Source organism: Oncorhynchus mykiss, chromosome 7 (assembly GCF_057628025.1).
Source record: "Oncorhynchus mykiss isolate SJ-2025 chromosome 7, ASM5762802v1, whole genome shotgun sequence".
NCBI classification, from domain to species: Eukaryota; Metazoa; Chordata; class Actinopteri; order Salmoniformes; family Salmonidae; genus Oncorhynchus; species Oncorhynchus mykiss.
In genome coordinates, this window is record NC_143028.1 from 53,910,309 (window position 1) to 54,054,487 (window position 144,179).

Here is a 144,179-nt window from a genome sequence, read left to right on the forward strand (position 1 = left end):
GCGCCTTGCGGTCCGATGCCAAGCAGTTGCCATACCAAGCGGTGATGCAGCCAGTCAAGATGCTCTTAATCGTGCAGCTGTAGAACCTTTTAAGGATCCGAGGGCCCATGCAAAATCTTTTCAGCCTCTTGAGTTGGAAAAGGCATTGTCGTGTGTTGGTGTGTGGACCATGTTAATTCTTTAGGGATTTGGACACCAAGGAACTTGAAGCTTGTGACCCGAGACTATACAGTGCCTTGCGAAAGTATTCGGCCCCCTTGAACTTTGCGACCTTTTGCCACATTTCAGGTTTCAAACATAAAGATATAAAACTGTATTTTTTTGTGAAGAATCAACAACAAGTGGGACACAATCATGAAGTGGAATGACATTTATTGGATATTTCAAACTTCAAATCTCCGTCCCAGTCTCAGGTCTTTTGCAGACTCCATCAGGTTTTCTTCCAGAATGGTCCTGTATTTGGCTCCATCCATCTTCCCATCAATTTTAACCATCTTCCCTGTCCCTGCTGAAGAAAAGCAGGCCCAAACCATGATGCTGCCACCACCATGTTTGACAGTGGGGATGGTGTGTTCAGCTGTGTTGCTTTTACGCCAAACATAACGTTTTGCATTGTTGCCAAAAAGTTCCATTTTGGTTTCATCTGACCAGAGCACCTTCTTCCACATGTTTGGTGTGTCTCCCAGGTGGCTTGTGGCAAACTTTAAACAACACTTTTTATGGATATCTTTAAGAAATGGCTTTCTTCTTGCCACTCTTCCATAAAGGCCAGATTTGTGCAATATACGACTGATTGTTGTCCTATGGACAGAGTCTCCCACCTCAGCTGTAGATCTCTGCAGTTCATCCAGAGTGATCATGGGCCTCTTGGCTGCATCTCTGATCAGTCTTCTCCTTGTATGAGCTGAAAGTTTAGAGGGACGGCCGGGTCTTGGTAGATTTGCAGTGGTCTGATACTCCTTCCATTTCAATATTATCGCTTGCACAGTGCTCCTTGGGATGTTTAAAGCTTGGGACATCTTTTTGTATCCAAATCCGGCTTTAAACTTCTTCACAACAGCATCTCGGACCTGCCTGGTGTGTTCCTTGTTCTTCATGATGCTCTCTGCGCTTTTAACGGACCTCTGAGACTATCACAGTGCAGGTGCATTTATACGGAGACTTGATTACACACAGGTGGATTGTATTTATCATCATTAGTCATTTAGGTCAACATTGGATCATTCAGAGATCCTCACTGAACTTCTGGAGAGAGTTTGCTGCACTGAAAGTAAAGGGGCTGAATAATTTTGCACGCCCAATTTTTCAGTTTTTGATTTGTTAAAAAAGTTTGAAATATCCAATAAATGTCGTCCCACTTCATGATTGTGTCCCACTTGTTGTTGATTCTTCACAAAAAAATACAGTTTTATATCTTTATGTTTGAAGCCTGAAATGTGGCAAAAGGTCGCAAAGTTCAAGGGGGCCGAATACTTTCGCAAGGCACTGTATGTGATGACAGTAATTATTCCAGACTAGTATTGTAGTGATGTAAAAATCACTTGAAAAGTCAAAAGAGCTGTAATCAGATCGTGTGGAGGTGGGTGCATTTTTCCAATCAGTCTCAGAGCATGTGGTGACACAATAACACTGTCAAAGTGATCTTGAACACTGGTTTGAAAACAGAGTCACAAGTAAAGAAAGCATCAAAACGAAAGATAGAAGAAAGAGAGTGATGAAGAGAAAGAACGAGGGAAAGGTGATCTGTCTGAAAGCACTTTTTTCTGAGGTGTTAATGGAGACATGATTTAAAGTGAGATATACAGTATTTATTCTCACAGTTTGACACTGATGGAACACACACAGACACAAGACATAACATTCTAAAAATGTAATACACACATACAGATTATTGTGAACAAACACACACACATAACGGCACACACACAAAAGACATGCAACCAACAATATGCGCTTTTCAACAGAACAGTGAGATATACTGTACATCGGTCTAATAACAAGATGCATTACTGCCCTTTCCTATGCAAATACTGCCTCACATCACACACATATGCACACACAAGGGAAAGGCAGTGTGAAAGTGAATGATTTCCACTGTGTAGACAGGTTAGATTCCCTTAGGGCAACATTCAACACACAGGGCTGAGAAAACACTCTTATTCCATATTGGACAGTTGCAGCTGCTTGTTACACTCTTATTATAAAGACATGCTCTGGAACTTTGGCAACTACTAAGTATTTATGTGTACATAATCTATGATAACCTATGAGCAGAATTACTGTGTTACCTCAATTAGCCACGAAAGTGACGTTTGAAAGTGAAGTTTTTTCTGGAAGCTGTACTGTGCCATTTTCCCTACATTTTGCCCCACAAGGACCAGTCCCCTAGCGATTTCAACCAGTATCAGTTACTCTCCAACCCTGATCACCCAATAAATACAAACACACATAAAGTAATAAACCAAGGCTTGGGAACTGATTGAAGGTGACACAGTGTTTGAGGAATTGTGTCTTTGTAGTGATTTCACATTGATCATTTGAAAAAGAAAAATACATAATTGGTTAAAGAACAGGGAAGTAAAAAATGAAGTGATTGGGGAGCTGTTCAATGAAAGGTGGTTCAATAATACTGCGAGTGGGGTCAGCATGTTCTCTCATCCAATGTGTGCTTGTGGGTGAGTATGCATGTGTGTGCACGTTTGTGCGTATGTGAGTGTTTGTGAAAAACTTAATGATGGCATCCGTTGGGTATATATTTCTGCAATGGAGAGACGCTAACACACTTGTTCATTTTGATATTATTACAACCCTGTTACTCTGTCATAACGCTAAATGGATTTAAACCCAGGCATAATCTATGTTATGAACAGAGTAAGATTACGTTAGTGAGGGAAGACAGCAGGGCGGTTATGGATGACAGTTGTCAGTTGTGGTAGAAAGGAGGTGAGAGTGGACCGGTCATCAATCCTGTTGTTGTGTGGGAGTTTTTCTGCTCCCTGTTACGTCTGTCAGCCTGGTGACGATCTGGAAGCAGCATCCTGTCCTCAGGAAACACAAAACAAAGGAAACATGATCTTTCTCTCTCTGTCTCCAAGGACAAGACAAACACATAAACACACACCAAGTACCACTGAGAAGGGAACATCTAGTACTAAGCCATATATTGGCATTCTATTCATGGACAATGTAGTCATGAATAGAATTGTAATTGAATTGTAATTGTAATCAGAAGAACATACTGGCTCATTGGAGCAACTTTTCTCTAACTACAGTTCATATTGTCTCCATGGGTAACCTTGAGCGAACCATGAGTCATCACTCACTACAATACAGGACAGAGTATATGAGGTTTGTTTCCCCTCTGTCTCTACCCGAGTAGAAGTCATCCAGGCATTATTTCCAGCTGCCTCTAAAGTAATAAAACTCTTATCAGAAAATAATGTGCTCATGGTCTGAGTGACTGTTACATAAATATAAGATTTAATAGACTTGTACTATGCTGTTTTGTCTGGCTCAGAATTGGAAATAGAAAGGCAACACTGTACTTTATCATGCGGGTTGAAGTTAGCCTGTTCAGGTATTTTCATCCAACATTTCACTGAAACCACTGATAAGTAACATTGAACAAAATGTGTCAATAGGAGCCTCCGTTCCCAATGACTCATCTGCAGTGGTGAAAAGTACATAGATGTCATTTTAGGCGAAAATTCAAAAAAATGGTACGATCCTTACTTTAAAGTATTACTTACGTCATTTTTTGCGGTATCTGTAATTTACTTTACTATTTACATTTTTGACAACTTTTACTTCATTACATTCCTAAATAAAATAATGTACTTTTTACTCCATACAATTTCCCTGACACCCAAAAGTACTCGTTACATTTTGAATGCTTCGCAGGACAGAAAAGGATCCAATTCAGACACTTATCAAATTTTAGATTAACTAACTTCTTAGTAATGACTCGGGACGTCGGGTTTGATACGAAAGCTTATTTTAGTAAGAATACTTGTTTACGTTACATTTAACAACAATTGTTTTGGTACAGAGCAATGCAGGTAAGATGCTATCGGAAAGTCAGCCACAATCACCAGCACCTGCACATAATTGGCGCGTTATCACTCATTCCTCTCGCAAGGCATTCTGGGACTTGCAGTCAAAAAGCGTAATTCAACACAACCCAATACAATTACATATGCAAATAAATCTAAAGAAATATCTTTAGATACAGCTCAAAGAATAAACTTAAACATTAACTCTGTAACACATTAAAGTTACAACATCAAGAGAACAACGCTAGTAATCCGTACTGCCTCTGATCTGGAAGACTCACTAAACACAAATGCTTCATTTGTAAATGATGTCTGAGTGTCAGAGTGTGCCCCTGGCTATCCATAAAAAAAAGAAAATTGTGCCGTCTGGTTTTCATAATATAAGGAATTTTTAGTTATTCATACTTTTACTTTTGACACTTGTGTATATTTTAGCAATTACATTTACTTTTGATACCTCAAATCAAGGGCGCAACTTTCACTGGGGACAGGGGGGACAAATTGTCGCCCCCCCCCCCCCACACATTGGAATGTGTTACAAAACGAGGCAACAGTGGGCTTTAGGACAGTGCGGATGCCTCCGAGCAGTCGGTTAGGCTGTTTGGAGTTTTTATAATAATAATAATAATGTCCCCCCCACTTATAAAACCAATGTTTAAAAAAGGTCATCCTGTTTAAAACTAACTACTTTTAGACTTTTACCCAAGTAGTATTTTGCTCCGTGTGTCGTGGGTGTGGAGTCCAGAATGGCCCGGATCGAATACGCCGGGAACCCCTCGATGTCCAGGGGGGGGGGGGGGGGGGGGGGGGACCTCCGGCACCTCACTGTCCTGCAAGGGACCAGCTACCACCGGCCTGAGGAGAGACACATGAAACGAGGGGTTAATACGATAATAGGAAGGGAGTTGTTATCGATAACACACCTTGTTTATTCTCCTCAGGACTTTAAAGGGCCCTACACACTGCGGACCCAGCTTCCAGCAGGGCAAGCAGAGGGGCAGGTTTCGGGTTGAGAGCCAGACCCTGTCCCCCGGTACAAACACGGGGGCCTCACTGCGGTGGCGTTCAGCACTCCTCTTCTGCCACTCGCTTGTTGGAGAGATTCCTGGACGGCCCTCCAGGTCTCATTGGAGCGCTGTACCCATTCCTCCACCGCAGGAGCTTCGGTCTGGCTCAGATGCCATGGTGCCAGGACCGGCTGGTACCCCAACACACACTGAAAAGGGGACACGTTAGTAGAGGAGTGGCGTAGTGAGTTCTGGGCCATTTCAGCCCAGGGAATGTATCGTGCCCACTCCCCTGGCCGATCCTGGCAATACGACCGCAGAAACCTACCCACCTCCTGGTTCACTCTCTCCACCTGCCCATTACTCTCAGGGTGATAACCAGAGGTCAGGATGACAGAGACCCCCAAACGTTCCATGAATGCCCTCCATACTCGGGACGTGAATTGGGGGCCCCGATCAGAAACAATGTCCTCCGGCACCCCGTAGTGCCGAAAGACGTGGGTGAATAATGCCTCCGCAGTCTGTAGGGCTGTAGGGATACCGGGTAACGGGAGGAGACGGCAGGACTTAGAGAACCGATCCACAATCACTAGAACCGTGGTGTTCCCCTGAGACGGCGGAAGATCGGTCAGGAAATCTACGGATAGATGTGACCATGGCCGTTGTGGAACGGGGACAGAATGTCAGCCTTTACGTTCTGGGAGCCCGGTCTATAAGACAATGTAAACCGGAACCGGGTGAAGAATATGGCCCACCTTGCCTGACGTGGGTTAAGTCTCCTAGCTGCCCAAATATACTCCAGATTCTGGTGGTCGGTCCAGATGAGAAAGGGGTGCTTAGCCCCCTCAAGCCAGTCTCCACACCTTCAGAGCTCTGACCACCGCTAGCAACTCCCGGTCCCCCACATCATAGTTACGCTCCGCTGGGATGAGCTTCCTTGAGAAGAAAGAGCAGGGGCGGAGTTTTGGTGGTGTACCCGAGCTCTGTGATAGCACGGCACCCACCCCAGCCTCGGACGTGTCCACCTCCACTATGAATGCTAGAGAGGGGTCCGGATGCGCCAACACAGGCGCATCAGTGAACAGCGCCTTCAACTTGTTGAAAGCTCCGTCTGCTTCTGTTGACCACTGTAACCGCACCGGGCCCCCCTTCAGCAGTGAGGTAATGGGAGCCGCTATCTGGCCAAAACCCCGGATAAACCTCCGGTAGTAGTTGGCAAAACTCAAAAACCGCTGCACCTCTTTTACCGTGGTCGGAGTCGGCCAATTACGCATGGCCCTAATGCGGCCACCATCCATCACCACCCCCGAGGTGGAAATGCGATAACCCAGGAAGGAGACGGCTCGTTTAGAGAACACGCATTTCTCAGCCTTGACGTATAGGTCATGCTCCAGCAGTCTACCAAGCACCTTGCGTACCAGAGACACATGCGCGGTGTGAGTGGCCGAGTAGATCAGAATGTCATCGATATAAACAACCACTCCCTGCCCGCACAGGTCCCTGAGAATCTCGTCTACAAAGGATTGGAAAACGGCTGGAGCATTCTTTAACCCATACGGCATGACGAGGTACTCATAGTGGCCCGATGTGGTACTAAATGCGGTTTTCCACTCGTCTCCCTTCCGAATACGCACCAGACTATACGCGCTCCTGAGATCCAGTTTTGTGAAGAACTGTGCTCCGTGAAATGATTCCACCGCCATTGCGATGAGAGGTAAAGGGTAACTATACCCCACTGTGATCGCGTTTAGACCTCTATAATCAATACACGGACGCAAACCTCCCTCCTTTTTCTTCACAAAAAAGAAACTTGAGGAGACGGCTGAGATGGAGGGCCGAATGTACCCCTGTCCCAGTGACTCTGTGACATATGTCTTCATCACCAACGTCTCCTCCTGGGACAATGGGTACACGTGACTCTTGGGAAGCGCAGCGTTTACCTGGAGATCTATCGTACAATCCCTTCTCGGTCGATAAGGTGGTAATTTAGTCGCTTTCACTTTACTGAAAGCGATTGCCAAATCGGCATACTCGGGGGGAATGCACACCGTGGAACCCTGGTCTGGACTTTCCACCGACGTGGCACCGATTGAAACTCCCAAACACCTTCCAGAACACTCCTCTGACCACCCCTGGAGAACCCCCTGTCTTCACAAAATTTTAGGATTGTGCCGGGCCAGCCAGAGAATCCCTAGCACCACTGGAAACGCAGGCGAATCAATAATATAAAGACTGATACGCTCCCTATGATTCCCCTGCGTCACCATGTCCAGTGGAACCGTGGTCTCCCTGACCATCCCTGACCCTAATGGCCGGCTATCTAGGGAGTGCACGGGAAAAGGAGAATCTATCGGCACCAGCGGATCCCCTAACTTAAGGGCGAGTCCGCGATCCATAAAGTTCCCAGCTGCGCCTGAATCGACTAGCGCCCTATGCTGGGAAGAGGGAAAAAAGTTAAGGAAAAAAGTTAAGACAAACATGTGGCCAACAGGGGGTTCTGGGTGAGTTTGATGCTGACTCACCTGGGGTGATCGAGAAGCGTTCCGCCTGCCATCTCTACTCCCAGACGGACCCCCCCCCAGCACCGATCGGCCGTGTGTCCTCTCCGACCACAGTTGGTGCAGGGAAGGCCTCCTCCTCCGGTACCCCTCGGCACGGTCCCTCCCAACTCCATCGGAATGGGAGCGGAGGGGCTGGAACACTCTGGGTAGTGCTCCCTCGCTGAGTCTGGGCCATTCCAGACTGCGTTCGCCCACTCCAGAGCACGACCCGTGAGGCAGGATATGAGGACACTCACCCTCTCCACTCCCGAGGGAGTGGGTCTGACGGTGGCCAGGTATAGCTCCAGTTGGAGTAAAAACCCCTGACAACCCGCCGCCGCTCCATTACAAGCCCTCGGGAGCGTCAGACGGAGGGTGCTGGAGTCGGGAGATGGGAGATGGGGAGTCCGGAGCCGGGGGTGCCGAAGGTGGAGACCACTCCTCTCCCATCGGTCCATTCTCTCCATCACTTGATCCATCTCCGATCCGATCCGATGGAGGACGGTGGTGTGGTGGAGAACCCGTTCCTCCATCGTTGGGAGAGGGTTGGCTGCTGCTCCCGCTGACTCCATTCAATACGGGTGCGGGATTCTGTAACGCTCCGGGTGTCGTGGGTGTGGAGTCAGACACAGGAAACAGAGAGTGCAATGCTGTGCTCTTTAATGCACAAACGCAACACAGGGTGCTCACAACCAAACTGCCCCAAACACGGGGGACGAAAATAGTACAACCGAAATACACGACCAGGAACAAACACGTTCCTCTACTACAGAACCGAAGGTCACAATAATTATTCCTGCACAAAGAAACAGGCGGGCCGGCTGTCTAATAAAGCCCAACTAATCATTCATGAACAGGTGCTAACAATAAACATACAAGGAGGGGGAGGAAAGACAATCAGTGGCAGCTAATAGGCCGGTGACGACGACCGCCGAGCGCCACCCGACCGGGAAGGGAAGCCACCCTCGGTCGGACTTGTGACATGGGTGACCTTCACTTTAACTTGAGTCATTTTATATTAAGGTATCTTTACTTTTACTCAAGTATGACAATTGGGTACTTTTCCCAGCACAAGTAATTACAATTATTTTCAATTAAAATTCAATCCCCCAACCCCCATGTCCAAGATATCTGCCACAGGTAGAGACTGATACATCTCCATGAGTCAGAACCAGAAGCACAGGCGCAGATGGAGATGCAAACACCCACAAGACGCCCCCCCCCCCCCCCCCCCCCCAAAAAAAACACACGCACAGATTCATCAAACCTTTTTGTGATATGTGATAAAGGTGAATAAAGGTTACAAAAGAATTTCCGCAGTCACAATGCTATAGAAAGCCTTTAGAATGGCGAGCTGCTCCAGCATGCTCAATGCAGAGGACAGTTAGATACTCACTGTATAGAGACTAATGGTGCCACACTCAATGGTTCAATCATCCACCCTCAATGGTCTAATTAAAAGTTGTTCCTTCTGTCTCGAGATTGTAGGAGGCTACAGTCATGACTGCCCCCATCTTTCAATCATCTTCTCATTTCCCTGGAAATGTCAGGGCCACCCAACTACTGACAGATTTTCACTTCTTTGGCACAAATCAGACAAAGAAAGTTGAAAAGATAGACCATTTTGTTTGATCAAGCTGAGATAGCATCTTATTAAAAACGGTGACCTCAAACCCACACTACCTCTCCCTATTATCTGAACACAATAAGAAAGTTGCATTGTTAACAAGTTCATTATGAAACAGGCATTTTACGCAGAGAGCTTGTAAAGGCCCTAATTTGACCTCATGAATAATGTAAATGATTCATCCACTGACCTTGACATAATTGGAATGAAGTCTGGGTACAAAAGACACATTTACTCAGAGGTATGCCATTTATTGAGAGGATAATACAGTATGCATAAAATGTAGTTTAGGTTGACAGCATCTGTCTCTTGCCACATACAGTTGTCTACTGTAAATGCAATGGCTTGGAACTGTTAGAATGCCCCTAAACCACTGCATTACCAGTGTGATGGAAACAATTCATTGGGATTGGGAAATGGTATTGCAATTCTCTACTTCTCGAGTTATCTGTTAGTTATTCATACAGTAGCCTACCTTTGTGGTAAAAGGTCATGAGTATTGCAATATCCTTTGGTTATAATCAAATGTTATGCACCTGTTACTACGTATGATGAGAGCAAGAGAGAGAAAGAAAGAGAGATGGTGAGAGAGAGATAGTGAGGGAGAGAGATGGTGAGAGAGAGAGAGAGAGAGAGAGAGAGAGAGAGAGAGAGAGAGATGATGAGAAAGAGATGATGAGAGAGAGATGGTTAGAGAGCGAGAGAGAGAGAGAGAGAGAGAGAGAGAGAGAGAGAGAGAGAGAGAGAGAGAGCGAGAGAGAGAGAGAGGGAGAGAGAGATGTGGTAGCTGGTCGAACCCTGATTGGAGAATGTGTGCTCTGCTGTACCTATAATAATCAGGCAGATATTGGGAGAGATCATTTGTGGTGGAATTTCTACAGGACATTTCCTTTTCATTGTAGAACATAGGAGGGCTATACGGAAAAAGAAGCATCAGGTTCTCTCTGTCATCGACATAAGAACAAATATCAATAAGGTAATCATTTTTGTATTGTTAATGCATGCATCCTTGGGGGGAAAAAATGTTTTAGTTTTAAAGTAATCAATTTATTACTGTTTTGTATTATTTATTTTATCGTTAAAAAAAAGTGTCAAATTCTTAGCTAAACTGTCATGACTTGTCAAAAGATAGACATTATTCCTTGTAGGCTGATGTCTTTTTAGTTAAAAAGTCTACAGGTAACTCTCACTAAAGCTATAGCATATTCAGTGCCTTGCAAAAGTATTTTCAGATCCTTTTCTTCACACGTTATTGTGTTACAAAGTGGGATGGACATGGATTTAATTGTAATTTGTTGTCAACAATCTACACAAAATAATCTTTAATGTGAAAGTGGAAGAACAAAATATATTTTCTTTTAAAGATTAATACAAATGAAATTACTGAAATATTGTTGTTGCATAAGTATTCAGCTCATCAAGTCAATACATGTTAGAAACATCGTTGGCGTCATTTACAGCTGGGATTCTTCTTGGGTAAGTCTATATCAGCTTTGAACACCTGGATTGTGCAATTTTTGCCCATTATTATTATTTCAAAATTATTTCTATAGCTCTGTCAAGATGCTGGTGATAATGACTAGACAGCCATTTTTTTAAGTCTTACAAAAGATTTTTAAGCAGATTTAAGTCAAAACGGTAACTCAGGAACATTCACTGTCTTCTTGGCAAGCACCTCCATTGTAGATTTGACTTTGCGTTGTATATTATTATGTCCTGCTGAAACGTGAATTCCTCTCCCAGTGTCTGGTGTAAAGCAGACTGAAGCAGGTTTTCCTCTAGGATTTTTCCTGTGCTCAGCTCCATCCAGTTTAATTTTATCCTGAAAACCCCATCAGTATTTTCCAATGTCAAGCATACCCATACCATGATGCAGCCACCACCATGCTAGAAAATACGGAGGCAGTTACTCAGTGATGTGTTGTGTTGGATTTGCTCCAAACATACAGTACCGGTCAAAAGTTTGGACAAACCTACTCATTCAAGGGTTTTTCTTTATTTTTTACTATTTTCTACAATGTAAAATAATAGTGAAGACATCAAAACTATGAAATAACACATATCGAATCATGTAGTAACCAAATAATTGTTAAACAAATCAAAATATGTTATATTTTAGATTCTTCAAAATAGCCACCCTTTGCCTTGATGACAGCTTTGCACACTCTTGGCATTCTCTCAACCAGGTTTATGAGGTAGTCACCTGGAATGCATTTCATTTAACAGGTGTGCCTTCTTAAAAGTTAATTTGTGGAATTTCTTTCCTTCTTAAATGCATTTGAGGCAAGGTAGGTGTCATGTATTGTCATGTTGTGTCTTTCTGTCCTTTCCTTTCACCCTGTCTCCCTCTGCTGGTCGTACTAGGTTACCGTTTCTGTCCCTCTTTCCCCCAGCTGTTCCTTGTCTTCTCTGACTACCTCATTCACCCCTTTTCCCACCTGTTCCCTTTTTCCCTCTGATTAGGTCCCTATATCTCTCTCTGTTTCTGCTCCTGTCTTTGTCGGATTCTTGTTTGTGTGTCTCATGCCTGAACCAGACTATCATCGTGTTTGCTGCAACCTTGTCCTGTCCTGTCGGAATCTACCTGTCCATCTGAGCCCACGTGTGTTCATCATTAAAGAAACTCTGTTTGTTAATTCGCTTTTGGGTCCTCATTCACGCACCTGACAGAAGAATCCGACCAAGAATGGACCCAGCGACTTCGGATCCTCTCCACTCAGCCGTCGAGATCCAGGGAGCGATGCTAGGCAGACACGAGCAGGAATTGTCTGCTGCTCGACATGCCGTTGAGACCCTGGCCACCCAAGTCTCCAACCTCACAGAACAGGTTCACCTTCTCCGCCTCGATCCACCGGCCACTTCCAGGGCTTTCGAATCTCCGGAGCCCAGAATCAATAACCCGCCGTGTTACTCTGGGGAGCCCACTGAATGCCGCTCGTTCCTCACCCAGTGTGATATTGTGTTTTCTCTCCAGCCCAACACTTACGCCAGGAGCACTGCTCGTGTCGCCTACGTCATATCTCTCCTTACTGGACGGGCTCGTGAGTGGGGCACGGCAATCTGGGAGGCAAGGGCTGAGTGTACTAACCAGTATCAGGACTTTAAGGAGGAGATGATACGGGTTTTTGATCGATCTGTTTTTGGGGAGGAGGCTTCCAGGGCCCTGTCTTCCCTATGTCAAGGCAATCGATCCATAACAGACTACTCTATTGAGTTTCGCACTCTTGCTGCCTCCAGTGGCTGGAACGAGCCGGCTTTGCTCGCTCGTCTTCTGGAGGGTCTCCGCGCAGAGGTAAAGGATGAGATTCTCTCCCGGGAGGTTCCTTCCAGCGTGGATTCCTTGATTGAACTCGCTATTCGCATTGAGCGACGGGTTGATCTTCGTCACCGAGCTCGTGGAAAGGAGCTCGCGTTCTCCGTTGCCCCCCTCTCCGCATCACTACCATCTTCCTCTGCCGGCTCGGGAGCTGAGCCTATGCAGCTGGGAGGTATCCGCATCTCGACTAAGGAGAGGGAACGGAGAATCACCAACCGCCTCTGTCTCTATTGCGGTTCTGCTGGTCATTTTGTCACTTCATGTCCAGTAAAAGCCAGAGCTCATCAGTAAGCGGAGGGCTACTGGTGAGCGCTACTACTCCTGTCTCTCCTTCAAGATCCTGCACTACCTTGTCGGTCCATCTACGCTGGACCGGTTCGTCAGCTTCCTGCAGTGCCTTAATAGACTCTGGGGCGGAGGGCTGTTTTATGGACGAGACCTGGGCTCGGGAACATGACATTCCTCTCAGACAGTTAAGGGAGTCCACGGCCTTGTTCGCCCTGGATGGTAGTCCTCTCCCCAGGATACAGCGTGAGACGCTACCTTTAACCCTCACTGTTTCTGGTAATCATAGCGAAACCATTTCTTTTTTAATTTTTCGTTCACCTTTTACACCTGTTGTTTTGGGCCATCCCTGGCTAGTTTGTCATAATCCTTCCATTAATTGGTCTAGTAATTCTATCCTCTCCTGGAACGTCTCTTGTCATGTGAAATGTTTAATGTCTGCTATCCCTCCTGTTTCCTCTGTCTCTTCTTCACAGGAGGAGCCTGGTGATTTGACAGGGGTGCCGGAGGAATATCACGATCTGCGCACGGTGTTCAGTCGGTCCAGGGCCACCTCTCTTCCTCCACACCGGTCGTATGATTGTAGTATTGATCTCCTTCCGGGAACCACTCCCCCCCGGGGTAGACTATACTCTCTGTCGGCTCCCGAACGTAAGGCTCTCGAGGATTATTTGTCTGTAGCTCTTGACGCCGGTACCATAGTCCCCTCCTCCTCTCCCGCCGGAGCGGGGTTTTTTTTGTCAAGAAGAAGGACGGGTCTCTGCGCCCCTGCATAGATTATCGAGGGCTGAATGACATAACAGTGAAGAATCGTTATCCGCTTCCTCTTATGTCTTCAGCCTTCGAGATCCTGCAGGGAGCCAGGTTTTTCACTAAGTTGGACCTTCGTAACGCTTACCATCTCGTGCGCATCAGGGAGGGGGACGAGTGGAAGACGGCGTTTAACACTCCGTTAGGGCACTTTGAATACCGGGTTCTTCCTTTCGGCCTCGCTAACGCTCCAGCTGTCTTTCAGGCATTAGTCAATGATGTCCTGAGAGACATGCTGAACATCTTTGTTTTCGTTTACCTTGACGATATCCTGATTTTTTCACCGTCACTCCAGATTCATGTTCAGCACGTTCGACGTGTCCTCCAGCGCCTTTTAGAGAATTGTCTTTTTGTGAAGGCTGAGAAGTGCACTTTTCATGCCTCCTCCGTCACATTTCTCGGTTCTGTTATTTCCGCTGAAGGCATTAAGATGGATCCCGCTAAGGTCCAAGCTGTCATTGATTGGCCCGCCCCTAAGTCACGCATCGAGCTGCAGCGCTTTCTCGGCTTCGCGAACTTCTATCGTCGTTTCATCCGTAATTTCGGTCAGGTGGCAGCTCCTCTCACAGCCCTTACTTCTGTCAAGACGTGCTTTAAGTGGTCCGTTTCCGCCCAGGGAGCTTTTGATCTCCTCAAGAATCGTTTTACATCCGCTCCTATCCTTGTTACACCTGACGTCTCTAGACAGTTCGTTGTCGAGGTTGACGCGTCAGAGGTGGGCGTGGGAGCCATTCTTTCTCAGCGCTCCCTCTCCGACGACAAGGTCCACCCATGCGCGTATTTTTCTCATCGCCTGTCGCCGTCGGAACGTAACTATGATGTGGGAAACCGCGAACTGCTCGCCATCCGGTTAGCCCTAGGCGAATGGCGACAGTGGTTGGAGGGGGCGACCGTTCCTTTTGTCGTTTGGACTGACCATAGGAACCTTGAGTACATCCGTTCTGCCAAACGACTTAATGCGCGTCAGGCGCGTTGGGCGCTGTTTTTCGCTCGTTTCGAGTTCGTGATTTCTTATCGTCCGGGCTCTAAGAACACCAAGCCTGATGCTTTATCTCGTCTCTTCAGTTCTTCAGTAGCCTCCACTGACCCCGAGGGGATTCTCCCTGAGGGGCGTGTTGTCGGGTTGACTATCTGGGGAATTGAGAGGCAGGTAAAGCAAGCGCTCACTCACACTCCGTCGCCGCGCGCTTGTCCTAGGAACCTTCTTTTCGTTCCCGTTCCTACTCGTCTGGCCGTTCTTCAGTGGGCTCACTCTGCCAAGTTAGCCGGCCACCCTGGCGTTCGGGGTACGCTTGCTTCCATTCGCCAGCGTTTTTGGTGGCCCACCCGGGAGCATGACACGCGTCGTTTCGTGGCTGCTTGTTCGGTCTGCGCGCAGACTAAGTCCGGTAACTCTCCTCCTGCCGGCCGTCTCAGGCCGCTTCCCATTCCCTCTCGACCGTGGTCTCACATCGCCTTAGATTTTGTCACCGGACTGCCTTCGTCAGCGGGGAAGACTGTTATTCTTACGGTTGTCGATAGGTTCTCTAAGGCGGCTCATTTCATTCCCCTTGCTAAGCTTCCTTCTGCTAAAGAGACGGCACAAATCATCATCGAGAATGTTTTCAGAATTCATGGCCTTCCGTCAGACGTCGTTTCGGACAGAGGTCCGCAATTCACGTCTCAATTTTGGAGGGAGTTTTGCCGTTTGATTGGGGCTTCCGTCAGTCTCTCTTCCGGCTTTCACCCCCAGTCTAACGGTCAAGCAGAACGGGCCAATCAGACTATTGGTCGCATCTTACGCAGTCTTTCTTTTCGCAACCCTGCGTCTTGGTCAGAACAGCTCCCCTGGGCAGAATACGCCCACAACTCGCTTCCTTCGTCTGCGACCGGGCTATCTCCTTTTCAGAGTAGCCTCGGGTACCAGCCTCCGCTGTTCTCATCTCAGTTCGCCGAGTCCAGCGTCCCCTCCGCTCAGGCTTTTGTCCAACGTTGCGAGCGCACCTGGAAGAGGGTCAGGTCTGCACTTTGCCGTTATAGGACGCAGACTGTGAGGGCTGCTAATAAGCGTAGAACTAAGAGTCCTAGATATTGTCGCGGTCAGAGAGTTTGGCTCTCCACTCAGAACCTTCCCCTTAAGACGGCTTCTCGCAAGTTGACCCCGCGGTTCATTGGTCCGTTCCGTATTTCTCGGGTCATTAATCCTGTCGCAGTTCGACTTCTTCTTCCGCGATACCTTCGTCGCGTCCACCCGGTCTTCCATGTCTCCTGTATCAAGCCCGTTCTTCGCGCCCCCGCTCGTCTTCCCCCCCCCCCCCCCCCATCCTTGTCGAGGGCGCACCCATCTACAGGGTCCGCAGGATTTTGGACATGCGTCCTCGGGGCCGTGGTCACCAGTACCTCGTAGATTGGGAGGGGTACGGTCCTGAGGAGAGGAGTTGGGTTCCCTCTCGGGACGTGCTGGACCGTGCGCTGATCGAGGATTTCCTCCGTTGCCGCCAGGTTTCCTCCTCGAGTGCGCCAGGAGGCGCTCGGTGAGTGGGGGGGTACTGTCATGTATTGTCATGTTGTGTCTTTCTGTCCTTTCCTTTCACCCTGTCTCCCTCTGCTGGTCGTACTAGGTTACCGTTTCTGTCCCTCTTTCCCCCAGCTGTTCCTTGTCTTCTCTGACTACCTCATTCACCCCTTTTCCCACCTGTTCCCTTTTTCCCTCTGATTAGGTCCCTATATCTCTCTCTGTTTCTGCTCCTGTCTTTGTCGCATTCTTGTTTGTGTGTCTCATGCCTGAACCAGACTATCATCGTGTTTGCTGCAACCTTGTCCTGTCCTGTCGGAATCTACCTGTCCATCTGAGCCCACGTGTGTTCATCATTAAAGAAACTCTGTTTGTTAATTCGCTTTTGGGTCCTCATTCACGCACCTGACAGTAGGGGTGGTATACAGAAAATATCCCTATTTGTTAAAAGACCAAGTCCATATTCTATCAAGAACAGCTCAAATAAGCAAAAATAATTGACAGTCCATCATTAATTTAAGACATGAAGGTCAGTTAATGTGGAAAATGTCAAGAACTTCGAAAGTTTCTTTAAGTGCAGTCGCAAAAACCATCAATAAACTGGCTCTCATGAGGACCTCCACAGGAAAGGAAGTCCCAGAGTTTTTATCCTCTGCTGCAAAGGATAAATTCATTAGCGTTATCTGCCAATTATCTGCACCTCAGATTGCAGCCCAAATAAATGCTTCACAGAGTTCAAGTAACAGACACAACTGTTCAGAGGACATCAACTGTTCAGAGGAGACTGGGTGAATCAGGCCTTCATGGTCGAATTGCTGCAAAGAAACCACTACTAAAGGACACCAATAAGAAGAAGAGGCTTGCTTGGGCCAAGAAACATGAGCAATGGACATTAGACCGGTGGAAATGTGTCCTTTGGTATGATGAGTCCAAATTTGAGATGTTTGGTTGAACAGATGATCTCTGAATGTGTGATTCCCATGAAGCCGGTTGAGAGAATGCCAAGAGTGTGCAAAGCTGTCATTGCTTCGAGGCAAGCAACAGTGAAGCATGCATGAGAGCATCAGCTGTTCCAGACGATTGTGTGATCACACTCTCCGTAGCCGATGTGAATAAGATTACCAGGACGTTTACTTTTAGCATGCGCTGACCAACTGGCAGATGTGTCTCCACTAACATTTTCAACCTGTCCCTGACAGGTCTGTAATACCAACATGTTTCAAGCAGACCACCATAGTCTCTGTGCCCAAGAACACCAAGGTAACCTGCCTAAATGACTACCGACCCGTAGCACTCACGTCTGTAGCAAAGAAGTGCTTTAAAAGGCTGGTCATGGCTCACATCAACACCATCACCCCAGAAACCCTGGACCAATTCCAATTTGCATATCTCTATTGCACTCCACACTGCTCTTTCCCACCTGGACAAAAGGAACACCTTCGTGAAAATGCTATTCATTGACTACAACTCAGAATTTAACACCATAGTACCCGCAAAGCTCATTACTAAACTAAGGACTCTGGGACTAAACACCTCCCTCTGCAACTGGATCCTGGACTTCCTGACGGGCCATCCCCAGGTGGTAAGGGTAGCTAACAACACATCTTCCACGCTGATCCTCAACACAGGGGCCCCTCAGGAGTGCGTGCTCAGTCCCTCCTGTACTCCCTGTTCACCCATGACTGCATGGCCATGCACGACTCCAACACCATCATTAAGTCTGTCATTGTGGTACCATGATAACAACCTCGCCCTCAATGAGATCAAGACAAAGGAGATGATTCGAGACTACAGAAAAAGGAGGACCGAGTACGCCCCCATTCTCATCAACAGGGTTGTAGTGGAGGAGGTTGAGAGCTTAAAGTTCCTTGATGTCCACATCACCAATAAACTATCATGGTCCAAACACACCAAGACAGTTGTGAAGAGGGCATGACAACACCTATTCCGGAGATTGAAAAGATGTGGCATGGGTCCTCATATCCTCAAAAGGTTCTACAGCTGCACCATCGAGAGCATCTTGACTTGTTGTGTCACTGCCTGGTATGGCAATTGCTCAACCTCCGACCGCAATACAGTACAGAGGGTAGTGCTTACGGCCCAGTATATCACTGGGGACAAAATTCCTGCCATCCAGGACCTCTATACCAGGTGGTGTCAGAGGAAGGCCCAAATAATTGCTAAGGACTCCAGCCACCCTAGGCATAGACTATTCTCTCTGCTACGTCACGGCAAGCGGTCCTGGAGCGCCAAGTCTAGGTCCAAAAGGCTTCTTAACAGCTTCTACCCCCAAGCCATAACACTCCTGAACAGTTCAACAAATGGCTACCCGGACTATTTGCATTGTCCCCACCCCACTCCCCATTTTTACGCTGCTGCTACTCTCTGTTTATTATCCATGCATAGTCACTTTACCTCTACCTACATGTACATATTATCTCAATTACCTCGACTAACCGGTGCCCCCGCACATTGCCTCTGTACCGGTACCCCTTGATATAGCCTCGCTACTGTTATTTTGTGTTATTTGTCTATTTTTTTATATTTCTTCATATATATATATATATATATATATATATACACACATATTTTGATCCACTTTGACGTTAGACTATTTTGTGTAGATTGTTGAACAAAAATGGTAATTAATTAAATTAATAACGCTTTGTAACTGTAAAGGTTTTCCTCCTCCTCTTCTGAGGAGGTGTAGCAAGGATCGGACCAAGATGTGGCGTGGTAAGTGTCCATGGTTGTTTATTTAAAAACATAAACTGAACACTCAATGAATAGAAAACAATAAACGTGAACAAAACCGAAACAGTACCGTGTGGCGAACAAACACAGACACGGAAACAATCACCCACCAAAACCCAACACAAAACAGGCTACCTAAATATGGTTCCCAATCAGAGACAATGACAAACACCTGCCCCCCCCCCCAAGGTGCAGACTGGGTGGGCATCTGTCCGCGGTGGAGGCTCTGGCGCAGGACGTGGACCCCACTCCACCATAGTCTTTGTCCGCTTTAGTGTCCTCCTAGGAACAGCGACCCTTGCCGCCGACCCTGACCTGGGAACCCTAATAAATAGGCCCACAGGACTGAGGGACACCTCTGGACTTAACAAATTCCCCCGGACTGAGGGGCAGCTCCGGACTGAGGGGCAGCTCAGGACTGAGGGGCAGCTCAGGACTGAGGGGTAGTTCAGGACTGAGGGGTAGCTCAGGACTGAGGGGTAGCTCAGGACTGAGGGGTAGCTCAGGCTGGTTGACGGCTCTGGCGGCTCCTGGCTGGTTGACGGCTCTGGCGGCTCCTGGCTGGCTGACGGCTCTGGCGGCTCCTGGCTGGCTGACGGCTCTGGCGGCTCCTGGCTGGCTGACGGCTCTGGCGGCTCCTGGCTGGCTGACGGCTCTGGCGGCTCCTGGCTGGCTGACGACTCTTGCGGCTTCTGGCTGGCTGAGGGCTCTGGCGGATCCTGGCTGGATGATGGCTCTGGTGGATCCTGGCTGGCTGAGGGCTCTGGCGGATCCTGGCTGGATGATGGCTCTGGTGGATCCTGGCTGGCTGACGGCTCTGGTGGATCCTGGCTGGCTGACGGCTCTGGCGGATCCTGGCTGGCTGGCGGCTCTGGCGGCTCCATGCTGACTGGCGGCTCCATGCTGACTGGCGGCTCTGGACAGACTGGCGGCAGACTCTAGCGGCTCTGGACAGGCGGGAGACTCTAGCGGCTCTGGACAGGCGGGAGACTCTAGCGGCTCTGGACAGGCGGGAGACTCTAGCGGCTCTGGACAGGCGGGAGACTCTAGCGGCTCTGGACAGGCGGGAGACTCTAGCGGCTCTGGACAGGCGGGAGACTCTAGCGGCTCTGGACAGGCGGGAGACTCTAGCGGCTCTGGACAGGCGGGAGACTCTAGCGGCTCTGGACAGGCGGGAGACTCTAGCAGCTCTGGACAGGCAGTCCCCCGCACCAGGCTGTCTCTCTGTCCTTTGGCTACAGGTGCTCCCGCCTGTCCAGCGCTGCTAGCGCCTTCCGTCTCTCCAGAGCTGCTAGAGTCTCCCGTCTGTCCAGAGCTGCTAGAGTCTCCCGCCTGTCCAGAGCGGAAGGCGCTAGCAGCACTGGACCGGCGGGAGCACCTGTAGCCAAAGGACGGAGAGACAGCCTGGTGCGGGGGGCTGCAACCGGAGGGCTGGTGAGAGGTGGCACTGGATGGACCGGACCGTGAAGGCGTACTGGAGATCTTTAGAGCAGGGCTGGCACCATCCACTCTGGCTGGATTTTCACACTAGCACGGCAGATGTGGGGAGCTGGGATGTAGCGCAAAGGGCTAAGCACTGGGGACAACGTGCGTTCCACCGCAAAGCACGGTGCCTGACCAGTACAACGCCCGCCACGGTTAGCACGGCTAGGAGCACTGTAGCGCTGAGCTGGCACAGGACGTGCAGGGCTAGGAAGGTGCACAGGAGGCCTGGTGCGTGAGGCTGGCACAGTCTTCACCAGACGACTAGACGACTAATCTCCCCTCAGTTCACTCTCCTCCAATCTGTCCAACAACTCCTCGACAATCTCAGACTCACCCCTCAACTTCGCCGACTGCTCCATTACCGCCCTGACAGGCTCTGGTTTCCTCCTTGGCTTCTTACGGAAAACAGTTGGCTCAGGTCTGACTCCTGACTCTGCCACACTCTCCCTGTGCCTCTCCCCAATACATTTTTGGGGCTGCCTCTCGGGCTTCCAGCCACGCTTCCGCGCCAGCTCCTCGTAATGACACCTCTCTGCGTTCGCTGCCTCCAGCTCTGCTTTGGGGAGGCGATATTACCCTGGCTTTGCCCAGGGTCCTTTTCCGTCCAACTCGTCCTCCCATGTCCATTCCTCCTTCTTGCGCTGCTCCTGCTGCCGCTGCCTGTTACCACGCCGGTTGGTCCTTGGTTGGTGGGTGATTCTGTAAAGGTTTTCCTCCTCCTCTTCTGAGGAGGTGTAGCAAGGATAGGACCAAGATGCGGCTTGGTAAGTGTCCATGGTTGTTATTTAAAAACAAACTGAACACTCAATGAATACAAAACAATAAACGTGAACAAAACCGAAACAGCGGTGTGGCGAACAAACACAGACACGGAAACAATCACCCACCAAAACCCAACACAAAACAGGCTACCTAAATATGGTTCCTAATCAGAGACAATGACTGCCTTTGATTGAGAACCATGTCAGGCAAAACATAGAAACGGGAAAACTAGACACACAACATAGAATGCCCACTCAACTCACATCCTGACCAACACTAAAACAAAGAAAACACAAAAGAACTGTGGTCAGAACGTGACAGTAACACAATAAAATGTGAAGAAATCCATAGGGTCTGAATTATTTTGCAAGGCACTATATATACAGTATGAATATATGTATTATGCTAATAGTAAGATAGACCTACATTGCATTGATTTGTCTTGTGTTGCCAAATGTCATTAAGTGTACTCTCATTTAGAGAATATTGTGATCTTATATCATCCAGTTATGTTTTATTTATTTTTAAATCCCAGCATTTATTTGTGCAATATAATTTGTGTTTGGAAGGCTTGGAAAATACTTCCTGTAGGCTATCAAAATAATAGCCTAAGCAGCCTCAAATTCAGATACTGTGATGTCATTTTGAGAAAAAATGTATAATGTATTCTACGTCTGGATTTTGTTTTTAACCAATACTCATATTAAAAGGATTCATTTGATAAAACATTAATACAAAAATAAAAATGTTTCAGTACAAATATTTGCATTTTTAGACCTATTTGAAGATACATTTTGCTCATGGGGTGGCAGGGTAGCCTAGTGGTTAGAGCGTTGGACTAGTAACCGAAAGGTTGCAAGTTCAAATCCCTGAGCTGACAAGGAACAAATCTGCCGTTCTGCCCCTGGCAGGTCGTCATTGAAAATAACAATTTGTTCTTAACCGACTTGCCTAGTTAAATAAAGGTAAAAAATACCCTGTTGGCATAGCTGTCTTTTCTCCTGCCTTAGTTTGCAGAGAACCCTATCCCACCTGGACAGCAGAGTGATGATGAGACACGGCTGTGCTCAGGCCATATTGACTTTCTTGGTTATCCTCATCTCATGTCCCATGGAGTCATACTGTGAAGAGGACTCGTACAACTCAATACTGCAGGTAGACACTGTTCTAGTATTGAAATTACATTTCTAAGAATAAGGTTTTGCCGTCTTCTCATATTGGGTCTTGTAGCCGTTGGTCTGTATCTCACAAATTAAAAAAAACATTTCAAAACGAAGTCAATTCATTGATACAAACTCTCTGCTTTCCCAGGACAGCCCATATTACCTCAGCAGTGATTTAACTCATTTTAAGAGGTACAGGGACATTCACGACGACACCTTTGTGGGTCTGATGGGCAGGAGGAGTGCAGGTGAGAGTCTGGGACTCCGGGGTCCTAAAGAACCTTTGTTTGCCATCACTGGTAGCTGGTTCTTCAATATGGATGGCCGCGTGCATTATGGATTTATGCAGATACACAGTAGGTTTATCGAAGGCAGCTTGTCTGTGACTAATGCATCTGAAGACAAATTCAGTAAAATGCAGCATTTAGATTGTGGTAACAACATACAGTAATATGCAATCATTATTTTCCAGGTGTAAATGAGCTACCATCACAAAGAAGTAAGATCAGTAAGTCAAATCTTATCCAACACCTTGGATACACTATGTAATGATACAGCTTTTAAAGAATCAGACTTTTTCTGTAGGGGACATGGATGATGTCTTTGTGGGCCTCCTGGGTCGCAGGAGCTCCGGGTCAGGTGAGTAACTAGCTATGATATGCTACACAGATCTATTGATGGGTAGAGGGAAAACAAAGCCTGGATACAGTATGCCCTCCAGTGGCACGTTTTGTAATTCCTAAATGCCAAAGTAGATTATGGCTAAAGAATGCTGGGGAACGTGTTTACTAACTAAGCCTGTTTAACTTGTTGATCTGTGCTGTTGATAGCCATCCCTCAGCCCTGGAGGGAGGAGGTATACCCACAGCCAAGAGGAGGCATTCTCATCAAGAAAGGGAGACTGAGGCAAGTAGGTCTTTACATGAAATGACCAATCAGTACAAAAACAACACTCCAAAGTCATGTGATTGAGACCCATATCGGTTAGAGACCATTATGGTCTAATATGGAGTGAGTTGAATCTTCATTAAATGATTAAACAATCACTAAAAGAAAGCAACTAAGATTGTACTAGTTATCAGCCCTGTGCTGGCTGGACTGTTGTGCTAGTTCTTAGTGGTGCTCTGTCATCTTTCTAGATCTGACCAATGAGATGAGCTACGTTTTTCTTGTTCCATCTTTGCTCAGATTTGTACCCGGTGTATAGGGTCCCGCCTCGTCCCTTTCATCCAACCAAACACAGCACAGCAGACTGCACTACGCCAGACTGTATACACATCATTCATCCGGAGTTACCTTATTTTCCACTAAGAAACCATTGTCTTGCTGTGATACCACTATTTTAATTTTTTGTCACCACTATAAGAGAATGAATGAATATCTGTAACACACATAAAGTATTGCAAATGAATGTAATGTTATTTTTGTATTGAACATTGTCTCTATGTTATGTTAGACATGGTCGTAGTACATTAGGTATGTTATACCATATGAAGGGTTTTGTTGAACATGATAATATACCAACCAATCTTTGGTAACCCTGGAGTGCCTCGGTCTCTGAGATGATTGTCACCTCATATCAGGTTTACTGTTCAGTCAATAAAATCAGTCTAATTCAGCCCATCTGGGTGGGGAGAGATAAGAAATACACAGCTGAGTAAACTCACACCTTTGAGAACATACTGTAAATGATGGTTATATCCCCCTATAATAAATAATAATAATAATAAATGGGTATATAACCATATGACCCTAAACCTTAACTACCCCTCCCCTCAATCCCATTCAAACAGAAGAAAGCACAATTGACCCAAAGGTAAAAGTAAAATGTCTTTCTTTAATATGCTGTTTAAAGCACTTTTCATTAAATTGATTACATTTAACTCTAACTCTTCTTAAACATACATATACATAAATAAAACAGAGTTCTGTACACCGTTCCCTTTGACAAGAATGTAAACTACACAGAACCAAAATATAAAACGCAACATTTAAAGTGTTGTCCCATGTTTCATGAGCTGAAATAAAAGATCCCAGAAATGTTCCATATGCACAAAAAGCTTCCTTCTCTCCAATTTTGTGAACAAATTTGTTTACATCCGTGTTAGTGAGCATTTCTCCTTTGCCAAGATAATCCATCCACCCGACAGGTGTGGCATATCAAGAAGCTGATTAAATAGCACGATCATTACACAGGGCCGCTAAAATGTGCAGTATTGTCACAACACAATGCCACATATGTCTCATGTTTTGAGGGAGCGGGCAATTGGCATGCTGACTGCATAAATGTCCACCAGAGCTGTTGCCAGAGAATTGAATGTTCATTAGTCTACCATAAGCCACCTCCAACGTCGTTTTTGAGAATTTGGTAGTATGTCGAACTGGCCTCACAACCACAGACCACGTGTAACCACACCAGCCCAAGATCTCCAAATCCAGCATCACCTGAAGGATCGTCAGACCAACCAAACGGACAGCTGAAGAAATTGAGGAGTATTTATATCTGTAATAAAACTCAGTGTAGGTAGAAGCGCCACAATCCCTGACCATCCTCCATATACAGTGCCCTCGGAAAGTATTCAGACCCCTTGACTTTTTCCACATTTTGTTAAAGTCTTATTCTAAAATGGATTTAAAAAAAAAAAAATTATCCACAGCAATCCACACACACAATACCCCATAATGGCAAGGTGAAAAAAGGTTTGAAATTTTTGCTAATTTATTATAAAAAAAGAGAAATACCTTTACAGAAGTACTCACACCCTTCGCTATGAGACTCGAAATTGAGCTCAGGAGCATCCTGTTTCCATTGCTCACCCTTAAGATGTTTCTACAACTTGGAGTCCACCTGTGGTAAATTCAATTGCTTGGACATGATTTGGAAGACCCCACAGTTGACAGTGCATGTCAGAGCAAAAGCCAAGCCATGAGGTTGAAGGAATTGTCCGTAGAGGTCAGAGACAGAATTGTGTTGAGGCACAGATCTGGGGAAAGGTACCAAAACATTTCTGCAGCATTGATGGACCCCAAGAACACAAGTGGTCTCCATCATTCGTCAATTAAGAAGTCTGGATCCACCAAGACTCTTTCTAGAGCTGACCGCCCGGCCAAACTGAGCAATCAGAGAAGGGTCTCGGTCACTCTGACAGAGCCCCTCTGTGGAGATGGGAGAACCTTCCAGAAGGACAACCATCTCTGTAACACTCCACCAATCAGGCCTTTATGGTAGAGTGGCCAGACGGAAGCCACTCCTAAGTAAAAGGCAGATGACAGCCAGCTTGGAGTTTGCCAAATGGCACCAAAATACTCTCAGACCATGAGAAACAAGAAATTATCTGGTCTGATGAAACCAAGATTGAACTCTTTGGCCTCAATGCCAAGCGTCACATCTGGAGGAAACCTGGCACCATCCCTAAGTTGAAGCATGGGGGTGCAGCATCAGGCTGTGGGGATGTTTTTCAGCTGTGCAGCAACACTCCCCATCCAACCTGACTGAGCTTGAGAAGATCTGCAAAGAAGAAATGGGAGAAACAGGTGTGCCAAGCTTGTAACGTCATCCCCGAGAAGACTCGATGCTGTAATTGCTGCCAAAAAGTGCTTCAAAGTACTGAGTAAAGGGTCTGAATACTTACTGTGATTTTTGCTAATTTATTACAAATAAAAAAAAAACATGTCTAAAAACCAGTTTTTGCTTTGTCATTATGGGATAGTGTGTGCAGATTGATGAGGGAAAAAAAACTAAATGTGAAAAAAGTCAATGGGTCTGAATACTTTCTGAAGGCACTGTATTCTGAACAAAAATATAAATGCAACAATTTCGATGATTTTATGGCATTACAGTTCATATAAGGAAATCAGTTAATTTAAATAAATGAATTAGGCCCTAATCTATGGATTTCACATGACAGGGCAGGGGCACAGCCATGGGGGAGCTAGGCCCAGCCAATCAGAATGAGTTCTCCCACAAAGGGGAAATTATTACAGACAGAAATACACATTTCTTTCATCAGCTGTCTGGGTGGCTGGTCTCAGACGATCCCGCAGGTGAAGAAGCCAGATGTGGAGGTCCTGGGCGGGTGTGGTTACAAGTGTTCTGCGGTTGTGAAACCGGTTGGACGTACTGCCAAGGTGCACTTGTGTAATTATCATGCTGTTTAATCAACTTTTTGATATGCCACACCTATCAAGTGGATGGATCACCTTAGCAAAGGAAAAATGTTCACTAGCAGGGATGTAAACACATTTGTGCACAAAACTTTAGAGAAATAAGCTTTTTGTGCGTATGGAACATTTCTGGGATCTTTTATTTAAGCTCATGTAAGATGGGACCAACACTTTACATGTTGCGTTTACATTTTGGTTCAGTATAAATAAAACAAAAATAAAACAAATGAACAAAATATTACCTAATCCAACAGAGATAGCTGAATTGATCATGCACAGGTAGGTTCAAGCAACATGTCCAAAAGGCATCTCTACCTCCCAACATAAGGCCTTCCTATTGGCCTAGATCTGTGGAACGTATAAACAGCGAGATTTCTCCTCTCTGAAAAGATCATTCTCAGACTTGTAACAGTGCAGTGTCAAAATGTGCAGCTGACGGGGTATACAATCATGATTTACAAGGCACAAGCTACTGGGGCTGATAGAGAATAGAGAAAGTCAGGTCTCCTAGGATTCCTCTTTCTCCCTCCAAAAGGAGTGGGGGGGGGGGGGGGGGGGGGATCAGTGAGGCTGAAAGACCTGCTGTTTTTTTTCACGTCTAATTACAGAGACTCTTTTCACCCGCCTCTACAGGTATAAATGCAGTTCTAAGACCAGGCTTGGCTTTCAACCCCTAGTAGCTTAGGTTTTGACTAGGGTATGCGAAGCTGATCCAAAATCTGCCAGTAAATCATCCATTAATTATTTCATGCGTCTTAAGACAGTGGTTAAAGAACTGAGATAATTAAAACTGATATGAGTTAACAATCATGTTAAATATAAAACAAGGACTAAAAAGGGATGGGGTTGCTGCAGTGACAACCCAACCAACTTACAGCCAAAAGGCCAATCTTGCCATCACAGCAGAAATTCTTTGCAGATCCTTCATCACCGACAGTCCTTCACAACAGCACACTTATTTGGAGGCACCACAGTTTGCACCGTCTCTTCACTTTTTTGCGGGTGATTTGCACATGTGTAAAACATGCACGTTCAAATGGCAAGCATACGCACACGCACACACACACACACACACACACACACACACGCGGCTGCTACTGCTAGTCATCCTGAGCAGCAGCAGGTGGGTCCTTCTCCCCTGCAGCAGCAGGAGGCATCACTTCCTGTTTCTTGTCTGTCCTGGACGCACCCGCCCCCCTCGCCAGCGGCACCCTCGGGATAGCTGGCTGCTCTTTGGAGTACGAGTGTCCCCCCTCTGACCCGTCCCACACCTCCATCTTGTAGCCCAGGGGGGCAGGGGGCTGGTAGCTTTACCTGTAGTCAAAGGCACACAGGTGGTAGATGTAGTACTCCAGCAGGTACATGAGGAACGCGTCCACATAGTGGGAAGACACAGACAAGTCCGAGCAGCAATACACCCCCTATGGTACAAAACACCAGGATTAGAGCCAGGACGGGGACAAGGATGGGTACAGCCTTTGATCTGTTTAGCATTACATAACAACATATTGGACAGGAGACAATGTACTAGTAAAGTTTTAGTATTGCTAATGTCATTTTGTCAGCAAGTCAAAAAGTTGATTACCCAGTATTACATTGGAACACAATCAGTCCTTTGTCCTTCCCTCTTTTCTTTCAACCGGTCCCAGTTCTGCCTGGGATCAATAAGGGCATCTCCTGATATGCTATACCAAAGACCAGGTAGCACAATCCTATAGCAACCACATACTGTAGTCACACTTGCCACACAGTTAGATCCCACTGACAATGAATAGCCTACACATGGTCAAATCAATAAATCCAAGGAATAACTGACTGCTTTTTATACCATATCAAAGCATGAGCTGCTTCATATGTGTATAGGATAAAGCCAAGGTGAAAGATAAATTGGGCCAAAAGGTTTTACCCTCTCATTGGCCACATTGGCATAGCAGCATCACTGGTAGAACTGGTTTAAATAGGAGAGCAATTATTAACACCTGGTGTTATCTTGGGCATTCAGTAAATGGTCCATGACACCTTGGTCTATTGATCGGTCTGGTAATTATTATTCGTTTTGCCAGGTACCTCACGATATGATATTATCACGATACTTGGGTGTCGATACGATATGTATTGCAATTTGATACTCTGATTTTATTGTCAATGTTCTAAACATATTGCTCACTTATGGTTTCAAAAATCTGCCAACTATCCCAAAAATGTTGCAACCGTATATAGGGGAATCTCAGTTGGATTTGCTCACCTCCGTCCTCTCCTCTTTTTGAAAATCAAACTTGGAAACAAATTTTTATTTATTTATTTCACCTTTATTTAACCAGGTAGGCAAGTTGAGAACAAGTTCTCATTTACAATTGCGACCTGGCCAAGATAAAGCAAAGCAGTTCGACAGATACAACGACACAGAGTTACACATGGAGTAAAACAAACATACAGTCAATAATACAGTATAAACAAGTCTATATACGATGTGAGCAAATGAGGTGAGATAAGGGAGGTAAAGGCAAAAAAAAGGCCATAGTGGCAAAGTAAATACAATATAGCAAGTAAAACACTGGAATGGTAGATTTGCAATGGAAGAATGTGCAAAGTAGAAATAAAAATAATGGGGTGCAAAGGAGCAAAATAAATAAATTAATTAAATACAGTAGGGAAAGAGGTAGTTGTTTGGGCTAAATTATAGGTGGGCTATGTACAGGTGCAGTAATCTGTGAGCTGCTCTGACAGCTGGTGCTTAAAGCTAGTGAGGGAGATACGTGTTTCCAGTTTCAGAGATTTTTGTAGTTCGTTCCAGTCATTGGCAGAGAACTGGAAGGAGAGGCGGCCAAAGAAAGAATTGGTTTTAGGGGTGACTAGAGAGATGTACCTGCTGGAGCATGTGCTACAGGTGGGAGATGCTATGGTGACCAGCGAGCTGAGATAAGGGGGGACTTTACCTAGCAGGGTCTTGTAGATGACATGGAGTCAGTGCGTTTGGCGACGAGTATGAAGCGAGGGCCAGCCAACGAGAGCGTACAGGCCGCAATGGTGGGTAGTATATGGGGCTGTGATAGACTGCATCCAATTTGTTGAGTAGGGTATTGGAGGCTATTTTGTAAATGACATCGCCAAAGTCGAGGATTGGTAGGATGGTCAGTTTTACAAGGGTATGTTTGGCAGCATGAGTGAAGAATGCTTTGTTGCGAAATAGGAAGCCAATTCTAGATTTAACTTTGGATTGGAGATGTTTGATATGGGTCTGGAAGGAGAGTTTACAGTCTAACCAGACACCTAAGTATTTGTAGTTGTCCACGTATTCTAAGTCAGAGCCGTCCAGAGTAGTGATGTTGGACAGGCGGGTATAAAATGCGCTTGTATGAAATGAGACTCCCCTACTTGTGCGTCATATAAGCAAATTACGTTTACAGGGGTAATTTCCCCGCATAAGTGTAAAGTGATAAAAACAAATTAAGTTAATTGTGCAAGACATTTAATAAATAGAAGGATAATTAGCATATTGTTTTTAAATGTGTGCATGCTCTGCTCCTTCAAGAAAAGAGCTGATTTAAAAAGGGGGTGTGGATGATTTATTGCACTTGATAATTCAGCGTTCATTACTGATCAGTGTGTACCCCGGTCCTATTATCCATCCGTCTGGACCCAGGTCCTATTATCCATCCGTCTGGACCCAGGTCCTATTATCCATCAGTCTAAACTGGTCCTACTCCAACACTGCAGAGGTACAGACCCCATTGTTCTAAATAACATGGATAACACATGCCTTTTTATATGCTATAAAATGTATAAGAGTATATGGAAATATCGCCTAAGGGCACACTATGATCTTCTAAGCAATTAGGCTACTGTTAATCACAACGCTGCACTCTGTATGAAGAATTAAAGATAAACACACAATTTAATTTCACTCCAGGAAAGAAGACTGCTAATCTAAGAGGATTTATAGGCATACAAATGTACATTGCTACTGTTAATCTGTACCTGGTATATGGTACAGAGTCATGATAAATCGCATAAATACCCTAAACCCTCTGAGGAGAACACGGTTTACAATTCACCAGGGAGAAAAGAAACCTGAGCCTCTGAAAATTTATTCTATCAAAGCTGTTCACAATGTGGTTCCTAGAAGACTGCAAACAGAAAATAGGCCTGTACAGTAGTAAACTTTATTTATTTATTCACCTTTATTTAACCAGTTCTCATTTACAACTGCGACCTGGCCAAGATAAAGCATAGCAGTGTGAACAGACAACAGAGTTACACATGGAGTAAACAATAAACAAGTCAATAGCACAGAAGAAAAATAAAATAAAACAATTTAAAAAAAAGAGAGTCTATATATATTGTGTGCAAAAGGCATGAGGAGGTAGGCGAATAATTACAATTTAGCAGATTAACACTGGAGTGATAAATGATCAGATGGTCATGTGCAGGTAGAGATACTGGTGTGCAAAAGAGCAGAAAAGTAAATAAATAAAAACAGTATGGGGATGAGGTAGGTAAATTGGGTGGGCTATTTACTGATGGACTATGTACAGCTGCAGCGATCGGTTAGCTGCTCAGATAGCAGATGTTTGAAGTTGGTGAGGGAGATAAAAAAGTCTCCAACTTCAACGATTTTTGCAATTCGTTCCAGTCACAGGCAGCAGAGAACTGGAAGGAAAGGCGGCCAAATGAGGTGTTGGCTTTAGGGATGATCAGTGAGATACACCTGCAGTAGCGCGTGCTACGAGTGGGTGTTGCCATCGTGACCAGTGAACTGAGATAAGGCGGAGCTTTACCTAGCATGGACTTGTAGATGACCTGGAGCCAGTGGGTCTGGCGACGAATATGTAGCGAGGGCCAGCCGACTAGAGCGTACAGGTCGCAGTGGTGGGTGGTATTAGGTGCTTTAGTAACAAAACGGATGGCACTGTGATAAACTGCATCCAGTTTGCTGAGTAGAGTATTGGAAGCTATTTTGTAGATGACATCACCGAAGTCGAGGATCGGTAGGATAGTCAGTTTTACTAAGGGTAAGTTTGGCGGCGTGAGTGAAGGAGGCTTTGTTGCGAAATAGAACGCCGACTCTAGATTTAATTTTAGATTGGAGATGTTTGATATGAGTCTGGAAGGAGAGTTTACAGTCTAGCCAGACACCTAGGTACTTATAGATGTCTACATATTCTAGGTCGGAACCATCCAGGGTGGTGATGCTAGTCGGGAGTGCGGGTGCAGGCAGAGAACGGTTGAAAAGCATGCATTTGGTTTTACTAGCGTTTAAGAGCAGTTGGAGGCCACGGAAAGAGTGTTGTATGGCATTGAAGCTCGTTTGGAGGTTAGATAGCACAGTGTCCAAGGAAGGGCCAGAAGTATACAGAATGGTGTCGTTTGCGTAAAGGTGGATCAGGGAATTGCCCGCAGCAAGAGCATCATCATTGATATATACAGAGAAAAGAGTCGGCCCGAAAATTGAACCCTGTGGAGACTGCCAGAGGACTGGGCAACGTGTCCTCCGATTTGTCACACTGAACTCTGTCTGCAAAGTAGTTGGTGAACCAGGCAAGGCAGTCATTAGAAAAACCGAGGCTACCGATAAGAATATGGTGATTGACAGAGTCGAAAGCCTTGGCCAAGTCGATGAAGACGGCTGCACAGTACTGTCTTTTATCGATGGCGGTTATGATATCGTTTAGTACCTTGAGCGTGGCTGAGGTGCACCCGTGACCGGCTCGGAAACCAGATTGCACAGCGGAGAAGGTACGGTGGGATTCGAGATGGTCAGTGATCTGTTTGTTGACTTGGCTTTCGAAGACCTTAGATAGGCAGGGCAGGATGGATATAGGTCTGTAACAGTTTGGGTCCAGGGTGTCTCCCCTTTGAAGAGGGGGATGACCGCTGCAGCTTTCCAATCCTTGGGGGTCTCAGACGATATGAAAGAGAGGTTGAACAGGCTGGTAACAGGGATTGCGACAATGGCGGCAGATAGTTTCAGGAATAGAGGGTCCAGATTGTCAAGCCCAGCTGCGGGGGGGAGGAGCTGTTGGCCGAGGTTGGAGTAGCCAGGAGGAAGGCATGGCCAGCCGTTAAGAAATGCTTGTTGAAGTTTTCGATTATCATGGATTTATCGGAGGTGACCGTGTTACCTAGCCTCAGTGCAGTGGGCAGCTGGGAGGAGGTGCTCTTGTTCTCCATGGACTTACAGTGTCCCAGAACTTTTGGGAGTTAGAGCTACAAGCAAATTTCTGCTTGAAAAAGCTGGCCTTTGCTTTCCTGACTTCCCTGAACAGTTGCATATCGCGGGGACTATTCGATGCTATTGCAGTCCGCCACAGGATGTTTTTGTGCTGGTCGAGGGCAGCCAAGTCTGGAGTAAACCAAGGGCTATATCTGTTCTTAGTTCTGCATTTTTTGAACGGAGCATGCTTATCTAAGATGGTGAGGAAGTTACTTTTAAAGAATGACCAGGCATCCTCAACAATCCTTCCAGGATACTCGGGCCAGGTCGATTATAAAGGCCTGCTCACAGAAGTGTTTTATGGAACGTTTGACAGTGATTAGGGGTGGTCGTTTGACTGCGGACCCATAGCGGATACAGGCAATGAGGCAGTGATCGCTGAGATCCTGATTGAAGACAGCAGAGGTGTATTTGGAGGGCCAGTTGGTCAGGATAATGTCTATGAGGGTGCCATTGTTTACAGATTTAGGGTTGTACCTGGTGGGTTCCTTGATGATTTGTGTGAGATTGAGGGCATCTAGCTTAGATTGTAGGACTGCCGGGGTGTTAAGCATATCCCAGTTTAGGTCACCTAACAGAACAAACTCTGAAGCTAGATGGGGGGGCGATCAATTCACAAATGGTGTCCAGGGCACAGCTGGGAGCTGAGGGGGGTCGGTAGCAGGCGGCAACAGTGAGAGACTTATTTCTGGAGAGAGTAATTTTTTAAATTATTAGTTCGAACTGTTTGGGTACGGACCTGGAAAGTATGACATTACTTTGCAGGCTAACTCCTCCCCCGGAAAACGTTATAGTTGGGTATGGAAATCTCAGAATTTTTGGTGGCCTTCCTAAGCTAGGATTCAGACACGGCAAGGACATCAGGGTTGGCAGAGTGTGCTAAAGCAGTGAGTAAAACAAACTTAGGGAGGAGGCTTCTGATGTTGACATGCATGAAACCAAGGCTTTTTCGATCACAGAAGTCAACAAATGAGGGTGCCTGGGGACAAGCAGGGCCTGGGTTTACCTCCACATCACCCGCGGAACAGAGGAGGAGTAGAATGAGGGTGCAGCTAAAGGCTATCAAAACTGGTCGCCTAGAGCGATGGGGACAAAGAATAAAAGGAGCAGATTTCTGGGCGTGGTAGAGTATATTCAGGGCATAATGTGCCGACAGGGGTATGGTGGGGTGCGGGTACAGCGGAGGTAAGCCCAGGCACAGGGTGATGAGAGGTTGTATCTCTGGACATGCTGGTTGTAATGGGTGAGGTCACCACATGTGTGGGAGGTGGGACAAAGGAGGTATCAGAGGTATGAAGAGTGGAACTTGGGGCTTCATTGTAAACTAAAACAATGATAACTAACCTGAACAACAGTATACAAGGCATATTGACATTTGAGAGAGACATACAGCGAGGCATAAAGTAATTGCAGGTGTTGATTGGGAGAACTAGCTAAAACAACAGGTGAGACAACAACAGCTAATCAGCTAACACAACAACAGCAGGTAAAATGGCTGTGACTAGGCAGAGAGGGTCGGATTAACTACACACAGAGCCTGAGTTCACTGCTGGGGCCGACAGAAAAAAAAGAATAAACAGAATTGAGTACCGTGATTAATGGACAGTCCAGCAGATATCAGCTATGTAGCCAAGTGATCATAGTGTCTAGGGGGCAGCAGTAGATGGAACAGGGAAGCCGCCACTACACTAGCGACACGGCGTTTAAAGTTAGTAGCAAGGGGCTAGTAGGAGCGTCTGCTCCGACGGAGGCCGGTTGAAGGCACAGCGGATGGAGTATTCGTCGGCAGACCAGTCGTGGTGGTGCGCCGTGTCGACAGAGAATCCAGGCCAGATGGCGAAAGAGGTATTGTAGAATTTTGTTTGCTAGCCGGGAGATGCGCCTGGCTCACGGCTAACTGGTGCTAGCTTCGTGGCAGTGGCGTTAGCCACTATAGCCAATCAGTAGCAGCGGATCATATAACTCCTTCAACCCAAACCTATCCCCCTTTAGAACACAGGTTGCTTTCGTGGACTGATTTATCAGATAACCAGGAACTACCATCTGCTTCTACACCTCAAGAAACGTTCAAGCATGAAAACGTTTGAAATAAAACAGGTGTGACGATCACATCCATTATCAAGATAGGGCTGCTTGGTATATAGACTAGGAAGATGAAACCACATGCTTTGCTTAACATATAACAAGGTGCTAAGCACATAAGAAAGTGCATGAGTCATGACTCTTTTTAAATGCATTTCTATTTGAGATCTCAGCCATAAATGTATGTACCGGCTAGAGGTCGACTGATTATGATTTTTCAACGCCAATACCGATTATTGGAGAACCAAAAAAGGTCGATAACGATTAAATCGGTCGATTTTATTCAATCGGTATCGGCGTCTATTTTTTTCCAATAATAAATATATATACAAATGACAATTACAACAATACTGAATGAACAATGAACACTTATTTTAACTTAATATAATACATAAATAAAATATATTTAGTCTCAAATAAATAATGAAACATGCTCAATTTGGTTTAAATGCAAAAAGTGTTGGAGAAGAAAGTAAAAGTGACCAGAAAATGTAAAAATGTGCCATGTAAAAAAGCTAACATTTAACTTCCTTGCTCAGAACATATGAAAGCTGGTGGGTCAATATTCCCAGTAAAGAAGTTTCAGGTTGTAGTTATTATAGGAATTATGACATGCCGACTATTTCTCTCTATACCATTTGTATTTCATATACCTTTGACTATTGAATGTTCTTATAGGCACTTTAGCATTGCCAGCCTAATCTCGGGAGTTGATAGGCTTTAAATCATAAACAGCGCTGTGATTCAAGCATTGCTAAGAGCTTCTGGCAAACGCAGTAAAGTGCTGTTTGAATGAAATGTTTACGAGCCTGCTGCTGCCTATCACCGCTCAGTCAGACTGCTCTATCAAATCATAGACTTAACTTTAATAAACACAGAAATATGAGCCTTTGGTCATTAATATGGTAAAATCTGGAAACTATAAATTTCGAAAACAAAACGTTTATTATTTCAGTGAAATACTGAACCATTCCGTATTTTATCGAATGGGTGGCAACCCTGAGTCTAAATATTACTGTTACATTGCACAACTTTCTATGTTATGTCATAATTAGGTACAATTCTGGAAAATTAGTTCGCAACGAGCCAGGCAGCCCAAACTGTTGAATATACTGGAGCAATGTACACAAGAGAAGTGACACAATGTCCCTAGTTAATATTGCCTGCTAACATGAATTTATTTTAATCAAATTTAACACAATAAAATGTGATGATATCCAAGGAATACTTTTGAATACTTTTGCAAGGCACTGTAGCTAAACACATACAGTACATGGCTGAACTAACGTTAACGAAGTGTGGCAGGGTCAGACTGTTGGCTGGAAACAAATTACATTGTAGGCCCTGCAAAACCACCAAAATCTCTGGTGGAGATATCAAAGGGGAACTGGGTAATCAGGCTAGCTCGCACTTACCATTACTTGAATTCCATTGCGGAAAAATCACTCTTTGATCCAACTGTGGCGCGTGTTGGACTAAGATTAACTATAATTTAGACATTTGCTCACGAGTTAAACACAATTTCGTCAAAACAAATACGAAATTCCACTTGGCGTTAAACTAGTGAGAGAAGTGAAGTCTTTTCTTCTCTTTCCTTTGAGCATTCTTCAGTTTACTGAATAGCTATGTTGTCGCTAGCCGCCTCATCTCACATCATCAATTTTAGACAGCAATCTGACGTTAGCATGGATGACACATCAATTCCAATTGTCAGCCTAAAACAATACCGATTATCCGGTGTCTTTCACTGGTGCGTAAAGTCCGTTCATTTATTACTGTCAATAGGAAATTTAACTACTTTAGCCACAGGTTAAACGTTTATGTTAAAAGCCTCTTTATGGGTGGGTGGTCTGCACAATGAGGTACTGGAAACGTCAACATCAAGGGTGTATTCATTACGGAACCCGTTTAAGAACCAAATAGAAGCAAAGAGAGCAAAACTAGTTTCTATTGGACAAATTCGGGTAGCTCCCTCCCCCTTTCGTTTGCTTCCGTTTAAGAAACGTTTTGCAACAGAATAGGCGGAATAAATACACTCCAGTTTCTGATAATATAAATTATATTATAATGTACAGGCCCACAAAATGTATCGGAATCCCTTGATTGGTTAATCCTTTGCGGTTTCTTGCCTTTAGTCCTCGCCCTCTATTTCTATTCGACACGCAACAGGCACAACCATCATTGAGTGGCACCAGAGCATTGTACAGTCATTGACGTAAGGCAAACGTTTTAACCAAGTAGCTACTGTACTAGAAAATATGATCCTTATAAAAGCTTCATTACTTCAAAAAAATGTTGATGAAAGTGTGAGGGTGTTATGGGGTTGTTAACAGAAAAAGCAGTCGTTTCCTTCATATAGGCCAATCACCTAAAAATTTAAACCACGAATTCCTCAAAATATCAATAATCACTGTGGCATTTCTTGCCCATGTTATTTTAATGGTCTTATTTTAAATCAGCTAGGTATGAGTATGCAGATTTTACAAGGCAGCTCAAAATTACTTTTAGGGAGGGTGTCCATCTAGTGTAGTGTAATAACTTACAATGTATCAACATTGGATCTATTTGACCTCTTCACCCTATAATATCTCTCAGGGAAATGTGCTTATAATGGTTTTAACTTCATATAAAAATGATCCCCTCACATGTTCAAGCCAAACTATTTATATATTTTGATGAGCTACAATTACACGATCACGACATGCAGGTTAAAATATCAAAATAAACTCTGAACCAATTATATTAATTTGGGGACAGGTCGAAAAAGCATTAAACATGGCGATTTAGCTAGCAATTGCTAGCTAATTTGTCCTATTTAGCTAGCTTGCTGTTCCTCACTAATTTGTCCTGGGATATAAACATTGAGTTGTTATTTTACCTGAAATGCACAAGATCCTCTACCTTGACAATTAATCCACTCATAAAACGATCAACCGAATCGTTTCTAGTCATCTCTCCACCTTCCAGGCCTTTTCCTTCTCTTGACTTTATGAGATTGGCAACTTTAATAAATTAGGTGCATTACCGCCACTGACCTCGTTCGTCTTTCAGTCCCTGCTGAGTACCTGCTTCTAACAACCAATGAGGAGATGGGAGAGGCAGGACTTGCAGTGTGATCTGCGTCAGAAATAGAACTGACTTCTATTTTAGCCCTTGGCAAAGCAGACGCGCGTTGGCGCAATAATTGAATAACATAGATTTCTACATTTATTTTTGCAACGCACCCGCATCAGCCTGTGACACCTTCGACATCTCTGAAAAAAACTTTGCGCAAAACAATGCCGAGTTCAAGTGCTAGTCGGAACTAGGAAACGCTGACATTTCCGAATCGCTAACTGGTTGTAGTTATACATGTACTGCGTTCATTCTGTTAGCAAGTCAGAAACGTCTGTTTTCTAACCAGTTTCCTATGTTGTCCTATGCCAAGGTTGTAACTTTAAAATGGAGTTGTTGATAAGAACAGCTGCCCTATGAGCACAATGTTGAAAATATAACCTTTTTGGCTGAACAAATTTTACAAGGCAGCTCAAAATTACTTTTAGGGAGGGTGTCCATTTCTCTCACTAGATGAGCTCCAATACTTATTTCAGAGAAATTACATTTGATTATCCTTTGGTTCTAAATGCCATTAGAGCTAAATAGAATCTTGAACTTCAAATAACGGTTTTGAACATTCAAATTTTATAAATGTAAAGTTTCCAGAAACATTTCTCATCTTTTAAAACACTACAAAATCCATATGAAGTATGATTGCTTCAACAAGCATGTCAATTCCACAATGACGAAGTTAACTTGGTAATGTAATTAAAGAGGAAAAGCTATACTAAATGACACTCGTTCTGATTTAAACTGTGGTTCAACCTCTAAACCACAACATTGGTCTGAGTACCAGCCTCTTAAGCTAACATTCCACCCCTTGTCATTGCCAAAGAGACTGTTTAATATGTGCTGGATTTATAGCGGAGTTGCTCATTGGCTGCCGGAATTAACATATTTTCCTTGACAACATGTGGAACATCGGAAATAGAACGATAATTTATAACAAAGTTTTAAAAAACATTTAGCTGTTAGCAAGTTGAATTAAGACATTTTGTGGATGGAATTGCAGTATGTATTTAGTTTGAGAATTTAGACGTGTGCTACTGTAGAAACTTTCGACAGATTGGTTTCATCTGGACAAACAAAAAAAAGCACCCGGATACCAACATGCTCTGTGGAGAAAAAAAGTGACAAGAATTTCGATCGAATCAGGATCTGCTCGAGCTCATTAACAATAGAATGTTAATTGAAGATAGCAGAAAGGCCAGCCTCTTTGGCACATGACATGGTGTACAGAGAGTGGAGACACTGGTACCCAGCCTACAACAGCATATGTGTCTCAATCTTTTTCAGGATTCCAAACCTGCATTCTTTTTAAACATTGCAGAATAAAAAAATAAAAAATAAAAGATCAATTGAACAAAACACTCATTTTGCAAACATATTGTATTCATCCAGTTGTGAAGCCAAGCGTAAATAGCAGGTCAATTCCCCCAGTGCATCACTCATTGAGGTGATTTAATCAGTGTAGAGCAGCAAACAAATACAGAGGAGTAATTATAAGCACTGCTATGTGGATACAGGAGAGGGTATCATAGTTCTGTAGAAATGCAAAGTTCAACATCATATACAGTCCAAGAAAGAGACATTTTCACATGTGCAAATTGTCCAGTCCATGGTGTTTTTCACCCTCCTCTGATTCCAACTGATAGCAATCAACATTGAAATAATGCTTTTTCAGCCATCACATTGGCCTCTCACTAGAGAGAAAAAAAACCTGACACTATTACACTACCACAGCTGAGACAATTGGATTGGTTTGTGCAAGGTACATAAGTGCCTGATACGGACACAACATATTTCTGAGTGTGGAAACAGGTGTGTCTGTGGACACTGGTTTTACCAGTGGGGCCCCAGGGGAGGCTGAGACTTGACAGTGAGTTCAGAGCTCTGACAGGGGAGAGGGACACTCCTTGTCTCCACAGGTGCTTGGTTCCCACGATGCGAGGAAACGTCTCCCCAGAGCTCATATCTCCACATCATCCGAGTCCGGTGCAGTACTGGTGGACTGGGCCTCTTCCTGTCTCTCTCCCCATACAAATCTGTAGTTGTTTTCCAACTCCTGCTGTCTCTTTTGCTCCTTGTAAACCTCTTCTGTTCCCCCTGTCTGAGAGAAATACAGGGAAGAGCAAAAATAATAGCTCACACAATTACTCATATATTACTTAGACTTCTTCCAAAATGTTGAACTGCTTCCCTCTCCATCAATTGCTTATATTGGTTTTGAGAGCAGTCGTTGAACCAAATAGAGAAAATGTCCTTACAGATCTTTTTCAACACATATCAAAACCTTTTTCTAGACAGAAGAGGAAACTCTGTAGTGTTTTTTTAAAAGGTTGATTTAAAAAAAATTGTAATTACCAGTAGGTTGATGAGCAGCTCTCTGAAGGACTTGGTATCTTCTTCAGTCAACCACTGGTCCCCAGCCTCCTCAGCTGTCCTTCGTGTTATAATCTTCACCTCAATTTTACCTTAAAAAATCATTATCAACATTACAATTACTAACAAGCGTTTCACATAGACCAAAGCGCGTGCGCACGCACACACACACACACACACACACACACACACACACACACACACCAGAATATGGACAGCTTAAAATGTGCAACTCTGCACAAACATGAATGTCAGCCAGCAACCCTATTGAAAAGCTTCTGGCACAATACCACACAAAATGAGAATAGATCATAGAAACGAGACATGGAAAGCACACAAGAGACAGATGAAAATGGATGAGAGAGTGTGACTGTTGCATCTACACCTCTTAAAAATATATTTCATGCTATATACAAATCATTAAAATCCAGGTGGAAAATATTTACACAAGAAGCAACTCCAGCCTAAAATCAGAAATGTTAATGACAAGCACACCCAGAAGCTTCCTCAGATAATATGTTCACACATTAACTTTGCCACACACCAGAGATCTGAAGGGAATTTAAAAACCCATTTCAACAGTTACGAGATCATGCAAAGCATAGCTCTGTTTTGCCAGTGACCCCCTTCTATTTTTGGAACCTGACCTAAATAGCCCAAATTAGATGAGAAGAGTGACATGATCATACGCTAAAGATATCAGGAGGAAAAGAGAGACAGGCCGTGTGTTTTTGGGCACTCCCCTTCCTACCTTCGGCCTTCAGTCCCGCCTTCTCTAGCTGTTCTTTAACCACGTCCTTAATGTGCTGCCACTGGGGGTCACCTTCGCCCATCTCCTGAACTTTGACCTCCCCATCGGGACTGCTGCCTGTCTTATACTTAGTAACTCTGATCTTAACAAGGTCGTCAGCCGCTTGGTCTGGGGTGACGAGACAAAAGAGGGACAAACAACAGAGGTCACCTCCCAACAAGTAAAAGTAGGGCAACAGGATGTAGGAGTTAAAGCCAGCAATGTGGGTGGGATCGATCAAGAGTTTTCAATTCACTACCGGTATTCTATGATTCCCTTTCTCTATATATGGGACTGTAAGTATACTGATATAGCCTACTCCCATTTTACTCTCTCCTGAGCATTGAACAGCAAATCTCCAAAAAGGTACTGAACATGAGATGGAACAAGAAATTATGACAGCGATCTACATAGAAATGAATATACACGGAATGTAGATGTATGATCTATGAACACAGAGCCAGGCCCAGAGGGTGGAGGTCCAGGCAGAGAGCCCAGTTACCTGGCTGTCGAGGGGCCAGGCTGGGACTACCCCTGGCTGGGTCGTTGGCCCTCTGGCCTCCCTCTGTCTGGGCCTCTTTGTCCTCCAGGCGGTCCAGCAGCTTGTCCAGAGTAGCCTCCAGGGTCTGGGTTGCCTGAGTGCGGTCAAACTCCCCCTTCAGACCCTCGGTCTCCAGTTCTTGCTGAGCCTAGAACAAAAAAGAGAAACCCCACGAAGCAACATTATCAATCAACATATTAACATGTTGACAAAATAATGGTCATTTAGATGTCCATCTACCTCAGATGTTTGGCCAATAATGTGGTTGAGCACTCAATAACCTGTTCTATTACAGAGACCCATTTCCAGCCTGTACACTTGTCTAGCATCTCTAGTGTCTGTTCGCACCTCGTCTATGATGTTGTCAAACTCCTTTTGCATTTCCCCTTTCATTTCCTCAATGTTGGCAGAAGGCACTGAGATGTCAGCTATCTCCTCCTCAAACTCCTGCAGCAAGAGATGCTCTTCTTCATCCCCCTCCTCATCCCTCTCCTTTTCCTTCTCGTTTTGGAGTTCCTCTCGTTCTTGTTTGGCTTCATTTTCTGCTTTCTGAGAACGAACTCAGAATTAACCATATTGAAATGAAATGCACAAAAATGTCACTGCATTATGAATACAATGTTATGGGTAAAAGTAAACTGTGCCATGGCCTAAAGGCAGCACTAACCTTTCTGTTGCTCTCTTTGAGATGCTGCACAAATTTCATCAGGTCTGCAGGGTCAGTGATGATCTTGAAGTTAAATTGTTCATCTCCAAAAGCTATGAGGAGTAAAAAAAACACCAGATGGATATTAACCAAAAGGAAAATACTTGAAAGCATCAGAAGTGATATTGCAGTGAAAAAATAAATTCCAGTTTAATATATTACCATCCTCTGTGACCTCATTGTCTGTGAGCTGATTATCATAGGCATCCTCTCCAGCCTGTGAAAACAAAACACTGTTGGTGCCATCTTGTGGAAGACTAAGGCATACGTTCAAAGATATGACGATCACCGACTGTACCTGATGCTCTGAAGTGGTGTCAATTGCTGTGGTACTCCCTGGCTTTGTCACTCCCTCCCAGAAATCAGAATCCTCGGGCTCTTCAGAGGTCAGAACTGCATCTGGTCCAAGAGGAATGAACCAAGAGGACTGATTATTTCTCAATATGATGCTTTCATTATAAAATCCTGCAAGCAAGCTGTCCAATAAATTAAAGTACTTTGATTAAGAAAACGGGATTTGTACCTTTTGTGTCTGACCCCAGGACATCTGGGTCATCAGTTGGCGTCGCTGAGTCCTCGTCTGTCCCCTCGTCACCAGCCAACATCTCATCAAGAGTCTTCAGCTCCTCTGAGATCTGCTCCACTTTACGTTTCGTATCCGCTGAAAATGAAAGAGCGAGAAGCAGAGTTACATTATTCATTAGGACTTGTGAAATCAGGAAAGTACCAATTAAAATATATTTAGCCTGGCTCCATATCACAGTACATAGTGGTTCCTCCTTTAAAAAGTTGCATCTTACTGCAGCACACCTTGTGGGCTGCTGCAGAATTCTATGGCACGTTATGTGATTGTCAGCCATTTTTACCATTAATGCTAGTTAGACCACCAGAGGGCATATTTGAGAAGCATTTGATAGTAATGCCAATATTGAAGACTAAAGAATTGTACAACTTTTTTTGTAAGAACATAGTATATGGGATTGATTTTAAGAAATGTAGCTTAATTAATTGAATATTATGGCGTTTCTATTGGAAGAAAAACGAAACCCTCAGGGTTTCCGTTAATGCCATATTTTCCGTTCCATCCTGTATAACGTGATGGTCGGGAAAAGGCTACAGTACTAAGAGCATAAGAGGATTGGAGGATTCTAAATGAATATCTAAGAGGCATTTTTCATTAGGGCAAATCTGATCTGTGAGAATATCTAATGGGCTTTCATATCATTCTAAACTAATTAATAATAAATCGCTTTGTTTAAAAATTAACAATATTTTAGAGATTATTTTGTTTTAATTTAACCTAGAGTGAGCGAGAAAAGGCCATTCTTAAACATGGGGTGAGACATTCTCACTAATTTGTAAAAAAGGTTGTTATTTAGAATGGTTTATTTCTGTTTTTAGAGGGAGAGAAACCAAAAGCCGCCTCATGGGTCTCCCGGTGGCGGCTGGCACAGGTATCAAAGCAGCATCTGTAGTAATGCAGTTCACTGCGATGCAGTGTCTTAGACCGCTGCGCCACTCGGGAGGCCCCATCCACAAAGTTTAACACTGATCAATTGCCATGCACAAAGTACCAAAATACAGAGGTGTTGGTAAAAGGTATATTGTCCTGCTAATAGCCCATAATGGGCTATTATAATACTGTACATGGTGTCTAGGTCAGGATAACCAAAACATTTCTTTATATTAAAGACTATCAGAAAGAATGTTGGTACTTATTTTGATCCAAAGCCATGAGTCACTCAGCTTTATGTAGGTGCCGGAGATAAATTTGTGTTAGAAATGACTGCCTAGAAGGTCAGCATCCCGGAGTTGCCTCTTCACTGTTGACGTTGAGACTGGTGTTTTGTGGCTACTATTTAATGAAGCTGCCAGTTGAGGACATGTGAGGACTCAGTTTCTATTTGGTTTATGTCACACATTAATTGTCAGTTAGACACACAGTAGCGCCTTGGGACCCAAAAGGATCATCAGTGCTCCAACTCCCCATTGCGCTGGTCTAGAGCAATGAAGTAGTGACGCAGGGTACCGTATTAAACCACAAATTACCTCTAAGTCCCGCAGCATAATCGCAAAACATTTAGTTGAGCAACCACTGTATAGGCCAAGCACCCTCCCAAAGACCCCCAGGCCCTGTTGACTCACAGACTTGGGCCTTGACATAGTCCATGTACTGCTGGGTGCTGAGGGCTGGCTGGCACACAATGCCCTGGGGCTTGGCGGTGTAGGGCGGGCAAAGGAAGGGGTGCTGGCAGGTGCGGGTGGTGTGGACCGTCAGCACATAGCGGCACGACTGGGGCTCATCCACACGGGCCACGTAGTCCCCCGAGCCCTCCTCACACACAAACTGGACGACACAGACCAGAGCAGATCAGGGGCCAGAAGTCATGGATTGTCAAGGAGCCACACCAGTCATATCTAATGTGTTTGGAGTTTTACAATATGTATTAAATACAATACAAAACACATGTTGTCCTTACTGATGTCTATTGCAATATTAAGACCCCATTGCATAGGCTCTCACCCTGACTTCAGTCTCCCTGGGGTTCCCGTTTAGGTCACACTTGGAGCCATTGACATAGCTCTGACTGTGGTAGCGCTTCAGTCTGTGTTGCTTGGAGGCCTGGGCACCAGGGAGGAAGAGAAAGAGATTATTATCAACGCATACACCATGGATATTCTACTGCATCATCAAATTGCATAGACCATTACAAATTTAAACACTTGCCCCCAATGCCCCCCTTTCCTGATAGACGTGTTAATATTGCACCATAAATTGTGCCTTCCTGTATTATACTTAAAATGTTTATTATATTCTACTGAGCCATTTACTTTATGTTGGTAATCTAAACTTGTATTATTGTTGTTGAATTGTCCAGAAGGAACCTGCCAGTAAGAATTTTGTTGGACAGTGTATCCTGTACATACAACTTCAAACAGCAGGTGAGTCTCAGGGGAGGGAGTCACTTCTGCTGTAGCAATCAATTCAGCCTCACACGCGGTTCTTTTCCTCATCATATCATCAACCTGAACAAGGTACATGCTGTGTTCCAAAACCAACAAGCAGCCCCGTACCTGCCAAGCACTCATTCTAACCCTAATGCAACTATAGTAAAATGGGTGAAAAACAAAGTAGGATACAAATCTAAACAGCTTGAGATTTTCCTGTACATTCTCTCTCAATTGGCTTACACAACATGCTTTTTGCATGTTTTCCAGCAAGTATACATGAAAAACTCTTGGTTTTGTCCTTTGTATGAGCAGAGTTAAACACATACTGAATCAAATAAACTTTATTTGTTAAAATGCGCCGAATACAACGTGTAGACCTTACCGTGAAATGCTTATTACAAGTCCTTAACCAACAGTGCAGTTGAAGATAGAGTTACGAAAAAATAACTAAAAGTCACACAAAATAACGAGGCTATATACAGTGAGTACCGGTATTGAATCAGTGTGGGGGTAGAGGTAATTTGTACATGTAGGTAGGGGTGAAGTGACTATGCATAGATAATAAACAGCGAGTAGCAACAGTGTAAAAAAGTTACCATACCAGGCAGTGATGCAACTGGGCAGGATGCTCTCGAAGGTGCAGCTGTAGAACTTTGAGGATCTGGGAACCCCTGCTAAATATTTTCAGTCTACTGAGGGGGAAAAGGTGTTGTGCCATCTTCATGACTGTCTTGGTGTGTTTGGACCATGATAGTTCATTGGGGATGTGGACACTAAGGAACTTCAAACTCTCGACCCGCTCCACTATAGCCCCGTTCATGTTAATTGGGGCCTGTTCGGCCCGACTTTTCCCATAGTCCACGATCAGCTCCTTTGTCTTGCTCACATTGAGGGAGAGGTTGTTGTCCTGGTACCATACTGCCAGGTCTCTGACCTACTCCCTATAGGCGTCTCCTCATTGTCGGTGATCAGGCCTACCACTGTTGTGTCGTCAGCAAACTTGATGATGGTGTTGGAGTTGTGTTTGGCCTCGCAGTTGCGGGTGAAAAGAGTACATGAGGGGACTAAGCACACACCCTTGGGGCGCCCCAGTTTTGAGGATCTGCATAGCAGACGTGTTGTTGCCTACCCTTCCCACCTGGGGGCGGCCCTTCAGGAAGTCCAGGATCCAATTGCAGAGTGAGGTGTTAAGTCCCAGGGTCTTTAGCTTAGTGGGCACTATGGTGTTGAACACATAACTGCAGTCAATGAACAGCATTCTCACATAAGTGTTCCCTTTTGTCCAGGTGGGAAAGGGTAGTGTGGAGTGCGATTGAGATTGCGTCGTCTGTGGATCTGTTGGAGCGGTATGCGAATTGGAGTGGGTCTAGGGTATCCAGGATGGATGCTGTTGTGAGCCATGACCAGCTTTTCAAAGCACTCCATGCCTACCGATGGGAGTGCTACGGGGCAGTAATCATTTAGGCTGGTTACCTTCACTTCCTTGGGCACAGGAACTATGGTGGTCTGCTTGAAACATGTAGATATTACAGACTCAGTCAGGAAGAGGTTGAAAATGTCCGTTTAGACACTTTCCAGTTGGTCCGCGCATGCTTTGAGTACACGTCCTGGTAACCCTGTTCCCGCTGCATTGTGAATGTTGTCCTGTTTAAAAGTCTCACATCGGCTACCAAGAGCGTTATCACACAGTTGTCCAGAACAGCTGGTGCTCTCGTGCATGCTTCAGTGTTGCTTGCCTCGAAACAAGCATAAAAGGCATTTAGCTCGTCTGGTCGGCTCGCGACACTGGGCAGCTCACGCCTGGGTTTCCCTTTGTAGTCCGTAATAGTTTAAGCCCTGCCACATCAGACAAGCTTCAGAACCGATGTAGTAGGATTCAATCTTAATCCTGTATTGACGCTTTGCTTGTTTGATGGTTCATCTGAGGGCATAGCGGGATTTCTTATAAGGGTCCAGATTAGTGCAACGCTCCTTGAAAGCGGCAGGTCTAGCCTTTAGCTCAATGTGGATGTTGCCTGTAATCCATGGCTTCTGGTTGGGATATCTACGTACAGTCACTGTGGGGACAACATCGTTGATGCACTTATTGATGAAGCCGATGACTGATGTGGTACACTCCTCAACGCCATTTGATGAATCACGGAACATATTCCAGTCTGTGCTAGCAAAACAGTCCGCGTCATCTGACCACTTCCGTATTGAGCAAGTCACTAGTACTTCCTTCTTTCGTTTTTGCTTGTAAGCAGGAATCAGAAGCATAGAATTATGGTCAAATTTGCCAAATGGAGGGCAGGGGAAGAGCTTTATATGCATCTCTGTGTGTGGAGTAAAGGTGGTCTAGAGTTCTCTTTCCCTCTGGTTGCACATGTGAAATGTTGGTAGAAATGAGGTAAAACGGATTTAAGTTTGCCTGCAGCCACTAGGGGCACCACTTCTGGATGAGCATTTTTCTTGTTTGCTTATGGCCTTATACAGCTGGTTGAGTGCGGTCTTAGTGTCAGCATTGTGGTGGTAAATAGAAAGCTAAGAACAATATGGATGAGAACTCTGTAGATAGTGTGGTCTACAGCTTATCATAAGGTACTCTACCTCAGGCGAGCAATACCTAGAGACTTCTTTAATATTAGACATCGCTCACCAGCTGTTATTGACAAATAGACACACACCCCCGCCCCTCGTCTTACCAGACTTAGCTTCTCTGTCCTGCTGGTGCATGGAAAATAACGGCAGCTCTATATTATCCGTGTCGTCATTCAGCCACGACTCGGTGAAACATAAGATATTACAGATAATGTCCCATTGGTTGTATAATCGTGATCGTAGGTCATCTATTTTATTTTCCAATGATTGCCATCTGTTCTATTGGCCAACGTGCAATGGGAGTTTACTCACTGGCCTACGAATTATGAGAAGGAAGCACGGCCTCCACCCTCTTTTTCACGCAAATGACGGGGATTTGAGCCCGTTCCCGAGAAAGCAGTATATCCTTCGCGTTGGACTTGTTAAAGAAAAATTATTCTTCCAGTTCGAGGTAAGTAATCGCTGTTCTGATGTCCAGAAGTTATTTTCGGTCATAAGAGACAGTAGCAGCTACATTATGTACAAAATAAGTTTAAAAAGTGAAATGCAAAAAAACTTTAAAAAATAGCAAAGTTGGTTAGGAGGACGTAAAACGTCAGTCATCCCCTCCAGCGCCACGAAGTAACACCACAAAGTATGACAAAATGCTTTAAGGGTAGAGAGGAGAGGGGCTGCATGCAACAGAGGATTAAACCAGTTACCTTGGCTGTTTCATTGTTCCAGTCAAACTCTGAATCATAGTACCCCAGGAAGAGAACATCCCCTTTGATGTCTGTGTCTGTGGAGAGATAAAAACAGACTATCATTAGAGGCCTAAATCTAAATAGACAAATCAGGTAAACCATGTGATGCAGCAGCACTTGACAGACAGGTCAACACTAGACAGGTCAACACCAGAGAAGTAAATAATGACGTGTAACAAGGGGATCCAAAATAAACATGGTGAAAGTGTAAACAGTGAGTACAAACAAGATGATCCAGCTGTTGCTACTTGTGTTAACTTTTGGCAAACACCGTGGTTGAAAATAAATCTTACCCTCAAGGTGGTACTGTCTAATGTGTTGTCCATAACAGAACTCATATGTCCACCAGTCTTTTGTCTGCAGTTATAGAGAATGACAACGTTTCAGTTGCTATGACATTTCATATTCATGTTGACAGTGACCTTACAATACTAGAAGAATAGCAAATAGCCTAGGCTGCCTTATATGGAGAAGTTCTAATATGCATATGGAGTCTGTCCAACTCAAGGTCCGGTAGGTTACAAGTTCAATAATCCAAGTGACTTCGTCATCCATATACAGTAAGAGAGGTAGCTTATTGTAGAGAGAATTTGGATGGTTAGGTTATGCAAACTGACCAAATCAGATAAGCACGAAAGGTATTTAACTGTCAATACAAGTTGCACAACTCATTGCAAGCATCCAACTTGGGCCAACTAAACGTATTCTCTTCCATTTAATTAAAAGCATCACTTTATAACTGTCTGCAATAGTTCTGGTGTAAAGTGGCAAGGGGAGAAAACTGTTTAGACATTGATGCAATATGAAGCACTGTTGTCTCTAGGCAGTGGTATAGTATTCCTCCCCTTAGTCTTCTTGTGTGTGTGCGTGTGTCTGACCTTCACTAGGCAGGGGGCAGTGTGCATGGGCTTGAGCAGGTCTGGGATGCCTGGTCCGGTGTAGCCTTGGGAGTCAGGCTCAGAGGCTCGGTCCTGGTGAAACCTCACTGCCTGGGCTGGAAGGCGACATTCATACATCTGCTTGTATTTGCTGGACACCAGCATGACTTCTTCTGTCTTAGCCTGCATTGTAGAAAACATGACATAACGCTAGATAAAACAGACTATTACATAGCTAGTTAACGAGATAGCGAACTAGGCAAGTATGCTATCTGACAGCTGCTGTCAACTTGAAACTGCGTTTTCTAAACGATAGCTACATATTAGTAGGTAGCAACAGTTAGCACAATGTATCGGACTGTGCATAACGGTAACGTCCGCATTGTTGACTGGTGCGCTAGCTAGCAGCACTATAACGTTACTTCATCTAATTAGATAACTAGTGCATTATAATTTAATTCAAATATCACGACTAACGTTAGCAAGCCATTAGCCATCTGACTCCACTAGCGATCTACAGTGACGTTAGATAGCTAACTGGGCAGAATCGCTGAGACCATGCATGCTAGCTAACGTAAACTATAAATTCTTAATTTCACGTCTCACCTGCCCCATAATGACAGGATCGGGAAGAATCTGGATCCCATATTTCACCTCGTTTAATTCCTCTAGATTCAAGAAAGCCAAGACGGATAGCTGACATGTCAAAAAGAAAACGTACAATCCCCTCAACCACCTAACCACGGAAGCAGCCATGATAGCTAGTTTCTGCTTCTCTTTCTTCTATGGTATAAGCTAGCTAGCTAGCTACATCTGTCAAGTATTGTTGCTGTTTATTTGTGCTATGGAACGTCATGGATTGGACAACAGGGACATCAAATACCACATAATACGGTATTATACATGTCAATCAAAGCCACTACGTTGTCCTATTGGATAATTGTCAAACTTATCCAGAATCCCCGTTTTGGACACGACTGTTTCGTCGATTGGTCAAATAAGTATGTATAGGCGTGGCTCATACATCATTGGGTGAGTTCCTTTTGCATGGCCCGGTTCCCCGGGTTGATTGAGATTTCATTTAACCCTTGTTAACCCTTGTGTGGTGTTTGGGTCTGTGGGACCAATTTTCAATGTTTACTCAAATAAAAACTATACAATTAATATTTTTTTCAACCTGAGACTCATTGGCCTTGGCTCATTTTCTGTGAAGAACATGTAAAATAACACATTTTCATTGAGTGCACACTGTGTACACCCCTACACATTTATAAAGCACATATTTGGTGTTCAGGTCCACTGGACCCGAGGGTAATAAAAGTGTGGAAAAGTGTATGTGTAGGTCAAAACAAGTAAAAATGAAACAAAAAGGTTTGCTGTGTGCCTTCACTGTCACCCTCCTCCCTGGGCCTGCTGTTTCAACATAACACCAATAACCTGTCTGTCTGTCTCCCTGCCTATCTGCATGTCTTCAGCTTTTCTCGCACTCTTTACCCTTTGTAGTGTGTGAAACTACACAATGTATTGCGGGAACCTGCACAATGTTATTACAATACATTATTTCGATACATTATTTTGATACATTGTAAAAAATATACCCCAGCCAGGTGCAAATTTGGGGAGGGACACATAATAAATAGCTTGGCATATGTGACTCCTTAAATTTCAGAATATGAGGATCATGTCTCTGTCAATTCGGAGTCTGACTGAGTTGGAAGAAGAGGATGAGATTGACCCTCAGCCATTCCCATGACCAGCCTGTCAGCAATCAGCTCATCAGCAGCCGGCAGGAGGAGAAATATGGATGTCAAAAAAGTGTGAACTTGAATGGTCTTCTTGTCCAAGGAATGAGCCACCCCACATGGCTGCCAATGTGATAAGGATGCAACCAGGGCATACGCGGATGGCGGTTACTCGTGTGCAGGACATAAAGTCTTATTTTGAACTGTTCATCCCAGACACCATCAGAAAATCATTCTGGACTGCACTAATTTGGAAGGAAGGTGTGTTTTTGGAGAGAGATGGAAGGAGATGGACCAAACTCATTCACATGCATACTTTGAGGTTCTTATTCTTGCTGGTATTTGTAGATCCAATCGGGAATCCACAGAATCCCTGTGGGATGCAGAAACTGCCAGATAACTTTTCTGTGCAACAATGTCTCTGGGAAAACTTCCACATTATTTCCAGGATTATCCACTTCGATAACCGAGACACCAGACCAGCTCGGGGGCAGAGAGACAAGCTAGCTGCAATCAGGTCAGTGTGGGACAAGTTGGTGGACTGCCTTCCCCTGTTTCACAACCCTGGGCCCAAAGTTATTGTTGATAAGAGCTTATGCCATTTAGGGGCTGCTGCCCCTTTAGGCAGTACATACCGTTGTCACGAACCGGCTCAAAGCCCGTAACAAAGGGAGACAACGTGGAGATAAGGAGTAACAAAATATATATTTATTAACTAAAGCAACTAAGGAAAATATACAATGATGTGTGTAATCAGTAATCAGTAGCGTAAGTGGGTGTTTTGTATGCATGAATGTGATAATGCAGGGTGTTGAAAAGTGCCAAAGCAAACAAACAAACAAAAAGGCCACCAAGAACCACAACACAATCTACAAATGTCTGCATGGAGAGAGTCTCCTCCATGAATGGGGAAGGGGTGTATTTATCCTGGGAAACACCTGGGCCCAGGTGTTTCCCATGTAGCTGACGACCCTCTCAACTCCGCCCACCGGCATCCTAATAAGGAAACAAGAACAAAGACAAAATACGGCAGACAGAGTGGGAGGGTCGTCACATTCCCCCCCATAAAACCGGGGACCAACAAGGACCCCGGAACAACATACCAGCCCCTGCAGTCCCAAATTGACACAGCCTCCTGCGTCCCAAATTGGTGAGAGGTTATGTGTTGACACTTACAATTTGCCCCAGCCAACCTCCTCCCCAAACCTCAGCAACCTTCGCACAGGAAGCAACATTTAAGAGGAACGAAGAAAACAAGACCAGGAGGGAGCAGACAGGACAGAGAGAACATGACAATAGGAAGCAATGGTCAGTCCCGTAAACATTTAGGAGCAGGGTGCACGAGAGAGCGCATCAGCAATCACGTTTTCAGATCCCTTGATGTGCCGCACATCGAGATGGAATGATTGTAAAAATAAACACCATCGCATTATCCTCTGGTTTGGACACATCATGGACCTCAAAAAAGTGAGGGGGTTATGGTCGGTGTAGACCACAATAGGTACTACCCCCGACCCGACATACACTTCGAAGTGTTGTAGCGCCCAAATGAGTGCTAGTGCTTCCTTTTCAATAACCGAATAGTTCAACTGATAATCGTTAAACTTTTTGGAAAAGAAACTAACAGGCCTCTCAACCCCAGACACATCTGCTTGCAGCAAAACTGCACCTGCCCCCACATGACTAGCATCCACCTGCAAGGTAAATGACAAATCCATGCGAGGAGCAGCCAGCACCGGAGTTGAGGTAAGCAACCTCTTTGCATCTTCAAAAGCGTGTTGACAACGAGTAGACCAAACGTAAACAGCCTTAGCTTTCAGCATATCGGTCAAGGGAGCGACCACAGTAGAGAAGTTACTACAAAAACTACGGTAATAACCAATCATGCCCAAGAAACGCATCAGTTCCTTTTTAGTAGTTGGTGATGGAAAAGCATCAATAGCCACCACTTTAGCCCGAACAGGACGCACTTCACCCTGCCCAACCACTTTTCCAGGGTATGTAACGGTTGCCTGAGCAAACTCACATTTAGCCAGATTGATTGTGAGGCGAGCCGCAGCCAGACGCTCGAACAAGGCTTGAATACGGGACAGATGTTCTTCCCAAGTATCTGCATATATCATTACATCGTCCAAATAAACAGCGCACCCGGTCAGACCGGCGACAACCCTGTTCATAAATCGCAGGTGCATTACGCAGACCGAAACTCATAACCGAATATGAGTACAGACCAAAGGGTGTAATAAAGGCAGAGATTTCACGTGCCCTATTCGTCAGTGGCACCTGCCAATAGCCTTTTAACAGGTCAAATTTGCTCACAAACTTAGCTGCACCGACTTGATCAACACAGTCCTCCATCCTAGGAAGAGGAAATGAATCTGGCTTTGTGACACTGTTTACCTTATGGTAGTCCGTACAAAATCGGTTTGTTCCATCCGGTTTACTGACCAAGATACAGGGAGAAGCCCAACTGGAGAAAGAAGGCTCTGCTATCTTACTCTCCAGCATGTACTTGACCTCAGCATCCAGACAACGTAGTTTCTCTGAAGAAACTCTATAGAACCGCTGACGAATGGGGTCAGCATCTCCAATGTCAATATCATGTTCCATTAAGTTTGTACGTGTAGGTGTATCAGAAAACAAACCTGGAAATCTCTGAATCAGACCAACCATCTCTTTCCGCCCATCAACAGGTAGGTGAGTGAGAAGACTGTCTAAGATATCCAGTGTTTCTGAATTTTTCAATCTACCCTGCAATATACAATCGTCAGGACCAGGAACATCTTCCTCCTCATGCACAGATCTAGCACGACAAGAACCCAAGGAAACAACGGTATCAGCCAAAAGAACAGGTTTAGCGTCCTCTGCAGAATCCCACTGTTCAGTCTCAGAGGAACGTGCATAATAGGGTTTTAACAGATTTACATGGCACAGCTGGTGTGCTTTCCTCCGTTCTGGAGTGGCCACTAGATAATTTTGCTCAGTGTACTGGCGCACCACTGTATATGGACCTTCAAACTTGGCTTGAAAAGGAGAACCAACAATTGGCAGCAGAGCAAGAACCTGGTCACCCGGACTAAATTGACGAGGCTCAGCTCGGCGATCAAATATGTCCTTCATCCTCTCCTGTGAAGATGATAACTTCTCTTTAGCCATTTCACCAGCGGCATACAGCCGCCTCCGGAAATCACACACATAAGATAACAGGGACTGAGGAGGCTCGGGAGACTTCCAGTCATCCTGGAGAACAGATAAAAGTCCACGCACCCTATATCCAAACACAAGGTAATTTGGACTGAAACCCGTGCTCTCCTGTGAAACCTCCCTAGCGGCTAACAGTAACCAAGGCAACCCCTCCTCCCAATCCTTATCCATCTCAGTACAATAAGCTCTCAACAAAGACTTAAGAGTTTGATGGAAACGTTCCAGTGCTCCTTGACTTTGCGCGTGATAGGCGCTAGACAAATTGTGTTTAATATGGAGCCGTTGAAGAACCTGACTAAACAGATTAGAGGTGAAATTAGATCCTTGATCACTCTGAATGACCTTAGGGATTCCAAACAATGAGAGAAACTGAGTCAAAGCTTTTAACACAGATTTAGTTGTGATAGATCGGAGAGGATAGGCAGCAGGAAACCTAGTGGTCTGACACATCACAGTGAACAGGTAACTGCTACCCTTTTTAGAACGAGGCAGGGGACCCACACAGTCAATAATCAGATACTCAAAAGGTTGGCTGAGTACAGGAATAGGAAACAATGGTACCGGTTTAATAGCTTGATTAGGCTTACCAGTTAATTGACAGGTGTGACAAGTTTTTATAAAATCAGAAACATCCCTCTTTAATCTAGGCCAAAAGAAATGTCTTAAAATGCGATTGTAGGTTTTCCTCACCCCCATATGTCCAGCAACGTCGCTGTGGGAAGTTTCCAACACCAACTCACGAAGCTTAACTGGTACAACAACCTGACTAATTGCCTCTCCCAGAAAACAACTATCATGAGACACCCACTTTCTCATCAGGACATCCTCTTGGAGAAAATAGCCATGGGCAACATCTCCCAACTGTTCTACAGGCACAATTTGGTCACGCAACTCTTCTAACGTGGGGTCATCCCGTTGCGCATTAATTAGATCTGAGCGGGTTACAGATAACGGAATAACAGGGAAAACAGTGGCATACTTCTTTGTATTATTATCATCATTAGTCGGCGCAGTGACCAATTCGCCACGGCTCATAGAACGTGTCACTGCACACGCAGAGAACACCTCTGGGAAACGCTGTACACTCTCATCAGGAATCCCAACAAATGACGGCTTAGTGGAAACCACTAGAGATGGAAACACGGCAGGCCATACACGCTCACCAGCCAAGTTATTCCCAAGGATAACGTCGATACCCTCAATAGGCAATGAAGGCCGCACCCCCACAACAACTTCACCTTTCACCAGTCCACAATCCAACATCAGTTTATGCAATGGAACTGACAGAGTGTTCAAACCTATTCCCCTAATTAGAACACTATTCCCCGAATCAGTCTTAGCAGAAAAGGGTAACACAGATTCCAACACAAATGATTCAGAGGCACCTGTGTCTCTCAGGATCTTCACTGGCACTAGGTCTTTACTTCCTAACATAGACACAAAACCTTCCGTAATGAAAGGTAAATAGTCTGGATCAATATGGACTTTCACATTCTCCTGGGCCTGAGGAAATGAGTCATAAGTGAACTGATGTGGAACAGGTGCAGCTAACGCGGTAGGCTTGGATTTAGCGTAAGCACCCTTTGACCTGAGAAGTGGACATTCGTTTTTCCAATGACCTGAACCTTGACAGTAGTGACACTCCTGCCCAAAGTCAGCTTTACCATGGGAGTCAGGCTCAACCCTAGTTGAATAGAACTCTGCCCGTGAACCAAAGTATCTCGGGGCTCTGCAAAGACACTTTTGTGAGTCAACACATACTCGTCCGCCAAAACCGCAGCTTCAGCGACATTCTTTACTTTCTGTTCGTTAATATACGTGGCAATACGATCAGGAATTGTGTCCTTAAATTGTTCTAACATAATCAGATCACACAGCCCTTGGAAAGTCACAACTGCAGAGGCGGAACACCAGCGATTAAACTGTAAAGATAATTGTCGCGCAAATTCAACATGAGATTGCTTATCATCCCTTTTTAATGTTCTAAATCGTTGGCGGTAAGCCTCAGGGACCAATTCATAAATCTGTAACACAGCTTTTTTAACTTTATCATAATTGGCACTGTCGTGTACACTAAGAGCTGAATATGCTTCCTGCGCTTTACCAGTCAGCACACACTGCAACATTAAAGTGCGGTCAGAATCAGGCCAACTCCTAGCGTCAGCAACACGCTCAAACAACGAAAAGAATGTCTCGGGATCCCTTTCATTAAACTGAGGCAATAACCGTAAGTTCCCAACAATATCAAATGTCTCTGGGGCACGACCAAAAGAGGAACTACCCCTAGGTAAATTTGGATCACCTTCCCAAAACAAACTCTCCCCTGAGATCTTTCCTTCCCTAACCAACTCTATACGTTCTTGTTGCAACTTGATTTTAGCACGCTCCATATCTTGTTTAAATGCCAATTCCTTTTCATACGTTACACGATCATGCTCTAGCTTCTCACGATCATGCTCCAGCTGTAACAAAAGCAGTTCTTTCTGCTGTTCAAAAAGAAGGCTACTTGGACTAACCGATGGAATGGCCATTGTAACGTTATGGGGAGACGACAAACTCTCAGCAGAGGCTGGCCCAGTGGTAACTTCAAGAATACCACTCCATCAGATTGGCCTTCAATATCAACCTAATAGAATTCTTTAGACGTTTATCACTAATCTCAACGTTGTAGTGTTCAGCGACCTTCAACAGCTGTTCTTTAGTACCTAAATCTAACAATTTCTCCGATGGAAAGCGAATGAATTCATCTATATAAGATGCCATAGTTACAAAAAAAATAAAAAAATCTTGCTCTTCCCCTCTGCTGAGCACACCAGACCACAACCCGAGCACCACAGAAGAGAGATGAGATACGGAGCTTCCCCAAAACCTACAATAACTCAACCCTAGTCTTCGTGCAGATTTGCAGTGGGAATTTACGCACTGTAGCCCGCTGGCAAGGAAAAACTCCCCAGCATGCTGGTAAATTCCACCAAGCCACGGATGTGCCCCCGAGACAACTGCTCAATCCGCAGACACCACACAAAAATAACAAACATTAACCATGCCCAACATATTCCAAAAAATAATGAAACATGTCGCTAAGCCTATCAGGGGAAAAAAGCTATAGCTCCAGGTAGCAAGTTCCACTACCCTACCCAAATCTCCCACTGAGGTACACAGCCGATTACTCACCTCAGGCTGATGTCCCAACAGAAAGTAGAACAAACGTTTCCAGGCTAGGCAGGGCCTGGAAACTAACCATTATACTCTCTCCAACGCAGCACACAACCCAAACAACAAAGGCAACCAATACTGGGCCTATTAAACTCAAACACAATAAACAAACAAACACGTACTTCCACGGTCTCCCAAACCAATAGTTCAAATATCCCAGATGAGCCCCCACTTGTCACGAACCGGCTCAAAGCCCGTAACAAAGGGAGACAACGTGGAGATAAGGAGTAACAAAATATATATTTATTAACTAAAGCAACTAAGGAAAATATACAATGATGTGTGTAATCAGTAATCAGTAGCGTAAGTGAGTGTTTTGTATGCATGAATGTGATAATGCAGGGTGTTGAAAAGTGCCAAAGCAAGCAAACAAACAAACAAACAAACAAACAAACAAACAAACAAACAAACAAACAAACAAACAAACAAACAAACAAACAAACAAACAAAAAAGGCCACCAAGAACCACAACACAATCTACAAATGTCTGCATGGAGAGAGTCTCCTCCATGAATGGGGAAGGGGTGTATTTATTCTGGGAAACACCGGGACCAGGTGTTTCCCATGTAGCTGACGACCCTCTCAACTCCGCCCACCGGCATCCTAATAAGGAAACAAGAACAAAGACAAAATACGGCAGACAGAGTGGGAGGGTCGTCACACCGTCTAAACCTGCAAAATATGGAATCAAGTTCTGGGCTGCCTGTGATGCTGCTTTATCATATGTGTGGAACTTGCAAGTGTATACGGAGAAGCCAGATTGAGGAGCCCCTGAGAAGAACCAAGGGATGCGGGTTGTCCTGGACGTGACACAGGGCCACAACATCACATGCGATAACTTTTTCACTTCGCACAAGCTGGGACAGGAGCTCCTCAAGAGGAACCTGACGATGGTAGGAACAGTACGAAAAAACAAGCCAGAGCTCCCTCCTCAGCTGTTGAATACATGGAACAGGCCTATCAATTCCTCCAAGTTTGTGTTCACAGCTGACACGTCCCTAGTGTCCAACGTGCCAAAGAAAGGCAAAAATGAAGCTGCATAGGGATGGGAGAATCTATGGCCAGGAGCCTCAAAAAACAGAGATCATAATGGATTGCAATGCCAAAAAAGGAGGGGTGGACAATTTAGACAAGCTGGGGTCTGGCTACAGCTGCAAAATAAGAACTCTATGCTGGTTCCCCATCCGCACAACCCACATAACCAACAACTCCAATACAGGAAGTAAGTGTGAGTGAGGTTGTTGCATGTGTGTGTGTCGGACTCTCCTACCTTTGTCACGTTCTGACCTTAGTTCTTTTGTTATGTCTTTGTTTTAGGTTGGTCAGGGCGAGAGTTGGGGAGGGTTGTCTTTGTTCGTTTTTCTATGTTGTGTTTTGCATTTGGCCTGGTATGGTTCTCAATCAGAGAAAGGTGTCGTTAGTTGTCTCTGATTGAGAATCATACTTAGGTAGCCTTTTCCCACCTGTGTTTCGTGGGTGATTGTTTTCTGTCTTTGTGTATGTCACCAGACAACACAACTGATGCGAGGTACTAACATTCAAAATCCATGCTAGAAAGTGTGTAAATAAACCATTTGGGAAAGGGTGCGGAATTGGGCTGCTCAGCCTCCCTTTCTCTCTCTCTCTCTCTCTCTCTCTCTCTCTCTCTCTCTCTCTCGCTCTCAATTCGTCTTGTTGCTGCCAGTTGTACAATTTATTGTCAAAGTACAAAAAAAACATGATCCATTTCTCTGTTTGTCTGTCTCTCTCTCGTTTTTTTCTCTCTCGCTGCATGAAAACACATTTGTGGCATGAGAGACCACTGGAATTATTCTACCGCTGCCATAAATGTAGCAATAACTGTAGTGGAGCTGGGCAGAGACCCTGCAGTCACAGCTTGAGTGCACTGCACCATCACCTGTGCAATAAAGGTCCAGATCTCTTGGCAGATGATGTAGGTTAGTGCGCCACACCTCGATCAGACGACAGTGCCGTTGGGTCAATGCTGTGTAATAAACTCTGCAGTCAAACTTTTTTACTGAATATGTATGCAACAAAAGTTCAACATTCATTTTTTCCTACTATGCATACAATTTGATGCATATTGTTGCAAAATTGAAAATGAATGTACTTCTGGTCCAAAACGCAATGATGCTGGTCTGATCGAGACTAGTCTATTGCTTTGCAGTACATTTTATAATGATAGTCTTCCGTTGGATATGCCTTTGCATGAACCTTCATGCAATTCAATTCGATGCATGCATTCTGCTGCGATTCCAACGACTGGCCGCTCGTGGCATCGCTCTTGCGTCTGTTTTACGAGTCTTGGCGGAACAGCCTGGCGTGGGCGCACAGCACTGTGCTGAATGCAGGGGGATGAAGCATATCATCTATCGGAATTAAAACAGTACTACTGCCGGATTCACATAAATGGAATGTAACCAGATTTTTAACAACATTATTTTACGCATGCATTATAAGTATATTGGTGGCAATTTCAAAAGGACAATCTGATTGGTGGAGACGTTAAGGTACGATTTATTTTGAGGTTATAATATTCATGAAAGGCCTATGATTTTCTTATGATGGATTATTATTGAGGATTTTATCAGTTGCATTCCCATTTAACTTGAAACAGTCATGCAAATAGATAATTGTTTCAAAGCATTTATGCACATTACATGCGAATTAGAGGCTTTGATTCAGAATAAGATATATCCTAATTATATCTTGTGAAATATCATTAGAGGCGTTGGTGACCTTTTACGAGTGTATTGCTGCCATATTTAATTTGTATTGAGAAAATATACATTATAATAAACAATTATACCTGTATCATTTGTCTACGTGCACCAACCGCACCCGGTCAATTCAGAGGCCTCTGAGAAAGGCTGAATCATATATCTCAATTCTGTCCATCGACGTGCTTTGACCTGAAATTGGTCCAGATTTCATTAGATCTGAATGACAACATAGTGCGTTTTTCCTAGTTTGTGCAATGGATTGCATCAAAGGAAATATAACGGAGCGCAAGGATGAGATGTTCACACATAAGCCTGTCGATGACTGCAGTAAATAAATTCAAAATTGTTACGGGTCCTGGAAAGGCAAAATAAGCATTACACACATTAGTCGGGAGGGACACAGACAGCGCTACTAGACATGGCGCTGGCAAGGATACAGGCTACAGCCAACTCACATTTTTTCATCCAACTCTTTGATTCTGTATATTCCATCGACTATTATAGCCGACCTGTTCTTGCGTTTGCATGTAAACGTTTTTTTTTTTTTTTTTTTTAGACAGCAGTGGCTTCTTCCGTGGTGTCCTCCCAAGAACACCATTCTTGTTTAGTGTTTTACGTATCGCAAACTCGTCAACAGAGATGTTAGCATGTTCCAGAGATTTCTGTGAATCCTTAGCTGACACTCTAGGACTTCTTAATGAGCATTCTGCACTGTGCTCTTGCAGTCATCTTTGCAGTACACTGTGAATGCTTAAATTATGTATTCAATATAGACAAGAAAAAATACAATACTTTGTGTGTTATTAGTGTAAGCAACCTGTGTTTGTCTATTGTTGTGACTTAGGTGAAGATCAGATCAAATTTTATGACCAATTTATGCAGATATCTAGGTAATTCCAAAGGGTTCACATACTTTTTCTTGCCACTGTATGTACATGAAGAAAGGGTGAAGTGACTAGGCATCAGGATAGATAATAATAAGAGTAGAATAAAGTACAGACTAGCAGCAACAAATTATGAGTGTAAAAGTGTCAGAAATAGATGTGACCGATGTGAAATGGCTAGCTAGTTAGCGGTTTCAATCGGGTGAGGTAACTCTCTCTGCGACTTGAAGTAGTTGTTCCCCTTGCTCAGCAAGGGCCATGGCTTTTGTGGCGCGATGGGTAACGATGCTTCGTGGGTGACTGTTGTCTGTGTGCAGAGGGTCCCTGGTTTGAGCCCGGCGAGGGGACGGATAAAAGCTATACTGTTACATAGAGGTGCTGGATGTCTGGGAGCTCGGCCCCAGTGATGTACTGGGCTGTCTGCACCACCCTCTGTAGCACTTTGCGGTCAAGGGTGGTGCATTTGCCATACCAAGCGGTGATGCAGCCAGTCAATATGCTCTCGATGGTGCAGCTGTAGAACTTTAGAGGATCCGAGGGCCAATGCCAAATCTTTTTGAGGGGAAAGAGGTTCTGCCGTGCCCTCTTCAAAACTGTGCTGGTGTGTGTGGATCATGTTCCGTCCTTAGTGATGTGGATGGGAGCAAAGAGCTTCCTTCAGGTGCTTGAACCCCTCTTCGGTCTTGTCCCCGTCCATTTCACTGTTTTCGGGAGGCAGGCCCTGGTTAAAACGGTAAGGGGGGGATGCTATAGCCACAAAGTTGGGGATAAACCGGCTGTAGTATCCTGCCAATCCCCGGAAGGACTGTTGCGTGTAATGGGCCAGTCACGTACCACATGGACCTTCCTCTCCTGGGGCTTGACGTTCCCCCGTCCGAACAAATACCCCAGGTGCTCCACCTTTTGAGCACTAGCTTGCATTTCTTGGGGTTTGCTGTCAACCCAGCTTGCCTGAGCGAGTCCAGCACCGCCAGTTTTGGCACCAACACCATGCGCTGTGGGACTCTTCAATGACCCCCATCCTCAGCATAGCCTTCACTTCCTGCTTCACGGCCTTCATTCGGGCCTCTGGGATCAAGTTTGGCCTCTTTTGTACCGTATCCCCGGGCCGGGTGCGAACATGGTGTTCAATGATGGTCGTGCGGCACGGCTTTTCGGCGAAAACCTGCTGTATTCCGAGCAAATGGCGCCAACAGAGATGGTTGCCTCACTTCAAGTCCTTAGGAAACTATGCAGTATTTTGTTTTTTTATGTATTATTTCTTACATTGTTACCCCAGGAAAACTGAAGTCTTATTACATACAGCCGGGAATAACTATTGGATATAAGAGCAATGTCAACTTACCAACATTAGGACCAGGAATATGACTTTCCCGAAGCGGATCCCCTGTTTGGACCACCATCCAGGACAATAGATCAAATCCCAGAAGCCGACCCAAAACAACGGCGCCGCAGAAGGGACAGACGGAGCGGCCTCCTGGTCAGGATTCATAGACGTGCACATTCCCCACCGCCCCTGAGTATACTACTCGCCAATGTCCAGTCTCGTAAAACAACAAGGTAGATGAAATTAGAGCAAGGGTTGCCTTCCAGAGAGACAACAGAGATTGTAACATTCTCTGTTTCACGGAAACATGGCTCTCTCGGGATATGTTGTCAGAATCGGTTCAGCCACCGGGCTTCTCCATGCATCGCGCCAACAGAGATAAGCACCTCTCTGGGAAGAGGAAGGGCGGGTGTATGCTTCATGATTAACGACTCATGGTGTAATCATAACAACATGCAGGAACTCAAGTCCTTCTACTCACCTGTCCTAGAATTACTTACAATCAAATGCCGGCCATATTACCTCCCATGAGAATTATCGTCAGCTATTGTTATGGCTGTGTGCATTCTCCTCAAGCAGACACAACGACGGCCCTCAAGGAACTTCACTGGACTCAATGTAAACTGGAAACCATATATCCTGAGGCCACATTTATTGTAGTTGGGGATTTTAACGAAGCAAATTTAAGAACAAGGCTACCTAAATTCTATCAGCATATTGATTGCAGTGCTCTCAGAGGTAATAGACTCGATCACTGCTACTCTAACTTCCGCGATGCATACAAAGCCCTCTCCCACCCTCCCTTCAGCAAATCCGACCATGACGCCATCTTGCTTGACTGTCTTATAGGCAGAAACTCAAACAGGATGAACCAGTGACTAGAACCATGCAACGCTGGTCTGACAAATCGGAATCCACGCTTCAAGATTGTTCACGCGGATTGGGATATGTTCCGGTCAGCCTCAGAGAACAACATTGATCTATACGCTGACTCTGTGAGTGAGTTTATAAGGAAGTGCATTGGAGATGTTGTACCCACTGTGAATATTAAAACCTACCCTAACCAGAAACCGTGGATGGATGGTGGCATTCGCGCAAAATTGAAAGTGCGAACCACTGTATTTAACCATGGAAAGAGGTCTGGGAATATGGCTGAATATAAACAGTATAGTTATTCGCTCCGAAATCAAAGAAGAGAAATGCCGGTACAGGGACAAAGTGGAGTCGCAATTCAACGGCTCAGACACGAGACTATGTGGCAGGGTCTACAGGAAATCACAGACTGCAAAAAGAAAACCAGCCATGTCACGGACACCGACGTCACGCTTCCAGCCAAACTAAACACCTTTGCCCGCTTTGAGGATAATACAGTGCCACTGTTGCGGCCCACTAACAAGTACTGCACACCCCCCCTCTCCTTCTCCATGGCCGACTAGAGTTTTAAAAAAATCATAAATAATGTGTTAACCCTCGCAAGGCTGCTGGCCCAGAGCATGCGCAGACCAGCTGGCTGGTGTGTTTACGGACATATTTTTTTATTTGTTTTATTTCACCTTTATTTAACCAGGTAGGCTAGTTGAGAACAAGTTCTCATTTACAACTGCGACCTGGCCAATATAAAGCAAAGAAGTGTGAACAGACAGCAACACAGAGTTACATATTCAATCGCTCCCTATACCAGTCTATTGTCCCCACATGCTTCAAGATGGCCACCATTGTTCCTGTACCCAAGAAGGCAAAGATAACTGAACTAAATGACTAAATGACAGCACTCAGTTCTGTCATCATGAACTGCTTTGACAAACTAGTCAAGGATCACCTCCGCCTTACCTGCCACCCTAGACCCACTTCAGTTTGCATACTGCCCCAACAAGTCCACAGATGATGCAATCGCCATCACACTGCACACTATCCCATCTGGACAAGAGGAATATCTATGCTATTCATTGACTACAGCTCAGCATTCAACACCATAGAACCCTCCAAGCTCATCATTAAGCTTGAGGCCCAGGGTCTCAACGCCGCCCTGTGCAATTGGGTCCTGGACTTCCTGATGGGCTGCCCCCAGGTGGTGAAGGTAGGAAACAACATCTCCACTTCACTGATCCTCAACACTGGGGCCCCACAAGGGTGCGTGCTCAGCCCCCTCCTGTACTCCCTGTTCACCCATGACTGCATGGCCATGCACGCCTCCAACTCAATCATCAAGTTTGCAGACACTACATTAGTGGGCTTGATTAACAACAATGACAAGACAGCCTACATGGAGGAGGTGAGGGCACTTATGTACATAAGGTATTTATGCTTTATATTGTTAATAAATTAGCAAACATTTCTAAAAACCTGTTTTCACTTTGTCATTATGGGGTATTGTGTGTAGATTAATCAGGAAAAAATGTAATTTAATAAATATTTAGAATAACGCTGTAATGTAATAAAATGTGGAAAAAGTCAAGGGGTCCGAATACTTTCTGAATACACTGTATCTGTAAGTTTGTTTGATGCAGGCTCTCTAATATAGATAGATATATGTTTGAAAAATGTTAGAGAAATAATTAGTACCCAACCCAAGTGACATGCATGAATGTTTAGGGCACTAATACCTTTGTATTTTACCCCAATTTCGATATTGTCTCATCGCTGTAACTCCCCAATGGGCTTGGGAGGCGGAGGTCAAGTTATGCGTCCCCTCGAAACATGATCCGCCAAAACACACTTCTTAACACTCGCCCGCGTAACCCGGTAGCCAGCCGCACCAATGTGTCGGAGGAAACACCGTTCAACTGACGACCGTTCAACTGATGCCTTCAGGTGCCCGACGCTGGGCCAATTGTGTGCCGCCCTATGGGACTCCGGATCACGGCTGGTTGTGATACAGCCCGGGATCAAACCCGGATCTGTAGTGACGCCATTAGCACTGCGATGCAGCTCCTTAGACCGCTGTGCCACTCCAGAGGCCACTAAAACCTTTAATAGTCTTAATTCAAATATCCATCCCTTATGAAAACGGGAGTTGCTTGGACACAAGCATTAGGTTCTACACAGTGGGAACTCTTCCAGGTCGCACCCTCTCCGTACCCCAGGTCGCACCCTCTCCCTACCCCAGGTCGCACCCTCTCCCTACCCCAGGTCGCACCCTCTCCCTACTCATATGCACACTCTCCCTACCCCATATACACACTCTCCCTACCCCAGGTCGCACCCTCTCCCTACTCATATACACACTCTCCCTACCCCATATACACACTCTTCCTAACCCCTACACATACTCTCCCTACCCCATATACACACTCTCGTACCCCATATACACACTCTTCCTACCCCCTACACATACTCTCCCTACCCCCTATACACACTCTCCTTACCCCCTATACACACTCTTCCTACCCCCTACACATACTCTCCCTACCCCACATACACACTCTCCTTACCCCCTATACACACTCTTCCTGTCCCCTACACATACTCTCCCTACCCTATACACACTCTCCCTACCCCACTCCAACCAAATTAATCAGTACAGCTATAATCTGAAGGGAAATCAGTGTCCTTGTCACGCCCTTTTTAGTCTCTATTTTGGTTTGACTAGGGTGGGCGTTATATGTTATTTTTTTCTATGTTTTTGTATTTCTGTGTTTTTGGCCGGGTATGGTTCTCAATCAGGGACAGCTGTCTGTCATTGTCTCTGATTGAGAACCATACTTAGGCAGCCTGTTTTCCCACTATGGGTTGTGGGGTAGTTGTTTTCTTTGTCTGTGTTTCACCATACAGAACTGTTTCGATTTTCATTGTTTCACTTTGGTTATTTTGTATTCAGTGTTCAGTTATATTTTATCAAAATGGACACTTACCACGCTGCGTTTTGGTCCGATCTTTCATACTCCTCATCAGATGAAGAAGATCGTTACAGTCCTCTGTGATAATGATCACATAAATAAATGACCAGTAGGTGGCTGGTTACTGTATATGACATCATTGGTCTCCATGTAAAAACATTGTTGTGGCTTTCATAAAGTAAAAATCTTGAACTAATATCTGACAAATGTAATTGTCAATGAAATGCACCTGACTTATTTATCTGCATTGAACGTGCACAAATAGGTTTGAACTGTTTTTAATTTGATAGACTATATCTATTTTGGGGATTGTACTATGCTTAATGCAAGGGGTCAGGCTACTTACTTTACAGTCGTTACGTATATAATAAGTAAGACGGTACCACAAAGTAGGAATATTTGCATGTCCTTTGTTTGTATGTGAACGGTGCAACGTTGTACTATTGTTTAAAGCTACACTCTGTAAGATGTGGATATCCTCAAAGAGTGGGTCACCAACTAAGACATAAACAATGGTGCAAATGTATTCCGACTTCAACTGTACCTGCATTTACACAGGCAGCCAAATTCTGATATTTTTTCACTAATTGGTCTTTTAATCAATCACATCAGATCTTTTCACGTCAGATCTTTTTCAGAACTGATCTGATTGGTCAAAAGACCAATTAGTGGCAAAAAGCTCAGAATTGGGCTGCCTGTGTAAACACAGCCTAATTTGCAAAAGATCTGAATTGGGCTGCCTGTGTAAATGCAGCCTACAGTGGGGCAAAAAAGTATTTAGTCAGCCACCAATTGTGCAAGTTCTCCCACTTAAAAATATGAGAGAGGGTTGTAATTTTCATCATAGGTACACTTCAACTATGACAGACAAAATGAGATTTTTTTTCTCCAGAAAATCACATTGTAGGATTTTTAATGAATTTATTTTCAAATTATGGTGGAAAATAAGTATTTGCTCAATAACAAAAGTTTATCTCAATACTTTGTTATATACCCTTTGTTGGCAATGACAGAGGTCAAACGTTTTCTGTAAGTCTTCACAAGGTTTTCACACACTGATGCTGGTATTTTGGCCCATTCCTCCATGCAGATCTCCTCTAGAGCAGTGATGTTTTGGGGCTGTTGCTGGGCAACACGGACTTTCAACTCCCTCCAAAGATTTTCTATGGGGTTGAGATTTGGAGACTGGCTAGGCCACTCCAGGACCTTGAAATGCTTCTTACTAAGACACTCCTTCGTTGCCCGGGCGGTGTGTTTGGGATCATTGTCATGCTGAAAGACCCAGCCACGTTTCATCTTCAATGCCCTTGCTGATGGAAGGAGGTTTTCACTCAAAATCTCACGATACATGGCCCCATTCATTCTTTCCTTTACACAGATCAGTCATCCTGGTCCCTTGGCAGAAAAACAGCACAGTAGGTATGGTGTTCTTTGGATGCAACTCAGCATTCTTTGTCCTCCAAACACGACAAGTTGAGTTTTTACCAAAAAGTTATATTTTGGTTTCATCTGACCATATGACATTCTCCCAATCTTCTTCTGGATCATCCAAATGCTCTCTAGCAAACTTCAGACGGGCCTGGACATGTACTGGCTTAAGCAGGGGGACACGTCTGGCACTGCAGGATTTGAGTCCCTGGCGGCGTAGTGTGTTACTGATGGTAGGCTTTGTTACTTTGGTCCCAGCTCTCTGCAGGTCATTCACTAGGTCCCCCTGTGTGGTTCTGGGATTTTTGCTCACCGTTCTTGTGATCATTTTGACCCCACGTGGTGAGATCTTGCGTGGAGCCCCAGATCGAGGGAGATTATCAGTGGTCTTGTATGTCTTCCATTTCCTAATAATTGCTCCCACAGTTGATTTCTTCAAACCAAGCTGCTTACCTATTGCAGATTCAGTCTTCTCAGCCTGGTGCAGGTCTACAATTTTGTTTCTGGTGTCCTTTGACAGCTCTTTGGTCTTGGCCATAGTGGAGTTTGGAGTGTGACTGTTTGAGGTTGTGGACAGGCGTCTTTTATACTGATAACAAGTTCAAACAGGTGCCATTAATACAGGTAACGAGTGGAGGACAGAGGAGCCTCTTAAAGAAGAAGTTGCAGGTCTGTGAGAGCCAGAAATCTTGCTTGTTTGTAGGTGACCAAATACTTATTTTCCACCATAATTTGCAAATAAATTCATTAAAAATCCTACAATGTGATTTTCTGGATTTTTTTTCTCATTTTGTCCATCATAGTTGAAGTGTACCTATGGTGAAAATTACAGGCCTCTCTCATCTTTTTAAGTGGGAGAACTTGCACATTTGGTGTCTGACTAAATACTTTTTTGCCCCACTGTATATATCATAATCAGTTGGTGAACTATTGTGGGTGTGTCTCTGTAGCTGTAAACTATGATTTCTGCTTCAGTGATAGTCATTGAGACCCCTGAATTCACTGCAATTGTGTCAGAAGTGGAATGTCGCTACAGTAGACGCATATTCCAAAGGAAGGGGATAGATTACTGAACTTGCTACAACTTTGAGCGATCTCTCGTGCCTGCTATAAAGTCAATAGAGTCAATAGAATTGTTTGATTATCTTAACACTGGCAATTATCATGAAACAAATCACCAACCAGACAAGTTTGTTATTTCCCTTGGCTCTCATTGTTGTACTTAAATAGAGCCTTCTTTCCCGCTAGACTTTGCTCAGCATTTATCTGCTGTTAACACAACCGTCATCACTACAATTCAACAGCTCCATCATAAAAGGCCATCATATCTGCTAAAAATCATTACCTTTGCTGTACCTGCATGTCGCAGTTTCCTCCCCTCTAGATCTATTATTTTTTTTACAAACAGTCATATTTTTCACTTGTCCGTTAATACCTTGCTCTTGGAAATGAGAAGTTACTTCAGGTATCCTACTGAATAAACATAACTTATGTGTTATTATTTACAGATGGGGAAAGTCCTTAGCTGTTCATTATGGGATTTTGGGGGATCCAATGGCCGACAGGAGATGCCTTCTCTCTGAGTGGATACAGGCAGTAGGGTATGATTCCAGCTGTCTTTTACTGTAATGGATGCCAGACAAGTTTTTTCTGTTGCATAACAAATTCAAGTTGTTTAGAAAGTGTTAAATCAGATTTCATGTGATACTGTAAGCTGCCATTTACTGTAGCTGACGATAACCGAATCATGGCAGTGTTCAATTCATCCAGCAATTGGGCTAATCTTGTCACCTCAGATATGGTCACATAATGTTGGACTTTTTCTTCGCCTCCCAAGCAGGTGGTGACCGCAGCACCTCTCCTGTTTGTCCTTGTGTGCTGTGACAGTTTTTAGGATGCGTTCCTTAAGGAAGACAGTGTTGTTGGCCATCGTGGCGTCTGTGGTGTTGGTGATGGCCCTCCTCCATTCTTGGCCCACCCGGGCCTACACCACCGTGGATGTCTGGCAGAGACCAGGGCCTGCAGTAGAGAGGCACCTGGAGGAGAGGTTCCCAGAACCAGACCACAGATCTGCCAACATCCCCTATCGTGTGAAGGAGAGTGTTGCAGGGTCAGTATTTGATATAAGACCTTTGAAATTATTCATTTTTTTCTCTCTTTGATATTTTGATTCAATAAGCTGATGATGTGGTGGAAATCATGTTTTATTGTCATTTGATTGATGAAGTCTTATCATCCCTTTCGTCTGTCTCCAGTCTGTTGGCACGTAACGGGTGTGCGTGTGAAGGTGAGAGTGGGGGCATGAACCTGCCCTTTGCCCAGCTGCTGTTCCCCCGGGTGTCGGCCCACCCCATGCACACTGCATTTGAGGCTTCTGAGCTGGAAGAGATGAAGAAACGAAGGGCCAAGGAGTACCAGGGCTTCCAGATGAGGTGAGAGCAAAGGACTGTACACCAGCACAAAACTGAAAGGGAATGACTTCCCATATATCATCGTAGGTAGTCCTTACCCTAGGGGAAGTTGCTGTGTTTGTCATTTCATGTGACTAAATACCAAGTTTTGAAATTCTTGGGTTTAGGTTAAACTTGCTGTAGGTCTTTTGAACAAATGAGATGATGTCATTGGGTTAGGCTCAACATTACCCAATTTTTTAAACATATAGGCCAAATAGGGTTCACAAGGCTTTAGTCTAGCTGTAATAGCTTTGAGTACTGATTATTAAACTGGTGTGTATCTGCCCCTACAGGTCTCAGACTCCTGCAGATATGCTCATCGTGGCCGAGGCCAACAATCCTCTGCAGTACCCAACACAGGGGATGGAAGTACGGCCACTCAAAACCATCCTCATCCCAGGTCTGACCCATAACAGAGATTAGTTTAATTGTACCTTGACATACATTGCATTCGGAAAGTATTCAGACCCCTTGACCTTTTCCACATTTTGTTACGTTACAGCCTTATTCTAAATTGGATTAAATAAATACAAATCTAATCAATCTACACACAATACCCCATAATGACAAAGCAAAAACAGGTTTTTAGAAATGTAAAAAAAACTGAATGCTCTGTCAGGTTGGATGGGGAGCGTCGCTGCACAGCTATTTTCAGGTCTCTCCAGAGATGTTTGATTGGGTTCAAGTACAGGTTCTGGCTGGGCCACTCAGGGACATTCAGAGACTTGTCCCGAAGCCACTCCTGCGTTGTCTTGGCTCTGTGCTTATGGTCATTGTTCTGTTGGAAAGTGAATCGTCACCCCAGTCTGAGATCCTGAGCACTCTGGAGCAGCTTTTCATCAAGGATCTCTCTGTGCTTTGCTCTGTTCATCTTTCCCTCAATCCTGACTAGTCTCCCAGTCCCTGCTGCTGAAAAACATCCCCACAGCATGATGCTGCCACCACCAGGATGGTGACAGGTTTCCTCCAGATTTAACACTTGGAATTCAAGCCAAATAATTCAATCTTCGTTTCATCTGACCAGAGAATCTTGTTTCTCATGGTCTGAGAGTCTTTAGGTTTCTTTTGGCAAACTCCATGCGGGCTGTCATGTGCGTTATACTGAGGAGTGGCTTCCGTTTGGCCACTACCATAAGACCTGATTGGTGGAGTGCTGCAGAGATGGTTGTCCTTCTGGAAGGTTCTCCCATCTCTGGGGCTCTGTCAGAGTGACCATCGGGTTCTTGGTCACGTCCCGATGCTCAGATTGACAGGGCGGCCAACTCTAGGAAGAGTCTTGGTGGTTCCAAACCTATTCCATTTAAGAATGAGGGAGCCCACTGTGTTCTTGGGGACCTTCAATGCTGCAGAAATGTTTTGGTACCCTTCCCCAGATCTGTGCCTCGACACAATCCTGTCTAGGACCTCTACGAACATTTCCTTCGACCTCATGGCTTGGTCTTTGCTCTGACATGAACGGTCAACTGTGGGACCTTATATAGACAAGTGTGTGTCTTTCCAAATCATGTCCAATTGATTGGAGTCCACCTGTGGTGAATTCAGTTAAGTTGTAGAAAGATCTCAAGGATGATCAATGGAAACAGGATGCACCTGAGCTCAATTTCAAGTCTCATAGCAAAGGGTCTGAATACATGGTATTTTTTATTTTTTATAAATTAGCAAGAATGTCTACAAACCTGTTTTCACTTTGTCGTTATGGGATATTGTGTGTAGATTGATAATCCATTTTAGAATAAAGCTGTAACGTAACAAAATGTGGAAAAAGAGAAGGGGTCTGAATCGTTTCTGAATGGACTGTAGATTCCTTGATATTTAAAACCTAATTTGTAATGGAAACCTGGCGATAACAGGCTAAATCTACTGCTCACCCAGAGCTGATTAGTGAAGGTGCTGGAGCCAAAAGGCAAAACTGGAGAAACAGGAACAAGTCTCTGCACACTTCTAGTCAGATGCACATTTCTTTAATTGTGGCTGAGCTTTCAGTCAGCCGACCTTCATCAGGAAACCTGGCAAAATGGGGCAAGCATACAAAGACAAGTGTAATTTTATCAAGTTACCAATTCAGGGAGACTGTCCTATTACAACAATGTTAAAAAGATAAACCCCAGCACACTGGTAATCTTGATGCTGATCTTATTCACCAACGTTCTGGTCTCAATCAATCTTCATCAGGGTATTTGGAGGTAAAACTCATTGTCTTTTAGCGTGACAGACAATAGGTGTTCAAACAATCTAACACTAGTATTACTACTGTGTTAGTACTATTATTGCAACCACTGACATCTACTTTCTATACCATGACCACTATTACTACCATGATAATCTACTGCACTGTATGGCTGTTTTAGAGCAGAGAATAGCGTTTTGTTGCACAACAGAGAAATAGTGTTTACTCCAGCTGACAATTGATGTAGTGAATTTGGATTGGATAAACATCCAACACCTTCATCAAATATGCCAGTGAATTGATGTCATATGTTTTCAGGACTTGCAGTACAAGACCATCCCAGAGAGCTGTACACAGTAAGTAGACCAATAACATTTGGTTTGAGTTATTATTTCCAATACTATTCCATTTGTCTGGTCCTTGTCTTCTTTGTTTTCTGTCTCCCTCTTCATTTCTTTCTCAGGTCAACTTCACCTCCACCCTGGGAACGTTAAACGTGGCAGCAGAGGTTGAGGGGGTAAAGGTCAAAGGTGACGGGGAGATGCACATGACCCTGACCAGCAGCCTGCTGTCCAATTTGAACCGGCAGCTACAGTTTGTCACCTATACCAACACACTGTTCCACCCTAGTACAGCAGACACAGGTGAGGCCAGACACACCTGTCCTTCTGCTGTGTACTACTTATTTCTGTGTTGTGTCCATTATCAAAGTCCTATGCCAAATAACATCTGTAAAATATTTGTGGTAATGAGGTTGGAAATACTCTTGCTGTGTCTTTCAGTGCAGTTTGAGACAGAGGGTCACCAAGCCATGTTTACTATCAAGGTCCGTCATGGTGTAACTCCAAAACTCTACAACACGGGACCCAAAGGGGGTATGTCGACAAATACAACGGCTGACTGTATCTGTCACAATTGCACAACACTTACAAAACAATAAATAATAATTCCATCTGAGATCAATGTAATGTCAAATACCCTAACTTTTTGTCTCTCTCTGTTCCCCTTCTAGAATACAACATCAGTGCCCTTGTTACCATAGCAACCAAAACCTTCCTGCGCTATGACAAGCTCCAAGATCTCATCGACAGTGTGCGAAAATACTATTCCACTGTCACCATAGTAATAGCTGATGACAGTGAAAACCCAAAGATGGTCTCTGGCCCTTACATCGAACATTACATCATGCCATTTGGAAAGGTTTTTTTTTAATCACTACTGCCTCTATTTGCAAGTAAGGGATGGGATACAGTGTACGTGTACCTGTCAGGTCAAAAATGTGTCTAACACTACCATTGTTTGCTTAAATGATCCTTGACAGATGACCTTAAGTGAAAAAGTACTTCCTGTGATTTTCTTAGTTGTCCTTTCGCTTCTGCTTCCTCTTTCCCACATCCTGTTCTCTGTGTCACAACAACTAGGGCTGGTTTGCAGGACGGAACCTAGCCGTTTCCCAGGTGACTACCAAGTATCTGCTGTGGGTGGACGATGACTTCATCTTCACGGCCAACACCAAGTTGGAGAAACTGGTGGACGTTCTGGAGAAGACCACCCTGGACCTGGTGAGGGGGCACAGGCATTGCCATACTGTATTGTAGACCTGGGTTCAAATATCACATGAAATCGTTCAAATACTTTGATAGTTAGTTCCAATAATTCAACGATGGTCCACTTTCTATGCAACAGTCGAATCCAGTCCAGAAGCTTTTCTCTGGACTCTGAACACATTGGTTACTCACTGGGATTTACTCTGCAAAGCCAAAAACAGCACCTACACGATTCACCACATTCCATCTTGGGTAGTATGAGGAAACATAATCAACATTTCAGTCATTTTGCCCAACAGACACAACTTATTATGAGTTATTAAATGAAAGTTTAAAAATAATTTTGAATTACAGCACATCATGAAAAGACTATTGAAATAAATTATGTTAGCTGTCTTCTGAAGATGACAAATGAGGAGGAGGCATTCCTTGCTAGCCACATCCAGTCTATCATCTCACAAATGCGATAACATTGCCTTTAAAAGCTGCATTGTCTACAAGCGTGATAATATTGAATCCCAGGCCTTGTTTACTACTTACAGAAGAAAACAATCTCTCAACAGACTCCTGTTCTCTCATCCTCTTTTCTTCACTGAACCGTACAGGCATATTCTTGCTCTGTAATACATGAACACCACAGCAATATTAGTCATGCGCGTGTGCACAAACTCACACAAACACGCACACACGCAGGCATGGATGCATGCACGCACACACACACGTCATACATGCACACAATCCTAGCACAAAAGCCACAAAAGCTGACACCCACACATAAGGCTTGTAATGAATGATCTGTGTGTTTCTGTTTGAGGGTGAAGGGTGTTTTGGCTGGAGCCTGAATCCCACTCAGAGACTTACTGTGTGCTCTGGGAATAGAATAGACCTTTTGTATACCATAGACTGGGACTCCTACTCTTGAGAGGGGAGTCTATGGGTTACACATGTCAGCAGCTGGTCTGCTGGACACTTTGAATCCCTTCTTTCTTCGGACCCCAAAAGCACAGACAGACAAACATGGAACGGAGATACTTCTCAGTTTTCTGGTTCTTATTTTAGTTTTGTCTGTTTATTGTGTCCTTTGGAAAGATGACGTGATCAAGGATCCAACTGTTTCCATCGGTTTCCCTCTGATTTCGTGTATCAAATCACTACAGCATGCACTCATTATCAACTTCAGTCAGACAATTGGAAGTACCCTTAATGTTTGTTTTGTACACAGTATACAGTGCATTCGGAAAGTATTCAGACCCCTAAACTTTCCACATTTTGTTACGTTACAGCCTTTTTCTAAAATTGATTAAATAAAAAATTGCAAATTTAAAAAAAATAAACAGAAATCCCCTATTTACATAAGTTTTCAGACCCTTTGCTATGAGACTCGAAATTGAGCTCAGGTGCATCCTGTTTCCATTGTCCATCCTTGAGATGTTTCTACAACTTGATTGGAGTCCACCTGTGGTAAAATTCAATTAATTGGACATGATTTGGAAAGGCACACACCTGTCTATATAAGGTCCCACAGTTGACAGTGCATGTCAGAGCAAAAGCCAAGCCATGAGGTTGAAGGAATTGTCCGTAGAACTCCGAGACAGGATTGTGTCGAGGCACAGATCTGGGGAAAGGTACCAAAAAATGTCTGCAGCATTGAAGGTCACAGTGGCCTCCTTGGAATTCCGCTTGGAATTCTCCAAAAGGACTCTGACAATGAGAAGCAAGATTCTCTGCTTCTTCTGATGAAACCAAGATTGAACTCTTTGACCTGAATGCCAAGCGTCACGTCTGGAAGCATCATGCTGTGGGAATGTTTTTCAGGGGCAGGGACTGTGAGACTAGTCAGGATCGAAGGAAAGATGTACGGAACAAAGTATAGAGAGATCTTTGATGTAAACCTGCTCCAGAGTGCTCAGGACCTCACACAGGGGTGAAGGTTCACCTTCCAACAGGACAACGACCCTAAGCACACAGCAGGAGTGGCTTCGGGACAAGTCTCTGAGATGTCCTTGAGTGGCCCAGCCAGAGCCCGGACTTGAACCTGATCGAACATCTCTGGAGAGACATGAAAGTAGCTGTGCAGCAACGAACCCATCCAACCTGACAGAGCTTGAGAATAAGAGGATCTGCAGAGTAAAATGGGAGAAACTCCCCAACTACAGGTATGCCAAGCTTGTAGAGTCGTACCCAAGAAGACTCAAGGCGACCCAAGAAGACTCACTGCCAAAGGTGCTTCAACAAAGTGCTGAGTAGAGGGTCTGAATACTTATGTATTTTTTTATTTGTAATAAATTAGCAAAATAGTCGAAAAACCTGTTTTTGCTTTGTCAGTATACGTTATTGTATATAGATTGATGACAGGAAAAAAACGATTTAAACAATTTTAGAATAAGGCTGTAACGTAACAAAATGTGGAAAAAGTCAAGGGATCTGAATACTTTCCAAATGCACTGTATGTTCTTTGTGTGTATGTGTGTCAGAATCAGTTAATGCATTCTTTATATGCACATTTGTATCTGTGTTTTATGCACTGTGTGTGTGTGTGTGTGTGTGTGTGTGTGTGTGTGTGTGTGTGTGTGTGTGTGTGTGTGTGTGTGTGTGTGTGTGTGTGTGTGTGTAATTTAGGTGGGTGGTGCAGTGCGGGAGGCCACTGGCTATACTGCCACCTACAGGCAGACCATGTCCATTGAGCCAGGGGAGGAGGAGGGTGACTGCTTGCATATGCGGAGGGGCTTCCACCATATCATCCAGGGCTTTCCAAACTGCGTAGTCACGGACGGGGTCATCAACTTCTTCCTGGCCCGCACAGACAAAGTCCAGCAAGTGGGCTTTGACCCCCGTCTGGCCAGAGTGGCCCACCTGGGTGAGTACAGACCCAAACCCCAGCACCACACAGAGTGTGCCTGTCCATAACATCAGCTGTACCAGTAGTCAAATGTAGTCGGTGCTACGCGGAGCCTGCACCTGCACCTTATGAGTCCAAAGAGGAGTAGGATAGAAAGTAGGATAAGAGTACCCTAACCCTAGCTTTGTGTCCATATCCCAATTCAATCCTAACCCTAACCCTAAACCCTAATCTTGACATAACTTGTGTTCAACCCTGGCTCAACCCTGATCCAAAACCCTCCAAATAGGGCTCCTCCGAATTCACAATTTAACCCCTGAGCTGCACCATCTACATTTGGAAGAAAGTGATATAGGTAACAGATCTTCAAAACCAGTCTGAATAGTCATTCATTAATTATGTATCAAAAAGCTCAAGAAGGGAACAAAATAGCTTCTTCTCAAATGTTTGTTAGTTGCTTTTGTACATATAAATTGTGTGATACTTTAAGTTCCCTTAGCATAAAAACGAACCTCTTTTCTTTTGCTCTTGACCCCTTGGTTCTTGTCACAGAGTTTTTCATCGATGGCCTCGGCTCGCTTCACGTGGGATCCTGTGATGATGTCATCGTCAACCATGCCACCAAGATCAAGCTTCCCTGGGTCAGCCAATCAGAGATTGACAAGACGTATGCCAAGTTCCGCTACCCACCAGCCTCTTCGGATGCCACACACACCAAAAACGGCCTCCTCTATTTCAAGAACCGCTTCCAGTGTTTGACTCACAATTAAATGACCTGTTTTGTTAACCTGTCGTTTCTCCTCTCGTTCAAGATTCATGCTCTTTCTGAGTTGCCAAAGAAGCTCTCGCCCGACGTGTCCAATCGGATAAGATTTTAAACAACCACATTACACACATCCCCTTGAATATCGACCTTGCTTGTTTCACTCTAGAGGGATTGCCATTCAAACAGAGAAAAGCTGTCATTTCTATTAACTTAATCATCATTTCTCTTCAGTTGTGTACTCTTGATTGTAAACTCAAGGTTGAGATCATATTAAGGGATATATGTGCGTTTTGTGCCTCAAATCTTATCTGACGAGTCGCCACCGAGTCCTTTTGTTGAGGAAAGAGAACAAAGACTTGCTGAATTAGCCTTATGCCCTCACAGAACTAAATGAGGGGAACGAGTTTCCATATTGTTATGAAGAGATCAGAGGTATGTGTACTCTGTCCTTCCCTTTGCACTATACAGTTTGAGCTGGACTGAGCTCTATGGGTCAGACAAATGAGGATTGTGGGGACCAAGGGGGACTGAGGATGGGGATTGACAGTCATTCAGTAGAGAGGACACTTCTCAGCATGTGACAACCCCTTCAGAGACACAACGCATGGGTGCTCCCTTTCCAACCCCAGACAATGAACGCATACAAGACTCTAAATGTGTGGCTAATTCTCCCTGGGTGTCTGTGCCAATGGTTTCCCAGGTGGTTTGGTGTTGAATGATATATTTTGTTTGAAACCTCTGTGTTGCCCTTGACTGGCCCATGCTTGAGGAGAATGATGCTCATCCATCTGGTCTGGAATCTAACCCAGGAATAATATCCCTGTTTCACCTGGTCTAGTGCATTCTGTCTATCTAGGGTCGATTCCACTCTGTTTTATACTCCAAGCATCATAATAGGGAATGCTTCTATCCATGCACGCATTTGAATTGGAGGGGAGATGAATTGCATTTTCATATGCTACCTCGAACAGAAAGGTTAGTTTGACCAAAGTGCATGTCTCTCTATTTCTTTATCAATTCTACATGGAAATAAACACACACTAATAGAATAATGGCAATAATGGCACAGTTTGAGTTTAGAGAGTTGAAACGCTGTAAGAATGAGTAGAACACCAAAGGAAATGGTTGGAGAGACACAATGTTAGGATAACACATCACAGAGAGATGATATGAATGATAAAGTAAGGGTCACAGTCACACCGAAGTACCAAGGCAGCAAAACATTTTATACTTACAGTTCCTCTGCCATGCAACCTGACAGCAGGATCACATAATGTTATTGTGTGTCATGACCACTAGACAGCACCCTTGCATCAGAATAGTGTTTTCTAAAATTAAACAACAAATAGTTTTTTTGAATTTGTTATGAAATACCCCAAGGTGCCAGTGATACATTAGATACCTTTTTATTTTTTCCTTTTTGAATAGAGGAATATTTTAAAACAGATACAATTTTGGGTGATGCCAGATTTAGATTTGTCTTTCCTGAAAGGGGATATTTAACACTTAAGTGAGATCTCAGTTCAATTGAACCTTGATTGCAGTAGCTCTTCCATGGAAATCTATGACTAATACCAGCTAGACTCCCCAAGCAGATGCTTCCCGTTTTCAGAATGAGAAGTGTTCTGCATGTGAGTAGGGGCAGTAGTTTGTCAACAAAGACACTGCTTAATGATAGGTTTGATTGAATTCCATTCTCTGAAGAGATTAGTTGAAGGGATTTGGACAGTGATTTCCATTGTTCAACTGATGTTGATGATGATGATGGCGGTTGTATTTTTTCTGCTAGCTTCACCTTAGAACCACGGGTCTGAGTCTTTCCAACCTGACGACTATCATCACAACAACCTTCTGCATTATCAGACTGTTTTCATTTAAACATGATTATAAAGTCTCTGATAAAAAAATACAGCTGATTTATGGTACTGTGATTTTTTTAGGCAACATTTAACAGGGTGTTTTGGTGCAGTGGTTCCCACTTATGGGTCACTGCATGAGTCCAGGTGGGTTGCAGGATGCAATTTTTTGGTGCATTGTTACATTTCTTAAAATTGGTCACATCCCACTGCACACACACTGGTTGAATCAACGTTGTTTCCACGCAATTTCAATAAAATTACATTGAACCAAAGTGGAATGAATGTTGAATTGACGTCTGTGCCCACTTAAAGGCTTTGGAAAATAGTTTTTTATTCATGCATTTTGTACTCTTCTTTGAAGTGGGTATGTTTTTTCATCGCTCAGACCTTATGGTGGGTCGCAACTTTTTTTGCCGTTACTACTATTAGCCCAAATAAACGCATTTAATAACAGATTCAGTACATGGAACAACAGATAGTCCCCCCAAAAAGTGTCTGTCCTATATCTGAGTCTCACGCCCTGACCTGAGTATTCTTTGTTTTCTTTATTGTTTTGGTTAGGTCAGGGTGTGACATGGGTGATGTATGTGTTTTTGGACTGTCTAGGGTTTTTTGTAGGTTTATGGGGTTGTTTATCATCTAGGTGTTTATATATGTCTGTGGTTGCCTAGATTGGTTCTCAATTAGAGGCAGGTGTTTACCGTTGTCTCTAATTTGGAACCATATTTAGGCAGCCATCTTCTTCGGGTATTTCGTGGGCTATTGGCTATGTGTAGTTGCCTGTGTCTGCACTCGTTGTCATAGTGTCGCGTTAGTTTTGTTGTTTTTGTTTAAGTGTTCTTCGTGTTCTTCATTCATTAAAAGAAGATGTATTCACATCACGCTGCACTTTGGTCTCCTCACTACGATGATCGTGACACTGAGAGATACACTATATTTACAAAAGTCCACTTCAAACTAGTGGATTCGGCTATTTCAGTCACACCCATTGCTGACAGGTGTATAAATGGAGTACAGCCATGCAATCTCCATAGAGAAACATTGGCAGTAGAATGGCCTTACTGAAGAGCTCAGTGACTTTCAACGTGGCACCGCCATAGGATGCCACCTTTCCAACAAGTCAGTTGGTCAAAGTTCTGCCTGCTAGAGCTGCCCCGGCATAGCAACAACGGCTCAGCCACAAAGTGCTAGGCCACACAAGCTCACAGAACTGGACCGCCGAGTGCTGAAGCGCGTAAACAGTCTGTCCTCGGTTGCCATACTCACTACTGAGTTCCAAACTGCTTCTGGAAGCAACGTCAGCACAATAACAGAAATGGGTTTCCATGGCCGAGCAGCTGCATATGCTGCATATGGGGCGTTGTGCCAGTAACCGAAAGGTTGCGGAATCGAATCCCCAGCTGACAAGGTAAAAATCTGTTGTCTGCCCTCGAACAAGGCAGTTAACCCACTGTTCCCCATTTAACTAGGCAAGTCAGTTAAGAACAAGTTCTTATTTACAATGACGGCCAAACCCGGACGAAGTTGGGCCAATTGTGCGTTGCCCTATGGGACTCCCAATCAAGGCCGGTTGTGATACAGCCTGGATTCTAACCAGAGTGTCTGTAGTAACACCTCTAGCACTGAGATGCAGTACCTTAGACCAGGGCTCTCCAACCCTGCTCCTGGAAAGCTACCGTCCTTCTCCAGGAACAGGAATGGAGACCCCTGCCGTAGACCGTTGCACCACTCGAGAGCCCATGTAATTGATGTAATGTAATTGAGATAGATATGTACATATGCTGTAGGTAGGGGTAAAGTCACTGGGCAACAGGATAGATAATATGCAGTAGCAGCAGCGTATGTGATGAGTCAAAAGGAGAAGGAGCATGCCAGCTGATTGGTGAGTAAAATATTGACGTGGCAAATCAAAGAGTGAAGCATTACTCCCATGTTTGTTCAGAGAAGACAGCGTGAATCAGGCCTCCATGGTCGAATTGCTGCAAAGAAACCACTACTAAAGGACACCAATAAGAAGAAGAGACTTGCTTGGGCCAAGAAACACGAGCAATGGACTTTAGACCGGTGGAAATCTGTCCTTTGGTCTGATGAGTCCAAATTTTAGAATGTATTTTTTTGTTATTTTTTTGTTGTTAATGTTTACCCCTTTTTCTCCCCAATTTCGTGGTATCCAATTGTTTAGTAGCTACTATCTTGTCTCATCGCTACAACTCCCGTACGGGTTCAGGAGAGACGAAGGTTGAAAGTCATGCATCCTCCGATACACAACCCAACCAAGCTGCACTGCTTCTTAACACAGCGTGCATCCAACCCGGAAGCCAGCCGCACCAATGTGTCGGAGGAAACACTGTGCACCTGGCGACCTTGGTTGGCGTGCACTGAACCCGGCCCGCCACAGGAGTCGCTGGTGCGCGATGAGACAAGGATATCCCTACCGGCCAAGCCCTCCCTAACCCTAACCCTAGGCCAATTGTGCATCGCCCCACATACCTCCCGATCGCTGCTGGTTGCGACAGAGCCTGGGCGCGAGCCCAGTCTCTGGTGGCACAGCTAGCACCTCAGTGCAGTGCCCTTAACCACTGCGCCACCCGGGAGGCCCCCATTGCGAGAATCTTGACTGGCTGCATCAGCGCTTGCTATGGCAACTGCTTGGCATCCTGTCGCAGGGCGCTACAGAAGGTAGTGCGTACGGCCCAGTACATCACTGGGGCCGAGCTCCCTGCCATCCAGGACCTCTATACAAGGCGGTGCCAGAGGAAGGCCCTAAAAATTGTCAAAGACTCCAGCCACCTAAGTAATTGACTGTTCTCTCTGCTACTGCACGGCAAGCGGTACCAATGTACCAAGTCTAGAACCAACAGGACCCTGAACCGCTTCTACCCTCAAGCTATTAGTCAGCTAAATAGTTAGTCCAGGTAGCTATTTGGTTAACTATTTAACTATCTGAATTGACCCTTTCTGCACTAACTTTTTTGACTCATCACTTATGGTGTTGCTACTGTTTATTATCTGTCCTGTTGACTAGTTACTGTATTCCTAGTTATATGTACGTATATACCTCAATTACCCCGTACCCCTGCACATCGACTCAGTATCGGTACCCCATGTTTGGCCTCCTGAGTGGCGCAACGGTCAAAGTCACTGCATTGCAGTGGTAGAGGTGTCAATACAGACCCAGGTTCGATCCTGGGCTGTATCACAACCGGCCACGATCAGGAATCACATAGGGTGGCGCACAATTGTCCAGGCATTGTCCAGGTCAGGGGAGGGTTTGGCCGGGGGGGCTTTACAAGTAGGCTGTCATTGTGAATAATAATTTGTTCTTAACTGACTTGCCTAGTTTAATAAAAAAAATTAAAACATGTATACAGCCAAGTTATCATGACTCATTGCATATTTATTAAGTGTTATTACTTTTCTATTATTTCTCTATTTTCTTTCTCTCTGCATTGTTGGGAATGTGCCCATAAGTAAGCATTTCAATGTTAGTCTACACATGTTGTTTAAAAAGAATGTGACAAATAAAAATGTGATTTGGACAGTGGGCAGTGCTAGAGGGTTTCCAACACAAACCACGACCTTGAGCTCTAGCAGATGAAACCACAAAACCGCATGCTCCTTCACTCATTCACTCACTACATTAATCAAATGATCACGTTGCAGGTGCCAACTGAGGGAGCGTCAATTTTTCAGTTAAGGCCTCTCTCTCATTAATGCCAGAGAGAAAGGTATGAAAGTCTGTTTGTTGATGTGATGCACTACCTCTCCACCTAGCCTGTTCTAGTCATCCCTGGGATCTCTCCCTGCCCGTGCCTCTGGAACCAACCAGGGAGATTCAGGGGGTGATTCATCCATAGCTTCAGATGTGAAAAAAATACTTACATTGTACAATAACCTCTTAACAGAATTTACAACATTTTCTATTAAATTTCATTTCTATATTTCAATGTGAAAAATTCCTGACAAACGTAATCTGCCAAAATATTTTCAACTCCATTTTTGGTGTGTTACAGGTTTCCTCCAGCAACCTTTCATAACAAAAACAACTTTAGGATCAAAACAATCATGTTTCCAACAGCAGTTATGGGCATATAAGACATATAACACTTAACACATAACATCATGGCCTCTTAACTGACCCTCATTTGTCTTTAACAGGTAATAGCCTAAATGCTCTAGGTTTGTTGGCCTGTCCCTCACATCTGTTATGACCATTTTGTCATAACAGATGTCACAGTCCTTGGTCCAAATATAGATGTATGATGGGATGTCATGGAGCAAACCTTATACCTTATATATCCATTAAAATGAAATGTCCATTGTTCATTTAATTTCTATGGATACATTTTTAAACTGAAATGCAGGGGAAAAGCGATATGGATGAATACAATTGACAAATAACTTCACAATGGTTATTGACTCCTGAGTGAAATATGGTGTCATAGTTAACTAGTAAGGAAAGAAAATGTATAAAAATGCCAGAATAAAGACACAATCAAAATAAACAAAAGGCCATCATTGATTTAAAGCAACAGTGAACAACATCATCAGTTTGAAATTGAATGCAAAAGAGAAATGTCCTGTTGGTTGTCATTGAGATTAGGATGGGACGGGATTGTTATTTGCTGCTATGCAAATATCACTTGACACCTCTTGGAGGGCTCTTTGAAGAGACAAAATGGTCACCGTTGTAAACTGTTGTGTCTGCATTTGCAATAAGATTAGACATGGCCTTCACTTGAACCCGGGGAGGGAGATCTTCGAAAACCATTAGTTTGATTGATTTTCAGACGGTATTGATTCTGTATTATTATACAGAATCAAGAAAGAAACAAAAAAAGAAAGAAACAAAACAATTTCCAAATACTTGCAATGAAATAGTAGTAGACCACCTATTATAAAAAGATAAATTGTGGATATTTCTCTCTCTCTCTCGCTCTGTTTATTTCACTTTGTATATTCACTTTATATATTATCTACCTCACTTGCTTTGGCAATGTTAACACATGTTTCCCATGCCAATAAAGCCCGTGAATTGACTTGAATTGAATTGAATATTTGTCCATTAGTGAAATCAGGCTAATTCGGCATAAAGAAAAAACATTATCCCAGATGTTCATATAGCCTACACTACTGTAGCCTTTATGTAACCGATGTGAAATGGCTAGCTAGTTCGCGGTGGTGCGCGCTAATAGCTTTTCAATCGGTAGACGTCATTTGCTCTGAGACCTTGAAATAGTTGTTCCCCTTGCTCTGCAAGGGCCGCGGCTTTTGTGGCGCAATGGGTAACGATGCTTCGATAGTGGCTGTTGTCGATGTGTGCTGAGCTCAGGTAGGGGCGAGTGACTGAAGCTATACTGTTACATATATACTATATGCTGCAAATACTGCATCCAAAATTACACCGTTTTTTTTTTTACTGTAGTAATTTTAGCTGCAGTTAGTGGGCAGTATAACTGCAGTATGCTGCAGTTATTCAGTTTCAAAACTGCAGTAAAAGTAAGGGTAAATTATTCAGGTAAACCATATAGTGAATGTCTATGTCCCTCGCCCCTCCTCTCTTTCTCGCTCGGATTCGATTATGCTGAGCTGCAGGGGACCAGGCAAAGGCCGGTCAAGTAATCGGGAGAAATGAGCACCATTCTCAAATCAAATAGTAATCGAACATTTTGTCAACAGGGCAGCATGGTGCATCGCCCAGCTCTTTTCCATAAAATAAATGTTATAATTTTTCTATTAAAAAAAATTGGCAAGGAAGATAAAGCGTTTAGGCCTAATATCAAAACCAATCACCTTTGGATGAGAAAACACAAAATCCTAATAGTTATGCTACTACATGTGCTTAATTACATCACATTTGTTTTGAGCAGATTTAACCGTGGGTTTTAACAGGGCGCTTGGCTCAAGCCCGGGAGGCAGCCCGGTTTAAAATCGAATGCAATCGATTTAACTTTCAGCCAATGCAAAACACGCCAACACTGGCACCCGGGCGAGATTAATCTAACCCTCTCAAGACAAGGATGCAGAAGGGATACCGCCGGAGCACGTATTTTGGAATTAATAATTCCTTACAATCCATTTTTTTGAATCCACTTTTATTTCTTCACAACAATATAAAACACGTTATGAGGTTTATTTGTTTGTCTTCAGAAAATTAGACTGACTTTGGATGAGAATTGAGACACAGCAAAATCCCGTTTTCTAGATTTTGTTCCGGTGCTGCACTTGTGCTGAGACCAGTTAAAAAACTACGTTGGCCGCAGAAGCGCGCAAAAGTCATGGCCGCATTTCCGGGGACCGACCACTTTCTAAACCATTTCTTACAGACGAGGAAAATGTTTTTAGTGGAATTTGGTATGGGAGAGTCATTTCACAGTTAGCCTTCTTCAGAGTACATTTTGAAATTGTCAAGTGCAATTATTGATACATTTTCTCCTAATATATTTATAGGAATTCGTCTGGATTCATTTGTTAGCAGCAGTATTTTACCTTAAAATATTTACTCTATTTTAGTTAATAAAATACATTGACTACATCAATAAAATTATAACATATATTTTAGAAATAGAGATGTAGAGGTCACAGTAAAAGGTCACCACTGTTCTATAGTTTCTCTATATTATCACATTAGAAAGAAGTCTAAGTTCTGTGTTATCACTATAATATCTTGATTTTGTATGTGGCTTTTGCTCAGGAATATCTAATTCAATAGTGTACAGCATGTCTAACATCCATTCTTTCTATACCCCATAGGACCGCACACCCAGCTCCTCTCCTGAGAACGGACCCCATCCCATCTCCTCCTTCCTGGCCAGACCCTGTGGCCAAGCCCGGCTGGGGGGCAGTGGACTGCGGCAGGAACGGCCACACTCATCCTATGAAGGGATCATGAGTTCCATGACTGGGATGCTTCAGCTATTGGGCAGTGAAGTGTCCCAGAGCTCCAGTCTAAGGGTCCAACAGGTGGCAACTCTGACAGTGCCAAAACGTAATTTTCCTGGACACGTCTAGAGCGGACTGGACCTTCACCCCCATCCCCACCAGCACCACCACCTCCATGAGCTGCCTCTCACCCCTCCTGCTGAGCCCTCCTCCACCCCGGCTGCCTACACCGTTGAGCTCCCTCCAGTGAAGATGCTCGCTCCTCAGGTCCAGGTTAGCTCTCATACTCCATACTTCCACCCCCAGCACAATGGTATGGGGGAGAACTTCCTCCAAGGTTCCACAGAAAGACGCCCCCACCACCCTGGTCGGCATACAGAGGAAGGTCAGCAGTGGTGGATATTACCCCAGACCACCAGCAGCCCCCATGGTCATCAGCAACCTCATGGCCAGACCCACCATCACCACTCTCACCCCTTTGCCCTGGGCAGACAGCTGGTGTTGGGGAACCAGCCTCAGATTGCAGCCCTCCTCCAAGGCTTCTCCAAGTGCCTGCTGGGCTCCACATGCTGCTGCAGGCACCGCAAGTGCCCCAACTGCCAGGCCTCACACATCTGCCACTTGCCCGAGTGTGGCAAGGTGTACAAGAAGACTTCCCACCTGAAGGCCCACCTGCGATGGCATGCCGGGGCGCGACCTTTCGTCTGCAGCTGGCTCTTCTGCGGGAAGAACTGCACACGCTCAGACGAGCTGCAGAGGCACCTGCGCACACATACTGGGGAAAAGCGCTTTGGCTGGCAGACGTGTGGGAAGAGGTTCATGCGGAGCGACCACCTGGCAAAACACGAGAAGACCCACCAGGGGGGAGGGGCCACGACAACCAGGGCCCCCAACAGGAGGCTCCACAGCCACAGGGTGGCACCAGAGGACCAGCCAGGAACATCAAGAAGGAGTAGAGAAAATACAAAAAGCCAAGTGAATCGCGGTCAGTGTGTGTTTTATGGTGTGTTTTATTGAGAACCCCAGCTCCTGTCTCTGTGTGTGTGGAGTTCAGGCCATGAGACCCGCAGAAAGACAGAAGGGCCAGTGTGGAGACAGAGTCGAGGGCAGGCCAATGGCCTTTCTCTGGAGAAAGAGACTTCTTACACAAACTTTTACACCATCAAACCATTGTCATGACAACATGTTTGTCATGGTCATTGTAGCCAGCATTGTCCACTCCGCCAGCAGGAGGCCTGTGATCTTCAGAGGCTGTTCTGTTCAGCATGACTGCCTGTGTGGAGATTGGCAATAAAAGCAGAAGAGTTGTGGTGGTTGAATATTCCTTTCTCATGGACCTCTAATGGAGATAACTGGTCTCAGAGACCAAAGACATCAGGGAGGAAGTCAGAATACAAATCATTTTGGAAATAATGCTGTAATGCTGTTTACAATGGCTATTTTCATTCAGTCTGCCAGTAGAGAATATCTGAATGCGGTGTTATGGTTTTCAATAACACCACACTAGAATGTATTGTACTAATTCATCCTTAGAGGAAGGACCACATTCTCTTTTGGATAAGTACAAAGTAGCGGTTTATTGGGCTTATTTCTTAAGTGTGTATTTTTGGGACATTTGTATTGATATCATACAATGTATTGTAAATTAATTGCATATATTAGTCGATTTAGCATGATGCACAGGATAACTGACATTAATTGTAATTTGGTTGTCAGAAAGCCAAAATAATAGTGACTCAATTAACACTGATCTACATTACATGAGTATAAAATCAGAAAGAATCAAAACTATGTTTGAGTAAAACAAACTGTTTGAGCTTGGTTTCATTCAAATAAAACAATAAAAGACTGAACACTTTCAGTAATGTCACGGATTCCCCCGGTACTGCTGCTCATTCCGTGCACCAGCTTCTGAGGTCTACGTCACCGGACTCTAGGCGTCAATGAACTGCTTCATTACGCACACCTGGTTCCCATTCCCCCTGATTAGCAATTGTATATGTGCCCTCTGTTCACCATTGTTTTGTTTGGTTGTTGTTCCCAGGTCCGTTGGTCTTGTGAGTACCTGTACTTTGTTTCGGCTTTTGCCCTGCGTGTTTTGTGTTCTCATTATTACGGGTCTCGTCCTGTGCATTGTTGTTATGGGACTCGTCCTGTGCATTCTTACGGGTCTCGTCCTGTGCATTGTTGTTATGGGACTCGTCCTGTGCATTCTTACGGGTCTCGTCCTGTGCATTGTTATTATGGGTCTCATCCTGTGCATTGTTATTACGGGTCTCGTCCTGTGCATTGTTATTACGGGTCTCGTCCTGTGCATTGTTATTACGGGTCTCGTCCTGTGCATTGTTGTTATGGGACTCGTCCTGTGCATTATTACGGGTCTCGTCCTGTGCATTATTACGGGTCTCGTCCTGTGCATTATTACGGGTCTCGTCCTGTGCATTATCACGGGTCTCATCCTGTGCATTATTACGGGTCTCGTCCTGTGCATTATTACGGGTCTCGTCCTGTGCATTATTACGGGTCTCGTCATGTGCATTATTACGGGTCTCGTCCTGTGCATTGTTATTACGGGTCTCGTCCTGTGCATTGTTATTACGGGTCTCATCTCATCTTGTGTATTTATTAGAGGTTGTACCTCGCTCTTTTGTTTGGGTTACATCCCTGTGTTTTTGTATGTTTGTTTTGGGATTCGTCCCTGTGCCTTTTCATGGCATGTTGTATTTTTGGGTCGAGTATTGAAGCCCCCTTTTCAAATCAAATCACATTTATTTATATAGCCCTTCGTACATCAGCTGATATCTCAAAGTGCTGTACAGAAACCCAGCCTAAAACCCCAAACAGCAAGCAATGCAGGTGTAGAAGCACTTTTACATATTCCTGCGCCTGTCTCCAATCACTTCTACAACATGACAAGTAATGATAACTCAAGTGATTGTTTGGCCATTTTGTCAACTGTTGTCAATTACTGTTGACAATATATTTGAACATGTGCGTGAGCATCTTCTATCAGGTAGCCATCTATCACCAAGTGCCCTATTTTGAGCATTTAAAGTTGTCCCTCAACTCACCATTTTGAGGAAGCTAAATACCTGTAGTATTTTTCCAATACCCTCCCAAAGCCTGTTAGGTAGGCAAAATGAACCACATGGACGCTAAACAAATCACCAATGGATGTGAAACGTTATTGTTTAGTTTTATACAGAATAAATTGAATTACTCTTGCTTAGTGGTGCTATTGTTCACTTTTGTATTGTTCCTGTGTGGTGGAAGTATTCATCTCAAAGGCAACAGCTAGTGTTGACTACGTGAAGGAAATGGTCATTCTGGGAATTTCCAGGATATTCAAGTCATCTCACTATCAGTTCATTTTCGGCAGTCTTATAACATAACCAAGACCAGAAGTATGATGGGGGGAGAAACAGCAGCAGTGTTTCATAAACGTTGTTTATTGATATGATCTCACAGCAGATTATTTACATTCATGATGACACTGACAGATGAGCACGCCCTCTATCGGTGTCCCCTTTTCCTCTCTCCTTCAGAGTTTGGAGTGGGCTTTGTATGAGTTTACGTGTGTTTTCTTCAGATAACGTTGGAACAATGGCAGGGTTAAAGTGGCCCCTTAAATGAAGGGAAAAGTATGCAAACCGAGCAACACAGTAATAATGGATAGAGTAGACAATCATGACTGCTCAAGCCCTGGACAAATTCAGTCCCACAATCAAGCTCAAATAGTTCTCCAGCCCACAATGTCAACACTCTTGACCCAAAGGCTGCTTTATGAAATGGTGGTGAGGATGAATTCAGAATAGGAGGATAGCTATTTAGGAAGAGGGACAGAGAATAGATATGGCATTACCTCCCCACTGCTGTTTTACTTTCCTTGTTGTGCAAAGTGATCAAATCTGTCACACATAGCAGTAGCATAATGTTAATATGGTCCCCGTGTTTAAGAAAAAGCAACATGAAAGGGCTGGCGGCTTAAGTGGTAGTTCCCAAATGTCTATTTCTATACGAAAACAAATGGTGTTAAGCGTGTCACCATATGAGTGGTACTGTACTGTAGAAACGGTTTGCAGTGTGAATAGCAACCGTTGCGCACACACACACACACACACACACACAGAGAGAGAGAGAGAGAGAGAGAGAGAGAGAGACACCATTGGCTACTTTTCCTTTTCTCTCACAAACACCAGAGGGCTGCATTCCTGCTTCACTTCTCGCATCACAATAGTAAGTACAGGTTTCAAAATAGTAGAAAATGTAATATGACAGAAATACCAACAAAAAAATCATAATTAGAAGCTAGAGATACCATAGTAATTATAATATAATGTTATTAGGGCAATCACAAGAGTTGTGATAGTGAAACTGTCTGAACTAACCCCGCCCCAGGCCTGTCCTGAGTGGAACCAGGTTAACCAGGGCTCTATCAGCCTGCCCCTCATTCGCTAGAGAGTGAAGGTTACACTAGGTACAGATCTAGGATCAGCTTCCTCATCCCCCAAACCTAACCTGGGGGAAATTCTAAACTGACCTAAGATCAGCGTCTAGGGGCAACTTCACCCTACACCCCTTCATTCAGGCTGTGAAGTCAAAGGTTATCAGCACTCATGCTCATGCAGAGAGAGTTCAGTTAGCTGATCCAGGTTGCCTGAGCGATGCGATGCGTAAGTCCCTCCCTCCCCCGGCATGGCTCCATGGTAACAGACAGTACCACCCTGAGAAGACCAGAGTAGACAGAGGGAGCGTGTTCAGTTACATACACATAGTGGAGTCATACCTGGGGCAAGAGGCCTAATATGTCAACTTTTATATCAAAGCCTTTATTACATATTCCGTTTGGACATCTGTGCAGTCTCTGAGTCATATTCCGAATGAAAGTCTGTATCTGCTCCTGAGTGGTACGGGGGTCTAAGGCACTGTATCGCAGTGCAAGAGCTGTCACTGCAGTCCCTGGTTCGTATCCAGGCTGTATCATGTCGGGCTGGGATTGGGAGTCCCATAGGGCGGCGCACAATTGGCCCAGCGTCATCCAGGTTTGGCCGGGCTAGGCCGTCATTGTAAATAAGAATTTGTTCTTAACTGACTAGCCTAGTTAAATAAAAAAAAATCTGTTACAAGAAGACCTGTATATTGTGTATAGGAGGAAGTTGGTAATTGCCTTCCTTACTGTCGCTGAGGGGTTATTGGAATATACTTTAAAGTTACATTATTTCTAGTGGATTCGGAGTTCCTTTGTTTCCTGGACCACATGCATATCCCCACAGTGAACTGAGCTCTTAATCTCAGAGAGATGGAGAGACAAACACACAAAGAGAAATTGAAACCCTACCTAGCCTTGCAAAGAGGAAAGACAAAGATGATGGTATGTTGAATGGTTATAAAGCAAGATCCTATCCTTACATCAACCCTGGATGGAGACAGGAAGGGAGAGTGACACAACAGTTTGAACTCACTCAGCCTTCACACAATGCTATCAGTCCTCTCACCTTCTCTATATCTATTGTAGCATACATCTCTTTCCAAACACAAAGAATAGTTTCAAATAGCCCTCAACCCACTGACAGGACTACACTTTTTTCCAAAGGCCCCAAAAGTTCCCTATCCCCCTGTCTGCATCTACCAGAGAGAGAGGAGGAACTAAATGAAGTGTGGAAACAGGCAAGACAAGCCTCTGATAAGAGCCCTGAAATCAAACCCATTTCCTCCTTTTAATGGGGAGAGTCTGGCTAAATAAGATAAACCACCAGTCAGGGCACTGGGCTAGTTATCCCTGGGAACTGACTGGAGAACATTGGGACAAAGGAATGTTTTTAACCCCTGAGCCTATCCAAAACTGACTAGGGATCAGATTGTCTGCTGAAGATGACATCCTCAGAGTATTCTGACTTGGGATCAGTGGGACTCGACAGCAATCTATATGGTTTCTATAGTATTTCTAGGAACTGACCACAGATCAATATGACAGCCAGCCAGGGTGCCATTAGTAGTGTAACCCCAGCTGGGAACAACAACAGGATATCTCCATTCGGACAGAGGATAGGACTGGCCCAGTCATTTCCCTCTAGCACTGGCAACCACGACAACCCGGGCCAATGGCCAGGGGAATAATATGATAAAACAGTAAAGAACCTGGGAAAGTGCTGAGTTATTCCCCTCATCCTAACCGTAGAAGAGCTATTTATAAACTAAACTATTCACTGATCTGTAGTGATGAGAGAGTTCATGGGAGGTTAATGACAGATATCCGGCACATTTTTATTTAATTAGGCAAGTCAGTTCAGAACAAATTCTTATTTACAATGAAGGCAACACTGGGCCAATTGTGCGCCGCTCTATGGGACTCCCAATCACAGCCAGTCGTGATACAACCTGGGATCGAACCAGGGTTTTTAGTGACACCTCTAGCACTGAGATGCAGTGCCTTAGACCACTGCACCACTCAGGAGCCCAAATGGCAGTGAGTCCTAAGTTAACTCAGACTTTCCCGTACTGTAAATCATGCTTTGATTATATTTCTGTAGAAATGTGTGGTTGCTCTCAAAATAGGATTTGGTCAATGTGGATAGCAGTTGTGAATTGTCAGAATCTTGCAAGATACTATATCACTGCTATACTGCGAGTGTTGGAGTCAGTGGGTTCTCATTGTATTTCTCTGCAGTGTGGTTGAATACCTGTAAGCTGTGCTGGGTAGGGGGGCACAGGCCGTTGGACACCCCCTGGCAGTGCCTGACCTCTTGGGACAAGGTGAGCTTCAGAGGGAGGTGAGAGGGACGGGGTGTTGCAGGGCTAAGGTACAGTGGGGACTAAAAGAGGAAAAAGGAGGGGTGAATAAGAGAAAGACAGACAAGAGAGAGAAATAGAGAGAGAGAAATAATTAGGTAATTAGATTAAATGTATTCTTACAATAGTTTTAGCAGCTACTGGTATCTTCACTTTCTGTGGTCAGCATCCCAAATGGCACCCTATTCAATAGGGCTCCAGTTCCCTACTATGTAGGGAATGGGGTGTTATTAGTGCCTACCTGTGTGTCTGCAGTGGGTCCCTGGCTGGGCAGGTGCAGGGAGGGCAGAGAGGTGTTGTAGGAGTGCAGGTAAGGTAGCCGGTGGCGGTCAATGGAGGCCGAGGAGTGGGGTCGCAGGCCAGAGGTCGTTGCCACGGGCGCCCTCATGGCTCGTCCCAGGCTGTTGGACTCCCTTCGCTGGTACTCTATGGGAGACTGGAGAGCTATGGACCACAGGAGATGGGGAAGGACAAGATGTTAGTTGTAGGGAGAATAAGTGAGACACAATCATGCAGTTGATGCTTAACCAATGGTACTATTTATTTGTTTATTGAGCATCTATAAATGTATCCATCAATTTACAGTGTTGCTCCCCTATTGTAAATACTTAATTAACACAGCTTAAAAATATCCTGAAATGTTTCATCATATTTTCAAACATACACTGAGTTTACAAAACAGTAGGAACACCTTCCTAATATTGAGCTGCACCCCTTTTGCCCTCAGAACAACCTCAATTCATTAGGACATGGACTCCACAAGGTGTCGAAAGGGTTCCACAGGGATGCTGGCCTGTGTTGACTCCAATGCTACCCACAGTTGTGTCAAGTTTGCTTGATGTACTTTGGGTGGTGGACCATTATTGATGCACACGGGAAACTTGACACAAACCAGTGCGCCTGGCACCTACTACCAGACCTCGTTCAAAGGCACTTCAATCGTTTTTCTTTCCCATTCACTCTGAATAGCACAAATACACAATCCATGTCTCACTTGTCTCTAGGCTTAAAAATCCTTCTTTAACCCGTCTCCTCCCCTTCATCTACACTGATTGACGTGGATTTAACATTTAACAGATCATAGCTTTTTTTCATTCTCCAGTCACTCACCTGTATTCACCTGGTCAGTCTGTCATGGAAATGTTTTGTATACTTGTGTGTGTAAACATCAGATAAAAAAGTGGTACACTAAATAGGGAATAGGATGTCATTTGGAACACATGATGTATGTGGCCCTGGTCCAGCTGTCAGCAGCAGTACCGTTGAGGAAGTTCCTCTGTGTCTCCAGGATCTGGACCACGTCGTTGACCCAGGCCCTTCGCGTCTCAGGGGACGATGCCTGTAGGACGAAGCGTGTCACGCTCCCATCAGGCCCGCGGGACGTCAGGACCAGACGACATGGGTCCTCTTCAGAGTGGTCCTCCACACCCAGACAACTGAGCTGCAGTAGAGAGAGAGGCACAAGGGTCACACACACACACGCGCACAGAAACACAAACACACACAGTACTCACCATTCTCACCTTGATGCTGTTTTTAAAGGTGTACCCTGGCAGAGAGAAGCCCTTTTTCCTGTCGATTGGCTCACTGATAATGACCAGCTGTTCAAACAGGAAGACACGCCTCTCCTTGGCGCGGGACAGGAAGCTGCTGTCCTGCTCACTGACTGTAAAGGTGTCCTGCTGGAGCAGCTTCCCCTGGGCTGTGATCTTCCCCTGAGAGAGAGACCCCCATAAGATAGAAAGAAAAACACTCATTTGAGTCATTTAGCGGACACTCTTATCCAGAGCAACTTAAAGTAGTGAGTGAATACATTTACATACTTTTTGTACTCATCATGTATAATGTTTTTGTTTGACAAGTGATATAATCAAAATGGTTTCCACCTGTTTTCAGTAATCTCATACATGCTTGCCAACTGTGCTAGAAAACACAACATCACATGGAGAACAGCGTCTGGTGTCTGATATCTCACCTCAAAGCCCTGCAGCCTGCCCACATTCATCATATCATTACAGCGCTTGGGCACGAAACACGTCACCTCCACCGCTCTCTGTGGGTGAGAGAAGAGGGGTGGAGATGGAGAGAAAGAGATGGTGTGGGATAGACAATTATGGTTTGCAACTTAATACAGTATTTTTTTTTTCTCGTTCTCCAACAGAGCTGTGTACATGAGAGAACTCTCTGTGCAGTTCACAGTAATATCACAAGAAAGTATTGGAAATGTTTTGACCATGACTGTTTGTACCATGGTTTTGGGAGAACTCTCACCTCCAGCTCTGAGGTATCCCTTCCTGCTTTGGTGTAGTACTTCAGGAAGTCCTGAGGGAGCCAATCAGAGAATAGTTACTGAACGTTTCGGAGTGATTTCTGAACAAAATGGGACTGTACTGTATCTTGTGTTTCATCATGTAAGAGCGACATATTATCCACTGTGAGATTAGTGAGCTGATAAGAGGACTTGGGGACTCTTGGGACAAAAGCTTTCAACATTCATCTCTAAATCACAGTAAAAGCTCCCACAATGCTGGGGGGCAGAATGCTTATTCTCCAGTCACTCACAATTTGTCTTTCTTCCTGCCTTTCTCTCCATCTCTTCCAGTGACAAGTCATTCAATACAGCTCCATTTCACGATGACTCAAATCAGCTAGGGCTAGATGACATCATGCTAATTATACCAGTTATTTTCCATATTCCAGAGGGAATTCAAACACACGTATACGCACACAGGCAGACGCACTTAGACAAGTACACATGCAGATGCAAACACACACACCTTGAGCAGTAGTTGATATTTCATGATCCTCTGTACTGGTTTGATGAGCAGGTCGTTGAGTTGTAGTCTGTGGCCCAGCTGCTGCCTCAGCTCCTACAGAACCAGACAGGTTAGCTCCTCATAGGACACACACATAACTAAGGGCATCTTTGGGTCAGACAGACAGAACCCACTGAACAAAAATGGATTGAATCAACGTTGTTTCAATGCCATTTAAACGAAAAAAAATGTATGTGATGTTGAATCAACATGGAAAACTGATTGGATTTTCAGAAAACATTTTTTTCACATTGAATTCAAGTTAGTTGACAACTCAACCAAATGTAAATCAAAACTAGACGTTGAAATGATGTCTGTGCCCAGTTGGAAGACATACAGAACAAAGGGCAGGTTCGGGTCAGTCAGACATAAAGAGACATAGAATTAGCACTTAAGATACAAACAACCCAAACCAGAGTTAGAGAAATAAGAGGAATTAGGCTAGAATGATGCCTGAGTGTGATTCAACTGCTCTTAAACTGTCCTTGTCGTTGTGCTGTGAAGAGTCACTCACCTCGAAGTAGGTCTCCATATACTCTGAGACAATGTGCTCTGACTTGGGCTTGTTCTGACAGTACACTACGTACATGTGGAGACGCCGCTCCTAGAGGTCCAAAAACAAACACAGAGATGATGAGAGCTTTACCAGATGGTGGCGCCTGTGGTCCCTGTGTGTGAGAGAGCTAGTGTGAGCAGGTCTGTGTGTGTGTGTGTGTGTGTGTGTGTGTGTGTGTGTGTGTGTGTGTGTGTGTAGGCTAAATGTCTCCGCCGTTGTGGACGCTTTAACCCTCTTATTCCTCTAAGTTTGACTCCGTTCTCCTTCCCCTCCAGGCCCTTTTGAAGTCTGTTAAATAAGAGCAGGAACTTTGCCTTATTAAATGGTTCCGGCAGCTTGGGAAGAATCCTTTAATTCACTCGTGCTTAATTAAACTTGCTGGACTAATGAAGGAACAGAGAGGGAGCGAAAGAGAGACAGGGAAGTGGGAGAGTGAAAGAGAGAGTATGTGCATGTGTCTATAGAAGATAATGTAAGAATGTGTGTATGTGTGCATGGACGATTTCCTGCCATGGTTTTGCTTTTCTCACTCGGCCGAATTTTTTCTGTGAGATCCTGACCTTCACACACAAACCCAGCTGTTTGTGTGTGTGCGCGCACGTTTGTGTGTGTGCGTGTGTGCACGCACGTTTGTGTGTGTGCACTAAGTACAAACACAGCTGTTTATTTGCTTTGAATGTCATTTATCTGTCATTATGGCTCATTTGTTTCTGGAGTTTCACAAACAGCCTGGCGTTTGAACACTGGCTCTTTGTAACTGGACCTGTTAGCTGACCGTAGCACAGTACAAAGCCCTGTAGGACAATTATGCCTGCACTTATTATTATTCTACTGGCTTTCGCCTCTCCTCTCCTCCAGGCAGCCTGAACGATCAAGACACATCTGGATGGCAGTGAGCCAGAGACAGGGACAGTAAACAGTCAGTACTCTGAAGAGACCAGGACTTCTTACCAGACACACAGAGGGACACCCTGGAACTTCATTCCAAATACAAGAAAACAGAATCAAAGACCATGTAAGGGGCTAGGTTGTCATGGTGTGTCCGCAAACAAAGAGTTACACTTATGCAAACACAAACACTCATTTGCACACACACACACAGACTCACATGCTTGATGAAGAGTTGGGCCAGTCTGTCGGGCTCTGACACACACTTCTCCAGCTCCCCCAGGAGATAGCTGTGACACACAGAGCAGAGGGGAGGGTTGAACACCAATATACACTTGTCTACACACACACAGGCAGAGGGTAAGAGACACACAGATACACACACAACTATACACATGGAAACAGATACACACACAACTACACACATGGAAACAGATACACACAGAAACACAGAAAGATCGAGAGAAACAGATCCGACAGGTTTTCCCGAGACCACACACACACACACACACACACACACACACACACACAGGAAATATCTGACAGCCATGTGGATTCAGTGTGAGAGCATCAGACTTATATGATACGTGCTGATGAACATGCTCCAGTCTCAGTGAGCTCTCACACATACACTCTTCACATAAACAGCGCTCAGTATTCACATTCACACACGTTTAGCCAAGAGCGTGAGACTTACTCTTTATGCCAGTCATAGATCTGGTGGATGTTCCCGAACACTATCTTGTCTTTGCCCTTCAAGTCCTCTGGAATCCCTTGAGTGGCCATGCTGGCCATGTAGCCCTGGGCAAAGTAGAAGACACACACATCCTACCTCAGGACAGGAAATACTGCTACTTCACAGGAGGGCATCTGGCTATAGTCATCATTGTGTAATATGGTAGAGACAATAACATAACTTCTATGGAATAACAGAAAAAATAGTATTTTTTCAGACTAGGTTCTTTATATCAAAAATAGCTGATAGGGGGGTCAGCATAAAAAATGTCACATGATCGATTTGTCACACACCTCTACTATGAGGCCCAGGTCGTCCACATACAACTTCTCTGTCTCTATCAGCTCTGTCAGCACATATCTGAGAGCGAGAGAGAGAGATGAGTTGGCTGTAGTAATAGAGGGCAGCCATTAAACAGTGTCTTCTCTCATCACAGTGAGGGATGGGGTTCTCCCAGAGTGGAGCCAGCACTTCCACCACACCGTTAGCTCTCATCAGGACACAGCATACAGAATTACATCCCAACTGGAACCATATTCCCTATATAGTACACTACTTTTGACCAGGGCCCTTAGGGAACAGACTGCCATTTGGGACAATGGGACTTAATGACTGCAGCACCAGGAGCACTTAGATGCTGCATTATACTGTGGTGGAAAACTGACAGTCCATTAATGGGATAGGGACCATAAGACTGGACACATTGTGGGTTCACGTGGAGGTCACAACCACCTACATGCTCTTCTCTAAGGCACTCCTCCTGTCCTCCTCACTGTCCATGGTGGCTGACCATTGGCTGGTCGAGTCATCAATCAGGGAGGAGCCATCTTCTTCTTCTGGGAGAATAGTGGAATAATGATGGTTCTGAAAGAAGAGGGTGGAGAGGTGAGTTCATACATGTATTCACTCCAGGTCTGTTGACTGTAAGCATATGTCTGCTATACAAAGAGAGCATAGAGTCCAGGCCCGACAGACAGTTCATGAATTGGACCTATGGCTGGTAGCTCCTAATCCAGGAAGCAGACGTCCATGGGAAGGGGAGGGAGGAAGTAGGGAGACTCCTCAGGACAAGGCCAGCACCCTGTAGGCTGTTCCAAGAGGGAGACTACTCAGGACAACTCCAGCACCGTTTTGGTTGTTCCAGGAGGGAGACTCCTCAGGACAACTCCAGCATCCTGTTGGCTGTTCCAGGAGGGCGACTCCTCACAACTTATCCCCTCTGAAAAAAACTGCCTGCTGTGACATTTAGTCCACACCCTCTGTACTCTGATAGCAATAAGCACTTTTCCATCTCTTTTCCTTTCTCTCTTTCTTGCCTAGGTGATAGCAGGCTGAAATGGCAAGAGAGTAATATTTCAAAGAATAAATAAGTCTTCATCTCTTAATAGGAATAAGAATGTAATCTTCTCTTTCTAAGACTTCAGCCACCCTTGTATTTATCTGTACCACCGCTCAACCCACCGCTCAAATGGGTGCTGATAGCCACAGCACGTCTGCCTCATGCTTCCTCGTATCCTAATGTTACCACCCCCAGGCAGCCCACAGACAGTATGTCTATTCACCAGTACCTAAGCTATGCTAAAGGGATGGCAGAGCTCCTGGTGGAACTAGTGAGGTAGCCTATTCATGGCAGCTTAGCTCAGGGTCATCTCTTCTGACCGTGGAGGGGAGGTAAAGGCAACGGGCAGAGCTTTGAGTCCAAAAGATTTACATATTTATTGACCCTCATGGAGAGCTTCAGTGGTTAGAATGTGTCATGGGGTGTAAAGGCTGGAGTTTCAGTAAGAGTTAGGAGGGGGGAGGGAGTGAGAACATTTCCAGCCTGGCCATTCCCTCTAGCACTTCCTCAAGCCCCCCCCCCCCCTCCATTTCCTCTGCTTCCTTCCCGTAAATTATCCAGTCTCTCTAAGCCTGACCGAGACTCACCCAAGACCCTGTTCTGAACTCCAGTCCCCCTCTACCTCCCTATTCCCTCCCCTTGACAGCCTCCCCTGGTTTCTCTTCTTTCCCCCATTACCCACGTCTCCCTCAACCCCTCTCTACCCCTACCTCTGCTCCCTAACCATGTTATATCCAGCATCCCTGTAGCTCTTTCTCTAACACCCACATCTTAGTCTTCCCCGGACCTCTACTCTACTAACCCCCCTCCACCCACCCCTCCAGCCCTCCACCCCCAGCCCTGACCCTGTTTTCAACTCCCCAGTGAGTCTGTGGACGCAGTAGGCTGTCCGGGGCTGATCTGCTGCCTCGGTGCTTGATCACATCCAGATGCAGCCTGGAAAATCCCACAGGATTGATCCCACTGAGCAGGGCTTTCTTAAAGGTTCTTTAGATTTAAAGTGGTGAGAGTTTTTCCTGATTGTTTGAGGGCGAGAGCGTGTGTGTGTGTGTGTGTGTGTGTGTGTGTGTGTGTGTGCATATAATAACTGATAAGGCAAAGTTGTTCTTTGAAGGTAATGTTTGGGTGAATTGGAGTTACTGCCAGATACTGTACACTGAATATACTGTACAGCATTCCCAGTGACTATGTATTTGCGGGGGAAACTGTTATGTTTTATAAACATTAGCTATACTAATTTAGCATACTCCTCTGGTTTGTTTGATGACTCTAGCATTGCTTATGTGCTCTGTTTGAATGTTAATGCTCTAATTTCCAGGATTTTTGCATTAACCAATAGGCGGTTGCCCAGCAACAGTGGTATCTCAGGTTACATGAGGAGAGACTTGATGTTTTCTGACCTTACATCTATTTATGGTTAATTCTCCTCTGCTTTCTCTGTTGTTCAGAATTCTATTTCTCTCTCTCTCTCTCTCTCTCTCTTTCTCTCTTACTTTCTTTTGTTATCTCTCTCTCTCTCTCTCTCTCTCGCTCTCTCTCTCTCTCTCTTACTTTCTTTTGTTATCTCTCTCTCTCTCTCTCTCTCTCTCTCTCTTTCTCTCTCTTTCGCCACCTCCCCCCACTCTCTCCTTATTGAATATTGATGGGGGTTTTAAAGGGAGTTGTTTCAGGCTCAGTGCCAGTGTTTGACTAACAGGGAAACGAATGCTCTGACAGCTGTAATATCTCTTTGTTCTCTAAATCTCCACAGAATCAGCCTTTGTGTACAGAACTCTAACAATCAAATTGTATTTGTCACGTGCTTAAAACAACAAGTGTAGACCTTCCCGTGAAATGCTTATTTACAAGCCCTTAACCAAGAATGGAGTTTTATGAAGAGTTAAGAAAATATTTAATAAATAAACTAAAATGAAAAAATATTTTTTTTAAAGGAATGCAATAACAGTGCCTTCGGAAAGAATTCAGACCCATTGACCTTTTCCACATTTTGTTACGTCACAGCCTTATTCTAAAATATATATATTTTTAAAGAATCATCAGCAATCTACACACAATACCCCATAAATGTATACAAAAATAGAAAACACATACCTAATTTACATAAGTATTCAGACCGTTTGCTATGAGACTCTAAATTGAGCTCAGGTGCATCCTGTTTCCATTGATCATCCTTGAGATGTTTCTACAACTTGATTGGACATGATTTGGAAAGAAACACACCTGCCTATAAAAGGTCCCACAGTTGACGGTGCATGTCAGAGCAAAAACCAAGCCACGAGGTTGAAGGAATTGTCCGTAGAGCTCCGAGACAGGATTGCGTCGTGGCACAGAGCTGGGGAATTGTACCAAAACATTTCTGCAGCATTGAAGGTCCCCAAGAGCACAGTGGCCTCCATCATTCTTAAATGGAAGAAGTTTGGAACCACCAAGACTCTTCCTAGAGCTGGCCTCCGAGCCATACTGAACAATTGGGGGAGAAGGGCCTTGGTCAGGGAGGTGATCAAGAACCCGATGGTCACTCTGACAGAGCTCCAGAGTTCCTCTGTGGAGATGGGAGAACCTTCCAGAAGGACAACTATCTCTGCAGCACTCCACCAATCAGGCCTTTATGGTTTAGTGGCCAGACGGAAGCCACTCTTCAGTAAAGGACACATGACAGCCAGCTTGGAGTTTGCCAAAAGGCACCTAAAGACTCTCAGACCATGAGAAACAAGATTCTCTGGTCTGATTAAACAAAGATTGAACTTTTTGGCCTGAATACCAAGCGCCATGTCTGGAGGAAACCTGGCACCATCGCTATGGTGAAGCATAGTGGTGGCAGCATCATGCTGTGGGGATGTTTTTTAGCGACTGGATTGAGGGCTCCAGAGCGCTCAGGACCTCAGACTGGGGCGAAGGTTCACCTTCCAACAGGACAGCGACCCTAAGCTCACAGCCAAGACGACACAGGAGTGGCTTCGGGACAAATCTCTGAATGTCCTTGAGTGGCCCAGTCAGAGCCTGGACTTAAACCCAATCGAACATCTCTGGAGAATCCTGAAAATAGCTGTGCAGCGACGCTCCCCATCCAACCTGACAGAGCTTGAGAGGATCTGCAGAGAAGAATAGGAGAAACTCCCCAAATACAGTTGTGCCAAGCTTGTAGCGTCATATCCAAGAAGACTCAAGGCTGTAATCGCTGCCAAAGGTGCTTCAACAAAGTACTGAGTAAAGGGTCTGAATACTTATGTAAATGTGATATTTCAGTTTTTTATTTGTAATAAATTAGCAAACATTTCTAGAAACCTGTTTCTGCTTTGTCATTATGCAGTATTGTTTGTAGATTGATAAGAAAGAAAAGAAATTGGGGTAAGGCTGTAACGTACAGTAACAAAATATGGAAAAAGTCAAGGTGTCTGAATACTTTCCGAAGGCACCGTGTACAGGGGTTACCGGTACCGAATCAATGTGGGGGGTACAAAAGGCTGCAGTGTCCACTGTCTGCTCTGTTTGTGTGTGTGTATGTGTGTAATCCTTACCAGACTGTGTGTATCCCTGTCCTGTAGTAGGTCAGATAGGTAGCTGTGACAGAGAGGGTGTGTTGGAGAGTACGTCGCTGGACTCACCAGGCCATCATTCCCCTGCACAACACACAACATACACAATATGACACACATACACGCACTCGCACACGCACACATACACACATACACACACATACACACGTAATCTATTCACATTACTTGGGCATTCATATTAAGTCATTGGAGTCAGGGGTTTGTCCTGAAGTGATGTTATCACAATCTTTTATAAAAACCTCTGTGTGGATTCCAAGGCTATAGTAGAGAGTAATGCCTCACCAAGTCCACATCAGTGCAGGGGAGGATTGTGTAGTTCTCCCCCTGCTCCAGAGGCCTTCCAAGGGCTTGGCCGTTAGGGAGGAGGGGAGAGGGATGCTTCCCATCCAGCCTGTGGACCTGCCTGTCCTCCTTGTATCCCCCTCCTCCTTTCACTCCTCCTCCTCCCCCCACGCTCAGCTTGCGGACAGGGTTGGTGAGCCACTTCTTCAGGGCACTGACGGAGTGCCGTGACTCCCCAGGGGAGGAGGCCGAGCAGGGGCTGGAGATGCCAGAGGCCTGGTTGGCCACAGAGCCTACGGATGGAGTGATGCTGCCCTCACTGCCGGCCACAGAGTACGACTCTACAGGGGAGACAGAGAGAGAGAGGTTTTGGTTATTCAGTTATTGAGGTAATTTAGTCCAACTTGATTTAAGCACAGGTTTTTCTATTGGTTACTTCCTTAGAATACCTTGAATTTATAGACTAATGTATTAACAGTACTCAATTTCCCAGTACCAGCTTTAATACCACAGCAACCAGGCCATTTACTGCTTTCTAACCCACACAGAGCTCTCATGTGGATATTGCCTTACCACCTCACAAAAATGTGCTTAAATGATCTGTTTTAAGCCAATAAAGTATTTATACCAATGTAGCATAGGGAGTCAACTGCCGGGCCGAAATAAACCACATTTAATCAACAAATCCACAGGTGGAAACTCGCTTCACAGTACAAAGAAAGAAACAGAAAGAACAAGATACATTGGCTCGGACACTGTTTATCTACAGCGGTGCTGTGTGTGTGTCTGTGTCTGTGTGTCTGTGTGTCTGTGTCTGTGTCTGTGTCTCTGTGTGTCTGTGTCTGTGTCTGTGTCTTTGTGTCTGTGTCTTTGTGTCTGTGTGTCTGTGTGTCTGTGTCTCTGTGTGTGTGTGTGTGTGCGTGTGTGTGTGTGGTGGGGGGATGGGGTGGGGGGGGGGGTAGGAGGCATTCTTAACTAAGCTATGGAGAGAGCTGTTGATTAGACGTCCTAAAATAGTTCACACGCGACAGATGACACAGCCATCGAGTCAGCCTGCCGATGTGATATCATCACTGAGAGAGAGGCAGGAAGAGGAGGAACAAGAGTGTGGAGTGGGTCTGCAGGGAGAAAGGGGTAAACATATTGGAGGAGGTTTATGTTAACACATACTGTATATGTCCTCAAAGAGAGTGTGGATATGAGTTTTAAACTCATGCCGTGTTGGGTTGAGCCCGGCCCACCCTGTCTTCTCTCTCAGGGGGTAAGGAGTTGGTGTTTACAGAATGGTATACACTGGCTGACCCCACTGTATATTTGGATTCCAGTGAGACATTGTAATGACAGTGAAAACGAGGAAAGGAAGAGGTACTAAGGGGAAAAGGAGTGAGAAAGAGTGAGAGGAATTGAGAGGCAGGAGGTGGAGGGACGAACACACAGTAAAATAGTTTGAGAGGAGAGTTTTCTTGGGAGACTAATGAGGCCTTGAGAAAACACATCGTCAGCAAGAGCAAGCTGACTGAGACACTCTGTCTGTAAGTCTGTCTTGTAGTGATGGAAAAGCAGCTGATGTAAATCATGACAGCCAAAGCCAGCCCCGATCACTCATTCTATCCTAACCATTGTTTCCTGTACTCCTAACTTAGCATTAGTGGGCTAATACAAGTGCTGTCACTCACTCACACCACAGAATGAATTCCATTAACGAAGCCTTTAGACTATGGAAAAGAGTATGATCTCAAACACACGGCTCTGATTAGGAAGCCCCAACATTAACGTTTGATTTTGTTCTGCTGATCTTAGCAGTGGTTTAAGCTCTTTGTGGCTCTTTGCTGCCACTTTGGCCACCTCCCAGACTCCTAACTATGTACCGCCAGCATATTGATTTAAGCTGTAATCATAGAAATGGGGTATCAGTGGCCCAGAGAAAAGCTGAGACAGATCTTCTGTAGAAGTCTGACATAGCCATTTTTAGGAGACACCGCATTGGCGGTTACACTGTTAATAACATGGCCATTTCTCTGGTACTGGTCACTTTTAATTTATACCCAGCTAGCACATTTGGTTTCTTGGAAGTTGTGGAAATGTATGTTTTGGTTTCACATTGGTTGTGGGAATGAAGCCATACGTTTCCTGACCGTTAAAACTGAACGTTTTTTTAAAGTGGAGATTTCATCTGTTCAGGGATCTTTTATTTTTAGGTTGCAAGGAGGTTCTGAGAACGTTTTACTCTGGTTCCTTGAAAGTTTTCCTGGGAAGTTTTATTAATGCTCTGAGAACAGAAACTGTAGGTTATTTTGAGTTTCTTTTAAACTTCCTTTTACTAAATATTTCAATACGAGTTTTAATAACACTGCTATCTTATTTTCGGTTAACTTTTTTTTACTCCAATCAGAGATAGGACACATGGAAATTAATTTCCTTGGGCTTTAATCATGCAAACACATTTATTTTTTATTGTGACACGACAGCAGTGAGATTCAAACCTACAATCTTCTGTTTTCTATCCATGAAATTAGTCCACTGCATCATCATGATGGAGCTAGAATACAATGTTTCTTTACACATACATTCATTTTGGTCTATTCAAACAGACTCCATTTCAAAGGAAACAAGCACACATTAAGATGTGTGGCCAATTAGAGGGCAACACACCTGAACACACTTAACAAGATTGAGGATCGAGAGAGTTTTGTTGATGCTGAGAACGGAATGTATTGTAAATGTTTTTACAGTGCATTCAGAAAGTATTCAGACATTACATTACAGCCTTATTCTAAAATTAATTAAATTAATTGTTTTCCTGATCAATCTACACACAATAGCCCATAATGACACAGCAAAAAAAGGTTTTATAATTTTTTGAAAATGTATTTAAAATAAAATGCATAAATACCTTATTAACATAAGTACTCAGACCCCTTGGTATAAGACTCAAAATTGAGCTCAGGTGCATCCGGTTTCCATTGATCATCTTTGAGATGTTTCTACAACTTGATTGGAGTCCGAGGCACACACCTGTCTATAAAAGGTCCCACAGTTGACAGTGAATGTCAGAGCAAATCCTAAGCCACGAGGTCGAAGGAATTGTATGTAGAACTCCAAGACAGGATTGTGATGAGCAACAGATCTGGGGAAGGGTACCAAACATTTCTGCAACATTGAAAGGCCCCCAAGAACTCAGTGACCTCCATCATTCTTAAATAAAAGAAGTTTGGAACCACCAAGACTCTTCCTAGAGCTGGCTGCCCGGCCAAACTGAGCATTCGGAAAAGGGCCTTGGTCAGGGAGGTGACCAAGAACCCGATGGTCACTCTGACAGAGCTCCAGAGTTCCTCTGTGAAGATGGGAGAACCTTCCAGAAGTACAACCATCTCTGCAGGACTCCAACAATCAGGCCTTCATGGTAGAATGGCCAGACAGATGCCACTCTTCAGTAAAATGCGCATGACAGCCTGCTTAGAGTTTGCCAAAAGGCACCTAAAGGACTCTCAGAACATGAGAAACAAGATTCTCTGGTCTGCTGAAACCAATATTGAACTCTTTGGCCTGAATTTCAAGTGTCATGTCTGGAGGAAACCTGGCACCATCGCTACGTTGAAGGATGGTGGTGGCAACATGTTGTGGGGACATTTTTTCAGCGGCAGGGACAGGGAGACTAGTGAGAATCGAGGGAAAGATGAACGGAGCAAAGTATAGAGAGATCCTTGATGAAAAGCTGCTCCAGAGTGCACAGGACCACAGACTGGGGCGAAGGTCCACCTTTGCACAGGAAAACGACCCTAAGCACACAGTCAAGACAACGCAGGAGTGGCCTCGGGACAAGTCTCTGAATGTCCTTGAGTGACTCAGCCAGACCCTAGACTTGAACCAAATCAAACAGCTCTGGACAGACCTGAAAACAGCTGTGCAACAACGCTCCCCATCCAACCTGACCAAAGATTGGTTCACATCCATAGATCTGAAGGATGTGCTTTTTCATTTAGTCATCTTCAGGATTGGTGGGTCCCCTGAGGGACAGTTGAGCTAATGTTGGCTAATGTGAATAGCACAAGGTTGCAAGTAACAAGAAATTCCCTGGACATATCTGATATTGGCAGAAAGCTTAAATTCTTGTTAATCCAACTGCACTGTCCAATTTACAGTAGCTATTACAGTGAAAGAATACCATGTTATTGTCTGAGGAGAGTCCACAGTCTTGCAACATTTTGAACAGAAATACAATGGTTCATTGGATCAGTCTAAAACGTTGCACATACACTGCTGTCATCTAGTGGCCAAAATCTAAATTGCACCTGGGCTGGCATAATACATTATGGCCTTTCTCTTGCATTTTAAAGATGATGGCACAAAAAAAGTTTTTTTTTCCTTGTATTATCTTTTACTAGATCTAATTGTTTATATTCTCCTACATTCCTTTAACATTTCCACAAACTTCAAAGTGTTTCCTTTCAAATGGTACCAAGAATATGCATATCCTTGCTTCAGGTCCTGAGCTACAGGCAGTTAGATTTGGGTATGTCATTTTAGGCACAATTTTTTTTAAAAGGGGCGGATCCTTAAGAGGATCATTTATACAGCCTTCCCACAGACAAGGTTTCATTTTGAGGGTGTGGCCTACAAGTTTCTGGTCCTGCCTTTCGAGCTGTCCCTAATCCTTGCACCTTTTCTACAGTTATGTTACGTTTGATGCTGGAGCGCCGAGATACGTGTCAAAATCGCTAAGCAGTGTACTTCGAAGCAGTGTGCCGATGACTGTATCATTTTATCGGAAGCACGTGATCAATGACGTCCAAAGCTTAATTTCCTTGAACAACCACCTGATTGGTTTGGTATCAGTGGGACAGCATCTATAATCATGTGGCTGCTCTAAATACTTTTGACCAGCAGGTGCCACTAGTGTACACTGTGCTGATCAAAGCCTGGAGTAATTAACCTATTTCAACGCAATTGTCTGAAAAACCCCAATGCTTCAGGAAGCTTAGTTTCCCTGTCATTACTTTTCTATGGTGGTGGAAGCGGATTTTGCACCGGTGGGGCTTATCTGGACGATTGGCTGTAATTGAGGGAACAGGTGGAACTCCACACTGCCACACTAGTTTTCCGTATTCAGCCTCTGGGGTTCACAATGAATCACAAGAAAAGCTGTTTTGACTCTAGCTCAGCATCTGGGACTTGTTCTGAACTTGGTTCTGAAGCATGCATTTTTGTCGCAACAAAGAGGGTCGCATTCCAGCTCTGTCTGGCACAGTTTCAGCTGGGGAACTCGGTGCCTTTTCGTTTGTGGCTGCAGTTATTTGGTCTGATGGCCTTTATGACAGCTGTGGTGCATCTGGGACTGCTGTGTATGCATCTGTTTCAGAGCTGAGTGATTGCTTCAAGTCTGGACGCATCTCGCCACTGACATCGGTTGCTCATGGTATCCCTGTCGTGCCTAAGGGCGTTGGCTCCTTGTAAGGTCAGATAACAGGACAGTGGTGCACATAAACAGGCAGTAAGGATGGGGTTTCTCTCTTTGCTGAACCTGGCCCATTATCTGCTCTTATGGAGCGGGGGGGGGGGGGGGGGGGGGGTCGTATCTCTACGGAGTGGAGACTGGTGGTTGTCTAGATATGGGACCAGTTAGCCAGGGCTGACATAGATATTCACTCATTGCGAGAAAATGTGCATTGTTGTCTGTTCTTCTCAATGGGGGAACTGGGCACTCCGTTGGGAACGGATGCTTTGGCATGTCAGTGGCCTCGGACCCTGCTCTATGTGTTTCCTCCGGTGGACTTGATTCAGGCCACCGTAGATAGTGTCCGTCAGGAGGGTCTGTTGTTGAATCTGGTGACTCAGACCAGTGTCTAAGCCTATGTCACCAACCTGGGACCTGGCTTTGGTCCTGGATGTTCTGTGTAAGCCTTCGTTTGAACCACTGGAGTCTGTGGTGCTGAAGGTCCTTTCCTACAATAATGCCCTGCTCATGGCCTTGGCATCGGCCAAGCGCGTTGGAGATCTCCACACACTATCAGTACAGCATTCCTGTTTGGAGTTTGTTATGTCCGAATGCAGCTTTTGCTCCCAAGGTTATGCCTATTTCTTACAGGTCCCTGGCTTTTGAGACAGAGCACCTCCTCCGTTTGCTTCCTGTGAGCAATGGAGGTTGAAATAAGTGCATGGAACTATGAGATAGCCTAGCCCTAGGCCAATGTAGCAGTAGGCCTATAACTTCCTTGACAACTAAGTAAAAATACATAAAGCCAACAAATAAAAATAGATGATGAAAATGCAGGTTCTTTCAATCACATTCACCTCTTTACTCTGCCTGTCTGCCTCCCTTTGTATCTGTCTTGACTTGAACTATCGCTAGTGAAGTGCAACACCGTATTAAATCAATCAACTGAGTGAGCGTCCAGCCCAATGTCTGTAGCCTATACATGAGAGTCTGGCCCGAAGCTGTCCCTAGCGAACTTGTAACATTGTAGCAGCTAGCCTATTCCAGTGAGCTCGGGACATACACATCTGTTTTTGCCCAAAGGAAAATATGTTCAGGTGTTTTATGACGTTTCCACTGAATATATGGGATCCTCAGAGCATGGCATTTTGCTATTTTATACTAAGGCCTGGTGATTATCAAGGGGGAGAGTGTTGGAAATATTTTTCAAATAGCCTAGCCTACTGTGAGGAATGGATTTTATTTGAAAAAACTGACTTCGTTGACTTACATGCTGACCAGACCGGATACGTCACTTGTGTGAGCGTCGCAAAATAAATTTAGAAATCCATGTTATTCAATTATTGCACCTGCACTGCTCTCGCCCGCCAACTAGCGTCTGCAATGCCAAGGGCTGAAATAGAAATCCTTTCTCTTTCTGACGCAGATCACGTTGCAAGTTCTTCCTCTCCCATCTCCTCATTGGTTTATAGAAGCGGGTACCCATGTGCCATCTCCTCATTGGTTATACCCACGTGGGTGATTGAAAGGCTAAATGTTTTGCCGGTTGTCGTGGTAATACTATGAAAGTGTAGATGCCAATCACCATATAAGTTCCAAGATGAAATAGCCTGTAAGGAGGAGAGATGACAAGAAATGATTCGGTTGGCCGTTTTATGTGTGGATTAATTGTTGGAGTAGAGGACCTTGTGCATTTCAGGTAAAATAACAAATTAGCTAGCAAGTACAAGCTAAATTGCCATACATGTTTAATGCTTTTCGACCTCTCCCCAAATTAATGTAATTGGTTCAGAGTTTGTTTTGATATTTTGACCTGCGTGTCGTGATCGAGTTTGGTGTAGGGGGACAAAATAAATTTATGCACGATAGTGCACAATGGAGCATGCGCAGCAGGTTTGGGTTCCGTGTTACTGTGTGAGATGAAGAAAAAATGACTGAGAATCTCAGCTTATTAGTGGTGGTGAGTTAAGTCAATAAGAAATCAGACAACGCCAAATGGGTTCTTTCATACATTTGCTCGCAGCAGGCTAGTTAGTCTACTTCTGTGCATGCTCAGGTGCGCACGCTGAATCAACATTAAGAGGACAGAGAAAACAGACACATCCTCATTGCTCACAAGAAGCGCTCCAAACAAAAGACAATGACAAAATTCGGGGAAAAACATTGTAAATGACAGTATGAAATAAACCAAAACGTGTTACTCACAAGTGTAGCAGGTATTGGGACAAATACACTTATATGTGTATTAAAGAAGTACAAAGTTAAATATTTGGTCCCATATTCTTAGCAGGCAATGACTACATCACGCTTGTGACTCTACAAATTGTTGGATGCATTTGCTGTTTGTTTTGGTTGTGTTTCAAATTCTAATGTGCCCAATAGAAATTCATGGTAAATAATGTATTGAGTCATTTGGAGTCCCCAGCTGAAAAATGCTAACCTCCCCTGTTATTGTAATGGTGAGAGGTTAGCATGTCTTGGGGGTATGATATTTGTGTGTGTGTAACTTTCTTACTCATCATTATTCACGATTCATTAAGGATAATCTGTTATCATAGTAGCATCCACAAATGTCCCAAGCATGATGTAGTCATTGTGTGCTATGAATATGGGACCCAATACTTTACTTTTTTCTACTTTAATGCACATAAGTGAATTTGACGCAATAATATGCTTGCAGGAGTGCAGAGCCAAAACAACCAAACGTGTCACTGTCCCAATACTTTGGAGCTCACTGTATCTTTAGGAAGCCCTTTAATTCAAATAGATGAAACAAAAATAGAACTGTTTGGCCATAATGACCATCATTATGTTTGGAGGAAAAAAAGGGGAGGCTTGCAAGCTGAAGAACACCGTCCCAACCGTGAAGCACGGGGGTGGCAGCATCATGTTGTGGTGGTGCTTTGCTGCAGGAGGGACTGGCGCACTTCACAAAATAGATGGCAGGAAAATTAGGTGGATATATGGAAGCAACATCTCAAGACATCAGTCAGGAAGTTAAAGCTTGGTTGCTAATGGGACTTCCAAATGAACAATGCCCCAAATTGTATGTAAACTTCCAACTTCAACTGTACACACACACAGACACACACACAGAAAGATGGGATCCACTTTTGTGACCTACTTAAGGTAGGGCCCTGCTCTCAGACAACCATGGTAAAAGGGGTCTTCCCAGTCTAAAGAGAAAGAGGACAGGACTACTATTACCCATATAAAGCCCTGTGTTACTCAGCATACAGTTACACATGGTTATGTTCACTTATAGCCAGGCAAAACCCTTATCTACAGTTCACCTACTTACTCGACAGCATAACACTACACATGGATCCTCACAAATGGAGAAATGTAGTCCTAAAGTTTACCTACTACAGACAGTAGCCATGGAAATATGTGACAAATTTACCTTTTTCACAGGGCTGTTTAGATCAGCCATACTGGTTAGAGTTGAATTGGCTCCAAAGTCAAACCAAATCTCTTTGGAAATATGTGGGGTGTGATAACAGGGTCAGAGACCAATGACTTACAAAGTATGTCAGGATGGCTGTGGGGTCGTCAATTTTTTTTTCCTGCAATCTAGAGCCATAAACATTATGCTTAATTCTATATAAAAAATATTTGTAATTTTCTGCATGTCTAAGCATACCTCTTGAGCTGTCTGTATCCTCCTGACCTGTGTTTTTTGCTTAAATCTGGGTAAAGGTTGAACCAGTACATTTAGTAATTGCTTGCTTTTCTTAAGTCTACTAACCTTGCCAGTAGGCATGCCAGCTAATAAAGTTAGGCAAGCTAGCTACTCAAACTTGATTGATAGCCTTAAATGTCTTCTTGGTAGCTAGTTATGAAGTTTAGAGATTGGAAAAGTATCTGGGCTGGTTAAAACCAAATTGCTCTGTGGCTAGTAGTATTACAGAGAAGAAGAAAAATCTTAAACAAATGATCATATATACATTTACAAAAAGGACTAATCTGAGGTGGCACATGATTGTATGTAGTTTCTTGCAAAAGCCCTCTGTGACTTTAAAGAATAATTGTAGAAATGAAATGCCTTTTATTGTGTGACGGAGTTGACATAAATTCAGTTATTGTAATTGCATTATATGAAGAAAAAAATATATAATTAGGAGGTTGGTTTGATAGTAAATGCTTTGGTCTATCAAAATATATGTTTCAAATGTTGTTAATATTAACACAATATTTGATATTGTCCCATCTTTCAAGAATCCTTGAGCTGTAAAACCGCAACATTGTCTCTCAGCTTCATGGCAAAACGTGTGAAATAGCATGAGATTAGCTATAAAACTGCACATTTTTCATGGGCAGTACACAATTTCCTATACAGTGAATTTCAATCATAGAAGACAGTAGGTAACTTAAGACCGAAACAATAGGAGGGAGGTTGGTCTGGGAGGATGGGTAGGCTTTCAACACGAATGTCTAGCAACCGGAAGGTTGTGTGTTCGAATCATGGAAAACGTTAGCATTTTAGCTAATTAGCAACTTTGCCACTGCTTACTACTTGTTAGCTACTGTGCAACTACTTAGCATGTTACCTAACCCTTCCCCATAATCCTAACCTTAACCCTTTAACCTAACTCCTAACCTTAAACTTAACCCTTTAACTACTTAGCTAGCATGTTACCTAACCATAACCTTAACCCCTAAACCTTACCCTAACCTTAATCTTAACCCCTAGCCTAGTTAACGTTAGCCACCTAGCTAGCCTAACTAATGTTAGCCACCTAGCTAATGTTAGCAACAACAAATTGGAACTTGTGTAATGTACCCGAACAAATGCATTATAAAGAAAGAAAGTTGTGTAATACACACAAAATACATTGTGATGAAAATAGTGTAATACAAAATAGTGTAATGGCAAAGTGGGTGGGGTTATATCCTTCCTGTTTGGCCTGTTATGAATTTCGATTAAATAATTTGTGTCTATTTTAAAAGAAAACTGTGCCTTTAGATGAGGTCATCCCCACTGCAGTAAACTGTGGACTGTTGGGCTGTGATGGCTCCTATGGCTAGCTGCTCTGAACTTCCTGTCGGAAAGCTGCCAAGGCAAATACCCCTCAGTGCACACTGCTCTCATCAGCAAACTATGAATCTGTTATAGAACAATTTAACCCTTTCCTATCCTCTCCCATCCGATTAGTATTAACTCTGCTCATAGGCCAAAAAGGGTACAGAACTGTCACTGTACATCCCTAGAAAGCGAGGGATTATACTGTGTTTTATACACCGAACATAATCATTCTGGTTTCACATGAGCCTGAGTAATTTAATCTGATAATGATCCTTAATCTGGTTCCCCCAAATAAAACAGGACTGTTTGTTTTTGTGACCTGGTTCAATCCACATTGTTTCCATGTCATTTCAATCTCAAAATTCTATGTGATGACGTTGAATCATCATGGGAAACTGATTGGATTTGAAAAGAGTAATCAGTTTAAGGGAATTTAATATTTTTTCACCCAACTTTTAGCCTAACCTTTTTGTTGATTTCACAATGAATTCATGTTAGTTGACAACTCAACCAAATGTAAATCAAAACTAGACGTTGAAATGACGTCTGTGCCCAGTGGGTTGTTGTTCAAGAAAAGGAAAAACTCCAGGCCCTTATCATAAACAGTTAGTGTGCATTAGGAAAGTCTGAAAGCCACACTTCACCACCATCATTTCCTTTTTAGTTACTTTGTATCAGGTTTATTTATACACTTACCGGCAGTGATGACCTCATATACACACACACACACACACACACACACACACACACACACACACACACACACACACATACATAGACTGGGTAATTAGTCAGAGTTTATGTGCTGCAGTAGTTTAGGAGTCAGAGATGCTAAATTCTCTTTGAGGGCTGAGTCACTGATGTGATCTTCCTGTCTGGGTTGGCGTCCCCCCTTGGGTTGTGCCGTGGCGGAGATCTTTGTGGGCTATACTCAGCCTTGTCTCAGGATGGTAAGTTGGTGGTTGAAGATATCCCTCTAGTCGTGTGGGGGCTGTGCTTTGGCAAAGTGGCTGGGGTTATATCCTTCCTGTTTGGCCCTGTCTGGGGGTATCATCAGATGGGGCCACAGTGCCTCCTGACCCCTCCTGTCTCAGCCTCCAGTATTTATGCTGCAGTAGTTTGTGTCGGGGGCTAGGGTCAGTTTGTTATATCTGGAGTACTTCTCCTGTCTTATCCGGTGTCCTGTGTGAATTTAAGTATGCTCTCTCTAATTCTCTCTTTCTCTCTTTCCTTCTCTTTCTCGGAGGACCTGAGCCCTAGGACCATGCCTCACGACTACCTGGCATGATGACTCCTTGCTATCCCCAGTCCGCCTGCTGCTCCAGTTTCAACTGTTCTGCCTGCGGCTATGGAATCCTGAGCTGTTCACCGGACGTGCTACCTGTCCCAGACCTGCTGTTTTCAACTCTCTAGAGATAGCAGGAGTGGTAGAGATACTCTTAATGATCGGCTATGAAAAGCCAACTGACATTTACTCCTGAGGTGCTGACTTGCTGCACCTTCAACAACTTCTGTGATTATTATTATTTGACCATGCTGGTCATTTATGAACATTTGAACATCTTGGCCATGTTCTGTTATAATCTCCACCCGGCACAGCCAGAAGAGGACTGGCCACCCCTCATAGCCTGGTTCCTCTCTAGGTTTCTTCCTAGGTTTTGGCCTTTCTAGGGAGTTTTTCCTAGCCACCGTGCTTCTACACCTGCATTGCTTGCTGTTTGGGGTTTTAGGCTGGGTTTCTGTACAGCACTTTGAGATACCAGCTGATGTACGAATACATTTGATTTGATTTGAGTGTGTTTCCGATCACATTTTCCCAAACATTTTCATAACATATAGTCTTTCTCACTTTGTGTTTGTATACAGTTCACTGAATTTTGAGCCTAATGAAAAGTGGGAAGAGAGGATGAGGGAGAGAAAGAAAATAAAAGTTTGTGTGAGTGGCAAATTTTGTGAGCAAATTCGAGGAAAAGACAGTGGCCTTGATAAGTACAGTATAAAAATATCACCAGCCTCCGAATTCAGTTGAATTTGCTTGAATTGCTTTCAATTGTGAGCTATTAAAACTACTAATATAGATTTTTCCATCATGAAAGGAGGGGTCTTGATTCTGCCTTATAAGATGATGACAAAGAGAGAACACAGCTAGCACATAAAGTTCTGAAAACTGTTTTTCTTAGAGATTGGTAAGAGCTTGATTGTCCTATGGTTATTTTGCATACAACCTTCCCACAACTTTCTGGGAATGTTGCAGGATATTGCTTGGCTTTGGAACATTCTCAGCACATTTAAGGAACATGACAAAATAAGGCTATTTTCTTGGCATTTCATTACTTTAACAGAACATTTCCTAAACGTTCAAACATGGTTACATTTAATTATATTTTTGGTCATGTTCTAGGAATGTTCTCCAACTGGTTTGACATTGGGAATGTTGTCAAACATTCCAGAGAATGTTAAGAAACAACGTTCTTCTGTGGGAATTTCAATACTTCAGCATAACGTTTCCTACAGGTTTCCTCGTGGTTCTGTTTAAAGTCATGATCTTGAACGTTCAGAGAATGTTAAGAAACAATGTTCTTCTGTGGGAATTTCAATACTTCAGCATAACGTTTCCTACAGGTTTCCTCGTGGTTCTGTTTAAAGTCATGATCTTGAACGTTCAGAGAATGTTAAGAAACAATGTTCTTCTGTGGGAATTTCAATACTTCAGCATAACGTTTCCTACAGGTTTCCTCGTGGTTCTGTTTAAAGTGACGATCTTGAACGTTCAGAGAATGTTAAGAAACAATGTTCTTCTGTGGGAATTTCAGTACTTCTGCATAACATTTTCTGCAGGTTTTCTCATTGTTCTATTTAAAGTGATGTTCTCAGAACATTAAGACAAGATTCCAAAAAAACACACAAGAATTTCTTTGAAATTGGGTCCGTTTGAATAGATTAAAATGAGCAGCTTTGTATGAGTTAAAAAAAAAACATGGCACGGTAGCTACATCCTGGTAGCGCAGAACAGAACATAGAGAACAGAAGATCATAGGTTTGAATCTCACTGACGACCATGCCATAATAAAAAATGAATGTGTTTGCATGATTAATGACAAAGCTAATTCATTTCCATGTGTCCTATCTGTCCTTGGTGTTCAAAACAGTTAACCCAAACTAAGTTAGCAGTGTAATTGAAAGTCTTGTTGAAACATTCATTGAAAGTTTTTTTTTTTTAAATACATTACAATTTTGTTCAAAACGTTCACTAGATTTATAAAATGTTCTCAGAATGTTTTTTAATCATGTTCAAATAACTTATTATCTCCATTCTCAGAACGGTAATAAAACCATTCAGGGAACCATAGAGAACCACAGTAGAACATTCTCAGAACCTCCCTGCAACCTAAACATGTACATTACCAGAAGAGGCTAAATTGTCCCTTCCATTCTCAGAAAGTAAAAAAAAACGTTCAGTTTTAATGGTCAGGAAATGTATGGCTTTGTTCCCAGAACCTATGGGAAACCTAAAATGTACGTTCCCACAACTTCCAAGGACCAGATGCACTAGCTGGGAATGCACTAACATCACCAGGCATTCCTGCCTATTTATCCCCCAAAAATGATGGCGTCTCTGACCCTGACATCACTGATAGACAACAGCTGCTGAACAATGTTCACATCAACATATAGAAAGTCACATTACATCTTCTTAGATAAACTGGGAGAAGAGGGGAGATAAAGAGAGAGAGGATGAGAGAGTAAGAGAGACAGAGAGAAAGTGAGAGAGACAGAGAGAGAAAGTGAGGGATTGAGATGTAAGGAAGAGAGAATATGGTTCTGTTTTGACTCTCTGTCTCAGGTTAATAAACAAGGGAGACGGAGGAGGAACAGAACAGGTTGGGTCACTGGGGTGTTGGGGGAGAGGTAATGGTTAACACAGAGAGAGGAGAGAGAGGGGGGGTAGAGAGATAAGATAAGATGGCGCCGGAGAACAAGGCTGACGTTTTACGTATTCCTAACCAATTGTGTTTTTTATTTGTTTCTTTGCGTTGTTTGTAACTTCTTTTTTTACTTATTTTGTACATAATGTTGCTTCTACTGTCTCTTATGTCCGAAAATAACTTCTGGGCATTAGAACTGCAATTATTCACCACGGACTAGCAGAATCCTTTTTTTCTTTAAAGAGTCCGACGAGCCCCCGGGAACAGGCCCAGATCCCTTCATTTGTGTGAATAGAAGGCGGAGAAAAAGGAGCCAGAGGGCAGGCTGCCTTCTGAGAACTTGTAGGCGATCCAATGAACCCCACTTCCTTCCATTCTGCTAGCAAACGTGCAATCTTTATGAAAATAAAATCAATGACCTATGCGGAAGATTAAACTACCAACGGGACATTCAAAACAGTAATATCTTATGCTTCGCGGAGTCGTGGCTGAACGACAACATTATCAACATACAGCTGGCTGGTTATACGCTGTATTAGCAGGACAGAACAGCAGCATCTGGTAAGACAAGGGGCTGCGCACTATGTGTATTTGTAAATAACAGCTGGTGCATGATATCTAAGGAAGTCTTGAGGTTTTGCTCACCTCAGGTAGAGTATCTCATGATAAGCTGTAGACCACACTATCTACCTAGAGAGTTTTCATCTGTATTTTTCATAACTGTCTACATACCACCACAGACTGATGCTGGCACTAAGACCACACTGAATGAGCTGTATTTCGCCATAAGCAAACAGGAAAACGTTCACCCAGAGGCGGCGCTCCTAGTAGCCGGAGACTTTAATGCAGGGAAACTTAAATCCGTCTTACCAAATTTCTATCAGCATGTTAAATGTGCAACCAGAGGGAAAAAACTCTAGACCACCTTTACTCCACACACAGAGATGCGTACAAAGCTCTCCCTCGCCCTCCATTTGGCAACTCTGACCATAATTCTATCCTCCTGATTCCTGCTTACAAACAAAAATTAAACTTGATCAATAAAAAAGTGGTCAGATGAAGCAGATGCTAAGCTACAGGACTGTTTTGGTAGCACAGACTGGAATATGTTCTGGGATTCCTCCGATGGCATTGAGGAGTACACCACATCAGGCAATGGTATCATCAATAAATGCATCGATGATGAAATTCCCACAGTGACCCCAACCAGAAGCCATGGATTACAGGCAACATCAGCATTGAGCTAAAGGCTAGAGCTGTCGCTTTCAAGGAGCGGGGCACTAACTCGGAAGCTTATAAGAAATCCTGCCATGCCCTCCGACGAACCATCAAACAGGCAAAGTGTCAAAACAGGACTAGGATCGAATCATACCACACCGGCTCTGATGCTCGTCGGATGTGGCAATGCTTGCAAACCATTACAGACTATAAAGGGAAGCACAGCCTAGAGCTGCCCAGTGACACGAGCCTATCAGACGAGCTAAACTACTTCTATGCTCGCTTCGAGGCAAATAACACTGAAACATCCATGAGAGCACCAGCAGTTCCGGAAGACTGTGACCACGCTCTCCACAGCCAATGTGAGTAAGACCTTTAAACAGGTCAACATTCACAAAGTCGCAGGGCCAAACGGATTACTAGGACGTGTACTGAGAGCATGCGCTGAACAACTGGCAAGTGTCTTCACTGACATTTTCAACCTCTCCCTGTCCGAGTCTGTTATACCAACATGTTTTAAGCAGACCACCATAGTCCCTGTGCACAAGAACACTAAGGTAACCTGCCTAAATGACTACTGACCCATAGCACTCATGTCTGTAGCCAGGAAGTGCTTTGAAAGGCTGGTCAGAAAACCCTACTCCAATCAATAAGCTAAGGACCCTGGGACTAAACACCTCCCTCTGCAACAGGATCCTGGACTTCTTGACGGGCCGCCCCCAGGTGTTAAGGGTAGGTAACAACACATCCTCAACACAGGGGCCCCTCAGGGGTGCGTGCTCAGTCCCCTCCTGTACTCCCTGTTCACTCATGACTGCACAACCAGGGAAGACTCCAACATCATCATTAAGTTTACCGATGACACAACAGTGGTAGGCCTGATCACCGACAAAGACGAGACAGCCTATAGGGAAGAGGTCAGAGACCTGGCCGTGTGGTGCCAGGACAACAACCTCTCCCTCAACGTGAGCAAGACTAAGGAGATGATTGTGTATTACAGGAAAAAGAGGACCGGGCACGCCCCCATTCTCATCGACGGCGCTGTAGCGGAGCAGCTTGAGAGCTTCATGTTCCTTGGTGTCCACATCACCAACAAACTAACATGGTCCAACACACCAAGACAGTCATGAAGAGGGCACGACAAAACCAATTCCCCTTCAGGAAACTAAAAATATTTGTCATGGGTCCTCAGATCCTAAAAAGGTTCTACAGCTGCACCATCGAGAGCATCCTGACTGGTTGCATCACTGCCTGGTATGGCAACTGCTCGGCCTCCGACCGCAAGGCACTACAGAGGGTAGTGCGTACGGCCCAGTACATCACTGGGGCCAAGCTTCCCGTCATCCAGGACCTCTATACCAGGCGGTGTCAGAGGAAGGCCCTTAAAATGTTCAAATGCTATAGCCACCCTAGCCATAGACTGTTCTCTGCTACCGCACGACAAGCGTTACCGGAGCGCCAAGACTAGGTCCAAGAGGTTTCTAAACAGCTTCTAGCCCAGATTCTTCCTTCACTGTAAGATCTACACCTGTTGTATTCAGCGCATGTGACTAATACAATTTGATTAGATTTGATTTTGATAATGAGAGGGAGAGAGAGGGATAGGGAGTTGTGGGGACAAACACGCACCGGGGGTTGTGAAGGGAATCAAGGTCTAGAAACAACAGAAACACACAGAGAAAGAGAAAAGTAGGAGGTGGAAAGAAATGAAAAGTAGAAGGCCTAACTGGCTCTAACCACTTTTCTCCCCTCATGTATCCTAAGAGTGGAGGATGGAAAGCCAGATGAGAGAGTGGAAAGACAGAGGAGAGAGAGAGGAAAGACAGAGGAGAGCGAGAGAGTAAAGACAGAGGAGAGCGAGAGAGTAAAGACAGAGGAGAGAGTGAGGAAAGACAGAGAGAGAGAGAGAGGAATTACACTCACAAACATTACACTCACAAAAGTTCCAAAAGAATACATTTCAAATGTCATATTATGTCTATATACAGTGTTGTAATGATCTCTCTCTCTCTCTCGCTCTCTCTCTCTCTCTCTCTCTCTCTCTCTCTCTCTCTCTCTCTCTCTCTCTCTCTCTCTCTCTCTCTCTCTCTCTCTCTCTCTCTCTCTCTCTCTCTCTCTCTCTCTCTCTCTCTCTCTCTCTCTCTCTCTCTCTCTCTCTCTCTCTCTCTCTCTCTCTCTCTCTCTCTCTCTCTCTCTCTCTCTCTCAGTATAACAGAGCATCAAACCACCATGGTGACCTCACTCAGTTTCTTTTAAAACACCAATTATCACTGTCACATTAACAGGAACACTTTGTCACTGTCTGACAGGCTACATGACAATTACTGTAGAGAAAGATAGATCTTCCAAGAGGAATGATGGTTGAAAATACACTGAGATCATCATCATGGCTTAGTCTATGCTGTGTGTGTGTGCGTGTGCGTGTGCGTGTGTGCGTGCGTGTGCGTGTGCGTGTGTATATATGGTGCAGTGGCCAGGACCAAAGAGACACTGGGTGTAAGAGATATGCTGTCACTTGCTTTGAAAGACAACAAGGTGGAATGAGTGAGAGAAAGGCAGCATAGTAAGAGTGCCATCCTAACATAATGCTTTCCTAGTTTACCCATTTCACACATCTACTTTGTCTCTGCAGCATGGATAGAACTGCACTTTAATCACTGCCTGAGCAACTGGAACAACAGAGGATTTAAGAGGGGGGGAGAGAGAAACAGGGACAGACAGAGGGAGAGAGTGGTAATCTGTCCCGGCACAGTACTGACTCCCCCGCGCGCACACACCACTCTGTGCAAACCAAACACTGTCACAGAAAAAGAGGAAAGGCAGACAGACACTTGCAAATATACTTACAACCACACTGGGAGATGTGACACACACAGGCACACCCACGAACACACACACACACACACACACACACACACACACACACACACACACACACACACACACACACACACAGACACACAACCAGTGGGCATTAAGCTCTCTGGTTGATCAGTATTATCTTGTTGATGTGGATGGTCCCAGTCAGAAGTCAGATTATAACAGCATGATATTCTGGAGTCTCCATCTTCTCCTGGTATATCAGCTCTACTGCACTACGGCACAGAGCAGTTATTGCTATGGTACATCACTGCACTTTGATGAATAAAACTAGGTCCATGTCCCAAAAGCAACCCTATTCCTATGGGCCCTGGTCAAATATAGTGCACTATATAGTTTGTCTGTTTGGCTGTTGATAAGGTACGTAGGTCTCATCTACACTGACATGCTAAAAGGTTAACATGCTCCACAAATAGGTTGTTCGGTTGACAATCTGCGTGAAGATTCGTATGTGTGTTTGTGTGTGCGTTGGCTCGCATTTGAGGATGTGTGCAGGATGGATAGAGGATGTAATCCTCAGTCAGCCAGGCAGCAGATCTGTCATTCAAACATGCCTCAAGCCTCAGTATCGTTATATTTAGCCTTTGGTAAATTAGGAAATGAATCAAAACAGGGTCGGCAGAAAGAGAGAGGAGATTATCTCTGCACTGTACAAACACACTTCAACATGTACACACACTTAAACAAACCCACGCACACATACACACAGTCGTGATTACAAGAGTACAAATATTTTGGCAGGGAGGGAGCTCTCTGACATCCCTAACTCATGGAGAGGAGAGCTCTCCTGTACAGTTTCTGTGCCAGGGCAGGCTCACAGCACTGCTAAATTGTGCCAAAGACAGAGCTTTGAGGAACTGAGAGGACCTCTAGTCAAAAAGAGGAGAGAGTACAGGCCTCCCGGGTGGTGCAGTGGTCTAAGGCCACCAGAAACTCTGGGTTCGAGCCCAGGCTCTGTTGCAGCCGGCCGTGACCGGGAGGGGTTTGGCCGGTAGGGATATCCTTGTCACTAGCGACTCCTGTGGTGGGCCAGGTACAGTGCCTGTCATTTCTCTCTGTCTTTCCTCTCTCTCTCTCTCCTCTGTCTTTACTCTCTCGCTCCTCTGTCTTTCCTCTCTCTATCCTCTGTCTTTCCACTCTCTCATCTGGCTTTCCATCCTCCACTCTTAGGACACATGAGGGGAGAAAAGTGGTTAGAGCCAGTTAGGCCTTCTACTTTTCCTTTCTTTCCACCTCCTACTTTTCTCTTTCTCTGTGTGTTTCTGTTGTTTCTAGACCTTGATTCCCTTCATAACCCCCCGGTGTGTGTTTGTCCCCTCAACTCCCTATCTCTCTCTCTCGCTCTCTCGCTCTCCCTCTCAAATCTAATTAAATTGTATTAGTCTTGTATTAGTCACATGTGCCGAATACAACAGGTGTATTTTACAGTGAAGGAAGAAGCTGGGGTAGAAGCTGTTTAGAAGCCTCTTGGACCTAGCCTTGGTGCTCCGGTAACGCTTGTTGTGCGGAAACAGAGAACAGTCTATGGCTAGGGTGGCTGGAGTATTTGACCATTTTTAGGTCGCTAGGTGTACGGTGTTTCCTCCGACACATTGATGCGGCTGGCTTCCGGGTTGGATGCGCGCTGTGTTAAGAAGCAGTGCGGCTTGGTTGGGTTGTGTTTCAGAGGACGCATGGCTCTCGACCTTCGTATCTCCCGAGCCCGTACAGGACTTGTAGCGATGAGACTAGACAGTAACTACCAACAATTGGATACCACGAAATTGGGGAGAAAGAAAGAGGAGAGAGTATCACAATGGTCAAATACCACAATGTTTAGACAATGGTCTATGTAGACAATATGTTCTACATAAACCATACTAATAGACCACAGTGGTCAGCAATCAATTATGCTATCTGCAACCATCAACCAACTCTCTGATGTGAAGATGTATTTATTTATTTTACCAGGCAAGTCAGTTAAGAACAAATTCTTATTTTTCAATGGTGGCCTAGGAACAGTGGGTTAACTGCCTGGTCAGGAACGACAGATTTGTGCTTTGTCAGCTCGGGGTTTGAACTTGCAACCTTCCAGTTACTAGTCCAACGCTCTAACCACTAGGCTACCCTGCACCCCATATGTGCCACAGAACTGGACAGTTACCATACAGCACCTGTAGCCCCACAGTTAGAGTACAGCAGCACTTTTCTATCCAGCAGTCATCAGCTCTGTGCTTCTGTGAACAGACGATAATGAACATAACATTTCTTCACCACAGCGCTCCATAATCCCCTTTCAGTTGTCGGAAACAGTTTTTTTTGGGGGGGGTGGGGGATAGCTGTTCAGAGTTTGTGTGTGTATTGGGGGGGTCAGGGGGTTGCTTAAGCCTAGCTTTTTGGGGGAAAGGAATGTTCGGCAGAGTGACTCAGTGACTCCAGCGTTTCCATGATCCAATGATCCGAAAGCAGCACATTCCGAGACACTGCACATTTCCAGATGTGAGCGTATCGCTGACTCTCTCGGGATATCTGTAAACCCTGCATCACTGAGCAAAGGGTCACAGTGTCTATGTAAACCCTGCATCACTGAGCAAAGGGTCACAGTGTCTATGTCAACCCTACATCACTGAGCAAAGGGTCACAGTGTCTATGTAAACCCTGCATCACTGAGCAAAGGGTCACAGTGTCTATGTCAACCCTACATCACTGAGCAAAGGGTCACAGTGTCTATGTCAACCCTACATCACTGAGCAAAGGGTCACAGTGTCTATGTCAACCCTACATCACTGAGCAAAGAGTCACAGTGTCTATGTCAAACCTACTTCACTGAGCAGAGAGTCACAGTGTCTATGTCAACCCTACATCACTGAGCAGAGAGTCACAGTGTCTATGTACATTTTGCAACCTTAGTTTAAACCCAATAGTACTGTATACAGTGCCTTCAGAAAGTATTCAGACTCCTTGACTTTTTTCACATTTCATTACGTTACATCCTTATTCTAAAATATATTTTTTTTAAATAAAAAAAATATTGAGCAATCTACACACAATACCCCAAAATGACAAAGCGAAAACAGCTTTCTAGAAATGTTTTCAAATGTATTAAATGTAATAAACAGAAATACTTGATTTACTTAATTATTCAGACCCTTGCTATGAATTGATCTCAGGTGCATCCTGTTTCTGTTGATTATCCTTGAGATGTTTCTACAACTTGATTGGAGTCACCTGTGTTAAATTCAATTGATTGGACATCATTTGGAAAGGCACACACCTGTCTATATAAGGTCTCACAGTTGACGGTGCATGTCAGAGCAAAAACCAAGCCATGAGGTTGAAGGAATTGTTCGTAGAGCGCCGAGACATGATTGTGTCGAGGCACAGATCTGGGGAAGGGTACCAAAACATTTCTACAGAATTGAAGATCCCCAAGAACATAGTGGCCTCCATCATTCTTAAATGGAAGAAATTTGGAAACACCAAAACTCTTCCTAGAGCTGGCCTCCCAGCCAAACTGAGCAATCGGGGGAGAAGGGCCTTGGTCAGGGAGGTGACCAAGAACTCGGTCATCACTCTGACAGAGCTCCAGAGTTCCTCTGTAGAGATGGGAGAAACTTCCAGAAGGACAACAATCTCTGCAGCACTCCACCAATCAGGCCTTTATGACAGACAGAAGCCATTCCTCAGTAAAAGGCACATGACAGCCAGCTTGTTGTTTGCCAAAAGACACCTAAAGACTCTCAGACCATGAGAAACAATATTGTCTGGTCTGAACTCTTTGGCCTGAATGCCAAGCATAACTTCTGAATGCCAAGTGTCACGTCTGGAGGAAACCTGGCACCATGGCAGCATCGTGCTGTGGGAGGTTTTTCAGTGGCAGGGACTGGGAGAGTAGTCAGGATCGAGGCAAAGATTAATGGAGAAAAGTATAAAGAGGTCCTTGATGAAAACGTGCTCCAGAGCGCTCAGGGCCTCAGACTAGGGTGAAGGTTCACCTTTCAACAGCACAACGACCCTAAGCACACAGCCAATACAACGCAGGAGTGGCTTCAGGACAAGTCTGTGAATGTCCTTGAGTGGCCCAGCCAGAGCCCGGACTTGAACCCAATCGATCATCTCTGGAGAGATATGAAGATATCTGTGCAGCGACGCACCCATCTAACCTGACAGAACTAGAGAATCTGCAGAGAAGAATGGGAGAAACTCCCCAAATACAGGTGTGCTAAGCTTGTAGCGTCATACCCAAGAAGACTCGATGCTGTAATCACTGCCGTATGTGCTTCAACAAAGTACTGCGTAAAGGTTCTGAATACTGTTGCAAATGCGATATTTCACGTTTTTCATTTGTAATAAATTAGAAAAAAAATCTACAAATCTGTTTGGGGTATTGTGTGTAGATTGATGAGATGTTTGAATAAGGCTGTAATGTAAATGTGGAAAAAGTCAAGGGGTCTGAAGAGTTTCCGAAGGCGCTGTATAGTTACTGTTTTTGTTTGAACTCTATATTACTGAGAATACAATAATTATGTCACTGTTCTAACTTTATTTAACTGATAGTCTCTCTAACTAGATGTGTAGCGTGATGCATTTTCACATTCTGCACAGCTTCCCGTGTCCGCATGAGACTAGCAATGTGTCTGCTGCAAACCCCAGAGCAGAGTGAACACAACCAGGGCCCGAAGACATTTCATTTCATTTCCTCTGGAGGAGTTGGAGTCTCAGCAAAACATCACCATCAATTATCGTCAGCTGTCTCTCCCCCGAGAGAACAAGAGAGAAGAGTGGAAAGGAATGAGGAGGTAAGAGGGAGAAGGACAGACAGACTGACAAAAAAAAGAAAATGAAAGAGTGAGAGAAAGATAGAGACACTGACGTACCACACACCTCCTAGAGGTCGCCCCCATAGAATTAGGACTTAGAATACGAGAATTGGGTGAACCTTCTTATGATGGAATAAAGGTCAGCCATTTTGGTCAGGGAGTTGGTCAACCATCGTTGCCATTTCTGTGGTAAGATATTGTGTAAAATAAAGAATTTGAAGAATTTATCTGCACTATATGTTTGTTAGCTAGCTAGTCAGACAGTTTTAGAGGAAGGATTCCATGAATGTTTCAAATGAATTGCCAATATGTCAACATTCCATTCAAACAATGCAGTGAATCCACAGCCATACACTGGCGGAAATCAGTAGATGTTAGGACAAGTTGTAAATACAACAAGTACTGATATTGTATCATATAACAGCACTCTCAGCTTTTCAAGAAAACAAAAATGTAGACATTTATGGTCAGTTTACATATATTTTAGAAGCTATTTATATGGAACATTTGTATAAAATGCATATAAACTGTATTTATGATTATATGACAATATTGTAGGTTGACAAAAATGTTCTATTACACAATTTCTGATATATCACACGCCTTTGTTTTATTTTCCTGCATAAGTAAAATCAGGATTATACCTCTACTGCCATTCATTCCAATAGAGTACAATAGTATGAGTCATAATACCCCAATAAAAATGATAAATTCTCTCAGCCTATAGCTGTAGCAGTGTCTCAGTCTCAATATCTGATCACAGAACAACAGATTTGGACAGTGAAGAAGAGTATAGGCTATACTTAATGGTGCCCATTTGCTAGTATTATCTGACCTAAAAACAGATTGAATATCAACCAACAATCGATGGAGCACTGCTGATTCTATCTCATCATCTGATCTCAAACCATCTCGGACAAACATGTGTAAGTTTACAGAAACAAAAAACACAGACTTCACAGCTGCACAGACCATCTGACCTACAGTATAACTGAGAAAGCAAACTAAACTCCCATCTCATCTGAGACCATTAAAGCGAAGAGAGGTAGCTGGGTGAAAATGACGGACATAAGGCAGAGATGTACCAACCTCGAACTCGGGCGTAGCAGCAGCCACACTTAGCCAGTACTTTTCGGAACAGGTGTTGACACCCGCACCCCCGCTGATGGTGACCCCCCTTCATGCTGATCCACTGCCGTTAGTCCCAAAACGACCAGGGGTGGGCATGGCACAGGGCACACACACTCACACACACTCACGCTCAAACGCACACAGGAGGTATTTCTGTGGTAATCCCCAGAAGATAAAACATTTCAGGAAAGAAAAAGAAAGAAAGCTTGCTCTACTCTCAGTTAAATCCCAAAGCAGGAGGAGGATATCCAAAGAAGAAATAGTCCAGTCTTTTAGGATCCCCTGTGGAAGAGTGAAAGAGAGAGGGAGAGATGTGGAGAAACAATATGCTTTCCACAATTCACTGAGCTCACTCTGTGGTCAGATAGTGGGCTAGCATTATGTGTGTGTGGAACAGAGAGAGAGATAGAAATAGAGAGATAGAGGGAGGCAGGGAGGGGGGGGTGGAGTCTACAGCTCTGCTCGCTGGCTATTCCAGCATGTAGTTCCCTCCTCTTCGTATTTTTTTCTACCTTTTTTCTCCTTCCTATTTTCCCTCACCACACCAGCCTGAGCTTTCATTCTCATTTACTCATGGTGCTTTTCCAATAACACTTACCCCCACACCAGTCTGTCACCAATGTTTATGTTAATGTCAGCTCCAGTGTAGTTGTGTTTCCATCAGGAGTGTGACACTAAGACTTGGGGCGAGCAGAATCAACACCTCATTCAAGACAGTTGCTTTTCAAGAAGGTGTTAAAGTTCAGAGTTAGCCATTGTTGGTACATTGAGGCTGAAAAGTACCCAGGGCCTGGGCTTGGCCCCTTGTCAGGGCAGGTTCACCCGGAGCCATGCCCCAGTGAGACATGGCTGCAGGTCTGAGTAGATGGAAACAGAAAAGATTGAGTCTTTTGGGTAAAACACCATGGCAAATCCTCAACTGAAATGCACCCATGGTGTCTGCATCTCTCACCCGGACATTATCCTGGCAACCCTGCCTCTCTTTTTCTTCCTATGGATTTTTTTGTGGGAAAGTGAATGTTTATAATACTCACTGTTAACTGACCTTATGGTATACCTGTTTGCTGTATACTTTCTGTTCTCCTTTATTCCTGGTAGTGTCATTAATGTCTCCATGTAAGTGCATATATCTTTGCCTAAATGTTTGATTGGAGTATAAGGAATGAAACTGGTCAATACAGAACTGGGTGTATACCAAATGTTTACGATATCTTTGAGGCTCATTTGTCTATGTAAACACGTGCATATCAACAGCGTTCAGCAACACACATTCAAAATGCACGCGCACACACCTGTAATTCTTACAGAAACCCCTTCATGTCCCAAATTTGTTTTTCAACACTTTCCCTGGATGCCACTAGTCTTGCTCAACGCAAAATGTCACCTGTCAAAAAATATTGAGGTACATGGATCTAATATTTTGTCATTTCTAAATGTGGTTGTTTACCACTAATGAAGCCTAAAGATAAATAATCAACTTGGTTAAAGAGAAAAAACTTTCGTTTTTAATAAAGTAGTTGTCACGATCGTCTAAGGTGGAAACAGTGGACCAAGGTGCAGCGTGGGGGAGCGTACATACTTCACCAACAAAACAATAAACATCAACCGAAACCGTGGCACCAACGAAGTGCTCAGAGGCAACTATACATGGACAACTACCCACCAATACATGTGGGGAAAAAGGCTACCTAAGTATGGTTCTCAATTAGAGACAATGATAGACAGCTGCCTCTGATTGAGAACCACACCCGGCCAAACACACAGAAATACAAATCATAGAACAAGGAACATAGAATGCCCACCCAAATCACACCCTGACCAAACCAAAATAGAGACATATAAAGCTCTCTACGGTCAGGGCGTGACAGTAAATAACAAAGCATGCCTGAAGCCTGGAGTCTTGTTTTCTCTAATCTCAGATAAAATAATTATGACCAGATGATCTCAGCAGCACAGGTGCGTGTGGCCGTGGTAGCGTTTACTCCATGGAGAGCTACGTGTAAAATAATTTATATGAACCTAGAAATGGAGAACGACTGCAGCAGGCTTACTGGAGCAGAAATTATAGGAAGGTTGTGAAGAAGCAGCATATGTGTCTCTCATTCTCTCACCCTCTCTGTCTCATCATCCATCTCGCTCCATCCATCCTCTATCTCACGCCCTCTCTCTATCCACTCTCTCGATCATGGGTAGACCAGCACAACCCAGCAATCTGAATCTACCCAGGAGATTAAGGCTATAAAAATATCTAAATGCGCTTGGTCCCTTGGCCATCTACTTAAGCCTCTTTAAAAAAACCCTGCTTAAATGACGAACCCAGTGAGCTGAAAAGCGTTGATCTTTCTCCAATGTGTGTGTGTGTTGCATACGTGTGTATGTTGAAGGGTTGGATCACTGTGCTGCTGGTAGTATGGAATTGTTGCTCAGAAGGTGAGGGTAGAGTAGACATAACTATGCTTCTAGAATCAAAACACCTTCAGATCAGCCTTTCCTTCCCAATCCAAACTGTGTAAACATCTGCACCCTGACCCAATCCCAGCCCCGGTACCACTTCTTCCTTTCTGCACTCTCCTGAAACCATTTCCAACTCCTGCTCAAGGAAATGTGGCTTGATTTCTCTCCCTACCAAATCTAATTTGCCCTCCTCCTTCCTTCCCCTCCCTACCCTCTGCTCTGGTTGGGGCTAAGGAGCCGTCAGATGTTTGTCCCAAATTGCACCTTGTTTCCTGTATAGCGTACTACTTTTGACCAAGGCCTATAGGGCTCTGGTTAAAAGTTGTGCACTATGTAGGAAATAGGGTATCATTTGGGATATAGTTAGACAGTTCCTCTGCTGGAGACGGGGAGAAGAGGGAGGGGGACTTGGGACAGACTGCAGAACTCTGGCCTGGAGCCCTCCAGCTGCAGACAGATAGGCAGGCCTTGCTGTGTTTACCTGCCCTGTCTGCAGCGAGGAGGGATACAGCCCAAGGCACAAAGACTGGGCCTGATACTGCCACCTAGTGGTGAAGCAAAGCACTGCATCATATTATCAATTTGGATCCTTGAAATACTTTTGTGTGACCCCCTAGAGTTGATGGTTGTTTTGATTCTGATTGACAGGTCAAACTGACCCTTAATAGAATGCTGCTATATTTGACAGCACACTTCCCCTTACCATCCACCCCCATCACCCCCCACCACCCCTAGTTCCTTATCTTTTTTCTTTTTTTTCCCCAGTCCCAGGATCTCACTAGGTCTCAGTCTCCATCTGAAACCCCTCTCTGCTCTCCACTTCTGCTAACCAAGCAGCAGCCGGTCCTCCTTTGTCTCGGAAATCTTCAACATGAGATAGATTTAGGACAGAGTAAAACATTTCAGAATGAATTAAACCAAACACACTGGATAATTCACGCAATGAAATTACAAAATTAATAAATCTTACATTTAATTTGACTAAATGAAATTAGACTGGACCCATTGCATCTGGTCATTGGTAATAATTCTGGAAAGATTACATTTAACTGAGGGAATGTTAAAGCCACCAGCCACCCTCTCTCACTATCTCAGCCCCAGAATAGTTGTCTCTTATATCTTCCAGGGGTGCAACTTTCACTGGTGATAGGGACATGTCCCCCCCACATTCTGAAATTGCATTTTTGTCCCCCCAGTTTTATCATTGGAATGTGATACAAAAAGAGGAAACGGTGTGATTTAGGACCATGCGGATGCTGTTTGGAGTGTTTATCCGACTGGATAAAAAATCTATAATAATAATTGTGTCCCCCCCACTTCTAAAACCAAAGTTGCGCCCATGATATCATCTGTGGGAAATACACTATCTGGATCTTATGTAAAGTATATGGAGCCATACAGTCCTCCAAAGAGACATGTAACACTCTGCATTTCTACTTTTACCAGTAGTCCTACAAATACCGTGCATTCAGAAAGTATTCAGACCCCCCCTTGACATTTCCCACATTTTGTTACGTTACAGCCTTATTCTAAAATTGATTCAATTGTTTTTTTCCCTCCTCAATCTACACATAATACCCCATAACGACAAAGCAAAAACAGTGTTTTAGATTTTTTTTGCAAATGCATTACAAATAAAAAACTGAAATGTTACATTTACATAAGAATATATATTTATATTTTTTATTTGACCTTTATTTAACTCGGCAAGTCAGTTAAGAACAAATTCTTATTTACAATGACGGCCTACCAGAAGGCTAAAGGCCTCCTGTGGGGACTGGGGCTGGGATTAAACATTTAAAATAAATTACTAATATAGGACAAAACACACATCATGACAAGAGAGACACCCTAACGTTACATAAAGAGACCTAAGACAACAACATAGCATGGCAGCATCACATGAAAATACAGCATGGTAGCAACTCAACATGACAACAACATGGTAGCAACACAACATGGCAGCAGCACAACATAGTAGCAGCACAAAACATAGTGCAAACATTATTGGGCACAGACACCCTATACTCAGTACTTTGTTGAAGCACTATTGGCAGCGATTACAGCCTCAAGTCTTCTTGGGTATGACGCTACAAGCTTGACACACCTGTATTTGGGGAGTTTTTGCCATTCTTCTCTGCAGATCCTCTCAAGCTCTATCAGGTTGGATGGGGAGCGTCGCTGTACAGCTATTTTCAGGTCTCTCCAGAAATGTTTGATCAGGTTCAAGTCCGGGCTCTGGCTGGGCCACTCAAGGACATTCAGAGTCTTGTCCCGAAGCCACTCCTGTGTTGTCTTGGCTGTGTGCTTAGGGTCGCTGTCCTGTTGGAAGGTTAACCTTGGCCCCAGTCTGAGGTCCTGAGCGCTCTAGAGCAGGTTTTCATCAAGCATCTTTCTGTACTTTTCTCCGTTAATCTTTCTTTCAATCTTGACTAGTTTCCCAGTCCTTGTCCCTGAAAAACATCCACAGCATCACCATATGGATGGTGCCAGGTTTCCTCCAGATGTGACGCTTGGCATTCAGCCAAAGAGTTCAATCTTTCTTTAATCAGACAATATTGTTTCTCGTGGTCTGAGAGTCCTTTAGGTGCCTTTTGGCAAACTCCAAGTGGGCTGTCATGTGCCTTTTACTGAGGAGTGACCACTCTACCACAAAGGCCTGATTGGTGGTGCTACAGAGATGGTTGTCCTTCTGGAAGGTTCTCCCAGCTCCACAGAGGAACTCTGGAGCTCTGTCAGAGTGACCATCGGGTCCTTGGTCACCTCCCTGACCAAGGCCCTTCTACCCGATTGCTCAGTTTGGCCGGGCAGCCAGCTCTAGGACGAGTCTTGGTTGGCTCTGGTTGGCTCTGACATGCACTGTCAACTGTGTGACCTAATGTAGACAGGTGCAGGTGCCTTTCCAAATCCTGTACAATCAATTGAATTTGCCAAAGATGGACCCCAATCGAGTTGTAGAAAAATCTCAAGGATGATCAATGGAAACAGGATACACCTTCTCTTAATTTCATGTCTCATAGCAAAGGGTCTGAATACTTATGTAAATATGGTATTTCTGTTTTATATATTTTTTTATGCATTTGCAAAAAAATCTAACAATCTGTTTTCAATTCATTGGTTATTGTTATTGTTTATTGTTTGTAAAAAAATATTTGATCAATTTTAGAATAAGGCTGTAGCATTACAAAATGTGGAAAAAGTCAAGGGGTCTGAATACTTTCTGGATGCACTGTGTGTTTACCTGTTATCTTACAGTGCTATGATGTGGCTCGTAGCCCTTTCCTGCAGACAAATGACCAAATGGCCCTTCAGTGGCCTCATGGGTGGAATGTGATTAATACTTTTCATAATTAATAACATTGTTTTTTTACGCAGAAAATCAGGTGTTTCTAAGTTAAACGCTTTTCCTATACTTCAGTCTTCTGTGATGTATATTGTGTAAACTACCTTACTGCAGCTTACATGGAAGAAGATACATGTCATTCTATGCTTTCTGTGTATCTTCTCTTCAAACCCTTAGATTCTTTTCCTCCCTTTTCCCAGTAGTCTCTTGCTCTCAGAGCAGCTTCTGAACCTTCAGAACCTTCAGCACAAGCTAAAAATGTCCATCTAACCAAATCTATCCTATAAAACCCCTTCAAACTCTATGAAAAAACAGAACAAATTCCTCTATCATGTCGAAGTTCTGTAACAGATTTCCATTTGCTCCTTACCCACCCCAACTGCCTTCTTTGGTATTGGGTATCAGATGTACCCAACCATTTCACCCTTTTCCTCATCCTTCCCCTAGCAACCTCCCTCTTCTTATCGCTTTCTCTCATGTCGTGCGTACAGCCCAGAACATCACTGGGGCCGAGCTCCCTGCCATCCAGGACCTCTATACCAGGCGGTGTCAGAGGAATGCCCTAAAATTGTTAAAGACTCCAGCCATCCAAGTCATAGACTGCTCTTTCTGCTACCGCACAGGTAGTGGTACCGGAGCGCCAAGTCTGGAACCAAAAGGCACCTGAACAGCTTCTACCCAAAGCCATAAGACTGCTGATCAGTTAATCTAATGGCTTCCTGGAATGTTTACATTGACCCCCTTTATTATTTAATTATTTATCTGAATGTTTTGCACTAACTTCCTTGCACTGGTTCTATGTACTCTCACCTCTACCCACACACTCACACATATTACACTGACACTCCCAACACACGTATGCTCACAAACACAAAACACACACACCCACACATAGACACACTTCCACATTTAAAATACGCTGCTACTCTGTTTATTATATACCATGATTGCCTAGTCACTTTTACCCCTACCTACATGTACATACTTTATTACCTCAACTACCTCAACTACCTCGTACCCCTGTACATTGACTCGGTACTGGTACTCCTTGTATATAGCCTCATTATTGTTTTTGTGTTACAATGTGCTTTTTATCTCTGCATTGTTGGGAATGTGCTTGTAAGTAAGCATTTCACTGTAAAGTCTACACTTGTTGTATTCGGTGCATGTGACCAATAACATTACATTATATACTGTATCTCTTTTCCTACACTTTCTTCTCTTTTCCCCGCATTGGAATGAAAGACAGAGATAGAGAGAGAGGGAGTGAGAGAGAGAGAGAGAGGGAGTGAGAGAGAAAGAGAGAGAGAGAGAGAGAGAGAGAGAGAGAGAGAAAGAAAGAACAAACCATTGGCACACCTTGCACTTCTGTGTCTCCACCAAATGTTCTCTGTTGTCTGGCTGTATGTCTATGGACACACAGTACCAGTCAAATATTTGGACCCGCCTACTCATTCAAGGGTTTTTCTTAATTTTGACTATTTTCTACATTGTATAGTAATAGTGAGGACATCAAAACTATGAAATAACACATATGAAATCGTGTAGTAACCAAAAAAGTGTTAAACAAATCAAAATAGATTTTAGATTTTAGATTCTTCAAAGTTGCCACCCTTTGCCTTGATGACAGCTTTGCACACTCTTGGCATTCTCTCAACCAGCTTCATGAGGTAGTCACCTGGAATGCATTTCAATGAACAGGTGTGCCTTATTAAAAGTTAACTTCTTAATGCGTTTGAGCCAATCAGTTGAGTTGTGACAAGGTAGGGGTGGTATACAGAACATAGCCCTATTTGGTAAAAGACCAAGTCCATATTATGGCAAGAACAGCTGAAATAAGCAAATAAAAATGACAGTCCATCATTACTTTAAGACATGAACAGCAGTCAATGCAGAACATTTCAAGAACTTTGAAAGTTTCTTCAAGTGCAGTCGCAAAAACAATCAAGCGCTATGATGAAACTCGCTCTCATAAGGACTGCCACAGGAAAGGAAGACCCAGAATTACCTCTGCTGCAGAGGATAAGTTCATTAGAGTAAGCAGCCTCGGAAATTGCAGCCCAAATACTGTGAGGCAAAAAAGTATTTAGTCAGCCACCAATTGTGCAAGTTCTCCCACTTACAAAGATGAGAGAGGCCTGTAATTTTCATCATAGGTACACTTCAGCTATGACAGACAAATGAGAAGAAAAAAAATCCAGATAATCACATTGTAGGATTTTAATGAATTTATTTGCAAATTATGGTGGAAAATAAGTATTTGGTCAATAACAAAAGTTTATCTCAATACTTTGTTATATACCCTTTGTTGGCAATGACAGAGGTCAAATGTTTTCTGTAAGTCTTCACAAGGTTTTCACACACTGTTGCTGGTATTTTGGCCCATTCCTCCATGCAGATCTCCTCTAGAGCAGTGATGTTTTGGGGCTGAACAGACCTGAGCACTGGAGCTTCCTGTTTTAGTCTCTGTTTTTTTTGCAGCAATTCAACCATGAAGAACTGATTCTCGCCTCCTCTGAACAGTTGATGTTGAGATGTGTCTGTTACTTGACCGCTGTGAAGCATTTACAGTGGCCCGACAAATCTGATTCCACGCTTCAAGATTGCTTCGATCACGTGGATTGGGATATGTTCCGCATTGCGTCAAACAACGACATTGACGAATACGCTGATTCGGTGAGCGAGTTTATTAACAAGTACATCAGTGATGTCTATTAAAGCATTCCCAAACCAGAAACCGTGGATTGATGGCAGCATTCGCACAAAACTGAAAGCGCGAACCATTGCTTTTAACCAGGGCAAGGTGACCGGAAACATGACCGAATACAAAGAGTGTAGCTATTCCCTCCGCAAGGCAATCAAACAAGCTATTAGAGAGACTGAAAAACAGCTTCTACCTCAAGGCCATCAGACTGTTAAACAGCCATCACTAACATTGAGTGGCTGCTGCCAACATACTGACTCAACTCCGGCCACTTTAATAATGGAAATTGATGTAAAAAATGTATCACTAGCCACTTTTAACAATGCCACTTAATATAATGTTTACATAGTCTACATTGCTCATCTCATATGTATATACTGTACTCGATACCATCTACTGCATCTTGCCTATGCCGTTCTGTACCATCACTCATTCATATATCTTTATGTACATATTCTTCATCCCTTTACACTTCTGTGTATAAGGTAGTTGTTGTGAAATTGTTAGGTTAGATTACTCGTTGGTTATTTTTGCATTGTCGGAACTAGAAGCACAAGCATTTCACTACACTTGCATTAACATCTGCTAACCATGTGTATGTGACAAATAAAATTAAATTAGATTTTGATTTGATTTGAAACCACTACTAAAGGACATCAATAATAAGAAGAGACTTGCTTAGGCCAAGAAACACGAGCAATGGACATTAGACCAGTGGAAATTTGGCCTTTGGTCTGATGAGTCCAAATTTGAGATTTTTGGTTCCAATCGCCATGTCTTTGTGAGACGCAGAGTAGGTTAATGGATGATCTACGCATGTCTGGTTCCCTCCATGAAGCATGGAGGAGGAGGTGTGATGGTGTGGGGGTGCTTTGCTAGTGACACTGTCTGTGATTTATTTTTAATTCAAGGCACACTTAACCAGCATGACTACCACAGCATTCTGCGGCGATATGCCATCCCATCTGGTTTGAGCTTAGTGAGACTATAATTTGTTTTTCAACAGGACAATGACCCAACACACCTCCAAGCTCTGTAAAGGCTATTTGACCAAGAATGAGAGTGATGGAGTGTTGCATGAGATGACCTGGCCTCCACAATCACCCGACCTCAACCCAATTCAGATAGTTTGGGATGAGTTGGACCGCAGAGGGAAGGAAAAGCAGCCAACAAGTGCTCAGCATATGTGGAAACTCCTTTTATAGACTATTGGAAAATCATTCCAGGTTAAGCTGGTTGAGAGAATTCCAAGAGTGTTCAAAGCTGTCATTAAGGCAAAGGGTGGCTACTTTGAAAAATATAAAGTATATTTTGATTTGTTTAACACTTTTTTGGTTACTACATGATTCAATATGGGTTATATCAAAGTTTTGATTTCTTCAGTATTATTCTATAATGTAGAAAATAGTCAAAATAAACAAAAATCGTTGAATGAGTTGGTGCGTCCAAACTTTTGACTTGTACTGTATGTGTATACGCTTGTCTGTGTTTATATATTTGCTTATACTGTGTGTGTGTGTGTGTGTGTGTGTGTGTGTGTGTGTGTGTGTGTGTGTGTGTGTGTGTGTGCAAAGTTTGCTTTGTAATGCTTGTTTCTGTGAGAGCCACACATTATGTTTCCAAGAATCCTAGTATCATCACTAACAGAGGCATTGTTTGTCCTCTGTATAAAACACAAAGTTATAACACTCTCAAAACACCCACTCACCATTTGCCCCAGTGGCCTGTACCTCTGAGACAACACAAAAACAGTTTTCAGACAGTTGCAGCATTGCACTGTTGTCCTTCTCCAGATACCATTTGTACATGTGATGTAGGCTTCATGTGTATGTGTTTGATACACTGAAAGTAAGTTAGAATGGGAAAATTTGATTCAGTGTGTGTGAGCGTATGTAGGGGAGAGCGGGGTAAGCTGAGCCATTTTTTACATTCAGCATCACTCCGTCAAGGGAAATATAGTTTTCTTTTTAGCAAAGATACCTATATATATTTCGGGATGTTGTGCATCCCTGGAAATAATCAGAATTCATGAAACTTTACAGTTTAGAAAAAACACTGTAGTTTGCCCCAAAAAAGTGGTCTCTTGGCACAACTTATCCCAGGTATGGGGCACAACTTATCCCAGGTATGGGGCACAACTTATCCCAGGTATGGGGCACAACTTATCCCAGGTATGGGGCACAACTTATCCCAGGTATGGGGCACAACTTATCCCAGGTATGGGGCACAACTTATCCCAGGTATGGGGCACAACTTATCCCAGGTATGGGGCACAACTTATCCCAGGTATGGGGCACAACTTATCCCAGGTATGGGGCACAACTTATCCCAGGTATGGGGCACAACTTATCCCAGGTATGGGGCACAACTTATCTCAGGTATGGGGCACAACTTATCCCAGGTATGGAGTAAGTTAAGCCGTCTACAAATTTCTGTATTGAATGAAATTACCACAACATTTTAAAATCCACATCTATCTTTTTTTCCCAAAGATGATTCAACACACACACAATTTATTTTTGTATTTGAATAATTTTAAGCATCTTTTAACACAGGCTTAACACCTAACAAAGACATTGTACTTTTTTAAACACTTACAACATAGGCCCTGTTGATACCTCATATCCTAATGATAATGCCTTGCATTAGCCTGGGAAGAAAACACTTGAGTTTGCTCAAATATTTGCTCAATTTACCCCATGGTCATTGGCTCAACTTACCCCAAGGCAAATATTTTTACTATATTAGCCCACAGCTACAAGGATGCACCTTCATCATGTTAGGTGTAGGAGCTCATATTGAAGCTTATGGAGACACTAACTGATGTATAGAACAATCTTAAAATGATTTACTTTGGTTTAGATACAAACATCATGTAACCTTTAACACAATAAATTCATTTGACTTGGTGAAAATCTATTTGGACGTAAGTTGCTTACCACTTTTTCCATGTGGTTTCTTCCTTCACAGACTCCATGAAATGATGACTTCCTAATTATTTGGTGAAATTATTAATTTTGTATATGGTTTCTGAGAAACAAGGTAGCTCAACTTACCCCTTTTGCTCAACTTCCCTACTCTCCCCAACAGAATGTTTTTATATATGTTTATGACTGAGTTACTGAGTGAATGAAAAACAGAAAATGATTAGTAATAACCAGCAGGGAATATGTCTATTTAAATCCTTTTTCAAAGCCATAACCATTGGAGATTCATTAGTGATCAACTGCCAACAATCCAACATCAGCCAGACCCATGACTTTGGTTAAAACATAGATTTGGTTTTAGACATGGCCCCAGTTCCTTTCCCTGAAAGATATTGTAGCTTCTTTCCAGTCCCATATCAGCAGATAGGACGAATGAGTGTGTCCATGAAAAAACGTATGAGGTAAAACCCAAGAACTGAATCAGAAAAAAGCAGCTAAATCTCTCTTTCTAGTTCTGTACTGTAAAAGGACAGGAGTTCTGTTTAGTTTTTAGCTCAGCAGCAGCGCCACTCTGTGGTAAATCTAAGCTGTTCCACTAGTCTGCGAAATCAAACCAACAGATCTGAAGATCTTAGTGGGAATTAAATGACCATGAGAAAAGTGATAGATTTGATAGATTTGAAGTCCTAGAAAACATTTAGACTCCGCTGGCATAAGCTGCTTTCATTAAAGCACCAGATCATTGCTCTCTGTCTGGCTCTGGTATGTTGAACAACAAACAACACTATTTAAAAGATGAGAAGAAGTTGGCTGTTTTTAGTGTATTATCGAATCATAATCTCAATAGAAAGAGCAAGATTGAGAGAAAGAGGTGGTGGGAGTGAACTGGAAGAGTGTCACCTCTCGTTTTGTATCCATGTCATGTGTCGTTATACGAGTACTTATACTACTTAATTCCAGCCTTATCCCAGCCTAGGCCACCCCATTGGTGGGGCTTGACAAGCAGCAGTGTGTTTGGTAACAAAGCTGTGTCCCACAGTAAACTCTGATCAGGCAGGACTATGTGTATTTGGATGGAATGAGAAGCTTGAGGGAGTCACCCTGCCAGACAGGTGGAATATCAGAGAAAATAAAGAACAGACAAAATAAGATTATGACAGAGGCATCATGGGAAAGGTCTGTTGGGCAGACTTTGCTGAGTCATCTCTTTGCCTCCTTCTTCCTTGTTTCCCCTGCAGTTCTGTCTTCAACACCACTGGACTGTTTACTCTGTTCTGACTGCAACTCTCACGTAGACCTTTGTAATGGGTCATAAACACATCTGTGTTGTTTTTAAGCCACAAATCACATCATTTGTAAAAATACAAGACCGGTCTTCACAAACCATGAATGACACATTAGAACAGTGTTCAAACTGGGGAGCCACAAGATGGTGAGGTAAGTATGACTGTAAGAGAAATACCTCTCATTGGTCAGGAGGACAACACAAGGGGGAAGTTTGTTGGCTTGAGGGGGACTTTGGCACAACAGTCATACCTGTCTGCTTCAAAAAGATGTCCAATAAGGGAATGGATTAACTGAATGAAATTGGGGGAAAACCTTGCATGACACTCGTGATTACACGACATAATTTCCTAACACTGTGTTACAGTGGCTCAGAGAGGACAATATAAGAGGGAAATGGACAGTCGGTTTGTTTCAGACTTAAGGTGGCATAGGTCTCAATGTATTTGTGGTTTGGAGAGAGAGATGGAAATGGCCCGTCAATAATCCCCTCTTGAAATCCTCAGTAATTGGGATGAGGTGAGAGAGCATGCTGGCTGACTTGAGACACCTGGTGTCTACGTTAAGACTCCTCCTCTGACTCCTCCTCTGATCCTCATGTCGTCCGGCAGACTATGGGATGGAGAAGGGAAATGCACCGGCGGAAATGGGCATGTGTGGGAAACCTGCATTCACCTGTCACTCACTGGAAGGACACAGGAGAAGAGGTGGATTAGGAAGTGACTTCTGTACCGTTACACGGTTGTTGGGTGGTGTACCATATCTATAGAGAATACTTTTTTTGGCAATTTGAACAATATCTTCTCAAGAGGCAGAGTGAGTAGAAACCAGTTAGATTTTTGAGGTAAGTGCATTCTTCAGGGATGGGTTTTAAAAGATGTTCTGCCAGAGACTTTCTACTAGAGACAGTTTTGAAGATTTAATTATAGATTGTGTTCTTTATAATGATCTTCTAGAAATGTGCATGCTCAGGTGAACAATAATTGAACAGAGCACAACAGTTGTTGACTGTTTGCTGCCGTTAAGAGGCAATGGTTCAGGACGCTCAACTGCATTTCAGTCTGTGCTCTGGACATCAAAGACAATGTAGAACAAATTCTCAAGCTTATATTATAGATGGTTCCATGTTTTGCAAATAGAGTGCCTTTAATCTTGCATAAGAGGCTTTGTAACCCCAGGGACTCTGTTGATGTGTTTTACATCAGCATCTCTGAAAAACCTGTCTCCCTGGGTGACACTCTATCCTCAGTGGTCCTCTGTCTATCTATTGGTTTCTCAACCCTCCATTTGTTCTTTAACAGTGTGGCACCCTGATGTGGGGTCGATGGGGTCGTTGAAACACTTGCGAGAAATTGGCACAACTGTACAATTAGTGTGAGGATACATGTATCTGTGATGCATCTGTGATGCGTTATGCATCAGTAATAAGTATATCCAACATCTCAACATCTCTGAGGCTTATCCTCGTAAGCGAAAAACAACCAGAGACATTTCGATGGCCAAGATGCGAGGATGGCCTGGTACAGGTGTGGCTGGATTTAAAGCCCAAACACGAGCCGCTGAAGTCCCACGTGTGACTCTTTTTCTTCTTAGTGTGAATTTAGCATTGTGTTCAGAAGGGCTTTCAGATGCTAATCCAGTTATTCAACACTGAAGGCACGTTGAGTTCGCTCAGCCACAACCGTTCTGTTGCCATACACAGAGATTAAATGGGCAATCTAGGACAACAACAAACCGGTCATCCCCCCACTTATTTGGTAAACAGCTGAGGGATAGGGCTGGAGAAGTGTAACCACTCTCAAAGAGATAAACCATCATTATCCCTGATGGAGAATTATGTTGCGTTTCCTCCAGTCAAACTGTCAATCATATCAGAGAAATGTGTGGCTGATCTATAGATCATTCTAATGGCCCGTTGAATGGCTCTGTGGTTTTGCCTCAACTTCAATGCTAACACAATCAACAGACTGGTCTGACCCCTGGTTTATTTCCCTAGAGGTCTCTAGGTGTGTGCCCATGCCAGACTGCGTTTTAGTCTCTGACGTTTGACCCCTCTTGTTCTGTTTCTCAAAGCTCCAGTTGTGATGTAGGCTGAGGGTCCAGTTCCATCTCTTCCAAGATGGCTGCTGTGAAGAACTCTGTGTCTGAGGACCCCCTCCTGGGCAAAGGCCCTGACAAGGACGCCTCAGAGGTGTCTTTGTCAGGGAGTGTGTTAGACTCTGGGAGTGTCCTCTCAGATGACTCAGTGCTTCCAGACAACGAGCAGGAAGGTGATTCACAGGGTACTGCCAACACGCTGTATGATGTGTGCACTCGGAATGACCCCCTGGCACTCCGAAAGGTTCTGGAGAGAGGGGTTACAAAAGAGGAGGTCATGGCGGTAGACCACAACGGCTGGGTATGGGTCTCTCTTGCTATTTCACATTTGGGATAGCTTTTGGGGGTGTATGATCCAGTGAGTCCTAAGGGTTACTAGTTCAAATACCAGGAGCATCATGCCCCCTGTATGAAGACACAGAATGCTTCAATCAAGTCATGTAAAATTGTTGTTGGACTTAATTGCAGCCTTCACTCTGACGCAGTCAGATTTTTTCTTCATCAGTCTAATCCACATTTTTTACCCAACAGACTGGACTGATGGTGGCGTGCTATAAGTTTTTTTTGGACATTGTGCAATCTCTTTACCATTGTCCCTACCAGGACATAAATCACCAGGACAACGATGGCAACACAGCACTGATGATCGCTGCACAAGCAGGTGAGCCACTCTCACCAGACCTATTACTAAATACTACACAGTGAAACCTCATTAGCACATCTCTAGGTTGCATCCCAAATGGAACGTATTACCTTTATAGAGTACAACCAAAGATTTTTATAACTAATCCAGGGTATACCAGAGCCTGTCGTTTCCAATGGGAGAAAATTAATCATAGTGGGCAGAACAAGCAAGATGGTGGGCAGAGCCAAGCACAAGATAGTGAGATCCTATTGGTGCGTTCTAGTATTTATTTGAATATTTCCCTTGGGGAACGTTTACCCTGTGAAGTATGCGTGTGCAATAACTCATTTTGCCCTTGCACTCCTTTTAAACAACTACATTTAAAAAAAACTTTGACAAAGTGTAAAGTCTACAAAACACAGTCCACTCTGTGAGTCTGTTTGTTTATTTATTTATTTTTATTTCACCTTTATTTCACCAGGTAGGCTAGTGGAGAACAAGTTCTCATTTACAACTGCGACCTGGCCAAGATAAAGCAAAGAAGTCCGACACATACAACAACACAGAGTTACACATGGAGTAAAACAAACATACAGTCAATAATACAATAGAAAATAAGTCTATATACAATGTGAGCAAATGAGGTGAGATAAGGGAGGTAAAGGCAAAAAAAAGGCCATGGTGGCAAAGTAAATACAATATAGCAAGTAAAACACTGGAATGGTTGATTTGCATTGGAAGAATGTGCAAAGTAGAAATAAAAATAATGGGGTGCAAAGGAGCAAAATAAATAAATAAAATACAGTAGGGGAAGGGGTAGTTGTTTGGGCTAAATTATAGATGGGCTACGTACAGGTGCAGTAATCTGTGAGCTGCTCTGACAGCTGGTGCTTAAAGCTAGTGAGGGAGATAAGTGTTTCCAGTTTCAGAGATTTTTGTAGTTCGTTCCAGTCATTGGCAGCAGAGAACTGGAAGGAGAGGCGGTCAAAGGAAGAATTGGTTTTGGGCGTGAACAGAGAGATGTACCTGCTGGAGCGTGTGCTACAGGTGGGTGCTGCTATGGTGACCAGCG

General features: G+C 44.0%; 5 protein-coding genes, 2 long non-coding RNA genes and 1 pseudogene across 10 annotated transcripts in view; 4 read left to right on the top strand and 4 right to left on the bottom strand.

Annotated features, from left to right (window-relative positions):
- Positions 1 to 10,085: 10,085 nt before the first annotated feature.
- On the top strand, positions 10,086 to 23,440 carry LOC149982593 (uncharacterized). The gene is made up of 7 exons (XM_090242217.1): positions 10,086 to 10,202; positions 22,143 to 22,287; positions 22,444 to 22,543; positions 22,768 to 22,803; positions 22,881 to 22,934; positions 23,126 to 23,205; positions 23,435 to 23,440. The coding sequence occupies exons 2-7, from the start codon at positions 22,180 to 22,182 to the stop codon at positions 23,438 to 23,440; spliced, it is 384 nt and encodes a 127-aa protein (XP_090098343.1). The 5' UTR covers positions 10,086 to 10,202; positions 22,143 to 22,179.
- Positions 23,441 to 24,112: 672 nt separating this feature from the next.
- LOC149982594 (uncharacterized) lies at positions 24,113 to 36,663 on the bottom strand. Its single transcript, XR_016497317.1, has 2 exons — positions 36,171 to 36,663; positions 24,113 to 27,880 (listed from the first exon to the last, which is right to left on the bottom strand). It is a non-coding gene; the product is annotated as an uncharacterized LOC149982594 (long non-coding RNA).
- Positions 36,664 to 38,413: 1,750 nt separating this feature from the next.
- On the bottom strand, positions 38,414 to 50,445 carry os9 (OS9 endoplasmic reticulum lectin). 2 transcript variants are annotated; one of them, XM_021609932.3, is made up of 15 exons: positions 50,030 to 50,445; positions 49,424 to 49,606; positions 48,839 to 48,902; positions 48,504 to 48,580; positions 44,795 to 44,893; positions 44,416 to 44,617; positions 42,794 to 42,931; positions 42,569 to 42,669; positions 42,433 to 42,487; positions 42,232 to 42,323; positions 41,913 to 42,113; positions 41,526 to 41,712; positions 40,985 to 41,152; positions 40,216 to 40,325; positions 38,414 to 39,961 (listed from the first exon to the last, which is right to left on the bottom strand). In XM_021609932.3, exons 1-15 carry the CDS (start codon positions 50,177 to 50,179, stop codon positions 39,821 to 39,823), a joined length of 1,968 nt encoding a protein of 655 aa, XP_021465607.3. In that variant the 5' UTR covers positions 50,180 to 50,445; the 3' UTR covers positions 38,414 to 39,820. The 2 variants fall into 2 exon arrangements, with proteins under 2 accessions (XP_021465607.3, XP_021465608.3); XM_021609933.3 differs by lacking the exon at positions 40,985 to 41,152.
- An 8,991-nt stretch (positions 50,446 to 59,436) lies between these two features.
- b4galnt1b (beta-1,4-N-acetyl-galactosaminyltransferase 1b) lies at positions 59,437 to 80,295 on the top strand. Of its 3 annotated transcripts, none has more exons than XM_021609934.3 (12): positions 59,437 to 60,095; positions 69,292 to 69,384; positions 69,671 to 69,893; positions 70,039 to 70,215; positions 70,530 to 70,636; positions 72,722 to 72,759; positions 72,867 to 73,047; positions 73,186 to 73,278; positions 73,416 to 73,603; positions 73,825 to 73,965; positions 76,570 to 76,807; positions 77,342 to 80,295. In XM_021609934.3, the coding sequence occupies exons 3-12, from the start codon at positions 69,679 to 69,681 to the stop codon at positions 77,557 to 77,559; spliced, it is 1,596 nt and encodes a 531-aa protein (XP_021465609.2). In that variant the 5' UTR covers positions 59,437 to 60,095; positions 69,292 to 69,384; positions 69,671 to 69,678; the 3' UTR covers positions 77,560 to 80,295. The 3 variants fall into 3 exon arrangements, with proteins under 3 accessions (XP_021465609.2, XP_021465610.2, XP_021465611.2); XM_021609935.3 differs by having other exon boundaries at positions 59,588 to 60,095; positions 69,624 to 69,893; XM_021609936.3 differs by having other exon boundaries at positions 59,885 to 60,095; positions 69,621 to 69,893.
- LOC110528115 (uncharacterized) lies at positions 72,182 to 74,742 on the bottom strand. The gene is made up of 3 exons (XR_002474194.3): positions 74,491 to 74,742; positions 74,143 to 74,197; positions 72,182 to 73,962 (listed from the first exon to the last, which is right to left on the bottom strand). It is a non-coding gene; the product is annotated as an uncharacterized LOC110528115 (long non-coding RNA).
- Positions 80,296 to 84,092: 3,797 nt separating the features above from the next.
- LOC110527130 (transcription factor Sp5-like) lies at positions 84,093 to 87,252 on the top strand (annotated as a pseudogene).
- A 2,454-nt stretch (positions 87,253 to 89,706) lies between these two features.
- On the bottom strand, positions 89,707 to 128,154 carry LOC110528116 (rho guanine nucleotide exchange factor 25). The gene is made up of 16 exons (XM_021609937.3): positions 127,632 to 128,154; positions 103,260 to 103,600; positions 102,939 to 103,040; positions 98,818 to 98,945; positions 98,375 to 98,441; positions 98,043 to 98,146; positions 97,566 to 97,635; positions 96,416 to 96,505; positions 95,863 to 95,955; positions 95,357 to 95,407; positions 95,061 to 95,138; positions 94,609 to 94,800; positions 94,346 to 94,526; positions 93,327 to 93,529; positions 92,977 to 93,108; positions 89,707 to 91,020 (listed from the first exon to the last, which is right to left on the bottom strand). Exons 1-16 carry the CDS (start codon positions 127,723 to 127,725, stop codon positions 90,904 to 90,906), a joined length of 2,043 nt encoding a protein of 680 aa, XP_021465612.1. The 5' UTR covers positions 127,726 to 128,154; the 3' UTR covers positions 89,707 to 90,903.
- A 12,647-nt stretch (positions 128,155 to 140,801) lies between these two features.
- Positions 140,802 to 144,179, top strand: part of LOC110528984 (photoreceptor ankyrin repeat protein) — a 9,804-nt gene continuing 6,426 nt past the window's right edge. Inside the window, exons 1-3 of the mRNA XM_090241342.1 lie at positions 140,802 to 141,229; positions 142,459 to 142,783; positions 143,014 to 143,143. Coding sequence (XP_090097468.1) covers positions 142,505 to 142,783; positions 143,014 to 143,143 — 409 coding nt within the window. The 5' untranslated portion in view covers positions 140,802 to 141,229; positions 142,459 to 142,504. The remainder of the gene's footprint in view (positions 141,230 to 142,458; positions 142,784 to 143,013; positions 143,144 to 144,179) is intronic.

Coding starts and splice junctions, on each gene's coding strand:
- os9 (XM_021609932.3), bottom strand. CDS start 50,179: ATGGCTGCTTCCGTGGTTAGGTGGTTGAGGGGATTGTACGTTTTCTTT. Junction 44,894..48,503: donor GGAACAATGAAACAGCCAAG/GTAACTGGTTTA, acceptor CCTGGTGCCCAG/GCCTCCAAGCAACACAGACT. Junction 42,932..44,415: donor CTATGTCAAGGCCCAAGTCT/GTGAGTCAACAG, acceptor TTTCATTTTCAG/CGGATACGAAACGTAAAGTG.
- LOC149982593 (XM_090242217.1), top strand. CDS start 22,180: ATGATGAGACACGGCTGTGCTCAGGCCATATTGACTTTCTTGGTTATC. Junction 22,544..22,767: donor GATGGGCAGGAGGAGTGCAG/GTGAGAGTCTGG, acceptor ATTATTTTCCAG/GTGTAAATGAGCTACCATCA. Junction 22,935..23,125: donor TCGCAGGAGCTCCGGGTCAG/GTGAGTAACTAG, acceptor TGCTGTTGATAG/CCATCCCTCAGCCCTGGAGG.
- b4galnt1b (XM_021609934.3), top strand. CDS start 69,679: ATGCGTTCCTTAAGGAAGACAGTGTTGTTGGCCATCGTGGCGTCTGTG. Junction 70,637..72,721: donor CAAAACCATCCTCATCCCAG/GTCTGACCCATA, acceptor ATATGTTTTCAG/GACTTGCAGTACAAGACCAT. Junction 72,760..72,866: donor ATCCCAGAGAGCTGTACACA/GTAAGTAGACCA, acceptor TTTCTTTCTCAG/GTCAACTTCACCTCCACCCT.
- LOC110528116 (XM_021609937.3), bottom strand. CDS start 127,725: ATGAAGGGGGGTCACCATCAGCGGGGGTGCGGGTGTCAACACCTGTTC. Junction 95,408..95,862: donor AATATCAACTACTGCTCAAG/GTGTGTGTGTTT, acceptor TGGCTCCCTCAG/GACTTCCTGAAGTACTACAC. Junction 91,021..92,976: donor CTACCCAGCACAGCTTACAG/GTATTCAACCAC, acceptor TGGTCTTCTCAG/GGTGGTACTGTCTGTTACCA.